The sequence below is a fragment of the Bos grunniens genome, chromosome 5 (genome assembly GCF_055505025.1).
Source record: "Bos grunniens cultivar Pamir isolate PY7600 chromosome 5, Bosgru_T2T1.0, whole genome shotgun sequence".
In the NCBI taxonomy this organism is placed as follows: domain Eukaryota; kingdom Metazoa; phylum Chordata; class Mammalia; order Artiodactyla; family Bovidae; genus Bos; species Bos grunniens.
The window spans coordinates 104,886,684-105,015,003 of record NC_141169.1 but is presented as its reverse complement, the minus strand read 5'-3'; the positions used below and the strand labels follow the sequence as shown (position 1 = coordinate 105,015,003).

At 53.3% G+C, this 128,320-nt stretch overlaps 9 protein-coding genes and 1 long non-coding RNA gene across 24 annotated transcripts; 8 read left to right on the top strand and 2 right to left on the bottom strand.

The window, feature by feature from the left end:
• The first annotated feature begins 8,684 nt into the window (after positions 1-8,684).
• On the top strand, positions 8,685-10,056 carry LOC147372886 (uncharacterized). The gene is made up of 2 exons (XR_015164341.1): positions 8,685-8,739; positions 9,849-10,056. It is a non-coding gene; the product is annotated as an uncharacterized LOC147372886 (long non-coding RNA).
• Positions 10,057-16,798: 6,742 nt separating this feature from the next.
• On the top strand, positions 16,799-23,342 carry LAG3 (lymphocyte activating 3). Its single transcript, XM_086402192.1, has 8 exons — positions 16,799-17,193; positions 17,496-17,643; positions 17,995-18,254; positions 18,905-19,168; positions 19,579-19,854; positions 22,157-22,399; positions 22,696-22,823; positions 23,108-23,342. Exons 1-8 carry the CDS (start codon positions 17,133-17,135, stop codon positions 23,276-23,278), a joined length of 1,551 nt encoding a protein of 516 aa, XP_086258318.1. The 5' UTR covers positions 16,799-17,132; the 3' UTR covers positions 23,279-23,342.
• An 11,213-nt stretch (positions 23,343-34,555) lies between these two features.
• On the top strand, positions 34,556-60,804 carry CD4 (CD4 molecule). 4 transcript variants are annotated; one of them, XM_086402170.1, is made up of 10 exons: positions 34,556-34,708; positions 41,771-41,876; positions 42,000-42,164; positions 49,828-49,986; positions 50,627-50,860; positions 51,859-52,197; positions 54,520-54,720; positions 55,443-55,564; positions 55,904-55,971; positions 56,268-58,008. In XM_086402170.1, the coding sequence occupies exons 2-10, from the start codon at positions 41,828-41,830 to the stop codon at positions 56,296-56,298; spliced, it is 1,368 nt and encodes a 455-aa protein (XP_086258296.1). In that variant the 5' UTR covers positions 34,556-34,708; positions 41,771-41,827; the 3' UTR covers positions 56,299-58,008. The 4 variants fall into 4 exon arrangements, with proteins under 4 accessions (XP_086258296.1, XP_086258295.1, XP_086258298.1 ...); XM_086402169.1 differs by lacking the exon at positions 56,268-58,008 and adding an exon at positions 60,667-60,804 and having other exon boundaries at positions 34,585-34,708; XM_086402172.1 differs by lacking the exons at positions 55,443-55,564; positions 56,268-58,008 and adding an exon at positions 60,667-60,804 and having other exon boundaries at positions 34,585-34,708.
• Positions 60,805-60,865: 61 nt separating this feature from the next.
• Positions 60,866-64,914, top strand: GPR162 (G protein-coupled receptor 162). 3 transcript variants are annotated; one of them, XM_086402164.1, is made up of 4 exons: positions 60,866-61,912; positions 62,922-63,111; positions 63,696-63,853; positions 64,160-64,914. In XM_086402164.1, exons 1-4 carry the CDS (start codon positions 61,097-61,099, stop codon positions 64,709-64,711), a joined length of 1,716 nt encoding a protein of 571 aa, XP_086258290.1. In that variant the 5' UTR covers positions 60,866-61,096; the 3' UTR covers positions 64,712-64,914. The 3 variants fall into 3 exon arrangements, 2 of the variants coding, with proteins under 2 accessions (XP_086258290.1, XP_086258289.1); XM_086402163.1 differs by having other exon boundaries at positions 60,886-61,963; XR_015164338.1 differs by having other exon boundaries at positions 60,949-62,092.
• Positions 64,915-65,870: 956 nt separating this feature from the next.
• Positions 65,871-79,278, top strand: P3H3 (prolyl 3-hydroxylase 3). 2 transcript variants are annotated; one of them, XM_086402156.1, is made up of 15 exons: positions 65,871-66,416; positions 67,259-67,411; positions 67,767-67,968; positions 68,061-68,192; positions 68,660-68,796; positions 70,545-70,634; positions 71,808-71,860; positions 71,991-72,058; positions 72,153-72,277; positions 76,371-76,472; positions 76,750-76,900; positions 77,085-77,202; positions 77,281-77,356; positions 78,450-78,590; positions 78,720-79,278. In XM_086402156.1, exons 1-15 carry the CDS (start codon positions 65,943-65,945, stop codon positions 78,873-78,875), a joined length of 2,178 nt encoding a protein of 725 aa, XP_086258282.1. In that variant the 5' UTR covers positions 65,871-65,942; the 3' UTR covers positions 78,876-79,278. The 2 variants fall into 2 exon arrangements, with proteins under 2 accessions (XP_086258282.1, XP_086258283.1); XM_086402157.1 differs by lacking the exons at positions 71,808-71,860; positions 71,991-72,058; positions 72,153-72,277.
• A 1,051-nt stretch (positions 79,279-80,329) lies between these two features.
• GNB3 (G protein subunit beta 3) lies at positions 80,330-86,832 on the top strand. Of its 2 annotated transcripts, XM_086402179.1 has the most exons (10): positions 80,330-80,469; positions 80,703-80,792; positions 81,055-81,093; positions 82,831-82,937; positions 83,037-83,100; positions 83,216-83,378; positions 83,460-83,526; positions 83,616-83,817; positions 85,238-85,454; positions 86,232-86,832. In XM_086402179.1, the coding sequence occupies exons 2-10, from the start codon at positions 80,736-80,738 to the stop codon at positions 86,336-86,338; spliced, it is 1,023 nt and encodes a 340-aa protein (XP_086258305.1). In that variant the 5' UTR covers positions 80,330-80,469; positions 80,703-80,735; the 3' UTR covers positions 86,339-86,832. The 2 variants fall into 2 exon arrangements, with proteins under 2 accessions (XP_086258305.1, XP_086258306.1); XM_086402180.1 differs by lacking the exons at positions 80,330-80,469; positions 80,703-80,792 and having other exon boundaries at positions 80,797-81,093.
• Positions 86,833-88,415: 1,583 nt separating this feature from the next.
• CDCA3 (cell division cycle associated 3) lies at positions 88,416-91,362 on the bottom strand. Of its 4 annotated transcripts, none has more exons than XM_086402181.1 (7): positions 91,009-91,273; positions 90,865-90,915; positions 90,214-90,388; positions 89,828-89,954; positions 89,330-89,623; positions 88,894-88,997; positions 88,416-88,765 (listed from the first exon to the last, which is right to left on the bottom strand). In XM_086402181.1, coding segments are annotated over exons 1-7 (906 nt in total). In that variant the 5' UTR covers positions 91,011-91,273; the 3' UTR covers positions 88,416-88,612. The 4 variants fall into 4 exon arrangements, with proteins under 4 accessions (XP_086258307.1, XP_086258309.1, XP_086258310.1 ...); XM_086402183.1 differs by having other exon boundaries at positions 91,122-91,273; XM_086402184.1 differs by lacking the exons at positions 90,865-90,915; positions 91,009-91,273 and adding an exon at positions 91,283-91,362.
• A 111-nt stretch (positions 91,363-91,473) lies between these two features.
• USP5 (ubiquitin specific peptidase 5) lies at positions 91,474-104,950 on the top strand. 4 transcript variants are annotated; one of them, XM_086402155.1, is made up of 20 exons: positions 91,474-91,655; positions 94,408-94,533; positions 94,791-94,857; positions 95,087-95,220; positions 95,368-95,513; positions 95,783-95,967; positions 96,433-96,527; positions 97,319-97,512; positions 98,228-98,299; positions 98,565-98,637; positions 98,785-98,910; positions 99,767-99,920; positions 100,232-100,406; positions 101,039-101,127; positions 101,909-102,031; positions 102,601-102,744; positions 102,835-102,980; positions 103,195-103,348; positions 103,600-103,684; positions 104,282-104,950. In XM_086402155.1, the coding sequence occupies exons 1-20, from the start codon at positions 91,545-91,547 to the stop codon at positions 104,373-104,375; spliced, it is 2,493 nt and encodes an 830-aa protein (XP_086258281.1). In that variant the 5' UTR covers positions 91,474-91,544; the 3' UTR covers positions 104,376-104,950. The 4 variants fall into 4 exon arrangements, with proteins under 4 accessions (XP_086258281.1, XP_086258279.1, XP_086258280.1 ...); XM_086402153.1 differs by having other exon boundaries at positions 101,909-102,100; XM_086402154.1 differs by having other exon boundaries at positions 98,565-98,652.
• Positions 104,951-105,823: 873 nt separating this feature from the next.
• Positions 105,824-109,316, top strand: TPI1 (triosephosphate isomerase 1). The gene is made up of 7 exons (XM_086402187.1): positions 105,824-106,108; positions 107,232-107,355; positions 107,471-107,555; positions 107,634-107,766; positions 108,039-108,124; positions 108,508-108,595; positions 108,727-109,316. The coding sequence occupies exons 1-7, from the start codon at positions 105,883-105,885 to the stop codon at positions 108,843-108,845; spliced, it is 861 nt and encodes a 286-aa protein (XP_086258313.1). The 5' UTR covers positions 105,824-105,882; the 3' UTR covers positions 108,846-109,316.
• A 97-nt stretch (positions 109,317-109,413) lies between these two features.
• SPSB2 (splA/ryanodine receptor domain and SOCS box containing 2) lies at positions 109,414-112,341 on the bottom strand. 2 transcript variants are annotated; one of them, XM_086402189.1, is made up of 3 exons: positions 111,681-112,341; positions 110,767-111,514; positions 109,414-109,805 (listed from the first exon to the last, which is right to left on the bottom strand). In XM_086402189.1, exons 2-3 carry the CDS (start codon positions 111,428-111,430, stop codon positions 109,678-109,680), a joined length of 792 nt encoding a protein of 263 aa, XP_086258315.1. In that variant the 5' UTR covers positions 111,431-111,514; positions 111,681-112,341; the 3' UTR covers positions 109,414-109,677. The 2 variants fall into 2 exon arrangements, with proteins under 2 accessions (XP_086258315.1, XP_086258314.1); XM_086402188.1 differs by having other exon boundaries at positions 109,414-111,514; positions 111,681-111,908.
• Between the last annotated feature and the right edge of the window lie 15,979 nt (positions 112,342-128,320).

The following is a 128,320-nucleotide window of genomic DNA, read 5'->3' as shown; positions in this document are numbered from 1 at the left end:
TAATCAATCACCTCCCCTAAGAATAATTACAAATGACAGTTTAGCATCCATCTATGACACAAAGCTCTAAACCTAGGCTTTCTCTCAGGTTAAAAAGAGAGCTTTGAAGAGGTGGGGATGAAGGAGGAGATGCAAGAGTTCATTCTCAGCATGCTCAGCAATGGACTATATAGGCAGCCATCCACTCCAGGAATTGAAGGAATGTAATTTTACAAGCAACCTTTCTGTCCAGACAGAGTTTGTATCTGTTTTCCTTCTCTGTCACCTTCCTATTCTTTCCCTTCCCTCCCCCACTCACTGCCTTCTCTTCCTTTCTTCCTTCTTTCCCTCCTTCCCTTCATCCCTCCTTCCTTCCTTTCTTAAATATGTCTCTGTCCCGTAAACTCTGATGAACAGAAATTCCTCAGTCATCAGAGTTTCTTGTAGATGATAAAATGTAGGAGGGAGGGTGGGCCCAGTCCTGGGTGAGGCTGAACTCGAAGGGGATAACCATTGTTGGGAGGAAGAGAAACAGTTTCTCCTCACTGCTTTATGTGATGAAGCCAAAGTCGGGATGTCCTTGAGAAGGGAAAGAAAGTGTTAGTTGCTCAGTCATGTCAGACTCATTGTGACCCCACGGGCTGTAGCCCACCAGGCTCCTCTGTCCGTGGGATTCTCCAGGCACTAATACTGGAATGGGTTGCCATCTCCTTCTCCAGGGGATCTTCCCAACCCGAACCCAGGTCTCCCGCAGATGGAATCTTTACCATTTAAGCCGCTAGGGAAACTCAGAGGGGAGATCTAGGTCAGAAAAGTGCCCTTGTCAGATGTGAGGTCTGGCATCTGGAACAATCCCAGGGCAGCTGGCTTCTGGAGCAGAGTGAGGATGGGGTGATGGTGGACTTACGGGACACTGGATTCCAACTTGAGCTAACATGGATGGGTGTGACTGAGTGTATGTGTGTATGTGTATTGGAAGAGGGAGATAAATCCTGACATTGAGCATTAAGTTGCCCCAGGAAGAGAGAGTGAGTTGTATAGTGGACACCAGATCAGAATGAGATTGAAAAATGGCTTATGAACAGTTTTTTAAGTCCATCTTTTCAGTTTGTTTTATATCCATGTCCACTTAACAAATATTTATTGAATACCTACTGTGTGAGGCTTCCCAGGTGGCGATAGTGGTAAAGAACTCGCCTCCCAATGCAGGCAACATAAGAGACATGGGTTCAATCCCTGGGTTGGGAAGATTCCTTGGAGGAGAGCATAGCAACCCACTTCAGTATTCTTGCCTGGAGAATCCCAAGGACAGAGGAACCTGGCGGGATACAGTCCATGGGGTCACAAAAAGTCAGACACAACTGAACAACTAACACTTTCATTTTTTACTTTCCAGCGGTTAGAATTCAGAGCTTTCACTACTGTGATCCCAGGTTCAATCCCTGGCTGGAGAACTAAGATTCCCTACAAGCCATGAGGCATAGCCAAAAATAAATAAAATAAAAATAAACAAAATTTTTAAGTGACTCCGGGTTTTTGTTTTGATCTGGGCAATCTGAATGAGAAATAAATGACCATTCTGTATCAGGACAGACTTGAGAACATATGGAAATTACGTCTGGCTGAAATTGTGATCCTGACCAAGTGGCTACACAGGGTAACTGAGTGGACAGTCTTCTCTTTACTATTATTTTTTTAATCTATGTATTTTATTTTACAGCCAGGGCATGTGGCATCTTCGTTCCCCGATGAGGGATCAAACCTACACCCCCTTGCTTTGGAATCACAGGGTCTTAACCACTGGACCACTAGGGAAGTCCCACAGTCTTCTCTTTAGAGTTGAGCCACCTGAAGCGGAGGAGGGTGACAGGAATCCAGGAATCCCGAGGCTAGTTCGACTATCAGATATGAGATGTTGGATCACCTCGGGTAGATATGCTAATATTAACGGTTGGCATGAGCACTGGAGTTTTAAGTCTTAAGAACTTCCTGTTGTCCCTTGATCATTTCAAGGAGCCATCCCTAAGGAGGCCATGTAACTAATGATTAATGTGGGCTTTAAGGATTGAAGTTTGTGCTACCTGTGTGGTGAAAGTTAAAGTCACTCAGTTGTGTCCAACTCTTTGCGACCCAATGGATAGTCCATGGGATTCTCCAGGCCAGAATACTGGAGTTGGTAGCCTTTCCCTTCTCCAGGGGATCTTCCCTACCCACAGATCAAAACCCAGGGTCTCCCACATTGCAGGCAGATTCTTTACCGGCTGAGCCACATGGGAAGCCTGGGTGGTAGTTCCTGTCAATAAACATTTATGGGGCTCCTACTATGTGCCAGGCACAGTGCAAGGTGCTGGGGATGAAAGACAAATAAGACATGGTCTCTGCTCAGCAGGGTTCACAGCCCCAGTGAGGTGACCAACATGGAGTCAATGATAATCCAGGGATGAAAGCTGTCATAGAAAGATAAAGATGTATATTCAAAGGGGAAAGGTGGTTGAGAAAAGGGAGAGGGTGGCTTGGGAACTGGGGCAGGGCAGCCAGGAGAGTATTCTAATTTTTTGGGGGGAGCCACCCCATCTTCATATGGGACCTTAGTTCCAAGACCACGGATCAAAACCACACCCACTGCATTGGAAGCATGGGGCCTTAACCACTGGTCTGCCAGGAAGTCCCCAGGAGACCATTTTAGGTTGAAGGTAAGATCAAAGCAAAGGCACTGGGACTCCTCTGGCCGTCCAGTGGTTAAGACTTCATGGTTCAATGCAGGGGGCATGGGTTCCACCTCTGGTTGGGGAACTAAGACCCCACATGCTGTGCAGTGTGGCCAAAAAAATAAAATAAATTTTAAAAAGAAAAAAGCAAAGGCACAGAGGTAGGCTCCATTGGGGAGGAGCTATGAAGAGTTAAAAAAAAATGCCAAAGCAAAACTTTTGAGGGAAACTTGGTGAGAGCCAAGGCTACAGAGGTTAAAAGGGACCAGATCTTGAAGAGCCATATTTACTTCTGGACTTTATCATTGGCCTGGGGAAGCTATCAGGAGGTTTTATGGAGGGAGATGACAACAGTCTATTTGTATTTTGGGTAGAAAGGCAGTTTATACATTTCAGCAAACATTTCTGAGCTACAATACACCATATACCGAGTTAGGTGTGAAGATCCAAAAATTCTTAAATCATGACTGAAAACCCAAATGAATTAAGCTTAAAGTCAAGTGAGTGATGTTGACCTCTGGAGCAGGGGCAAGACTGGGCTTGGAGAGAAGAGAAGAAGCTCAAGGAATCTTTAGAAAGTGAAATGTGAGGAATCTAGGGATGGAAAGAAGAAGCCATGTCTCAGATGACCATTTGGCATGAATGAATGGGTGGAGAACAGGACCTTTAACTGAAATAGAAAAACGAAGGAACTGCAGTTGGAAGGTGTGGGGTTGAGGCACTGTGGAGGATCCAGGGAGAGAAGACAGAAGAGAATTGGAGTCATGATTTGTGCTCAGGAGTGAAGCAGGCACTGGAGGTGTGAATTTGAGAGTCATCAGGGTTTTTGTTGTTGTTGTTTTCAATGGTTTTTTAATTTACTTATTTTAATTTTTGGCTGTACCCTTCAGTATGTGGGATCTTGGTTCCCCGAACAGGAATGACCAGGGATCAAACCTGCACCCTCTAGATTGGAAGGGGGAGTCTTAACCACTGGACTGCCAGAGAAGTCCTTGAGAGTCATCAGGGTTGGAGGTCTGTGCTGGCAGTGGGACTTAAGCCACTGGAGATGCATGATGGAGTCACTTAGGGAGACTGAAGGCAGGACCCCCGAGATCCAAGCTCTGGGGTTTCCCAGGTGCACACTAGTGGTAAAGAACCTGCCTGCCAATGCAGAGACCTGAAACATGGTTTCAGTACCAGGGTTGGGAAGATCCCCTGGAAGAGGGCATGGCAGCCTCCTCCAGTGTTCTTGCCTGAAGAATCCCATAGACAGAGGAGCCTGGTGGGCTAAAGTCCATAGCGTCACACAGAGTCGTACACAAATGAAGAGACTCAGCATGTGTGCATGACCAGATCATCTCCTAATTTCTCAGTTACTTAGGCTCTTTGAGGAAAAGTATGTTCATTCCCCTGAGATCTGAGCCACCTGGAAGGGATCAGTTGACCCGGCAATCGCCTCCTCCCGGTTGTGAAGTCCTCTCTCGGCCTTTTACCTGCTGGGCAAAATAAGCCTCTAGCTGTCACTCCTGGTCCGAGTCCCCTAGCCTTTTCTATTTTTTTCATGATAATTTAGTTTACTTCTGAATATTTTAAATATAATGGAAACAAATATAACAGTTTTGTTTCAAAACTCGAGGTATCAACCATTAAAAGATGGGGATTTGGTAAAAAAAAAAAGTGGTTTATTGAATACTTACAATGTTTACACATTTAATATTAATTCCACTTAGTTTTAGAGGATGGAAGTGCACAAAACAAGGAGCTGTTGGAAACATCTTCAAAGTGGGAACCACAGCAGATGGAACCGTGGTGCCAGACATCCACCCCCAGTGGTGGTGGTGGCTCAGTCGTATCTGACTCCTGCGACCCCATGGGCTGTAGCCCCCCAGGCTCCTCTGTCCGTGGCATTTCCTAGGCAAAAATATTGAAGTGGGTTGTCATTTCCTTCTCCATCCCCTAGCCTTTTCAATTTCACTTTCCTCTCCTCTGGGTCAGCCACATAGTCTATTTCGTCTGTGAAAATGTGGAAATTCTGAGCAAACATGCATCTGTGGTAAAGTACATGACAAGAGTGGCCCACGTGACCCTCCAACACGGCAGCCAGAGTTGCTCTTGACTTTTCTACCTACCGAACACTGGGATGGAGATGGAAAAAGAGGCAGAAAAAGAAAAGGAGGTTTAGGACCAAGGTCTGAAGTGGTGCTGCACCATATGGTAGCCACTAGGCACAGGTAGTATTTAAATTTAATTAAAATTGGGAATTCCCTGGCAGTCCAGTGGTTAAAACTCAGCAATGTCACTGCTGTGGCCTGGGTTCAACCCCTAGTCAGGGAACTAAAATCCTACAAGTCAATTAGCACAGCTGGAAAAAAGGAAAAAAAAGAGTCAGACTTATTTTAAATACATAATACATTTAATGAAAATTAAAGTAAAAAAAAATGCAGTTCTTCAGTTGCAGTAGCCACATTTCAAGTCTTCAGTAACCACACATGGCTCGTGGCCACTGTATTGGAAACTATAGATATAGAACAGTCCCATCACTGTAGAAAATTTTACTGGACAGAGTCAGAAAGCATTTATAAATACTACCTTCTTCTGGACTTTTTTGAAGGCCTGTGAAGGCTTTTGGAAAAGAAGAAGGGAAAATTGGATGAAGGCAGTCAAAAGGTATAAGCTTCCAGTTATAAGGTAAATATGAGGATGTAACATACGTGATAAATATAATTAGCAGTGTTGTATGCTATACACGTAAGAGTTCTTACCACAATGAAAAAAAACTTTTCTAATTCATTAATTTTGTATCTGGATTTGATGATGGATATTCACTATTCACTAAACTTGGCCCTTCCCAGGTGGTAAAGAACCTGCTTGCCAAAGCAGGAGACATATGAGACACGAGTTCAATCCCTGGGTCAGGAAGATCCTCTGGAGGACAGCATGGCAACCACTCTAGTATTCCTGCCTGCAGAATCCCATGGACAGAGGAATCTGGCGGGCCACAGTCCATAGGGTTGCAAAAGAGTCGGACACAACTGAATGAACTTAGCACACATGTACGCATGTTCACTAAAATTATTGTGGGTATCATTTCACGATATATATAAAGTCAAATCATTATGCTGTACACTGTAAACAAACAGTGCCAGATGTCAATTATATCTCAGTAAAACTGAAAGAAAAAAAAAAAGAAAGAAAAGCACACATAAAGGGGAGAAACTGAAAGGAGGGGAGCGAGGAATTGGGCAACAGCAAACTCTTAAGTGTAAAAGTGAAGGAGGTCATGAAGGATGCACAGAGAATAAGAAAAGCCAATCGAAGAATCTAGAGGAGAGCTATGATGATAAAACCCATGATTTTTTTAAAGTTTTTTAAAAACTTTATTCATTTTTGGTTGTGCTGGGTCTCTGTTGCTGCACAAGGGCTTTCTCCAGTTGCAGTGAGCAGGGGCTAATCTCTAGTTGCAGTGCTCAGGCTTCTCTTGTTGCAGAGCATGGGCTCTTAGGTGCATGGGCTCAGTATTTGTGGCACATGGGCTTAGTGGCCCCGAGGCACGTGGAATCTTCCCGACCAGGGATCGAACCCGTACCCTGCATTGGCAGGCAGATTCTTAACCACTGGACCACCAGGGAAGTCCAAAACCAATGATTTTTGCTAGAAAGAAAACTCATGAGGAAGTAGGAAAGCCATAGAAATTTTTATTGTGAGGCCGATATCGTAAAAGACAGACTGACCACCAGGACACCAGTAGTTGCTGAGAAGACCCCAAGTCAGAGACAGGCCAGCCCATACCCTGATGCATGCCCTGTGCTTCCACAGCTGCTCAAGGAAGGAAAGCTGAGAGCGCTTTGAGGCAGAATCGAAGATGCGGTGTCAGGGTTGTACAACTCAAGGATGTACTGAACTTTTGCTCCTTGGTGCCTAGCCTTGTGCCAGACACCCTTCTCAGGAGAAGGAGACATCAGTAAGGGTTGGGGAGTGAGGAAGGCAGTCTGGAGTTGGGAACAAGAGGTCTAGAATCCAGAGAGATCAGGGAGGTACCCCAGAAAAGGAGCACCCCTGGACATGGGACGGGGTGCTATCCGGCGCAAGACAGTGCTGGACACCTGTCCTTTTTCAGGTTTGTACTTTGAATGACCTCTCCCATCTCTTCCTGGAGGGCACGGAGGGACCAGATCTTTTCCATTCAGCTTTGTGTCTCCATCGCAGAGCACAGGGGCTCATCACAAAGAGGAAGCAAGCAAGAGCAAAAGTGAAAGTCACTCAGTCGTGTCTAACTCTTTGCGACCCCATGGACTATACAGTCCAAGGAATTCTCCAGACCAGAATACTGGAGTAGGTAGCCATTTCCTTCGCCAGGGGATCTTCCCAACCCAGGGATTGAACCCAGGTCTCCCACATTGACAACTTGAGGGGGCATGTTCCTGACAAACGTGGCTTCATGTTGTCATGAAGATGATTTCTTGGGACTTCCCTAGCGGTCCAGCAGTTAAGAATCTGCCTTCCAATGCAGATTCGATCCCTAGTGGGGGAACTAAGATCTGACACGCTGCAACTACTGAGCCCGGAGAAGCTCAACAGGAAGAATAAAGAAAGATGATTTCTTTAGGAACACTTCTGTGGGTAACATCATCAAAGCAAACTTGACCAAAGTTAGGCTGGTTGAAATCTCTTTAGCAGTCTGTCTCCTCTTGACTCTGACTCCCCACTGTCTTGAGTTTTGAAATAAAAAAGTTTTGTTTTTTTTTTTTAGCAAAGGAAAAATGAGGAATAGCAAATGAGGTCATTGGGAGTGGAGTGAGATGAAGAGCATAGTGAGGAGTGGAGGGGTCCAGCTTTCAGGTTTCTGTCCTCCCACCCTTGAATAATAGCTAACTAGGCCTTCCTTAGCACTTTAACTAACAAATAGGCAAGCTAGAAAAAAAAAAAAAAAACACACCAGGAAGCTAGAGAGAGAGAAGAATTAACTTAAGAATGAGATGGAAATAGTTGGAGTTGAACATCTTCCACACAGTGGTTGAGGGAACTGCTAGGATGTCGGAAGGCAGAGTTTCCAGGGGGCTCAGGCCTCCCCTTTTCTCACCTGGCCTCCCTTTTCCCACCTCCAGAAAATGTGTAAGAAGCAGAATTTCCGCCCATTCAACTAGTGGAAAATTCTCTGTTGAGCTCTAGAGTAAAAACTCTAGAACAGGCAAGGCCTCAGAGATGGTGCTCTCGAAAGGCGAAAGGCGCAAACAGACAAGGTGGCATCATTTAACTCTCGTGGCCCCAGAGACCAACCCCAAGGAATAGGACGTGCGCTTTCAGCACCCCACTCATTCCAAATTCATCCTAAGTGTCCTGTCTAGCTTTTCTTTCGTGAAGCCAAGCCTTCGGGAGACTGATCTGCTGTCCAACCAGGCAGCGAGGGCTAAGGGGTGCTTCTCTCAAGCAGGAAAGGACTTAGATCCAGGCCTTCTGCTTTCTAGATCTTTTTCCTTTGGTCCCTGCGGACCCTAGTGTCCAAACTCTTAAATTCTCAAGGCTCTCCCTTGGGCCTTGGGGCAGGATTCCCATTCTCTGTCTCTCCATCTCCCTGGAATTTTCCACTGCAGCTGCCTCCGCTCCCAGACACCCCTCCCTGGGCAAAATTCCCGGCTCCCTCCGCCTCCCCTTCCCTAATCACACCTCGATCCCACCCCTCGGCCCTTAGGCCCAGCCCACAGTCCAACCCACAGCCCACACTAACCCCGGTGGTCCCAGTTAGAGAAATGGGAGGCCAGACCCTTATAGAAGGGTGAGAGGGAGGGACCCAGGCTCCCTCCGGGGAAGGGAGAAAGGGCAGTGGAGGGGTTGGCCCCCTGTGGGGCTAGAGTGGGGGGAGTGGCCCTCCTCAAATCCCCATATAAGGCAGGGCAAGCAGTGAGGCTCCTGGATTGGCTGATTCAAATGAGCATTCCACCTGGCAACAGGGTTTCTATTGGCTCTCAGGAAAAATAGGAGGAAGGTGGACGGAGGTTGTTGGTGGCGGTGATTGGAGGGGGGGAGGGGAGTGGAGGTGACCGGAGTGGGGGGCGGTTACCAGGGCAACAGGGTAAGAGCCCAGCAGGGTGTCCGAGACAGCAGGCGGGGCTGCGAGGTGGAGAAGTGGGGAAGAGGAAAGGAGGGTGGGAGGGAGAGGAAAGAGACTGACGGGGAGGGAGCCAGACAGGGAGACTGGGGCGGGCGGGCGGGCGGGGTGGGGGGTGGGGGGGCGGGTTGGAAAGGAGGGGGAAGAGGGAGGTAAATGAAGCCAGAGAGAACAGAGATGGAGAGGGTCAGTGATCGCTAAAGACATCAGCGAGTGTGTCAGAGAAACAGAGAACGAGAGATGGAAAGATCTGAGCAAGATGGACAGAGTTCGGCAAGGAAAAACCTGGGTGGGGCTCCAAGATTTTTGAGGAGTCAGAGACTGAGAAACTGATAGAAGAGTCAGAAAGAGAAATTGGGAGGTGTGGACACCAAAGGACCAAAAGAGGGAGTATTAATGGACTCAAAGACTAAATGGTGCTGATGAGTCGGTTATGTCTTTTTTTATTAAGAAAATGAAAATGATGACTGAGGGACAAATACAGGAGTGCACATACACCAAAGATATCTTGGTTCCAACCCTAGCCTTCCATTCCATCCATCTTCCCCACGACCTTTGCTACACATCCCAGCTGCTGTCCCCTCCTGAAACTCCAAGCTTCTCAAAATGACCCAAAGAGACTGAGACTGAGGGCAAGGAGCTGAGGGTGCATGGAACAGTTGTGGGCTGGAAACCCCTGTAGAGGAGGCAGTTATTAATATAATCCAGAAAGGCTGGGGAAGATGGCAGCAGAAGAAGGAGACACCAAGAGAGGGAAAATGTGGGAAATAAGGACGTGAAGAGGAGTTGAGAAAGATGAGCTAAAGATGCAAGGCCGGTGACAGACTCAGATAAGACAAGAACAGTGTTGTCTGGAGAGAGAGGGAAGGCAAACAGAGATGGGAGGTAGAAGAGGGCAACTGAGGAGTGGAGAAGAGGCGACAGAAGATGAGAGATGTGAGACAGAAATGGATGAGAAGGGATGAGGAGAGATGGAAGGACCAGGCAGAGAAAAGTGAGGTGGGATGGGCAAATAAGAAAGGTCGAAGATGAAAAAAGGGAGAGGAGATTGGAAGGCCTCTGACTTCCCTCAGATTCCAGACAAGAGCAGGAATGGAGGAACCCAGCCGGGGTCACAAATGTCAGCCTCGGGCAGGACGGAGGGTGGGCTGCCTTTTCTGCTCTTCCACCCCCTCTCAAGGCCACCCAGAGAACGAAGATGCCGGAGGAGAGGGGAAATCCAGCGAGAAGTGGAAGTAGCTCCCGCCCTCTTCCTCCTCTTTCAGCTTTTGGTTTCTCAAATACCTGCCCGGCCTTTCCATCTGCTTCCCCCCCACCCCCACCCCACCCCATCCCTTAGCAAAATCTCAGGGGCTTTTTTTGGCGGGGGGGGGGGGGGGGGAAGGCGGTCGGCAGGATCCAGGCCATCCCTCCAGTCCGCCCCCAAAAGCCAGACTCGACGTTCGCAAGCAGTGGGTAGGGATTCGGGGAGGTCCCTCCCCGCAGGAACCCCACCCCTTCCCACCTCCGCGCCCCACTCCATTCTCCGCGACCACAGTCTCTCCATTTCCCCCTCCTAGTCTAGTGCTCCCTCCCGCCTCGCGTGCGCTCCCTCCCCTCGCTTTCATCCTCCTATCCCCACCTCTCCAACCTCCGCTTTCATCCCCCTCCCCTCTCTTCTCCTCCCAGCTCCCGCCTGCCCCACCCCTGGGAAGCCCCTCCCGTCGGGCAGCGCCGCTTTATAAGCGGGTTCTCTGCCCGGGGGCGGCCGCGGCTGGTCGGCGGCAGCTCTGCGGGTGCGGGGGCGGCGAGCCGAGGACCGAGCGACCGCGGCCTGAGCGCGCCGGCCACCGCCCGCACCCCCCTTCCGCCCGCCCTCCGGTCGGCCGCAGCCCTGCGGGTCTCCGCTCCAGACCCACCCCCGCCCCACCCCGCGCGCCTCTGCCGCCTCTTCCTGAGCCCCAGCTTGCCGAGCGGCCGCCGCTGCCGCTGTCGCCGCCGCCGCCGCCACCGCGCCAGGTTCCGGCCGCGGCCAGCCTCTGCCGTCCAGGGCCCTTCCGTCCAGGCCCCGGGACCCCGACTCCCCGCCAGCCCCGGCCCCGGCCCCGGCACCATGTCGGAGAAGAGCGTGGAGGCAGCGGCCGAGTTAAGCGCCAAGGTACGGGCGGGGTCGGCTGCGGCCCGGCACCCACGCGCCCCCGGGCTCCGCGCAGTCGTGCGCCCCTGGCCGCCCCCGACGGCCTCACATTGCTGCCCGGACGCGGGGTCCTCGTGGACCCCACTCCGCCCTCCCCCCGCGCCCCAGCCTGGCGCTGCCTGCCCCGTTCCGCGCGGCTCGCGCCAGCGCCCTCTAGCTTTCCGATCGCCGCGCGCCCGGCTCCCGGCCCGGCCTCTCCGGCCCCGCGCGGTCCCCACCCCTCTCCGGCCCCGGCTCGCGCGCTTCCACTCCGGCCAGTGCCCGTCGGAGCTTTGCGCGTCTCTTCTACCCTATCCCCTCCCCCGCGTCCCTCTCCTGTTCCCAGTCTCCCGTCACCCCTTCCAGTCTGACCTCACCTTCCTCTGCTAAGCGGTTTGAGAGCCTCCGGTGTAAACAGGGCTCTCCCGGGAGGCTGCTCCTCGAGGCCCCTCCCCTCGAGGCCCGACCGTCTCTCGATCCTCTGCTCAGACAGCTACTGCCTCTGTTTTCTCTTTTCATCTGTATCCATTCCTTCCTCCACTGGCCTTCAGGTTTCCTAGTCCCCATAACCGTCCTCCAGCATCTCCCCCAACACTTAAAGAATCTTGAATTCCTAAATATCACAAGAGGGCCGGCACTAGCCTTCGAAAAAGCTGGGGCTGCTTAGCACTGCATGGCATGGCATCGCGCCGCCCCTGCTCTCATCAGCTCCCTTCCCCGGCCCCATCCCTTCGCCCTTGCCTCTCTTCCAGCCTTCCTCTAATTTCCCTAGGGAACCCGCTGAGTGTCGCTTGGGGAAATTAATTCGGCCAGGGTTTGGGGGCTGGGAGCCCGACCTTGGGCGGGGGTGGCTGCTGAGGAGGTCACAGAGGTCTCCCGGAGGCCGGGGAAGTGAAAGGGGGAACCAGTGGGATTGGAGGCAGTGGGAGAGAGGGGCTCCGTGTGAGAGCTGACAAGGTGTGCCAAGCGGCCCTCCGGTGGCATGTGACTTCACTGAGTAGGTGTCTTTGTGTGTCTGAAATCCAGCGAGTGTGTGGGACTGCCCGTGTCAGTTACATGTGTGCATGCAGAGACGTAGCTGTTCCGGGGCCCTGTTGCCGCTTTGTGAGTGCCGAGTAGCTCCACTGTGCCCTTGTGCTGCCTCGAGAGTGTGTGCCAGAATGCCCAAACACCAGGCCATGTGTCTCCAGATCGCGTGGGTGCCCCTCTGTGCCGTGAGTGTGAATCAGTGTCAGCCTGTGTCAGTGTGTGTGCTTGTGCTGAGTAAATGAGGCCAGAGAGTTGCTTAGCACAAGACCTAGGTCACATACCCCCCTGGAAAAGGATCATAAAAGGACAGTGACCAGAAGGACGGGACCGGACCAGACAGGTTAGGAGAGGGCCCGGCCCCTTGGACTTTGGCCTCTGGTAGACTCCCTCCCTCCCTGGCACTCACTCACTCTCCCCCACTGCATCAGCCCCATGAGAAACTTGGGCCAGGGCCACGCAGATCTGGTGCTGGGACCCCCAGAGAGAAGCCAAGACTCCCCAGGCCAAGGCTGTAAGGGGAAGCCCACCAGGTAGGAGAAATGCCATAGTGACCATCTGGCAGAGAAATGAGGACAGCAAAGTGGCATGGAGAAACGCAGTTGGAGTGAGAGGAGCTAGTGTTTTGCGTGCCCCGGAAAGGGAGAAGGGAATTGAGCGACCTGCCTGGCCAACCACCCCCACACCAAACCTCTGTCCTACCCCCAACCCTGCTCCAGAAAGGACACACCCTCCCAGGGTGATCCACTCACCCAGAAAACTTCCATCCCCATGGAATCGGATATAGAGTTGCACACCAATACCAGATCCCATCTGATCATCCAGAGCACCACAGTGCCTGCCAAGGGGTGGGGTGGAGAGAGCACTGGAATGTCAATGGGAAGAACCGCTGTGGTGTCCCCAGAGAGTGGGGACTCTTGTGAGCACCTCTCTCAGCCACATCACATCAAGACAAGACATCAAAGGTGTGCCTGCTGGGGTCTTGAGGAGGAGAGAGGGACCAGTGTGTGGAGGGAGGGGACTCCAGGCAGGTACCTTATTCTCACCCGCTTTCCCATCCCACCCACACAGACCTTATGTCTCTTCCTGTACCATGTCCTGTCCCATAGACTTCCCCTTCCACGTTTCCCTTACTCTACTCCCCCTACATCCCCAGAAATGGTCACTCCTGCCCTTCTACACACCAGCGCACACACCACACCAGGGTACACACTGTGCCCATGCGCACACTCCAGGTGGTCAGGAGGAGGAAGCCCCCTTGGCCAGGAGTGGGCAGAGGTGAGAGGGGACACTGGGAGTTATTCCCCCGGGGGCTCTCCCTATTCGTGTAGTGTTGGGCCAGGTAGGAGCCTGAAGATGAGGGGGGCACACAGACGGAGAGAAACAAAGGCTTTGAAGCTGAGGGGGAAGCAGGAAGGGATGCCCAGGAGAGAGTCCTCCGGAAAAGGCCCCAGAGGTAGACAAAAGGCAGAGCTGGGCCTGCAGTGGGAGGGGGCAGGCGAAGGAGGGACCTCAAGAGGGGGTGGGGCGTCAGGGCTGCGAGCAGATGGAGGGAGATTTGCTTTGCTGAGCTGAACTCTTCAGCCGGTGAGGCTGGGCAGAGCTTGGTGGGGGTGGAAGGCGATTACCTTGACTGCCTTTCCCCTGGCTTCATCACTCTTCCTCCTCCCTTGGGGAAGCAGTCTGGTCTCAGCCCCTTTGCGGCAGCAGCGACCTTGGGACCTCTGCTGTGTCTCTGAGCCGCCCTGGCCACCTTTTCCATTTTCCACCCCTCTAAGCTTACTGGGGCTTCCCTGGTGGTGGGCTCGACGGTAAATAATCTTCAATGTGGGAGACCTGGGTTCAATCCCTGGGTTGGGAAGCTCCCTGGGAGAAGGGAATGGCAACCCAACTCCAGTATTCTTGCCTGGAGAATCCCATGGACAGAGGAGCCTGGCGGGCAACAGTCCATGGGGTCGCAAAGAGTCCGACTGGACTGAGCAACTTGACACGCAAGCTCACTGCAGAGGGAGAAGTGCAGCTGGAGGGAATTAAGGGCAGCAGATCCTGTGTGGTCAGAGGAAGGTGACCTCTTTCTCTCTCTTGTAGGACCTGAAGGAGAAGAAAGAGAAGGTGGAGGAGAAGGCAGGCCGGAAAGAGCGAAAGAAAGAAGTGGTGGAGGTGCGCAGGGGTCACCTGCCCACTGGGCCCCCAGCCACGTTCCCCCGAGGCCAGCCTTTCCGTGACCCCGCCCACCAAGTCGCCCTGCCCCGGGCCCCGCCCAGGCCCCTTGCCATTGGCGGGGACGATGGGTGGAGGCACTGGGCTAGCCTGACGCCTCCCTCTCCCGGTCCCCGCAGGAGGAGGAGAACGGCGCAGAGGAGGAAGAAGAAGAAACTGCCGAAGACGGCGAGGAGGAGGATGAAGGGGACGAGGAAGGTGGGGAGGGGCGGGGAACCGTCAGGGTGGGTTTGAAGAACTAAAAGCAGGGCTGAGGGCCGCCACAGGGGGTCTCTGCTGGAGCTTCCAGCCCTTCCCCCAATGACCCATTTCTGGCTCCTCAGATGAGGAAGAAGAAGAAGATGAGGACGAAGGGCCCGCGCTGAAGAGAGCTGCTGAAGAGGAGGTTTGGGCTGGGTTGCGGGTTTGAGGGGCTGTCAGGGATGCAGCAGGGCCGGGAGCCCTTGGATTTGGACCGAGATGCCGGTGGTGCAGGGATGCAGGGCGGGGTGGGCTGGAGCAGGACAGGGGGCGGTCCCTCTCCTGGTTGACAGCTACCCTAGCTCTTTCCCTCTCCACAGGATGAAGCGGATCCCAAGCGGCAGAAGACGGAAAATGGGGCGTCGGCATGAGCCCCCTGCCAGTGGGCTGGGGGTGGTGGGAGGCCCCTCGGGGCCCGGAGGTGGGGGTGGGGAGCGCCGCGTGCAACCACTTTTCACCTGGCTCCCTGCTCTGGGCCCCGCGCCAGAGTTTCTGCCCTCTCTCCCCCCCAGCCTTCTCATGCCACACCTACATCCTCACTGCCATCTTCCACCTCCTTACCTGCTCCATCTGAGCTCCCCAGCTGGTCCCCAGTCACCCCCTTCCCTCTCCTTCCTCTCTCCCTGCCCTTCCCACAGCCAGCCCCTCCCTCCTTCAATAGCCTCTCCTTCCTAACCTCTGCATCCCAGCCTCATGTCATCCTGCCCTGCCCGTCCCTACCCTGCCTGATCCCTGGGTCTCCTTCCTCAGATCCCTTTCTCTCAGACAGCGCCAGGACGGGGTGGGGCCAGGGTTGGGGCCGAGCCCCACAGTTGCCCCCCTCCCCTCCCCTTTTTTTGTATAATTTAATAAAGAAACGGTCGCGCTTCTGTTTTTAACCTGTCTCCTGCTTTCCCGGGACAGAGCGAGGAGGGTGGCCCAGGGCACATTCTGTCTGGACCCTTCCCCTCTGAAAAAGCAGCGGTACCTTCCTACCACCCCACCCTCCACCGTCTTGAGAAGATAACTGCTGCACTCCGGGGTGGACAGGGGGCGCTGTGGCTCTGAGAGCCGACTGGCGTCCTGGTTTTGAGTTCCTGGTGATGCTCCTCCCAGCCATAAACACCCCCTGTGCTGCGAGCCCACACCAGGCTAGACACTGCTGAGCCCAGTGGAAAGCTACCAAGCCCTATCGTGCTGAGCCAGGCACAGAAGTAGCCTCAGAAACAGGAAGTCCTGCCCCTGAAGTGGGAGAGGGCAGGCAGCCTAAATCTGGGCCTCCTTGGACACAGTGAGAGTTGGCTGGCACCGAGGAAGTCAGCTACCTCCTGGTCAAGCTGGGAAAACTCCAGGGCCTCTTGTGGTCCCAGGCCTGCTTGAGTTTTGGCTCCTTTGCCTGGGCGGGGTAGGAAGCATGAGTTCCCCTCTGGCCTTCTCAGGCTTCCTTTCCTAGTTCTGCCTCAGTTTTTCCTGAGTTTGAGCTGCAGGATTTCTGCATTTTTTCCATATCACCCTCTTAGTTAGGAAGCTCTGGATTGGGAGAGCCTGCTGATTACACAGAGGTCTAATCACAGGAGTGTGTGATTCATTGATGCCATTCACCCCAAAAGATGAGAAGACTGGGAACTTCATTGGCAGTCCAGTGGTTAAAACTACAGGCTTCCACTGCTGGGGGTGAGAGTTTGATCCCTAGTCAGGGAACTAAGATCCCGCATGCTGCATGGCCAAAAAATAATAACAAAAAAATAAAGATGAGAAGATACGTATAAGTCACCTGGCATCAGGACTACACACACACACAACTTTTGTCTTCAGACTCCCTGACCTTGGCAAACTGTTTAATCTATGATCCTGCCTCAGTTTACGCATCTGTACAATGGGGGATAAGATTAGATTTCATGAGTTAATGCCCTGCATTGCAGTGCCCAGCACATAATGAAAGCATAATACAGTATAGCTATTCTATCCCCTGTGCTTAGGGTGCCCTTCAGACCTAACATCTTTTAGAGTTCAATAAAGCTTCTAGGGGTCATTTGATGGGTAGGGAGGCAGGTGGACAGGGTAATGAAGTTCTGGGACATTAAGGGATGAGCACCAAGGGAAGGGCTTGCCAAGACAGTATGAACCTGGGGCCTGGGGAGGCAATTCAGAAATGAGCAAGTGGGTACTTCGAGGCAGAAGTTCCCCCGGGAAAGAGACCAGTCAAGGGTGGGGGAGGGGGAGGGGGCGGTGGGGACACCCAGGACTGAGGAAATAAACAAGGGGAGCGCCACCACAAGGGTGGAGGGTAACGCTGCTGGGAATCAGCCCCCTCAGACTTTCCACTGCGAAGCGAAACCGTGAGCCCCGTGGTGTTGGGGGGGGGGCAATGGGGAGGGGAAGTGGGGAAGGTGGAGGGAAGGCAGAAGGGACAGGGGCCAGGGCCCTGGAAGCAGTAGAACAGCCTCCAGCTCAAGACAGCCACTGTGCCTCCACTCTGCCTGCACCCTGCCCTTTCCTGGGGACCCCCACCCCTCCCCTGACCCCCACCTCAGGCTACCTGATCTGTCTGGCTTTCCTCTAGACTCCAGCTTCTGGTCACTGGTTCCTCCCTCTCTCTCCAAGCCTCCATCCCTCTTTTTTCTAGATTCTCTTCCTCTGACTCCCTCATTGCAGAACCTCTCTTTCAAACTTTAGTCCTTCCCCACTTTCCGAACTCTTGCCTTTGGAGGGTTGTGTGGTCCAGGCCTCGAGGGAGATGCTGTGGGAGGCTTGGTTCCAGGTCTGGCTGTTTCTGCAACTCCTATGGGCGGCTGCAGGTAAGATGGGGACTACTCTCTGGGAGGGTTGACCTCCAGATCCATAGCAGAAGTTCAGCAGGGAGCTCTCGGTGACCACACAGATGCCAAGGTCCTTAGATTGGGTGGATTCTCCTATGCCTTCCTCGGGGCCATTTCAGCCCCCCAAATCTCTCTTCGTCTCCCCCTTGGCAGGGAAGGGGCAGAAACCCAAGGTCTCCCTTCTGCCCAGTTTCTCCCTCGGAAAAACTCGGAGGCTCCTTCTCTGCTTTGAAGTCTCTCGGCTCATGGCCCCTCCCCTTGGCCTCTCTTTTCCTCCCCAGTGGAGGCTCCAGAGCCCGGGGCAGAGGTCCCAGTGGTGTGGGCCCAGGAGGGGGCTCCTGCCCAGCTCCCCTGCAGCCCCACAATCCCCCTCCAGGATCTCAGCCTTCCGCGGACAAGACAAGTCACTTGGCAGCATGTACCAGAGAGGTATGCACCCCAAACTGCGATGACAGGGATCCCCAGATTCAGCGGTAATGGCATCTAGATTTAGGCTCTAAAGCCCAACCCAGCCCTCTGTAAATACAGAGGCGCCCCCCTATTCCTGCCCCTCCCCCCATCCTCTGCAGACTGCTACCCTCACACCTGCATCCCCAGGCACGGCTGCCTCTCCGGTAGTGGATGGTGCTGGCCCAATTGGAACGAGGGGACAGGACGGTTAGCAGTTCAGAAATCTTCCCTGTGGGTGGACTCCCTCATCCTCAAGGTGTGGTTGGACTGCCTCTTCCCCGGGGCTTCTTCCCCTCGGATTTCTCAGTCCCATCTTTCTCTCCCGTCCAGTGGCTCCGCGGCGCCCACCCCCCGGGGTCCCGGGCCCCGCCGCTACACAGTGCTGAGGCTGGCCCCCGGAGGCCTGCGCATTGGCAAGCTGCCCCTGCAGCCCCGCGTGCAGCTGGAAGAAATGGGCCTCCAGCGTGGGGACTTCTCGCTGTGGCTGCGCCCGGCCCGACGTGCCGACGCCGGCGAGTACCACGCCGCCGTGCGCTTCGGGAACCGCGCCCTTGCCTGCCGCCTCCGTCTGCGCGTGGGCCAGGCGGCGGGTAGGTGGGGGCGGGACGCGGGGAGCGAGGCTGGGAGGAGGGCGCCCGGTATCCCGCGGCCCAGGAGGCAGGAAGGGCAGGGCATAGGCTGCTTGTGCTTCTAAGGATGCGCCCCTGGCCCTGCCGGAGAGCTTCCAGCCCAGGGGCGGAAGGGGGTGGTGAGCCTGTCTGCAGGATGGGAGGTGCCCCCAGAAAAGCACGTCGGGGTGGGGGGGGTGGAGGGCGGGCTCGGTGGAGAGATCGTATCACCCCTTGAGCTTTCCTTCCCCCACCCACAGCTGGAGTGCCAGGGTGGAGGAGGGGAGGCACTCCTTGGAGGGGAGACTGAGGGGCTGGAGTGACTCAATTTAGATACCTGTAACTCAGAGAGTGGGCTTAAGGAGATCCTCAAGGAAGATCTGGAGAAAGGGAGGGTAGGCCAAGCCAAGTGAACTGGAGGCAGGGGGCGGGGGAAGTAGGCACCGGACTCTTGGGCTTGTATTTGAAGCACCTCCAGGGGCCAGGCTCTGGGCTGGGTAGGTGGTCTGGAGGAGGGTTGGGAGGGAGAAGACAAGGAGGTCTACAACCAGGCGCCTGTTTCCAGGAGCTTCCAGCTTAGCTGACCTGATGTGTTGGGCAAGCAGGCTGATCAACCTTCTCTGTCTGTCCAGTGACCGCCAGCCCCCCAGGGCCTCTGTGGACCTCCAGTTGGGTGGTCTTGAACTGCTCCTTCAGCCGCCCTGACCTCCCAGCCTCCGTGCACTGGTTCCGAGGCCCAGGCAGAGTCCCTGTTCAGGAGTCCCCACATCATCACTTAGTTGGAAACTTCCTCTTCCTGCCCCAAGTCAGCTCCTTGGACTCTGGGACCTGGGGCTGCAGTCTCACCTACAGAGATGGCTTCAATGTCTCCATCACGTACAACTTAGCTGTTCTGGGTAACTCCTCCAGTCTGCCTTCACACTTGACCACAACCCCTTCCTGCCCCCCGACACCTTCTGCTGACTTCTGAGCCCCCAGATCAAGTCTCTGGCAGTGGATGAAACCTGTGATTACTCTGGGCCTCGCTCTCCCACCCCTTTCTTTTTCCCTTTATGGCCTTTCTTTAGCTTCTCCCCTTCGAGTTTTTCCCTGGGCCATCCAGCCTCCCGTGCCAGTCTTTGGTCTTCCGCTTGCCGGCCTGCCTTGGGCATTCTTGGCATCCTTTGTTCATCCACCTTGTTCTGCTCCTTAGCACCCTTTAAACCGGACCACTTCCTTCATGTTTCTGCCCGCCTCCCCCGCAGACCTAGTGCTCCAGCCCCTCTGTACTCCTCAGCTGTAACTCGGGGTTCCCTTTTCTCCGCAGGCCTGGAGCCCCGAGCCCCTCTGACAGTGTACGCTGGAGCCGGTTCCAAGGTGGAGCTGCCCTGCCGCCTGCCTCCCGGTGTGGGGATCCAGTCTTCTCTCACTGCCATGTGGACCCCGCCCGGGGGAGGCCCTGATCTCCTGGTGGCTGGAGACCGGAACAACTTTACCCTTCGACTGGAGGCTGTGGGTCAGGCTCAGGCCGGGACCTACACCTGCCGCGTCCACCTGCAAGGGCGGCAGCTCAGTGCCACTGTCACTTTGGCAGTCATCACAGGTTAGCAGGTGGGACAAGACAGGAAGAGCAGGTTGGTTGGGCAAAGACTGGGCAAGTCCACCTCATGATGCCAGCCCCCTGGGCACAATTGTGCGGGCTGCCCCCTTGGCCTCTTCTTTTCTCGCCCCCATATAATGAACAGAAACTGAAAATCTCCCCTGAGTCACTGGATGAATGTTCCACTCTTCTGTAAGGGACTCCCCAGCTCTGAATTGGGGGGAGGGTCAGAGAAGTTAGAAGGAGAGGTCACAGAAGTTTGAATGGTTCCAAAGAGGTGGAATATTTATTTTCAGAATCCTTGCCCACTTTGGAGCCAGGGATTGAGTTAAAGTTGCAGGAGGCAGTCTGGACTGGGGGGAGTTGATAAATCAGTCCTGTAGTCACCAAATAGGGCTTCCCTGATAGCTCAGTCGGTAAAGAATCCACCTGCAATGCAGGAGACCCAGTTCGATTCCTGGGTCTGGAAGATCCGCTGGAGAAGGGATAGGCTACCAATTCCAGTATTCTTGGGCTTCCCTGTGGCTCAGCTGGTAAAGAATCTGCCTGTAAGGCAAGAAACGTGGGTTTGATCCCTGGGTTGGAAAGATCCCCTGGAGAAGGGAAAAGCTACCCACTTCAGTATTCTGGCCTGGAGAATTCCATGGACTGTATGGTCCATGGGGTTGCAAAGAGTCAGACACGGCTAAACGACTTTCACAGTCAGCAAATATTTACTGAACAAGGGCTTTTCAAGACAGTGTAAAAGAAACATAGGAGAAAACACCAGACTCAGAAAGTATGTGTTGATTGACTGGTAACTATCACAGCTTGCCGTGTCTGCAGTGCTCATCTGTGGCCACTAAATGGTAGTGCCACATAGGTGGTGCTAGTAGTAAAGAAGCCACCTGCCACCACAGGAGACATAAGAGACGCTGGTTCGATCCCAGGGTCGGGAAGATCCCTTGGAGGAGGACATAGAAACCCAGTATTCTTGCCTGGAGAATCCCATGGACAAAGGAGCTTGGCAGACTATCGTCCATAGGGTTGCAAAGAGTCAGACATGACTGAAGCAACTTAGCATGTATGTGTGCACATAGTAGGTGCTTAATAATGTATATTGGTTGAATGAATAAATGAATCTACTAATAAATAACCCATATCTCAAAGACCAGGGCTGAATTTCCACTTGTTTCCCACGTATCTCTACCTAGATATGGTACCCACACTCAGCCTCACTCTGATCCCCATCTTTTCCTCATACCCAGTCCTCTTGCTAAGTCACTTCTGCATCAGTAACTCCAATCACGTTCTACTCATCCTGAAACCTGGCCTCCTTCCTCCTAATCAGTTGCCACAGTCTACCAGTTCTTTCTGTCCAAAGTCATCTTCTTTTTTATTATCATGAATTTTAAAAATACCTACTCACGTCATTGTGGGGTGTGGGGTCTTCGTGTGGCAAACCAGCTTCTCTCTAGTTGTAGCATCAGAGCTCAGTAGTTGTGGTGCAAAGGCTTAGTTGCCATGTGGGATCTTAGTTCCCTGACCAGGGATCGAAACTGTGTCCCCTGCATTAGAAGGACGATTCTTAACCACCGGACCACCAGGGAGAAATACTGTTGTCTGTGTTTTACAGAGAAGGAACTTTCTCAAAGTCACACAGCTGGGAAGAGCCAGGTTGGGGCTAAACTCGGGTATCTATGCCATCAAGTCTTCAGGGGCCTGTACACCACGGTCAGCTCAAGGTCCTTCATCGGTTGTCTCCTCCTACCCCCATCCCTCACCACATGGCTTCCAGTGCTCTGTCTCTAGACCCAGGGATCGAACCCAGGTCTCCTGCATTGCAGGTGGATTCTTTCCCATTTGAGCCACCAGGGAAGTCCCATCTCTAGATCAGTTGGTCTGCTTTCTAGACATTCAGAAATGGGAACAGGGTTCATTTAGGGGACACAGATGTAAGCCATAGCATGGAGGCAGAAAAAGTGCAAAGTCTTCTGGGGACCAACTCACGTGACTGATATTGGGGGTTCTGAGTCTTTGAATAAAAGTCACAAAAAAGAATCTGAAAAGATACCAGTTTATGTGATCCCTCCGGGCCAGTTTGAGTTTGAACATTCCCCCCAAGGCTGTAGGGAGCCTGGAAAGTTTGGGGGTAGCAGAGTGACCTGATCAGAGCTTTGTCTTGAGATTAATTTGGCCTTGACCCTGATCTCCTCTCCTCAAGTTCACCCAGTCAGAGCCCAGGTGAATAAAGACTTGGGCAGAACCTATGCTTTCAAGGAAGGGGATCAGGTCCCCCAAAGATCTCTTCCCTCTATTTTTTCAGTCACTCCCAAGCCCTATGGATCATCTGGCAGCCTGAGAAAACCCTTCTGTGAGGTGACTCCGGCATCTGGACAAGAGCGCTTTGTGTGGAGCCCCCTGGACAAGCGGTCTCAAAGGCGTTCCCCAGGCCCCTGGCTGCTGACACCGGACGCCAGACCCCTCTCTCAGCCCTGGCAGTGCCGTCTGTACCAGGGGGAGAGGCTTCTCGGGACCGCGGTGTACCTCACCGAGCTGTCTCATCCAGGTCCGAGACCCACAGCGCCACAACCCCAGCTCCAGACCAGCCCCCTCCATCCCACTTCCAGACCGAATCCCACCCCCACTCTTCCCTTTCCAACCAGGGAGCTGACTACGAGCTCTTGTCAAGGCCCAACCCACTTCCACCACGAATTAGCTGAGTGACCCTGGACAAGTCCCTTAAACTCTCCGGGTTTCATTGTCTGTAAAATATGGCAGTGTGGCTAGATGTCCTTCCAGCTGAGACCCTGTGTGTGGTGTGTGTGTGTGTGTCTCTGTTCCAATCCTGTCCTCTCTCCATAGGTGCCCAGCGCTCTGGGAGAGCCCTGGGGGCGGGGAGAACAGCTCACCTCCCTCTCCTCATCCTTGGTCTCCTGTTCCTGCTTCTGTTGGTGACTGGAGCCTCTAGCTTTCACCTTTGGAGAAGACAGGTGAGCCGGGAACCTCCCTCCCCAGTCCTCAGCATGCTGTCTGGCACCCCTTTCTGAGGAAGATGAGCAAAGTGGACCCTGAACTTGCTTCAGAGTCCCTCTTCATGAGCCTCTGCACACCAGGGATGCCTTGTGCCCAAAGGACCCAAGGAAGGTTCACGGGGTGGGGTGGGGTAGGGGGTGCTGAATGGCCTGGGACCAGATGGGCAGGGAGGGAGCTGGGAAGAATAGCTTCTTCCCTTTCCCCTCTTCCTCCTCCTACCCTCCATGTCTTCTTTCTGCAGTGGCGACCCAGAAGATTCTCTGCCTTAGAGCATGGGACTCACCCCTCTCAGGCTTCGAGCAAGACAGGGGAGCTGGAGCCAGAGCTGGAGCCAGAACCAGATCCGGAGGTAGAACCGGAACCGGAACCTGAGCCGGAGTCTCAGCCACAGCTGCAGCCAGAGCAACCCTGACCTGCAGCGGGCAGCCATCCTCATCTCCTCAGCTCAATCCAAATAAACTCCCCGTCAGCAGCAAGCCTGATTCTGGTCCCTTCTTGCATAGGGGATGTTCTGTCTCTGCCCAACCTCTGGGGCTCCCTTCTCACACTGGCCTTCTGACCTACTTTCCCCAGCCAGGCTCACCTCTTCCTCTTTTCCGTTCCTGGTTTCTTGGAGAGTCTCTCATCCTGGTCTCTCTCTCTCTGTCTTACTCTTTCTCTCTCCTGGGTAGTCTTTTCGTGAACGTCTGAGAAGCCCTCACTCCTCTAGTCCGTTCCTCCATCCTTCAGCTCACATTGTGCTGGCTGCCCTGGTTTCCTTTATTTTTGCTGTTTTGGCCCCGCTATGCGCGCCTGACCCTCAGCACTGTCCTTGGCCCTTTGGCTGCAACACACACACACACACACACATACACACACACACTCTTGGAGCAGCCCTGCCAGTCGAGTCCTCTCCGAGACGGGTGAGGGGGGGGTCTCTCAACCTTTCTGAGTGGCAGCCTCCACCCCACCCCCACGTTCCACAGCCATGGGTGACCTGTCTATTCCCAGGCATGAGAACACACTGCCACCCAGCGGTCACTGTGTGTCACACACCACTGGAGGTCACAGAGCCGGGGCAGATTGGCAGTGCAGGGACCTGGGACCAGGGGGCTCAGCAGCTGGTGGGCTGGCTCTGTCTCTGTGGCTGCACTGTCCACGGTCTGCACATGAGCGTGACCTGGCAGCGGTCTCCTGCCTTGTGCACCCTCAGGACACGTCACCGGGTCCCCAGGGGAGTCCTGGGAACAAGTCCCCAAGTAGGGAACAAAAGCAGACACTGGCTGCCACTAAAGCTTCAGAGGTCAGGAGACCCGGCTTCTGATCCTGGATGAGCTGATGTGACCAGAGCTAGTCTCTGAGTCTCAGTTTCTTCACCTGTTAAATGGGATGATGATGCACCCAAAGGGGTTGTTGCAAACATCAGATGATAAAAGGGCCAAGCATCCATTTGTGAAGGAGGAAAGCAGCAAGCCCGCCTGTCCCTCTCCCTCTGTCTGTGTTTGTCTGTCTAAGAGGGGAATGTTCCTCTGGGGCTTGAGAGACAGTGCTTTAGCAGAGCACACGCATACACACACACACACACACAGCGGGACTCAGCCCAACCGCACCCAGAGAGAGACCCAACCCTCTGCCTACAGTGTGTGGGCACCCAGCCTGGACTCAGGCTGAAGGGTCTGTCGCCCTGGTTGAAGGGGAAACACAGGGCAAGTGGGCAGGAGTGGTTGTGCACCAGTGCACAGATGTGGGTTGTTGCAAAGGGACAGCCTGCTGCTGTCCCCTGCCCCCACCCCCTGCCACTTCCCGACCTGGTGTGCCCTGCTCAGTAACACAGACACAAACCACGCAGCTGAAGACCTGCCCTGTGGAGGCACAATGGTCAGAGACTTGGGGACAGAACAGGGAGAGGGGCCTCTTCATGGCTGCAGAGCCCTGGTGGGGAGGGGCATCGGTTTGAGGGCACCTGAGGTCCCCAACCTTAGGATGGTGGTGACCCTTGTCTTGTCACAGGCAGAAGTGCACAAAAGAGGCTCTGGGCTAGCCAGGGATGGTGGCACTGTAAGGAGAGGCCCAAGGTCTCTTTGAGCATCCTGTTAAACACCATCCCCACCCCTTGCTGGGGGGCTGCCAGGAGACCCAAGACCTGCTCTTTGGGCAGGTTTTAAAGGGGCAGGGGTTTCCTGGAAAGTTCTGTGGGTGGTATTTTCCTCTCTATGGGGTGACACCCTCTTGCCCTTTGGGCTTCTGAGAGGAGTCACTGAGGATTCATGGGCTCCGTACAGGGACTTCCCCAAGTTCCTGCATAAAGGGGACAGGGAGGGGACAAGAAGCCACCTGCTCCTCCACCCACTGAGGAAGAGAAGAGCAGAGGGAGGAAGGAAGAGCAGGCAGGGGGTGGGGGCAGGGAACAGCAGCTCTCCTTTGATTAATTCTCCCCTCCCACTGTCTCTGTGGGGTCTCTCCTGGGGGGGGCTCTCACATTCCTCCTCCTGCCCCTCTGGCCTCCAGCCCCACTCCCCATCCAGCAAGATAAGCTTGGACCCTTTTTGTGTCCTCTTAGGGCCTTCCAGGGAGCCAGGCAAATCCACCCTGTATTAGCAAGTTTATCTCCAAACCGATGTTCCAGGCTGGAGGGAGGGGAAGGGGCGACCAGGAGGCAGGGAGCCCATGGGGGCTGTGAGAGGAATCAGCTTCAGTTCAGTTCAGTTCAGTCGCTCAGTCGTGTCCGACTCTTTGCAACCCCATGAATCGCAGCACGCCAGGCCTCCCTGTCCATTACCAACTCCCGGAGTTCACTCAGACTCATGTCCATCAAGTCAGTGATGCCATCCAGCCATCTCATCCTCTGTCGTCCCCTTCTCCTCCTGCCCCCAATCCCTCCCAGCATCAGAGTCTTTTCCATTGAGTCAACTCTTTTTGTGAGGTGGCCAAAGTACTGGAATTTCAGCTTTAGAATCATTCCCTCCAAAGAAATCCCAGGGCTGATCTCCTTCAGAATGGACTGTTTGGATCTCCTTGCAGTCCAAGGGACTCTCAGCTTAGGTCCTTGTTAAAAAGGAAGGGAGAGGAATTCCCTGGTGATCTAGTGGTTAGGATTCCAGGGTTTCACTGCTGGGGCCGGGGTTCAAGCCCTGGTCTGGGAACTGAGATCCCACAAGCTGCGTGACACAGCCAAAAAAAAAGAAGGAAGGGAGTGTATTAGTTGTCTACTGCCGTGTCACAGGGGTTTCAGAGGTAAAGAATCCACCTGCAATGCAGGAGTCGCAGGAGATGCAGTTTCCATTCCTCCGTCGGGAAGATTCCCTGGAGGAGGACATGGCAACCCATTCCAGTATTCTTGCCTGGAGACTCCCATGGACAGAGGAGCCTGGCAGGATACAGTCCATAGCATTGCAACAAAGAGTCAGACACAACTGAAGCAACTTAGCACGTATACCCTAGAGTCCATGCTCTGCAATAAGAGAAGCTATCACCGTGAGAAGCCTGTGCTCTGTGACTAGAGAGTAGCCCTGGCTCTCTGAAACTAGAGAAAAGCCACACAGCAATGAAGACCCAGCACAGCCATAAATAAATGAAAAAAAAAAATTTTTTTTAATGGTCCACATAAAAAAAAAAATCTTAAAAACAAAAAGGAGGCAGGAATTGTAGGGGCTTTCTTGCACCCTGCCATCCTGGTGGGGAACAGTGCCTGAAGGAGAAATAGGCCAAGACGGGGAAGAGGCCTCTCTGAGTTCCCCATCCCCAGTGCTGCAGGGACCTGCCGGCCCCCTCCAGGTTTGCCATCCAGAGTTCTGCCAAACAAGGTCCAGGGCTTGGCTGAGTGAAGTGTGTCAGCCGAGAGGCCACCCGGTGCTCCTTCGGGTCTGCCAGAGTGTCCCCCACCCTGACCCGGTCTGCTCATCTCCTCCGGACAGGACAGTTCCAAAAAGTTCTCTGCCCCATCTATCTCACCGGCCAGAGGTATTGGGGTTCAGGCACACACAAAGGAGGTGACTTAGGTTTCCCTGGGAGGCCCCACCCCATGACAGGGCTCAGCCTTTGAAGGGAGGGAGGTAGGGGTGGGGGCTGGGCTCTGCCTGCTCCACTCTGTGACTGACAGTTTCTTCAGGGCCTGCAGCTGCCAGCTGGCTGGGCCCAGGCTGGGCTCAGAAATGTGCCTGTTCACACTGCCTGTGGGGCGGGAGGCCTGGGAGCCACCCTCCCAGAGTTGCATAAAGTCGGGAGGAATGTGGCCAGGGCGGAGGAGGCTCAGCCTTGCCAGACTCTGCCTCCCTAGGAACAGCTTCGGTGGTGACCCCTCCCCATCTCCCCCCAGCCCCCAGCCCCCAGCCCTGCCCCACCGCTTTGCAGACGTTGTGAGTGCAGCTGCAGAGTAACTGGTGAGGAGGTCACCGCAGGGCCCCACCTGGGACTTCTAACCTCCGGGCTCTGAGAGCAGCCCAGCACTCTGTCAGCAGCTTGGCCTCCATGTCTTGTTCCCCCACCCCGACTTGGCCTTCCCTACCACCTGAAGGGAGGCAAAACACACACAGTAAAAATAGCTTCGTATCAAGAACTGTATCAGGAGATTTCTGGAAATCCCCATGCTCCATTCCTACAGTCATGTGAGGGGGCAGAGAGCTTAACTGTGGCTTCGTTTTCTGTAGAGTGAGGATAGTCGCATTTGCTAACAAATGTGAAAGAGCTGTGAAAACGGAAAATCTCTCTCTAGGTGTGAGGGATCCTGGTGAGGCTGCCTCAGAAGCCCCACATGACCTGATGGCCTCACACCCCCTCCACTCCCTTGGCCTCGTCCTGGCCTTTTTTCTTTCTCTCTCTCTCTTTTTTTTTTTTTATGTACTTTCTTTCTTTTTTTAATATTTATTTGTTTATTTATTTGGCTGCACTAGGTCTTTAGTTGTGCACTTGGGATCTTCAATCATCATTGTGGCAACCAGAATCTTTAGTTTAGCATAGGGGGTCTAGTTCCCTGACCAGGGATCGAACCTGGGTGCCCTGCACTGGGAGCAAGGAGTCTTAGCCACTGGACCACCTTTCTTTTTTCATTTGAAGTACTGTTGATTTACAATATTATATTCATCTCAACAACATTGTGATGCAATATTTTTATAGGTTATGCTTCATTTAAAGTTATTACAACCTACTGTATAGCTCAGGGGAGAAGGCACTGGCACCCCACTCCAGTACTGTTGCCTGGAAAATCCCATGGATGGAGGAGCCTGGTAGGCTGCAGTCCATGGGGTTCCTAAGAGCTGGACACAACTGAGCGACTTCACTTTCACTTTCCACTTTCATGCATTGAAGAAGGAAATGGCAACCCACTCCAGTGTTCTTGCCTGGAGAATCCCTTGGACGGAGAAGCCTGGTAGGCTGCAGTCCACTGAAGCGACTTAGCAGTATAGCTCAAGGCACCCCACTCAGTACCCTGTGATGACCTAAATAGGAAGGAAATTCAAAAAAGAGGGAATATATGTATATGTATGCGTTCGATCCCTAATCAGGAAGATCCTCTGGAGGAGAGCATGGCAATCCACTCCAGCATTCTTTCCTGGAGAATCCCATGGCCAGAGGTGCCTGGTGGGCTACAATCCATGGGGTCGCATAGAGTCACACGGAGTCGGACACAACTAAAGTGAGTTAGCATGCGTGCATGCGCGTATAGGTATAGCTGATTCACTTTGCTGTGCAGTAGAAACTAACAACATTGTAAAGCAACTATATTCCAATAAAAAATAATTTAAAAAATAGTTATTACAAAATGTTGGCTATATTCCCTGTGCAGTGTGATATGTTCTTGCTCCTTATTTATTTTATACATAGTAATTTGTGTCTTTTAACCCCACATCCGTATCTTGGAGGCCTCTCCCACTCTGCACTTTCTTACTGCAGAGGAGAGCCAGTAGGGTGAGGGGGGACCATCCACGGAGGTAAGTTCAAATCCATCAGCTGTGATTACTAGCTTTGTGACTGCTAGTTCCCTGGTGGCTCAGCAGTAAAGAATCTACCCGCAATGCAGGAGACACTGGAGACCTGGGTTTGATACTTGAGTCAGGAAGATCCCTTGGAGGAGGAAGTGGCAACCCATTCCAGTATTCTTGCCAGGAAAATCCCAAGGACAGAGGAGCCTGGCAGGCTACAGTCCATGGGGTCGCAAAGAGTCAGACATGACTGAGCGACTGGGTATGAACAAGTCTCTTAAAATTTTCAAGCCTCAGTTTCCTTATCTGTATGGTCTGGAAAATAATACTCATGCCCGACCACTGATATAACAGTTAAATAAAATACACAGCTATGGAAATGTTCTAAATGTTCAATACATTTAGAAAAAACTTGCTGTCTCTTCCCCTTTGCTTTTCCCATTTGAAAACCCCAAGGACCAATGCCTCAAGAGCCAGGTCCTTTGGGCATCGCTTCCTGGGAATGCTTCTTCACAGGCAGTCACGGGCCACAGACCAAGAGCTGGGTGGCATCACACAATCTGTCTGGTCCATCGGTTGCAAACTGGTGGGCCTTGAGCTCCATCCAGCCCTTAGAAGGCTTTGGGTGATTTATTCAGTGTTAGAACAAAACATAAAATTAGTTGCCAACACCAAAATGAGGAGATATTACATAAATGTCTGGTTTTCCACCTTCTCTTGAAATTTTGGCAGAGGCTGGAGACTCTGGGATCACATTCCAGCACAACCTCCACTGTCAGCTCAGCTGGAGCTGTGCGGTTGGTGGCTGCCCTCCTTAGCTGAGGCAGGGCCTCTGTTTACCTCGGTCCTCACCCCTCTCTGCTGTTACTACCAGCCTGTTTTTCTCAGCTATAATACCAGTAGGCTCCTACAGACCTTTAAGTCTGTGACCCTTATTTCAGCCCCTCCGCATTCATTCAGAAAGTATTTAACAGCCCAGGGCTGGGGGAGGGAAAAGCAGAGAGTTAGGTTTAAGGGGGACAGAGTTTCAGTAGGGGGAGATAAAAAAGTTTTGGAGATGGATGCCAGTGATGGTTGTATAACAGCATGAAGGTACTTAATGTCCACAGAAGTGAACATGTAAAAATGGTAAATTTAATGGGATGTGTATTTACCCTCATAAATTTAATATTGATCAATATCAATAAAATTTAATATCTAAGAAAGTATTCAAAGGGTGGTCCAGTGATTAGGACTCCATGCAGGGGATATGGGTTTGATTCCTGGTCGGGGAACTAAGACTCTACGTGATGTGTGGAGTGGCAAATATATATATATATATGTTCGACAAGACTTAACAGTCTACCAGGCCCAAGACACTCTACTGGGTGCTAAGACTGATAAGGTCCTCCTGCAGCCCCTGAAGTGAACTGAAATGAAGTGAAGTGAAAGTCGCTCAGTCGTGTGTCTGACTCTTTGCAACCCAATGGGCTGTAGCCCTCCAGGCTCCTCTGTCCATGGAATTCTACAGGCAAGAATACTGGAGTGGGTCGCCATGTCCTTCTCCAGGGGATCTTCCCCACCCAGGGATCGAACCTGGGTCTCCTGCATTGCAGGCGTCTTTACCATCTGAGCCACCAGGGAGGAAGCCGGTGCAACAGATACTAAACAAGAATTTCATAATTATTTCACTTGGACAATTGCTTTCATGGGAGAAGCTACACAGTGTTCTGGGAGATCTTACCATAAAGGGACCTTCATTCAACTGGGGCACCTTGGCATCCTTCTCAGACTATGAGGAGGGGTCATGTGGAGGATGAGGGTGTGGAGCAAGATACAAACAGCTGATCCTGCTGCTGGGGTCGGTTTGCTGCTCCCCACCCTTACCCTTCACCTCTGGATCACCCACCTCCAGGCTTCTTTCAGAGGAGAAATTAATTTCAGTCTCATTTCGGCCTCTGTTGTATTGAATTTTCTTTCACTTTTCAGTTCAGTTCAGTTCAGTTCAGTCACTCAGTCATGTCCGACTCTTTGCAACCCCATGAATCGCAGCACGCCAGGCCTCCCTGTCCATCACCAACTCCCGGAGTTCACTCAAACTCATGTCCATCGAGTCGGTGATGCCATCCAGCCATCTCATCCTCTGTCGTCCCCTTCTCCTCCTGCCCCCAATCCCTCTCAGTATCAGAGTCTTTTCCAATGAGTCAACTGTTCGCATGAGGTGGCCAAAGTATTGGAGTTTCAGCTTTAGCATCAGTCTTTCCAAAGTACACCCAGTACTGATCTCCTTTAGAATGGTTACTAGGACATGCTTTCTGTAAGCTTTTCTCAACACCCCGGTTGAAATAAAGCTCCCTGGGACTTCTCTGGTGGTCCAGTGGTTAAGAATCTGCCTTCCAATGCAGGAGTTCTGGGGAACTAGGACCCCACATACGTACGGCAACTCCTGAGCCTGCGGGCTCTGGAGCCCCCGTGCCGAAAGAGCCCACACACTGCATCTAAGACCCAACACAGTCGAATAAATATTTTTTTATAAAAGAAGGAAAGGTTCCCTATGATAAGCTGCCCTAGCACCCTGTGGGTCTCCCTTTGTAGCCCTTCTCCAGTTGTGATGGAATTATTAAATACGTAGGGTCCATGCCACAGGCTTGAGAGTAATCATGTTTGGTTTATTTAGCATAACATCCCGGGGTTCCTTGGACTTCCCCTGTGGCTCAGTGGTAAAGAATCTGCCTGCAATGCGGGAGAGGGAGGAGACATAGAAGACGCGAGTTTGATCCCTGGGTGGAGAAGATCCCCTGGAGGAGGGCATGGCAACCCACTCCAGTATTCTTGCCTGGAGAATTCCATGGACAGAGGACCTGGTGAGCCGCAGTCCAAGGGGTCACAAAGAGTCTGATAGGACTGAAGTGACTAAGCACAACAGCATACCCTGGGTTCCAGCAGATGCCTTGGACTGGTAAACATGGCATGCTTATTGAATACACAAATGAATGGAGAGAATTGGGCCGGGTCAGGGGTCACAATCTTGAATGCTTACTGGAGCCTGCGAGGCCACATAAATGAGAAAAACAAGCAGGTGGTGTGTAAGATGGGTGTTTACATTCTTGCCTGAAGGAGGACACCCACACTCCCTTGAGGGACATGCCCTAGAGCTCGCACCTAACACCTGCACTTACAAACTTACATCCATTAACCAAAACGGAGTCGTCCAGGGACTTCCCTGGTGGTCCAGTGGCTAAGACTCCTCGCTCTCAATGTAGGGGACCCAGATTCCACCCCTGGTCAGGGAACTAGATCCCACATGAAGCAACTAAGAGTTTGCATGCCTCAACTGAAGACCCTGAGTGTTGCAACAAAGACCGGCCCAGGCAAATGAAAAAATATTAAAAAAAAAAAAAGCCCTGAGTCATTTAGCCATACCCAGCTGAAAAGGAGGTTGGGAAATATAACTTAAATATTACGTAAATCTGGGCAACCATGAGCTCAGCTAAAAATTGAGGCTTCTATTATCAGGAAGAAGGATAAAATAGGTTTGGGGGACAACTAAAGGTCTGTGCAGAGAGATAACTAAGACTTGAAGAGTGGATACAAAATTTCCAGATTAGTGGGGTTCTCACTGTGTGATCCATGGGGACCCTGAGACCCTTTCAGGGAGTCTGCCAGATCAAGCCATTTTCATAAAAATAATAGGACATTATTTGTCCTTGTCACTACCTTGACATTGCAGAGATGTTGCAAAAACAATCTAGGTTAGACTGCTGCCTTAGCACAAACCAAGGCGGTGGTGCCAAACCCTGCTAAGGTCATTGTACTTTCCACTGTCAGGCACTTGTAGCAAAAAAAAAAAAGAAAAAGAAAAAAAAACTAATGCCAGTTTCGATTTAGAATGCTCTTGATGAAGCAGTATATATACTAATATTATTAACTCTCAACCTTTGGGTATACTGTGTTATGAAAGAAGTAGCAGAAAGCGCTTCAGCTGCAACAAAGCACAATGGTTGTCTCAACAGAAACACTTGTATTAGTTGTTGGAGTTGAAAACTAAACTAGCAACTTTTGTGGTCAGTAGGGGAATGCCATGATGACAGGCGCATACTGGAATGATCACTCAGGCTGTTGAGCAGATGATGGTCTGCAAGAAGGCAGGAGGGACACACCAGGAGACCAGGGGGAGGCAGGAGCTGTTGACCAAGTGAAGGGTGAAGATGGCACCTTGGACTCGAACGGTGGCGGTGGGGCAGAGTGATTCCGACAGACTTCAGAGCTACTTAGAAGTGATGTCCCAGGGAATTGGGAAACAAATACTCGGGAGGTGCTGGCTGAGGAACGAGTCAGAGATTACACACAGGGACTTCCCTGGGGGTCCAGGGGTGAAGAATCTGCCTTGCAATGCAGGGGACGTGGGTTCAATCCCTAGCTGGGGAATTTAGATTCCACATGTTGCCTGGAGAAGACCCTTGAGAGTCCCTTGGACAGCAAGGAGATCAAACCAGTCAATCTAAAGGAAATCCACCCTGAACAGTCATTGGAAGGACTGAAGTTGAAGCTAAAGATCCAATCCTTTGGCCACCTGATGCAAAGAACTGACTCACTGAAAGAGACCCTGATGCTGGGAAAGATCGAACACAAAAGGAGAAGAGGGCAGCAGAGGATGAGATGGTTGGATGGATCACTAACTCAATGGACATGAGTCTGAGCAAACTCCGGAGATAGTTAAGGACCAGGGAGCCTAGCGTACTTAATCCATGAGGTCGCAGAGTTGGACATGACTTAGCGACTGAACACCAATGTCATGTGGTATGGTAAAAAAATACAAGAACAACAACACAAAAACTCAACCAACCAAACAAACAAAAAATCAAATTAAAAAAAGAGAGAGGGGGCAGGGCTTTCCTGTGGTCCTGTGGTTAAGAATCTGCCTTGCCATGCAGGGGCAGCGGGTTTGATCCCTGGTTGGGGAACTAGGATACCACAGGCCATAAGGAAACTAGGCCCTCAGGCTACAACTACTGAGCCCGAGGACCATAATGAAAGATCCTGCATACCCCAACTAAGACCTGATGCAGCCAAATAAATAAATATTTAAAAAGAGATTCCACCCAATTCCTTGGGTTTGAGCAGCTGAGTGGATGGTGGGTCCCTCGCTGAGTGGGGAAGTTGAACAAGGAGTAGGTTTGGAGGGTAGTAGCGTGGAGGTGATGGGTTTGTTTTGGGAAGCTATTTGTTGGGTTTGAGTTTGCTATGTCTGCTGAACATCCAAACGGAGAGACCCCCATCTGGTGCTCTTGAGAGATCTGAACCAGAGAGAAACATTTTCGGACTGGCCAGAAATGAAGGCTCACAGGAAAGAAGCCCGGTCCATGGTCACTCTGATTGTCTCAGGTGCCCCTTCTTAGCCCTGGCCCTTTCTGCCACGCAGGCCCAACTATGATGCCTTTGGTGAGGGAGCCCTGGAAGCACCTGCTGAACAGATATCCTCTGGCCCTGGAGTTCGATGCTGTATGTGGCTGACCACAGCAGTTATTGTGGTCCCTCCATGTGCCTCCCACTTCTTGTTTCCCTGAAGCCCTGGCCAGACTGTAATATCACTGGTCCATCAATGTTTTTCTTACTAGCCACCAAAAGCACATTGACGCTTTTTCTTGCCATCCACCGAGAAGTGGGACCACATTCTGGGCTCTGGCCGGGTTCTGCGGAATTTTTTCCCTTGACTTTGCCATTTTCATTCTGACATCTTCCCCAAAAGGCAGGGGGTGGGGACCCCAGTCCTAGGTGGTGACGTTGGAGGCTGGCCCAGGCCTGGGGAGTGGAGGAGACTCGCTACCAGGCTTCCTGTCTCTCCTTCTAAGCGTATCTCTGTCTGCAGAAGTAACAGGCGCCCTCCCCAGTGGGCTTCTGCTCCCAACCCTCACAGAGACACACCTGCGCTAGAAGCAGAAGGGAAGAGGGACCCAGGCTGGGAGGTAAGAGGCACAGATCAGGCTTCGTTCCTTTCTGAGGGTTGGGGATGGGAGGGGAGCGAGGCAAGAGATGTGTTGGCGTCACAGGTCCTGCCCAGAGCTCTGGCCACCTTCTCCGGCATTTCCCGAGCCACACTCTCCCCCTGGAAATGTGAGCTTGCAGAAGCCAAGGGATTCTGCCATGCTTCTCTTCACAGCCCCACTGCACACAGCTCAGCTCCCGGGGCGGAAGGGTGTTGACTCGGACTTGGAGATCAGAGAAGAAATGGGCGTTTGGGGGCCCCGGGCTGAAAAAGGCCACTGGTCATGGGGAGTAGAGGAGATAAAGACAGGGAGAGGGGAAAAGAGGGGGGAAAAAGAGGAAAGAAGAAATGAGAGAGACATAGAAACAACCCACAAATATTAAAGAGGGAGGAGGTCTAGGAAAAAGAAAGGAAAAGAGATGACAATATAAAAGCAAGAGAAAGAGAAGTAGAACCTGGTCTAGAGACATTTCTCCCCTCAAATTAATTTTCCCAATGACTTACTCACCAAAACTCACACCAGAAATCATATTTGCAGCATTTCATAAGCCATATGACTGATGTAGCCTCCTTCGACTCAGGTTATGTTCCTGTTCCTACACTTTTGTTTGCTTTTCGTGCCTTTTTAGTATTTTTGAACAGTATATCTAAAGACACTTCCACTTCAGCTTAAAAATGATTAATGAGATGACTGAAAGCTAAAATTCTGAGAAAGGGGTAAAGCCAAGCTCCTGGGTGTGACATGTGGTAAAAGGGAGAGAGACGTATTTTTAGGCCACTACATCATTAGAAAAATTGGTTCTAAGAAATCAGTGTTAGGGTCTCAGCTGCTCTAGAAAAGGAGGCTGGTGGCAGGGGGTGGTTAGAGAAGGACTTGCAGACCCTCCCTGGGCTTGGTGGGGTGTGTGTGGGGACACACAGGAGGTGACACCTCTCAAGCAGAACGCTCGGAAGGACCCCAGCCTCCCACCTCTACATCCTCAGTCCTCCCCCTCTCCTGAGGCCTCCTTGGCCTCCAGCCCTGTTCCCCAGGGTGTCCACTGTCCTCCCATCCTGGCCGAATTCTGTGTATGTGCGGATGGGGGCCTCCTCCCTACAGTCAGATCCCTCAGAATAGAAAGGCCCCACTGTCACTCACTCAAAAACACTGCGCTCTGGGTGGGACAGCTCTTCCTGAATGTCCTGCCCTTTCGGGGTGGGCTTTTCGGGGTGCAGGGCTGAGGGTAGAGCCTGATGCCGGGGAGGTCCGTGCACTGCGTGTTTGACAATTTCTTGCGCTGTGTAGAGTCTGGGCTGGAACAAAATGGCCGCCCTCCTCACCTCAGAAGAAGGGGTTCCCAGAGGACCGTGGGATGTCTCCCTCCTTCAGTGTGGGGGCCTCAGGCAGAACAGGTCCACCTCAGATAAGACTCCCTCCCATCAACCGGTTCTGGGCAGAAGCCCCATCGCCCTTGGACCCTGATCCTGGCCCTGGCATGGCATCAAGGAGTTGGGTAAACAAGGGCCTGGCCGCTTCAGAGCTTCAGTGAGTCTTGGTTGAGTGAAATGCCTTTGATGAGGGTGGGTGTGCGGAGGGGCCAGGCAAGGGGCTGGGGTTTGTGGGCTCCTTGGCTGAGGTCGACTCTGCACCTCTCCGGGATCGTGGAAGGAGAGGGGGCGCTCCGTTTCCCTCCCTGTGGGCGGTGGAGGCAAAGGAGAGGATGGTGGAGGTTTGCAGCCACCGAACCACAAGGGTCCCTTCGAGGGACCATGTCTCTAGGAAGTTACATTCGCACAAAGCTGGAGCGCAGCAGAGGGGCGCATGCAGTAGGGGGCACATCCGCGGCGGGCTGGAGGGGGCTGATGGGGGCCGTGCGGAGGAGATAAAAGTGCCTGCGGGACCACAGACTGTCATTGCGGTGGGGCTGTGCCCTCTTCCCCCCAGCCTCGAGCCTCGCTTCTCCGCCCTGCCCGGGGTAGGGGGCGCTGGGGCCCCGAGGGCGAGCAGTGCGTTGCCTTCTTGGCTTCTCCTTGCCTCTCAGTGCTCTGCTCCAGGCCTGTGTCTTGTGTCTCAGAATCTCCTTCTTTCCCTCTGCCCTACCTCGTTTGTGCTACCCTGGGCCTTGTGTGTGAGGATTGTGTAAATGTAGCTGCTGCTTTAATGAGCTAATCTGGGTCCCTCCCCGCCTTTCTCTTTCCCTCCCATCCTCCCGTCATCCTCCCTTGGGACTTCTGTGTGTTCCTCCAAGGAATCTGTCCTTTTTCCTTTGTCCACCCCACAGCCATCTCCCGGGCATCTATCCTGGGCCCCAGGCTGTAGTCTGCAGGTTCTCTTCACACAGAAGCTTGTGGAGACTGCAACCCTCCACCCAGAGGCCAGGATGCTGGTTTCCAGGCCAGGAGGGAGTGGAGCTTAGTGGCTGCTGGAGAGAGAAGGGATTCTGAGGGAGAAGAAGCAAGGGGCCCCGCAGGCAAGCCAGGAGAGCTAGAACTGCCTCCTAGCAGAGGAGGAGAGACAGACACAGGGAGCTGAAGGCAGAGGTGAGGGGAAGCACAGATGCGAGCAGAGAAACAGGGAGAGAGAGAGGAGTCAAGGCCTCGGGGACCAGTGGGCCCTCCCGCCAGCCTCAGGAGCCTGCGGTGTACACTGTACAGGATGCTACTGTACCGGGGCAGAGCGCTTCTGGGGAGGCTGAGGATGTGGGGATCAAAGGCCAGCTCTCTGGGGCGGCAGCGGAAGCCCCAGGCATCAAAGCAAACAGCGGCTGGAAACCCAGAACCTCCTCCACCGACCAAGTTGAGCCCTGGGGTGGTGGGTTGGGGCAACACAGGGAACTGGGGGGTGGGAAGTGGGCCTTGCACTGAGGCCAGGATCACGGAGTGGGGAGGAAAAATTGACCACACCTGGGGAGGGACAAGAATGTCCCTAGTCTTGCTCAGGCGTCAAAGCTGACTCTGAACCTCAGGGAAGGGCATCTCACATGGAGACTCCCTCACTCTCCGCTCACCCAGGACACGGTAAGTCTAGAATGGGCGGACAGTGGGACCTACTTTCAGATGTAAGAGTGCTCCACCCTACTCTCTCACCCCAGCCTCCTGCTGTGTGCCTTGTGGTCCCAGGCCAACTGGTAAACAACTTCACCCGTGACCTAGCCTCCCTCTTCCTTTCCTGGAAACCTCCTCCTCCTTCTTTTTTTTTTTTTTTAAAGATTTATTTATTTATTTTTTGGCTGTGGTGGGTCTTTGTTGCCACATGCAGGCTTTCTCTAACTGGGATGAGCGGGGACTACTCTAGTTGCGGTGCGTGGGTTTCTTACTGCGGAGGCTTCTCTTACTGCAAAGCTTGGGCTGTAGACGTAGGCTCAGAAGTTGTTGCGCACAGGCTTAGTTGCTCCGCGGCGCGTGCAATCTTTCCGGACCAGGGGCCAAACCGTGTCCTTTGCATTGCAAGGCAGATTTTAACCACTGGACCACCAGGGAAGCCCCCAAAACCTCCCTCTTGACCACTTGTCTTCCTATTTACCTTGTTTTAAAAAAATTCGAGCAAGTTCCTACCAGGCGTTAGGCCCTGAGTAGTTCCTCTTTCAGGCAGATGAAGCAACATCAAGTTGGCCCTTTCCGCTTCAGGACTCTGCCTGCTGCTTTGGCATCTGGTGCCTCAACACCTCTTGAAGAGAAGGCTTCCCCTGCCCAAACCTCACTAGGAGGGTCAAGCCCTTAGCACGCATTCAAGTGCTGCCTCCTTATCATGGATCAGTGGACAACAGAAAACAGAATCCATCTCAGACGGTTCAAGACCACCCCAGAAAGAGCGGTTCCTAACTGGAACCCAGTTAGGGCTTGAATTGCTATTAGGGGGCCACCTGGCAGGAGTTGTTGTCACCATGGGAAGAAAAGGGCAAGGGAGGGAATACAGCTGATGCCAGAAAATATGCCCTGAGCCAGGAGAGAACAAGGATAAAACACGCTAACCTCTCCTCTCTCCCCGGCCTGCTCATCTCTTGTGGGTGCTTCTCATTGGCCAACCCCAACCAGGAGCTGAAGGGCGAGGGAGCCTGAGTGACACAGTGTATAAGGTGTGCAGTGGTCAGCCTTCGTGTGGAGAGCAGGGCAGAGAGCATGGAGAATGCCTGGGGGTTGGGGGTGTGGGCTTCCCTTGCTGGTCAAGTGATTAAGACTCTGTGCTTCTAATGCAGGGGGCGCAGGTTTGATCCTTGATTGGGAACTAAGGTCCTACATGCTTCGTGATGTGGCCAAAAAATTCAAAAAATAAAAAAAAGAAGGTGGAGGAAGTGGGTGGGAGGTTCAAGAGGGAGGGGGCATATGTATACCTATGGCTGATTCATGTTGATGTATGGCAGAAACCAACACAACATTGTAAAGCTATTATCCTCCAATTAAAAATAATTTTAAAAGAAAAGAGAATACTTGAGAGGACTGGCACAAGAGTAGGCTGTGTGGATGGTGATGACTTGGCTTCATCCAGGCCAGGTTTGGGTGTGTACAGACACTTTTTAGTAACAGAATTACCATGTGGAGTCCAGAAAAAAGTAATCGGTGATTTCCCCTCTCTGTTCAATTCAATTTGGTTTAAGTTAACCAAATACATCCCAAGACCCTTCTCTGTGCTCCAGATGGGGCCAGCGGTGGCCTTGCTGGCTGGACCATCATTTCCAGCCTAGAGATCAAGTTGGTGGAGGAGAGTTGTTATTATTCAGTTGCCCAGTTGTGTCCAACTCTTTGCAACCCCTTGGACTGCAGCACTCCAGGTTTCCCTGTCCCTCACCATCTCCTGGAGTTTGCCCAAGTTCATGTCCATTGGATCGGTGATACCATCCAGCTGTCTTATCCTCTGACACCTTCTTCTTCTCCTGCCCTCAATTTTTCCCAGCATCAGGGTCTTTTCCAATGCGTTGGCTGTTTGCATCAGGTGGCCAAAGTATTGGAGCTTCAGCTTCAACATCAGGCCTTCCAATGAATATTCAGGGTTGATTTCCCTTAAGATTGACTGTTGGTGGAGGAAGGGCGGGAACTGAAACTATGGTAGAAGGTGGGATGTGCACATAAAGGGGTCAGAGTTGGAGACTCTGGGAGTTCAGAGCAGACAGCTCACTGAAAGGTGGTCCCCAGCAGAGAGAAAGACCAGGCTGGGGGTTGGGGTGGGGGGAGAAAAGTAGGTCTGGATACACAAGCTGCGTGCCAGGTGTGTGCTGACAGCCCCCAAGGCTGTCACTGCTCTGAGGCCCGCCCTCAATCTGAGGCCAAATTCAGACACTTTAAAAAAAAAAATTCAAGTACAGTTGATTTACAATGTTGTGTTAGTTCCTGGTGTACAGCAAAGTGATTCAGTTATATATACTATACTATTTTTCATATTCTTTTCCATTATGATTTATTGCAGGATATTGAATATAGTTCCCTGTGCTATACAGTGGGACCTTGTTTATCCATCCTGTATGTAATAGTTTGCCTCTGCTAGTCTCCCAGACTTCTAGTCCAACCTTCCACCACCGCCTCAAAGACACTTGAGCCTGGTCCCGCCTGCCTGTGAGGCACTGTCTGGTGGCCTTCCTTTTGGCTCTACTTCCTCCGTGTCATCTGGTCCCCTTACCATCTGATGGAGCTTCCTAAAGCTCTCAAAGACCTTGTCACATCTCTGCTCCAAAACGAGCAGCGGCTCCCAGCGCCCTGCCGAGCCCAGCCCTAACTCTCCGGCCTGCCCAGCAAGATGCGAGATCAGGCTCCACTCCCCAAGACTTCGCTCCACAGCCACACACCCCACCCCATCACCCCCGATTCCGCAGACTGTGGTGGGTGCCCTCCCCTTTCTTTTCCAGCTGTCTCAGGGTTGTCAGACTTGAGCGTGCACCAGTCCCCCAGAGGGCTGTGAACACAGACAGCCGCACCCAACCCCAGCTCCTGATCCCAGAGGTCTAGGGTGGGCCCCAGAGGTTGCCTGTCTCACAAGTTCTTGGGTGATCACACATGGGGAGTCACTGCTCCAACCCAGTGCCGCCCATTCCTCCAGGTCCGTGCAGAGCCCTTCTGCGACCCCTTCTCCCACGGGCCTGTCTGTCTTCCAAGCCCACAGAAACTCCAGAGTATCACCTTTTTGCTTGTCCCACTCAGAGGCCTTCTAGGGAATCACCCTCTGCCCTTTCCTTGACCGCATCCCTCATGCTGAATCAGACTGCAGGTCCTGGGGGTTTTCTTTCAGAACTCCTCCCTTAAGTCTGTCTCTCTGAGTTCAGGCCTCATCTTTTCCCACCAGGATTCTTACAATCCTGCCTCCCATGCTTGACCTCCTCCAGGTCCTCTTCTGCTCAGCAGCTGGAGGGATCCATCCTATAAGTCTACTCCTGTCCTTCTCTAAGTAAAGCTCCCTCGAGCGCCCAGGGTCACGGCGTTCCGGGACCTTCATGACCTGGCCTGACTCCCTAGCCCCAGTTCCTACCAATTTGCCACCTTCTCTGATAATTCTTTTCTTCTTTTTTAAAAACTTTAATTCACACCAAAGGCCATTCACTCATTTTATTTTGTAATTCATTGATTGAGTAATTAATTTTTGGCTGTGCTGGGTCTTCGTTGTTGGGCACAGACTTTCTCTAGTTGCACCGAGTGGGGGCTACTCTCTAGCTGCGGTGTGAGGGCTTCTCATTCTGGTGGCTTCCTTTGTGGGGCACAGGCTGTAGGACACGTGGGCTTCAGTTGCTGTAGCATGTGGGCTCAGTGGTTGCAGCTCCCAGGCTCAATAATTGTGGCGCAAGGGCTTAGCTGCTCCATGGCATGTGGAATCTTCCTGGACCAGGGATTGAACCCACGTCCCTTGCCTTGGCAGGTGGATTTTTAACCATTGGACCATGAGGGAAGTCTTTTGAGAATCCTTTTCTGATTCCCCCTGGCAAAGAACCCACCCCTGGCCCAGGCACAGCATGCGTGGCATGTAACCTGTGGGTATCTTGTTCAGGGGCCTGCACGTCTAGGTTCCCGCCTGGCTGTCTGGGTCATGAAGGGGACCCAGCCTGATGAACGCCTGCTAACTGCTGACTGGTGTCTCCCCCAGGCCCTGCCCTTTCTTCGGGGGAAGGCTCAGGTCCTTGTCTGCCTCAGCAAAGCCACAATGGGCCCGGGGACCTCTCTTAGGCACCTGTTCTTGGTGCTGCAACTGGGTGAGTGCTCAGACTTGGGGTCCGGGTGCAGGTGGCTTGGGAGGAGGGGCTGGTTGGGGAATGCCAGGTGGGGGATGGGGCAACCACAGCCTCAAGGCCTGACCCCCCTGTTTTTCCACCTAGCGATGCTCCCGGCTGGCACTCAGGGAAAAACAGTGGTGCTGGGTAAGGCAGGAGACAAGGCAGAGCTGCCCTGCCAGGCTTCCCAGAAGAAGAACATGGTCTTCAGCTGGAAAGATTCTTCCCAGTCCAATATTCTGGGGAAGCGTGGCCTCTTCTTTTACAAAGGTAGGTGGGTTCTGCTCCCTGTTTACAGAAGAGAGCCCTGGGGAATGAACACCCCCATGGCAGGGCCTAGCTCCTAGTCAACTCTGGGGTTCTGGAGGGTTCTGCCATCAGCCAGAGTCTCAGGGACTCCCCAAGTCCAGAACCACCCTCTGCCAGCTATTGGTGGGCTGGGGAATGGCTTCTGGTGGTCTATTATAGTTTCATTATTTTAATATTGATGACCTTATTTTAATGGATATTTGAAAAATAGCTACCATATGAAACCCATGATTTCATGAATATTGTTGTTACAGACCAATGATGATACTTTGTTTACTTCCATTAAGAGCAACAGAATGTTTTCCCCTAGCTTTTTAAAAAAATAATGTATTTATTTTTGGCTGTCCTGGGTCTTCATTGCTGCATGGGCTTTTCTCTAGTTGTGGCGAGCGGGGGGCTACTCTCTAGTTTATGTGTGTGGGCTTCTCATTCCACAGGCTTCTCCTGTTGTGGAGCACAGTCTCTAGGCAAGGGCTTCATTAGTTGAGGCATGTGGGCTCCAGAGCTCAGGCTCAGTGGTTGTGGCACATGGGCTTAGTAGCTTCTCGGCATGTGGGATCTTTCCCCACCAGGAATTGAGCCCATGTCCCCCGCACTGGCAGGCAGATTCTTATCCACTGCGCCGCCAGGGAAGTCTTTTTCTAGCTTTCAAAGTGGAAAGAATTAAGATTTCAAAACTTCTTAGGAACATTATTTTGCAATCTTATTTTTTCACGTAAATTTTACCCTCATGCTCCTGTTTAAGTAACTCTTCTTTCTTCTGGGTATGGCTTCTAATATTCAGTACATTATTGAGTGGGAGAAAGTCACAGAGTCAAAAGTAGAAAAATGCCACCAGTGTGAAATGTATTTATTCTTTATAAGTTTATTTGATTTATTATTGTTTGCATTTCACTGCTTATTTTTTTAACATTTTCTCTTAATTCAAATGTATATAGAAGTTGAATAAGTATATAATGAACCCCTGTGTATCTCTCTCAGCTTTAACAATGATCAATTCATGACCAATGTTTGTTCATATAACTGAATCACTTTGCTGTACACCTGAAACATTGTAAATCAACTATATTTTGATTTAAAAACACATCTATAATATCATCATCAATGCTTTAAAATTAATTCTTTTATGACCAAAATTATCCAGTGTTCAAATTTTCCCAAATGCCTTATAATATTATTTTTACATCTGGTCTGTTTGAATCAAAATTCAAATAAAAATTCATGCATGGTATTTGCTTGATATGGCCCTTGAATCTCTTTGAATTTATACATTTACTTTCCTTTTTCTGCCCCCTATTGCAACTGATATTTGAAGAAACCAGGCAATTGCCCTATAAGTTTTACATTGTGGTAGCATTTAACATGTTCCTCTGTCCCTTAAATCTCCTAGAAATGGTGATTAGATCTAGAGACATGATCAAGTTTACGTTCATTTTTTTCTCTCAGTGACTTATTTAATAACTGTACTCCATATTACAAAGCATTATAGCCCCATCTTTTTTTAAAATTGAAGTATAGCTTCAATTGCGGTGTTGTGTTAGTTGCTGGTGTATAGCAAAGTGATTCAGTTATATCTATACACTATTCCTCCCCCTTTGGCAACCATAAATTTGTTTTCTTTGTCTGTGAATCTGTTTCTGTTTTGTAAATAGGTTTATTTGTATCATATTTTAGATTTCACATATATGTGATATATGATAGTTGTCTCTCTCTTTCTGACTTACTTAGTATGACAATCTCTAGGTCCATCCATGTCGCTGCAAATAGCATTATTTCATTCTTTTTCATGGCTGAGTAGTATTCCATTATATATACCTTCTTTATCCATTCCTCTGTTGATGGACATTTAGGTTGCTTCCATGTGTTGGTCATTGCAAACAGTGCTGCTATGGACACTGAGGTGCACACGTTTAATCTTTTGACAAGAGCATTTTATAGATGGTGTTTTATATTATCATTTCATCGCATTAGGAGGCATGCAATATTTATTGCTTCTTTTGTACTATTAATACAAAACAATCAGTGGCTCAAGTTTAGTTTATTTATTTGTGCTTCCTAGGTGGCGCTAGTGGTAAAGAATCCACCTGCTAATGCAGGAGACTTGCAGGAGACTTGGGTTCGATTCCTGGGTTGGGAAGACCCCCTGAAGTAAGAAATGCCAACCCACTCCAGTATTCTTGCCTAGAGAATCCCATGAACAGAGGAGCCTGGCGGGTTACAGTCTATGGGGTTGCAAAGGATTGGACACAACTGAGCAACTAAGTCATTAAGAGATATTAATAAATTGAAAGATTAAGAAGCATATCCAACAAAGACTAGTATCTAGAATATGAACACAACTCTCAAAATTCAATACCAAAAAACCCAAACAATCCAATTAGAAAATAAGCAAGAGACACGAAGAGATATTTCACCAAAGAGGACGTAGAGATGGCAAACAAACACATGAAAATGTGTTCATCATCATTAGTCATCAGGGAAATGCCAATTAAAATCACAAGGAGATATCACCACATGCGTATCAGAATGGCCAAAATTAAAAAAAAAAAAAAAAGTAACATCCAGTGCTGGTGAGGATGCAGACACCAGTTACTCTTACATTGCTGGTGGGAGTATAAAATGGTACAGCTGCTCTAGAGAACAGTTCAGCAATTTTAAAAAAATGTATTTACTTATTTTTGACTGTGCTGGGTCTTCATTCCTGCTCAGGCTTTTCTTCAGTTTCAGGGAGTGGGGGCTGCTCTCTAGCTGCAGTGCGTAGGCTTCTCACGGTGGTGGCCTCTCCTGTTGGGTAGCAAGGGTGCTAGGCCTTGGGGACTTCAGTTGTTGCGATTCCTGGGCTCTAGAGCACAGGCTCAGTAGTGGTGGCACACAAGCTTAGTTGCTCCATGGAATGTGGGATCTTCCTGGACCAGGGATCAGACCTGTGTCTCTTGCATTGGCAGGCAGATTCTTTCCCACTGAGCTACCAGGGAAGCCCTGGAAATTTCTTTAGAAAGCTAAACTTGCAACAACCTAGCAATTGTACTCCTAGACATTTACCCCTTAGAGAAATAAAGACTTATGATCACACAGAAATCTGTGTAAAATTGTTGACAGCAGCTTTATTAGTAGTAGCCAACAACTAGAAATAACCTGCTGCTGCTACTGCTGCTAAGTCGCATCAGTCGTGTCCGACTCTGTGCAACCCCATAGATGGCAGCCCAACAGGCTCCTCTGTCCCTGGGATTCTCCAGGCAAGAACATTGGAGTGGGTTGCCATTTCCTTCTCCAATGCATGAAAGTGAAAAGTGAAAGTGAAGTCGCTCAGTCGTGTCCGACTCTTAGCAACCCCATGGACTGTAGCCCACCAGGCTCCTCCATCCACGGGATTTTCCAGGCAAGAGTACTGGAGTGGGGTGCCATTGCCTTCTCCGAGAAATAACCTAGATGTCCTTTAGTGGGTGAATGGTTGTATGCATACTATGGATTATTTTTCAGCAGTAAAAAGAATGAACTATAGTTTCGGACCACAACCTAGATGACTCTCCAGAGGATTATGCTGTATGGGGAAAAAAAAATGCCAATGCCACAGAGTAACATACTATATAATTTCATTTATATAACATTCTCAGAATGACAAATTATAGAAATGGAGAACAGATTAGTGTTTGCCAGGAGTCAGGGCGAAGGGGTCTGGGAGGGAAGAGGATTTGGCTAGAAAAGGGTAACATCTTTATAGTGCTAGAAATGTTCTGCATCTTGAATTGTGTCAATGCCAATATTCTGGCAGCGATACTGTGCTTTATAGTTTTGCAAGCTGTTACTTTTGGGGTGAGCTGGGTCAAGGGTATTCCAGATATTTCTGCGCTATTTCTTATGGTTGCATGATTTTCTCAGAAGAAAACGTTTAAAGAATCATCAGAGTAAAATGATTAGCTTTCATAATGTCAAAACAAAACAAACAGAATGAAGAAGCTCCACACACACACACACTTAGAAGGATGTCAAGCACATTTTGTTAAGTGGAAAGTAAGCTATGTATGTATCAATAATAGAGTCCCATTTTAATTTAAAAATTCAATGTGGGGGCTTCCCTGATGGTCCAGTGGCTAAGACTCAGTGTTCCCAATGCAAGGGCCCTGGGTTTGATCTCTGGTCAGGGAACTAGATCCCCCATGTGGCAACTAAGACCCAGTGTAGCCAAATTAATATTAAATAAAAATAGATACTAAAAAAAAAAGGAAAATTCAATGTGTGTAAATATATAGCTACACAAACAGAAAAAAGCATGAAGAAATCCACAGTAAGTTGTTTGCAGTAGTATTGAGGGTGGGCAAGGAAAGAGAGAAATGTTGAGTCTGTGAGTCTGTATAATTTTTGTAGTTCAAATAACTAACTGAAAAAGTAAAGATGATCTTAACACAACTTTAAAAATGTATATTATGAATGTTTTCCATTTTATTGAAAATTATTTATAAATGTCATTTTTAGTGCTCACCTAATAGTTCATCAAGTTAGTATGCTCTAATATGCAGCCATTATCTTTTCATCTAATCTTGCACCCTATTAAGAACGCTGTAATTATTATTTTTGTACCTACATTTTGGCTTGAATTTTAAACTTATTAAGGATAAAGTTCTAGAAATGAAATTAAGGATATGAGCTTTAAAAAAAAAAAAGTTGGTGTATATAGCCAGATTGCTTCCAGAAAGGTTCTATCCATTTACAGTAAGTCTAGATAATAATGTCACTGTGTGTGTCTCTCTCTCACTGGAGCCCTTGCTGGCACCGAATACTAATATTTAAAACCTTCTCTCTTTTATTTTTTGCTAATTTTGATAGTTGAAAAACATATCATCATTGTTTTAATTTGCATTTCTATGATCGCCTGTGAGCTTGAAACACTGTGCTCCTTTCTAAAAATTCTCACCTCTTTTGTGTTGATGTTTTTGTTCTGTTCCTAAGATCTGAACTTCTTCCAGAATGGCTTCCCTTCCCAACTTCCTGATCTCTGACAACAGCAGGATCACTGTCCTGACTGCTCCCAATTTCTGACCCAGAGTCGATTTTTTTGCCCTACTTCAATCCCTGATTTCCCCTCGGTCCCTGCCTAGGGCCGTTCCTTCCTGTGGAAGTGTTCTTCCGTTTCACCTTCTTTGTTCTCATGGGAACATCTCATTAGCCAAGGCCACCTACCCCTCCCCTGGGTTACAGTGGGAGCTTCCTGGCAATTCCCTTTGCTACTGGTCTCTCCTACTTTGCTTCTCTTCCTCCTACTGCAGCGCTGACTCCCAACACAGTGCCAGCCACTCCCTATTCCACTAGGCTAAGCCTGGAAGAGCCTCTGCCAGACGTTCATTCCCTCAGTATGGGTTCGCGCAGCTCCTCAGCCGGACACCTCACACCCAGATATTGTCCTGACTGCTTGGAGGTGGCTGCCTGTATGACTTTCCTGGAACTTTACCCCCTTCCTAGACATTCTTGCTGCAACACTTTCCTCTAGCTTACTTCTTTTTTTTTTTTAAAGAAAAACATTTATTTATTTGGCTGTACCAGGTCTTAGTTGCAGCATGCAGGATCTTCAGTCTTTGGCCTGCGGGATCTTGAGTTGAGGCAGGCAGAATCTTACTTTAGTTGAGGCAGGATCTTTAGTTGAGGCATGTGAACTCTTAGCTGTGTCATGTGGGACCTAGTCCCCCAACCAGGGATCTAACCCAGGCCCCAGCACTAGGAGTGTGGAGTCTTAGCCACCAGATCACCAGGGAAGTCCCCTGCCTACCCTTCTTTTAAGGCTTTGTTCTGTACTGGTCTCCTCCAAGAATTGATCCCAGACTCTCTCACACTCTTAGAACTTTCACAAAGTAGAATCGCTTTTACAAAGTATAGAACAGTCTGGACAAGGGGGTCTTGATGAGACCCAGAAGAGCTTTTAACAGGGAAGCAAGGAGGACAAGTTATTTTAGGGAAAGGGTGTTAGATTTCATTTGTAACCAGCTGAGTTTTAGGGTGATGGCAGAACATCCAGATGAAGTCATTCCTTGGGCCATTGGAAACGTGGGCCCAGGAGGAAGGCGAGAGGTTAGGGCTGGGAGTTATCTGCTGAGCGAACATGGGATGCAGGTGAAGTTTTTTTTTAAATATTCATTTTTATTTATTTGTCTGTGCCAGGTCTTAACTGTGGCATGTTGGATTTGTTCCCTGACCAGGGATTGAACTTCCTGCATTGGGAGCTCAGAGTCTTAGCCACTGGACCACTGGGGAAGTCATGCAACACACTAAATTTTAATCCTAGCTCCAGCACTTACTGGAGTTAAAATTCAATCAGTAGCAAAAGGCATAAACGGAAAAGCTGTCTCACACCTGTCTCATAGGGTTCACTTCCTCTCCCCAGTGACAACAAAGGCGACCATTTCCTTGTGTTCACCTCTACAAATATTTGTTCGTTTATAAGATAGATAGATAGACAGATAGAAATATAGGTAGATAGATGATAAATAACTTTCCCCCTCCTTTTCAAACAGTGGTAGCCTTGAAAATATCTTGCTTTATTCAGTTAACGGTGTTTTTTAGATATTATTCCATCTCAGAATATAAACAGCCTCCTCATTCTTCTTTTATAGCATTCCACTGAAAGGGTGAAGTCTACTTATTTAACCTCTTCTTTCATGGTGGACATTTCGTTCTGTATGTGCATTCGTAATTCTGGGAGTATTATAAATTACCTTCCAGGGGAATGGATAAATTGGGAGATTGGGATTGACATATACACACTACTATATATAAAACAGATAACTAAGAAGGACCTACTGCATAGCACAGGGAACTCTACCCAATACTCTGTAATGACCTGTATGGAAAAAGAATTTTTAAAAAGAGTGGCTATATGTATACGTATAACTGAATCACTTTGCTGTACAGCAGAAATTACCATAGCATTTTTAAATCAACTATACTTCAATAAAAATTTAAAAAATAAGAACAAAACAAATTATTTTCCAAAGAAATTGCACTGGTTTATGTTCCTGCCAATAATGTGTAAGCAAGAGTTTGGACAACTACTCAATTTCTCTAAACCTCTGTTTCCTTATCTGCAAGATAAGCAAAATGGTACCTATTTCTCAGACTTGTGACTGTTACCTGAGATGATGTGTGTAAAGTGTTGGCCTGTAGGAGCTGGTGGAGCTTCCCAGGTGGCTCAGTGGTAAAGAATCCACCTGCCAATGCAGGAGACTCAGGAGACATGGGTTAGATCCCTGGGTAGGAAAGATCTCTGGGAGGAGGGCATGGCAACCCACTCCAGTATTCTTGCCTGGAGAATCCCATGGACAGAAGAGCCTGGTGGGCTACAGTCCATGGAGTCACAGAGTTAAACATGACTGAAGTGACTTAGCGTGCACACATGTAGAGGCTGGTGCTCTCTAAGGGAGGTTACGATTTTATTTGGGGTTAGTGAGATGCTGTCCTGGCCAGGTAAAGGAATGTGTTTGGACCTCCTCACCAGTCTGGGGTTCTCAGATTAGGACCAGGGCAGATTCTATTGGACATCAGCAACTCAGATCAGAAGAGTCGTGGGTACCACCCTTGCCAGGGATGCACTGTCTCCAGGGTACCCCAACCTCCTCCATACGGGATCTGCTCCCAGGTACCACTGAACTGAGCCATCGAGTGGAATCCAAAAAAAACCTGTGGGACCAAGGATCCTTTCCTCTGATCATCAAGAATCTCCAAGTAACTGACTCGGGGACTTATACCTGTGAAGTGGACAAGAAGACGCTCGAGGTGGAACTGCAGGTGTTCAGACGTGAGTGGGGCAGCCTGGGACCTCCAGCCAATTTCCCTTCCTCCTTGACTCACATCCCTGCACCCAAACCAGGGCCTGAGCTGCTGGCATTGCCACAGTCTGAAGACAGATCAGATAGGCCGCTGTGTCTCCTCAGTGCCTCCTCAGGCCTTGGGTCAGGCAAGCAGAGACAGAGACCTGGGGGTGAGCGGGAGGTGCAGGGGCGGAAAGGCAGGAGACAGAGGGAGGAGAGAGAGAGACAAGGAAGAGAGGAGAGCGGGAGGGGAGAGGAAACCCTGCCTTGGGCTGGAGGTGGACAGAAGGGAGATGTTGGAACAAGAGTAACTGCAGATTCTCAGATGGCTCAGTGGTAAAGAATCCGCTTGTCAATGCAGGAGACGCAGGTTTGATCCCTGGATCGGGAAGATCCCCTGGAGAAGGAAATGGCAACCCACTCCAGTGTTCTTGCCTGGGAAATCCATGGACAGAGAAGCTTGGCGGGCTACAGTCCATGGAGTCCCAAAGAGTCAGACACAACTTAGCAACTGAAACAATAAATGGACGACAGACCGATACCCTAGGCTTCCTAGCTTCTTCTCTTCTTCTTGGGGAGATGGTGTGTGTGTGTGTTTGTGACACAGTTCACCTGCTCCCCTCACAGTGACTGCCAGCTCAGACACCCACGTGCTGCTGGGACAGAGCCTGACCTTGACTTTGGAGAGTCCCTCTGGGAGCAACCCTTCCGTGCGATGGAAGGGTCCAGGGAATAATAATACGAGAGACGTCAAGAGCCTGTCACTGGCCCAGGTGGGGCTGCAGGACAGTGGTACCTGGACGTGCACTATCTCCCAGAGCCAGCAGACACTGGAGATCAAAATACCCATCGTGGTGCTGGGTAAGAGGGGCTCCCCCTTCCCCGCAGGCACCCCCTGCCTGCCAGACCTTCCTCTGCCATCACTGCTCTGCTCCGGGGGGTCTGGTTTAGGGGGAAGGGGAGGCTGAAGCCAGGATCCCCTGGAGCAGAAGTCTGCCCTAAGAGACACGCTGGCCCTCTCTTCTTCACAAGCTATCCTTGGGGGAGTGGACATGGAAGAAAGAAGGGACGGGGGTGTAAGGATGTCAGGGACCCCAGAGACCCAGGAAGAAGCCCCAGAGGAGGGCTGTCAAGGGCATCTGTCTTCTTGGTTGCCTCAGCTTCCCCCTCCCACCAAGTTGCAAGTCCACTAACTCAGAGATGCTCACAGCAACAAGGCAGCCCTGATGAAACTCGATGTTGCAGGTTCAGAGTCCTGAGTAGGCACTGGGAAGGAAAAAAAAAAAAAAGCCCAGAGGGCAGGTGCTACCCCAGACCCTGTCCTCTGGGTGACTCTTGTGACACACAGGAGGGTAGCACGGTGATGAAGTTCATGGGCTCTGTCTGAAATCCTGGCTCTGACTTGACTGTGTGGCCCTGGGCAGGTCACTGGAACTCTCTGTGCCTTGGACTCTGCATCTGCAAAATGGGGATGATCTAACCTACCTTGTCCAGTCATGAGGACAAGTAACGTATGAAGTGCCCTTGGAACAGCGCCTGGCACATAGTCAGCCAGTGTCTGCGCTTACCTTGAGAAGGGTGATGAATGTTGTACCCACGTGGTACAGGCCAGATGCCCTCTGTGCTCCGGGATCCTGAGGAGGGAGAGGACCCCTGTGGCTGGGCTGTTCTAGGAGGGCTTCTCCAGGGAGGGGGTGCTGCTGTGGCAGAGAGTGGAGGTGCAGAGCAGAGAGAGGAGAGGAGATGTAGAAGGAAATTGAAGGGCTCGAGTGGCAGCCCAAGTATTTGGACTCACCTGGCCCCCTTTCCTGCGCCTGCCTCGCCCTGTATGGACCCAGGTTCTCTCCCTCCCCCTCCAGCCTTCCAGAAGGCCCCCGAAACAGTCTATGTGAAGGAGGGGGAGCAGGCGGAGTTTTCCTTCCCACTCACCTTCGAGTATGAAAATCTGAGCGGGGAGCTGACTTGGCAGCTGGCGAACGGGGATTCTTCCTCCCAATCCTGGGTCACCTTCACCGTGAAGAACAGAGAGGTGAAGGTGAACAAGATTCACAAGGACCTCAAGCTCCTTGTTGGGGAGAAGCTACCACTGCATCTCACTCTGCCACGGACTTTGCCTCAGCACGCAGGTTCTGGAACCCTGACCCTGGATCTCACCAAGGGGAAGTTGCAGCAGAAAGTGAACCTCGTGGTGATGAAAGGTGAGGAGCTAGGCTGAGATGGCGAGGGTGGGGTCAAGGGCCAAGGGACCTGGCTCAGGGTCCCTCCAAGTCACGACAGACCCTCCAAGAGAGTGCCTAGGCCCTGGATGCCTGGTGGAGTCCATCAAGGGCCCTCTGGTTTGGGGAATTTTTAAAAAAGAATGTGGGTGTGCTGGGTTCATTGTGGCAAGGAGGGTTTCTCTAATCGAGGCACAAGGACTTCTCTTGTGGAGCATGGGCTCTAGAGCATTGCAGGTCAGTCGTTGCAGCTCGAAGGGTTTAGTTGCCCTGCCGCATGTGGGATCTTAGTTCCTTGACCAGGGATCCAACCTGAGTCCCTTGCATTGGGAGGCAGACTCTGAAGTCCCTGGGGGTAAGTCCTTGGGGGTTGGTTCTGAACTGACGTTGGAATCCTCATCGAAAAAGCAAGAAAGTTCCAGAAAAACATCTATTTCTGCTTTATTGACTATGCCAAAGCCTTTGACTGTGTGGATCACAATAAACTGTGGAAAATTCTGAAAGAGATGGGCATACCAGACCACCTGACCTGCCTCCTGAGAAATCTGTATGCAGGTCAGGAAGCAACAGTTTGATCTGGACATGGAACAACAGACTGGTTCCAAATAGGAAAAGGAGTACGTCAAGGCTGTATATTGTTACCCTGCTTATTTAACTTATATGCAGAGTACATCATGAGAAATGCTGGGCTGCATGAAGCACAAGCTGGAATCAAGATTGCTGGGAGAAATACCCATAACCTCAGATATGCAGATGACACCACCCTTATGGCAGAAAGTGAAGAGGAACTAAAAAACCTCTTGATGAAGGTGAAAGAGGAGAGTGAAAAAGTTGGCTTAAAATTCAACATTCAGAAAACTAAGATCATGGCATCTGGTTCCACCACTTCATGGGAAATAGATGGGGAAACAGTGGAAACAGTGTTAGACTTTATTTTTTGGGGCTCCAAAATCACAGCAGATGGTGACTGCAGCCATGAAATTAAAAGACACTTACTCCTTGGAAGAAAAGTTATGACCAACCTAGATAGCATATTCAAAAGCAGAGACATTACTTTGCCAACAAAGGTTCGTCTAGTCAAGGCTATGGTTTTTCCAGTGGTCATGTGTGGATGTGAGAGTTGGACTGTGACGAAAGCTGAGCACGGAAGAATTGATGCTTTTGAACTGTGGTGTTGGAGAAGACTCTTGAGAGTCCCTTGGACTGCAAGGAGACCCAACCAGTCCATTCTGAAGGAGATCAGCTCTGGGATTTCTTTGGAAGGAGTGATGCTAAAGCTGAAACTCCAGTACTTTGGCCACCTCACGCGAAGAGTTGACTCATTGGAAAAGACTCTGATGCTGGGAGGGATTGGGGGCAGGAGGAGAAGGGGACGACAGAGGATGAGATGGCTGGATGGCATCACTGACTCGATGGACGTGAGTCTGAGTGAACTCCGGGAGTTGGTGATGGACAAGGAGGCCTGGTGTGCTGCGATTCATGGGGTCGCAAAGAGTCGGACACGACTGAGCGACTGAACTGAACTGAACTGGAATCCTCTGTCCCTCCCTGACATCCTAGAGCTGGCCTAGGGTGAGCTCCACTAGAATTCCCGAGGGCCTCACTGAGAACTAGGCTCTAGTTCTACCTCTGCCGGGACCCTCTCAGATCCCAACTAAGCCCCTCCCCTCTGTGGGTCATTTTTGTCCTAAGGAGGATAAGAATATGACAGTGATGGTGACAATGTCAGGTGTCATATTGAGTTCTTCCCCTCCTTATCTCCTTAATTACCATAACAACATCACCAACAATAATGGCTTAGATTGGGTGTTTCATACAAGTCAGGCCCCATTCAAGAGCTCTACGTGTATCTTTCCATTTAACAATTGTGTGGGGCTCTCCCTGGTGGCCCAGGTGTAAAGAATCTGCATTCAATGCAGGAGACCTGGGTTCAGTCTTGGGTGGGGAAGATCTGCTGGAGAAGGGAATGGCAACCCACTCCAGTATTCTTGCCTGGAGAATCCCATGGACAGAGGAGCCTAGTGGGATACAGTCCATGGGTCACAAAAAGTCGGTCACCACTGAGTGACTAACACTTCAGGTTGGTAAGTAACTTGTTCAGGGACTCACAGATTGTAAGCAGCAGGGCTAGGGTTCAAATCTAAGACTGTTGGACCTCAGAAGCTGTGCTTCCTCCATTTTAACTGTATGAGAATGTGCTCTGAGAGGCTAGCAGAGTGGTGCTGATGTAAAGCATCATCGTCATTGTTCTACGGAATTCCTGGAGGTCCAGGGTCCCTGTCTCAGGCTTTTGTCCCTCTGCAGTGACTAAGTCCCCAAACAGTCTGACCTGTGAGGTGCTGGGGCCCAGCCCGCCAAAGCTGACCCTGAACTTGAAGATGGGGAATCAGAGTATGAAGGGCTCAAATCAGCCGAAGTTGGTGACACAGCCGGAGCCCCAGGCTGGGATGTGGCAGTGTCTGCTGAGTGACAATGGCAAAGTCCTGTTGGAAGCCAAGATCGAGGGTGAGTCAGGGCCCATGTTCCATGGTCTAACCCCGAGCCCCTGTCTCCTCAGCTGGGGGACCCTCCCAGGGCTGGTGGAGACCACCCAGCCTCCCAGTTGCTCTGAGATGGGTAGGGTGGTAGGTGAGGTGCCTAGGACACGGGGATGATGAGGTGAAGTCGGGTGTGGCCCTGGGCTCCTGTAGCCCTACAAGTTCCCACTTCCCTAAGGTCTACCACCCAGGAGTGGGGCTCACCTGACCAAGAACCCCCCTCCCTGGCTCCTCTTCAGACCCAGACATACATGCACACCCGAACATACAGACATTCGTGTGCATAGCAAGGGTGGGGACTGTTGGTCTAGCTCCTCAGAAAGCAGAGTGGTGTGTAACCTTAAAACCCCTTCCCCAAGGGAGCCTTGGGATAGAATGGATACACATATATCTATAGCTGAGTTCCTTGCTGTTCACCTGAAACTGTCACAACAATGTCTTTTTTAAATTTTATTTTTAAACACCAAAAAATAAAATGGTAAAAAAAAACAACAACAAAAAATCCTTCCCCAGCCTTTCCCTTCCAGTTCTGGTGGCCCCTAAGGGGCCCATGTATCTTGCCTGGCTCTCTCAGCGCAAGGACCAGACCCAAGTGTGGCTGGGCAGTGAGACCCTCTGTCCTGGGCCCCCTTGTGTGCCCTTGCCCTGACGATGGGCAGGGAGCTGAGCACGCCTCTCTCTGTCTGTCAGTCTTGCCTTCAGAGTTCACCCACGCCTGGCCAAAGCTCCTGCCCATGGTGTTGGGGGGAATCGCAGGTCTAGTGCTTTTCACTGTTTGCTGCGCCTTCTGTGTTAAATGCTGGCACCGCAGGGTGAGTGAGCCCTCCCCGACGTCCTCACGCCCCCATGGGACGCTCAAGACCCTGAGGCTGGTCCGGCCACGAGGCTGTCCAGTGTCTGTGACCTGCTTCTCCTCTGGTTCCCTCTGCCCACCGCTCCCTCCCTCACTGCTGGCTGGGCCCCGTCCCAGATCCCATGAGGAGGGAGAGAAGGGAAGGCGCAGAGTCAATTCTGGGACAGATGGCCTCCTCGGCCACAGCCCTGGCCTCTCCCCTCCCAGCTTTCCCTTCCGCCCTGCGCCTCCCGCCTAAGGGGCAGCTCCCTTTCAGAGGCCCAGGGCCCTCACGACTCGCCTCCTTCTCCCTGGACAGCGCCGGGCAGAACGGATGTCTCAAATCAAGAGGCTCCTTAGTGAGAAGAAGACCTGCCAGTGCCCCCAGTAAGGAACTGGGAGGGGGGAGCGGAGAGGGAGGGGAGGGTGGAGGAGCGGGAGGGGAGGGAAGGAGACAAAGGCTAGAGGGAGGTGGTGCAGAGGAGAGAAGCAGGTGGGGATGGCCCAGGAGGTGGGAAGCAGGCAGGGGGATGGAGGACCAGGTGAGGGGCAGGGGGCCCGGGGTATGGCTGGAAGCCAGCCCTGCGCTGGAAGAGAAAAGCAGGCTCTGGGAACCACAGAGGGCCTGGAAAGCAAAGGGCTGGGAGGCACAGACTTGTTCCTCTTATTCTTCGTCCCTCCAGCCGGCTCCAGAAGACCTATAGTCTCACCTAAGGCCCTGACCAGGAGGGGTTTCTCACCTGCAACCTCCCCACCATGCTCCGCCGCCCCCCCAACCCCACCCCTGCCACATCTCCTATCGGCCCCTGGGCCTGGGGACCAGATGAATGTAGCCGGGGCCTGTGGCCGCCTCCCTCCCTCCTGGTCGAGGGGGCCTTGGGTCTGCTCCTCCAGATGCTCTCCTCCTCGTCCCCATTTTCTACTCCAACCCTAACCCTTCTCTGATGACTTCTTCTCTCTCGACTCTCTCCCTCACCACTGGCTCAGATCCCGGGCAGCACGAGGGACCAGCCCAGCCTGGCCTGGAGGGTGAGGCTGGGTGTCTGCAGCACGAAGCTCAAGACTGTCATTGTACGGGGAGAGGATCCTGGGACCAGAGAGGGCAGGGACTAGCCCAGGATCACACAGCTAGTCAAGGACAGATTCAGATCCCAAGTTCCTCCTGACTGCCAGCCAGCAGCATTTCATTCTGCCTGCATCTCACTCTGCCTTGGCAGAACCACAGACTCACATCCTGACCTGGGCACAATCAGGCACCCTGGGCACACTCGTGCACAGACATGATTCCTTATCACCTCAGCAGCACGGCTCTGTTTACAAACCAGTTCCTTTGGGCTTGTTTGTCTATGGGCTTCCCTGGTGGCTCAAACGCTAGAGAATCTGCTTGCAGTGCAGGAGACCGAGGTTTGATCCCTGGGTTGGGAAGATCCCCTGGAGAAGAAAATGGCAACCCACTCCAGTACTCTTGCCTGGAGAATCCCAAGGACAGAGGAGCCTGGCGGGCTACTGTCCATGGGGTCTCAAAAAGTCGGACATGACTAACAATGTCTATTTCAGCCTCACGAAAATCCTGCAAGGCTGGGTAGTGACAAGACCAAGACTAGCATCTCCAGTGTATCGACCAGAAACAGAAGGCAGAGAGGTACATGATAGTTTAGCTTCACACAGCTAGTACGTGGACTAGCCCAGGTCTCTTGGCTGCTAGTTCCACTGCTATGTCTTGAATAGAGGGACAAATACCATGCAGGTCTCTGCCGCTGGCTGGTCACAGATGCCTGGTATGTCCCTTGTCCCTCCATGGGAGCCCTTCTTGGCAGGAGTTTGCCTCAGAGAGTTCAGGATCAGGCAGGAGGGCCTCCCTGCCTAGAATCCCTCCTTGGTCCCCTGCTGGCTGCAGAATCCTGTTACCAGGGAACAAAACCTGCAGTTCTCCTAATCAGGGCACAGGCCCTGTGGGAGAGAGTGTCCAGTGACCGCCACTCACCCTCTCAGAACCTTCTGGAAGGTGAGTTTTGCCCGGGGCGGGGGAGAGGTGGGGAGCTGGCTGGAAACTGAACCCTCTGAGGGCACCTCCTGTGAAGGGTGATACCCCTGGGCCTCAGTCTCCCCACCCTGCACCCCCTTCTTTCTTCTTCCAAATGACTCAGGATACAGAAAATCTCGGGGTTACAAGTTTTCTTCTTCTTCCTCTTCTTGATCCATTTCTCCCAAGATCCCCAGCCTTCTCTGCCCCACTCTCCTCCCTTCCCTTTCTCATCACCTCCCGCAATCCCCACCCTTTCCCCTTCTTTTCTTTCCAATTTGCCTCTTTCAGGAAGAACACCCAGCTGTCGCCAGGGGTCCCCATGGCTTGCTTGTATTCCTGACCTATCCCCACCCCTGCCTCCCTGAGCTGATAGAAAAATACAACAGACTTAACTTTAAGGAAGATGCTCTTCATTTGTGCGTATGTGAGAGAGAGAGAGAGAGAGAGAGAGAGAGAAGGGTGGGGGAGACATTGTGTGTCAAGTCTCTTCAGTCGTGTCCGACTCTTTGCGACCCCACGGACTGTAGCCCACCAGGCTCCTCTGTCCATGGGATTCTCCAGGCAAGAATACTGGAGTGGGTTGCTATGCCCTTCTCCAGGGGATCTTCCCGACCCAGGGATGGAATCTTTGAGGGGGAGGCAGAGGTGGACTCTTTCCTGGGGATCTGGAATCTTCTGATTTGTGGGGTCAGACCCAGAGGACAGGTTGCCAGGTTTGCCCCCAAGAAGCAGATCAAGTTTCCTTGGGGAGGGAAAAATCCTCTGGAGGTGGTTAGCCACCTCCCCACCCCAAAGGGCCCTGAGTGTGCGCCTGTATGTGTTCTACTGAAGGGGAGAGACTGCAGGGACCGTGTGTGCGCGCGCCACGTGAGAAACTGCGATGTGTGCGTGAGAACTGTGTGTGTCCCCCACACAAGTGTGAGTTTGTGTTCCAGGAGGAGGCAGCAGTGTATTGGGGGGAGGTGCATCCTTCTAGCCCCTTGTATCCCACAAGCAGCCCCAGCATGGCCACCGCCCCTCACTCCTGCAGCCTCCAGCACACGCTCGCGTGAGCCTTCATCCTGGGAGCAGCCCTTACAGATACACTGGGGAACACACGCGTCCTCCTCCCCGGGCCATACCAGCGGCCTCTTGGAGCCTGAGTTCGCGGGGAAAACCGGGTGGGGTGGGGGCAGGACTCGAGCCAGGTCACCAATGAAGCCGGTTCCCTCCCGGCACCTGCCTAGCCCCTCCCCCGCCAGGTCCCCACCGTCCGGTCCCCCCGGGCTGGCCTCCATCCCGACTCCGGACTGCGGGCAGTGGCGGGACCCCGGAAGAGAGGGGCCGGCGGGCATGTAGGGGGCCGAGCCGAGAGGCTGGGACGGGCGGGAGGAGGGAGGCCCCGGGGGGAGGAGGGAGGAGGGCCGAGGGCGGCGAGCTGGAGCCGGCAGGCGGCGGGAGCCCGGGCGAGCCGCGTCGCTCGGGTGCGCGGTCTCCATGGCAGTCCTGGGCGCAGCCCGAGGTAAGGCGACCCCGGCCCGCTCCCCCGCGGGCCTCTCCCCTCTCTCCCCGCAGCCCCCCGCCCCCCCGCCCCCACCGGCTCCTTTCCCCTCCGGGCGGCCCCTCCTCCCCGGCCACCTGCTGTCTCTGCCCTGGAGACCGCGGTGGGTGGCAGGCAGGAGGGAGGAGCCGTCCGACCTTACCCCTTCACCCCGAAGGGCAAGGGACCCCTGTCCGCCCCGGTGTCCCTTCGCACGCCCTCCCACCTTCCTCTGATTTCTCTCCGTCCTTCACCTCCTCTGTCTGTCCTTCACATCCTTCCTGCCTGGCTCCCTCTCTGAGTCCCCGCTGTTTCTTCCCGAGCCCACCCTCTGGGCCTGGGTGGGGGTGGGTGGGAAGGGGTCCAAGGCTGTCGCGGAGGGTGCGGGGGGGGGGCTCTCCTGACCAATTCCCTCTATCTTCCTCTGGCTGGCCATTGCCATGGCAACTAGGGTGTACTGGGCTCCCAGGGAAGACAAAGGTGGGGGATGGACGAAGGACCTCTGGGGGAGGGGGCAAGGGTCTAAAAGTGTACAGGAAACAGACCTTCCACTGCTGCAGCCCATTTTTATTCGGTTTACCCCAAAGCCGCTATGCCCATCTTTCCTGCCTCCACTCTTTCCAGGGTTTCCTCTTAGCCTCCTCGCCGGGGCTCAGTAAGCTCAGAGTCAACACATCCAGAACACCTTCCTTACCATTAGAGTTAAACGGAGGCTCCGGGCAGGGGAGGAATGAGTGGGGGTCCACGGGTGGGGGGAGTCCGAACCTTATTGAACACCGGGCTTTTCTTCTCAGCCTCCCTCCCCTCTGCTCCCTCCCTCCACCCACCCCCGCCTCTCCAGGGGTCTCTCGTTTTCTTCTATTTTCAGATACTATCACTTTGCCCCCTCTTTTTCTCTCTTCTGCTTAAACTCTCCTCCTTCCCCCTGGTTCCCCCTTTCCATTTCTGGATGCTTCTGATGTCAGCGGTTTCCCTGCCTTTGGGTTCCCTAACCACCCCCCCTCAGTCCCTGCCTCCTTTCTCCCGTCTTTCCAGATCCCTGGTGAGTGGGAGGGTGATCGTGCAGGCTTGGGGAGATGGGGCTGAGCATCAGGACCCCTGGATCCAGGAGTCTGGAAAGCGGGGGAGAGGCCGTACACCCTATCCCAGTTTCCCATGAGCCCTCGGGAAGAAACAAGTCGTGCTTGCCACGGCCGACGTGGCTCTGGGGAGAGACTCGGGGATGTGAAGATAGCGGTTGAGTAGTATTGAGCAGAGGACAGAAAGAGGGACCTGAGGGAGGGAAAATGGCTGACGGTGGATGGGAGATGGGAAGTCAGAATACCTTCTTTCCTGGAGGTCTGGAAGGCAGGGCTCTTATCCGTGTGGAGTGTTGGAGCTCTTATCCGTGGAGGGGTTTAGGGCAGGAGAGTGTTCTGAACGACCTGTGACCCGGAGTAACCAGTCATTTCTATAATTTCAAGAGAAGAGGGGATTCAGAGCGACTTGGAGACCAGCCCAGGCTCTGCCCCTTCCACACCTCATCTCTCCCTTGCAGTGAGTCCAGGAGGCTGAGCACCACCCCCAGGATCCTTGGGGGCATCTAGAAGACCTCAAGTGGTCAAGAACCAGAGGAAGAAGGGAGCTGGAAGTCCTGGCATGAGGACCGGGGCTCCCCAGCCAGTTTCCTAGTGGGGGAGCTATCAGCTTGTCTCCCCGTTAACGACAAGGATACTTCTGGAAGGGCCCCACCCAAAATGGAGGCTGAGGACCACCTCTGCTGACCCTCATTCTCCTTCCCCGCCCTCCCGCCGGACCTCAGCTGGGTCAGTCATGCAATGCTGAGCAAGAGGGGTGGCCTAGGGGTGGCCCACCTCACTCTGGGGCAAGGACTGTGGGCGTCATGGGGGTGCGTGTGAGCGGGGCTCCTGGGTGAGACCCAGCCCCCACCCCCAGGAGTTCAAGGGGGGTGGGGGGACTGAGGAAGGATGGCTCGGGGCGGGGCGGGGGCAGAGGAGGCCTCCCTCCGCTCGAACGCGCTGTCCTGGCTGGCCTGCGGGCTGCTGGCGCTGCTGGCCAACGCCTGGATCATCCTTAGCATCTCAGCCAAGCAGCAGAAGCACAAGCCACTAGAGCTGCTGCTCTGCTTCCTGGCGGGCACGCACATCCTCATGGCGGCCGTGCCCCTCACCACCTTCGCTGTGGTGCAGCTGCGGCGCCAGGCCTCCTCCGACTATGACTGGAACGAGAGCATCTGCAAGGTCTTCGTGTCCACCTACTACACGCTGGCCCTGGCCACCTGCTTTACCGTGGCCTCCCTCTCCTACCACCGCATGTGGATGGTGCGTTGGCCCGTCAACTACCGCCTCAGCAACGCCAAGAAGCAGGCACTGCACGCCGTCATGGGCATCTGGATGGTCAGCTTCATCCTCTCCACCCTGCCCTCCATCGGCTGGCACAACAATGGCGAGCGCTACTACGCTCGCGGCTGCCAGTTCATTGTCTCCAAGATCGGCCTGGGCTTTGGCGTCTGCTTCAGCCTCCTGCTGCTTGGGGGCATCGTCATGGGGCTGGTCTGTGTGGCCATCACCTTCTACCAGACGCTGTGGGCCCGGCCCCGGAGGGCTCGGCAGGCCCGGAGAGCGGGGGGTGGGGGTGGGGCCAGGGGGGGTGGGCCAGGGGGCTTGGGTACCCGTCCAGCCTTCGAGGTGCCAGCCATCGTGGTGGAGGATGCCCGGGGGAAGCGGCGGTCCTCGCTGGATGGCTCTGAGTCAGCCAAGACATCTCTGCAGGTCACCAACTTGGTCAGCGCCATCGTCTTTCTCTATGACTCCCTCACAGGGGTACCCATCTTGGTGAGACTGGGGCTCCCTCAAACCCACTCTCTCTCTGATATCCAGACCCCAGCATGATCACCTGACCTCTGACTCCATCAGCCACACAAGCAGCTCCATCATCCATCTTCTCATCTACTCAGCCCCGCTGTGAGCCCCCGTCTCCATTGTCCATCTCATCTCCTAGTTCCCACTATCCCCAGCTCCATAGCGTGTTCTCCAGTGACCAGTACTCAACTCCATCACCTGTGCTCTGTCCATCACCCTGTCCTCTGGCTTCATCATCTATCTTGCAGGGCCACTATTCAGCCCCCCAGAACTATCAACCCAGCTGTTAGGCTCCTTGCTGCACCCCTGAATTCCCTCTGGATGCAATAGGGTCCTGAGCATCCTGGGTGGCAGCCCCACAGAGCTCACCCCACCCAACCCTCAGCTTTCTGCACCCCTGGGTGTATGTGCTCAGTTGCTCAATTGTGTCCTACTCTTTGCGACCCCATGGAGTGCAGCCTGCCAGGCTTCTCTGTCCATGGGATTCTCCAGCCAAGAGTACTGGAGTGGGTTGCCATGCCCTCCTCCAGGGGATCTTCCACACCCAGGGATCGAACTCATGTCTTTTACATCCCCTGCATTGGCAGGCGAGTTCTTTACCACTAGTACCACCTGGGAAGCCCTGTGCATCCCCCTTCTAGTCCTTATTCCTGAATTTCAACTTGTCTTCAAGTTTCCTACACACCTCTGCTCCTCCTCTCTAGACCCCTGGGCTTTCTCTCTGGAACACTCTCCGGATCTTCCCCCCACTCGGTTCATCCATCTTCACTCCAACTTTGCTCTGTGCTCATCCTATGTGATCTGGGCCATCCCTTCCTGACTTCCTACCTCTCCCCTCCCCCAGCTGCACTAGGATGTGGGGTCTGGGGTCGAGGAGGAGCCACTTCGGCTCTGGGCCCTCACCCGGCGCCCTTCCCCTTCCTCCTGCCAGGTGGTGAGTTTCTTTTCCCTGAAGTCGGACTCGGCTCCCCCCTGGATGGTGCTCGCTGTGCTGTGGTGCTCCATGGCACAGACGCTGCTGCTGCCGTCCTTCATCTGGTCCTGCGAGCGCTACCGCGCCGACGTGCGCACGGTGTGGGAGCAGTGCGTGGCTATCATGTCCGAGGAAGACGGCGAAGACGGTCAGAGGAGGGGCTGGGCTTTCGCTTTGCCTCGGAATCGGCTCTCTTTCCTGCCCTTTTCTACCAGCTCACCTCGGGGGTGGGGAGGGGGCTGCTCTGGAGTGCCCCCTGCTGGACAGAACCTGCGGTTTCCTCTGGATGGACTGATTCCCTCTCCCCAAGCATCTCCCCATGCCCACCCACTGATTCCTCCACTCTACTCCCCCTGGAAGCCCACACTACCCAGCTCTGCCTCCACCAGGCAGAGAGACTGAGAAACAGTCTAGAGTCCTAACACAGCCATAAAGGAAGGCTGTGGAACCAAGAGGAAGCTAAGCCTCCCTCCGGAGACTTCCCAACTTCAGGGAGAGCGCCTGGGGGTGGGTGGGTAACTATTTCAAGTAAGCATGTCTGTGTGTATGAATCACTAGAGATTCAGCACTGAACGCAACAGACACTAGCCACTCTTGCTTCTTCTTGGAGCTCACAGACTAATGGAAACAGGAGGATTCTCTGGGGAGCTTCTCAGGGAGTGGGAGCTCTTAAAGGGGGTGGGGAGGTGGGCATTCCCTGCCTCGAACCACTCTGCCCTTTTTCTCTTCCAGATGGGGGCTGTGATGACTATGCAGATGGCCGAGTGTGCAAAGTTCGCTTTGATGCCAACGGGGCCACAGGGCCAGGGGGCAGGGACCCCACCCAAGTAAAGTTGCTACCTGGACGGCACATGCTCTTTCCCCCTCTCGAGAGGGTCCACTACTTACAGGTACGGGACCCAGCAGTACATGTCCCGTTCTGGGCATCCCCTCACTACTTTTCTCCAGTCTGTTATCCCTCACACCCCTCCCTCATCCCCTAGCCCTGGCCTGCAATGCATGGACGAGGAGGTGGGAGGAGGTGGAAGGAAGGCCTGGTTAGGGTGGTTCCCCATCAGTCAGACCACTCTGAACCAGGTTGCCCCTCAGAGGATGTTTTGCAAAAGTTTAGGGAGTAGAGCCACCTTGCAGGGTCCCCACTTTGGTCCCCTCTTTGTCCCCGCAGTGCTTCAGGGTCTATTTGCTCCTCTCCCCAGGTACCTCTGTCCCGCCGTCTCTCCCACGATGAGACCAACATCTTCTCTACTCCTCGGGCACCAGGCTCCTTCCTGCACAAGTGGTCCTCCTCTGATGACATCCGGGTCCTCCCAGCCCAGAGCCGGGCCCTCGGGGGCCCCCCTGAACACCTGGGACCAAGGCAGAGGTTGGAGGACGAGGAGGATGAGGAGGAGGCTGGAGGCGGGGGGCTGGCCACCCTCCGCCAGTTCCTGGAGGGTGGGGTTCTAGGCTCAGGTGGGGGACCCCCACGGGGTCCAGGCTTCTTCCGAGAGGAGATCACCACCTTCATCGATGAGACACCTCTGCCTTCTCCAGCCGCCTCGCCGGGGCCCTCTCCTCGCCGGCCCAGGCCTCTGGGGGTCTCACCCCGCCGACTCTCCCTGGGGTCCCCTGATAGCCGAGCCATTGGATTTCCTTTGGGGCTCAGTGCCGGGCGACGCTGCTCCCTGACAGGAGGCGAAGGGAGCACAAAAGCTTGGGGAGGATCCTGGGGCCCAGGGAACCCCATCTTTCCCCAGCTGACCCTGTGAGCCCAAGTGGGCCTGCTGGACTCAGAGAAGGGGGCCTGGGTGGGGAACACCTCTTTCCATTCCTGAGCCTTCAGACTCTGGGGAGATGGGCGGGAACCGGGGCCCAGGAACGCCGGCTGGCTCCCATCCCAGTCACCAGATACCTGCCTCACCTGCCATCCTCCCTAGCAAAATGTATTAAAGTCGAAGTGTTACCATGGAAACCTGTGTGTCCAGTGTGCTGTGGTGGCAGAGGGGATGGTCAGAGGCTTCGGTGGGTGTCCCTGTCATAAAGGACAAAATAGAGCAGGGGTAGTGGACGGAGGCCCAGAAATACACCCGGAGAGAGACAAGTATGCAGACAGTCACAGAGATGGGCTTCTGGGAGCATCTTGGGCTGGGGTGGAGGGGCACGGGGATACACTTGAGTTTGCTGGTGTGAGGTGTGAAGGATCTTTGTTGAGATCTGTGAAGGTGGTTTTAGAGGTTGTCTCTCTCTTCCACGGGCTTTCCTTGTGGCTCAGAACATAAAGAATCTGCCTGCAATGCAGAAGACAGAGTTTGATCCCTGGGTCGGGAAGATACCCTGGAGAAGGAAATGGCAACCCACTCCAGTATTCTGGCCTGGAGAATCCCATGGACAGAGGAGCCTGGCGGGCCACATTGCATGCCTCAGCTCTCCTCCTTTTCCCAAATGTGTATGCGCCCACTTTCTGGGCAGGAAAACGTTTGAGCAGACTTGGTGTCAGGCCTGGAGTTTACCCTCCGCCCTGCAGCATTCTAAAGCTCTTTTTCTTCTACAAGTGTGGGTGGGTGTGCGGGAGGCTTCCACCCTCCTTTTCCTGGGCCCAGAGTGGAGGGGAGCCCAGTCCATCATAGCGATTCCCGTAGGATGGGCCCCCGAGTTTGGAGTCAGGGGTCCTAAGAGGCTCCTCAGGCCTGCTCCAGGTCCGGCTTCTGCCCTGTTCTCTCCACCGTCTGTTTCTCGCTGGACGCCACCCAGCTTGACCTAAAGCCCACGTTCTCCACGTTCTGCCGCAGCCGCGGGCGTCCTCTGACTCCAGTCTCTCTCTCACCCCGGCCTCTCCGGGCTGGGGCTCGGGCGCATCAGCTCCCGGCGGCGCTCCTCCCTTCTCCCCTCCCTCCTCCCCATCCCTCCTTCCTTTCCCCTCCCTCTTCCTTTCCCCTTTTCCTCCCTCTCGCTCTCGGCTCCCGCAGTTCCCTCCTGCAGCCGGCCGGCGGCTCTGGCACGATGCTCCGGCCCCTCCGGTGGCTGCTGCTCCTGTTGCTCCTGCCTCCCCCGGGGTCCCCCGAGCCCCCCGGCCTGGCCCCGCCATGCCCAGGGGCGCCTCCCCAGGCCCCCGACTTGCTCTACGCAGACGGGCTGCGCGCCTACGCGGCGGGGGCCTGGGCGCCGGCGGTGGCGCTGCTGCGGGAAGCGCTGCGGAGCCGGGCGGCGCTGGGCCGCGTGCGGCGGGATTGCGGGGCGCACTGCGCGGCCGAGCCGGGGGTCTCGCTCCCCGCCGCCCCGGGGCCCGACTCCGGGCCGGGGGCCTGGGAGCCGCTGCTCCTCCGCGCGGCGCTGCGGCGCGCCGAGTGCCTGACCCAGTGCGGGGCGCGGAGGCTGGGCCCCGGGGGCGCGGCGCGGCTCCGGGTGGGGAGCGCGGTCCGGGACGCCTTCCGCCGGCGGGAGCCCTACAACTACCTGCAGAGGGCTTACTACCAGGTGCGTGGCCCGGCCCAGGCCCGGGGTCCTCCTCCAGCTTCCAGGAAGGGGCGGCGAGCAAACGCCGGGACTCGGGTGCGGCTGTGTGGTCAAGACCTCGCCTTTGGAGTCGGTCCTGGCAAACCGGGACCAGTACCTACAGAGTGGGGCACGGCCTCGGGAGGGTGGGAGCAAAGTTGGAAGGGGGTGGAAGCCGACCGAAGATGGAGGGCAGGGGCCTGGAGTTCTAGGAAGTCTTACTGAGACCTACGTGGAGTGACAGCGCCTCTTCCCAGGAATGAAGGGGGGCGGAGACAGGGGCGAGAGACGCAGCTGGAGAGAGGGAACTGGGGGGCGGGTAGCGGGTGAGCGCGAGCCTTCGCTTGGGGCAGGAGGGAGCTTTGGGAAAGAGAGAGCAGGTGGGCAAGGTTGAGGGCTCTGGTGTCCGGTCGGTCGTGGGACCCTGCCCAGCTACCGGTGTGGTAGCTGTTGCCTACTAACGCCTACGTGGCCGGGGAAGGGGGGCGCCGGTCACACACACCTCAGCTCAGGGTCCTAGAGACCTGCGGCTTTTGCTGGCGGCTAGGGTCACCCCTACATACCCACCTTGCGTGGCCATCACTTCTGCCTTGTCTCTCCAGTGAGGTCCCTCTGCCCACACCCCACCCACTCCAGTCTTTGAGACCCCCTTTCGGTGGCTACCAGACTCCTGAGAGTCCCCACTTACTGGGGGTCTGGAGGTTGGGTAGTGGGCAGCTTTCACCTACCAGTCTTCCAGAAGGCTAGGGTGGGGATGTTGGGGAGGGGCAGACTCTGACACCCCTACCCTGGGGGCTGACTCCCCCATCCCTCCTGTGCCTCAGCTGAAGAAGCTGGACTTGGCAGCAGCCGCTGCGCATACCTTCTTTGTGGCAAACCCAGCACACCTGCAGATGCGGGAGGACATGGCTAAGTACAGACGGATGTCAGGGGTTAGGCCCCAGAGCTTCCGGGACCTGGAGACGCCCCCATACTGGGTGAGACCCTCAGCTTGACCCCAGCCCACCCCCCCAGCCTTTGACTGATGGGATACATAGGCCTCGCCCGGCTGTACACTGTACTGGGCATCAAGAAATCCGGGTATGTCCTCTGTGACCCTGATGGGAGGGTCCCTCTCTGGGACCTAGTTTTCTTCCTGAGATTCGCAGTCTCATGTGCTAACATTCGGATTCTCAGGCCTTCCCTGTATTCCCCAAGGTGACCTGAGACCTGGAGTCCAGGCCCCCAGTGAGGCCAATGCCCCTCCCCTTCTTTCTGTCTCCCAATCTATCTTGGCACCCTCCACCCCTGCCCCCAGGATCTTGGGTGACTGACCTCTCCCCTCCCCAACAGGCAGCCTTTGACACCGGCCTGGAACATCTTGGGCGCCAGGAGGCAGGCCTGGCACTGCCCTGGCTGGAGGAGGCCCTGCAGGAGAGCCTGGCCCAAGTGGAGAGCTGCCGAGCTGGCTGTGAGGGGCCGGAGGAACAGGAGAGGGAGGCAGAGGAGGAGGAGGGGACCGGGAGCCAGGGGGGCCTGTATGAGGCCATCGCAGGTAAGGGGCTGGAGTGTGGGGGGCAGGGATCACGGTGTGGTGGGGCGGGGGGAGGTATATCACTAGCTGAATCCCCCTTGTGTCCCCCACAGGGCACTGGACCCGTGTCCTGCAATGCCGGCAGCGCTGTGTGGGGGATGTGGCCACACGTCCTGGTCGCAGCCTCCCTGTTCCAGACTTCCTTCCCACCCAGCTGAGGCGGCTGCACGAGGCCCACGCTCAGGGTCAGTGCGGGGGAAGGGTGAGCCCCAGGTGGGTGGACTGGGGCTGGGACCCGGAGAATGAAGGCCTGTCTCTGATGGTACCCGGAGGTCCACCTCTCCATCCTTCCATCTATCTCTGCATCTGAGTAGGTCGGGACTCCCTGGGGACCATAACCTCGGAGGACTCTGGCTGTCCATTGTGGGAAGCTTGGGAGCTGGGTCACAGGGCTCCTTCTGTCCTCGCTGCTTCTCACTTTCCTTTCTTCTCTCCTCTCTTCCTCCCCTCTGAACTCTGCCCATACAGCCCAGGTATGTTCCAGGAAGCTTTGGAAAGAAGCAATGGATGAGCCTGTCTGCCGGGTGGGATGGGTCACTGGGAGACCACCTTTTTCTGCTCTGCCTCTGTCCCCTGGCTCTTGGCCCTGCCCAGGGATGACTGGGGTGCTTGGTCTCTGGGCTGCACCCCCAAGCTGTTGCTCTGTCCCCAGTGGGGAATCTGTCCCAGGCTATGGAGAATGTCCTGAGCTTCCTGCTCTTCTACCCGGAGGATGAGGCTGCCAAGACAGCTCTGGACCGGTACCAGGCCCAGCTGGGGGAGCCAAGACCTGGCCTCGGGCCCAGAGAGGTACCCCCTACTCACTTACCCTGTTGATGTGTGCTAAGTTGCTCAGTCATGTCTGACTCTTTGGGACCCCATGGACTGTAGCCCACCAGGCTCCTCTGTCCATGGGATTTCCAGGGCAATAACACTGGAGTAGGTGGCCATTCCCTTCTCCAGCTCACCCTGTGAGGTCGTCCTAAATCAGACAAATACAGTGGAAAAGTCACCTGGACCCACCCCCCCATTCTGGCCAAAGGCGACCCCAAGTCCAGCATCTGGCCTTGTCTCCACTCCCTGCTCCCCACTTCAGGCTATCTTTCTTTTTTTCTTAACTTATTTCAGCTGCACTTGGTCTTCATGTGGCCCACAGGCTCATCTCCTTGGCACATTGGTTTTCTCCAGTTGGTGCACGCCTTCTCTTGTTGCAGTGTGTGGGCTTAGTTGCCCTGCCGCTTGGGGGATCTTAGTTCCCTGACCAGGGATCGAACCCATGTCCTCTGCATTGGAAGGTGGTTTCTTTTTTTAGCAGAAACATTACTGACAATGGTTCACATAGTCAAAGTGAAGTGAAAGTGAATCACTTAATTGTGTCCCACTCTTTGCGACCCCACTGACTGTACAGTCCATGGAATTCTCCAGGCCAGAATACTGGAGTGGTAGCCTTTCCCTTATCCAGGGGATCTTCTTAACCCAGGGATCAAAACCAGGTCTCCTGCATTGCAGGTGGATTCTTTACCAACTGAGCTATCAGGGAAGCCCTCCCGTATAGTCAAAGTTATGGTTTTTCCAGTAGTCATGTATGGTTTTGGAAGTTGGACCATGAACAAAGCTGAACACCGAAGAATTGATGCTTTCGAACTGTGATGCTGGAGAAGACTCCTGAGAGTCCCTTGGACTGCAAGGAGATCCAACCAGTCAATCCTAAAAGAAGTTAGTCCTGGATAGTCATTGGAAGGACTGATGCTGAAGCTGAAGCTCCAATACCTTGGCCACCTGATTCAAAGAACTGACTCACTGGAAAAGACCCTGATGCTGTGAAGGATTGAAGGCAGGAGGAGAAGGGGATGACAGAGGACAAGATGGTTAGATGGCATCACTGACTCAGTGGACATAAGTCTGAGCAGGGTCCGGGGGTTGGTGACAGACAAGGAAGCCTGGCGGGCTGCAGTCCATGGCATCACAAAGAGTTGGACATGACTGAGCAACTGAACTGAACTGGGTTGTTTGTTTGTTTATTTATTTATTTTGGCTGTGCTGATTGCTGCATGGGCTTTGGATGGAACCTGTGTCTCCTCATTGGCAGGCAGATTTTTTGTTGTTGTTAAGATTTTTTTTTTAATGTGGACAGTTTTTTCTTTTTTAAGCCTTTATTGAATTTGTTACAGTCTTGTTTCTATTTTATGATTTTTGCATTTTGGCTGCAAGGCATGTGAGATCTGAGTTTCCCAACTAGGAACTGAATCCTCACTCCCTGTATCAGAAGGCAAAGTCTTAACTGCTGGACCACCAGGGAAGTCCCCTGGCTCTACTTCTGAGTCCAAGCCAGCCTTCTTCCCTTAAACTCACCCCTGCTTGCCCCAACCTGTGCACAAGTGGGCACGTGTGTGTACACACACACACACACAACCCCCAGTCTGAGCTCGGAGACCCTAACTGCCAAGGGAGGAGGGTTGGACAGAGCGGCAGGACCAGGGTTGGGGAGCCTGTGGGCTGCCCTGCTCTCTTCCAGCCTTAACTCTCCCCCTCCCGCTGTCCACTCCTGCTGTCCCCAGGACATCCAGCGCTTCGTCCTTCGATCCCTGGGGGAGAAGAGACAGCTGTACTATGCCGTGGAGCACCTGGGGGCCAGCTTCAAGGATCCCGTGAGTGACCCCGCTTCTCCCCCTGGCCGCCCCCAGGAGGGGGACAGCAGCAGTGCCCTACGGGAGGTGCCACGTCCCTCCTCAACAGCACGTCTCATTTCTCCACAACCCCATGAGGCTTGGAGAGGACTCTGTGCCCCAGGGTCACAGGCAGCTTTGGGATCACACAGGCCTAGGTGTTGGTCTCTCTGCCGCAGACAAGCTCTGGACCTTCGCTCGCTCGGCCTCAACTTCCCTGTAAAATGGGAGCACCATACTTACAGCTCTGTTGAAGCCGTGTCACTTGCTACGAAGTACAGGAAAGTCTGCTGCTGGTTTTCGTACTCTTCTTTCTGTGGTAGTTTTGAGGGGAAACTGAAAGGCAGAGATTATTCTTCCTAGTGCTCCAGCGTCAGGCAGGCTCCCCCAGCCTTCTTGCTATCTTGCTGTTTTTGAAGCCGGTATTTCCTAACTGGGAGAAAAGGGGCTGTCCCTACTCTGCCCGGTAGGTGTCGCTAGCATCCCTGAGTCACGGCCATCAGAGATGTTTGCAGACATCGCCCTGTCCCCTAACGGACAAGTCTGTTTGGGCACCGTCGCTTAAATCCCAATCGTGTCTTTATGGGCTGTGTGACCTTGGGCATGTTACTTTATGTCTTTGTGTCTCAGAGCCCTCAACTGCAAAATGGGCACATTAATACAACCTGTTTGATAAGACTATTGTAAACTTTAAATGATAAACTCCACATCTGTATAGAAAGCTCTTCCCCGGTGGCTCAGATGGTAAAGCATTTGCCTGCAACGCAAGAGACTCGGGTTCCATCTCTGGGTGGGGAAGATCCCCTGAGGAAGGGAGTGGCAACCCACTCCAGTGTTCTTGCCTGGAGAATCCCATGGACAGAGGAATCTGGCAGGCTACAGTCCATGGGGTTGCAGAGTCGGACACGACTGAGCGACTAACACACATATAAAACTCTTAAAAAAGCACCTGGCAAACAGTGCTTTGTAAGTTGTTGTTATTATTATTGCGGTGTTTGGCCCAGTGCCCATGGCTCCTGACAATGAGTCCAGGGCTTCCCCATCTCCACCTTCCCCTCTGGAAGCAGGAGGACTTTAGTATGGTAGCCCATGGTCTACCATCAAGGACTCAGAGGTGGACTTGGCAGGTGATGGTTCTTTTCCTGACCATCCCAGGACCCCTGGACCCCAGCTGCCTTCATCCCTGAGGCCCTCAGAGAAAAGCTCAGGTAGGAGGTGCCTTGCGGTAGGAGGGGCGTGGCCTGGGTGGAAGGTAAGGGGAGGAGTCCTGGGAGGCGGGGTCTGAGAAGATGGGTCTGGACTGGCCTGTGTTCACTGAGCATGTTTCTCACCCCTGAGAGAGGATCAGGAGAAGAGGCCGTGGGACGATGAGCCTCCACAACCGAAGCCCCTGACTCACTGGAAGGGTGAGTTCCTGGGACAGCAGGAGGCAGGAGCCTGGAAGGGGCTGGGTCTGCCCTCGGGGGACCATCAACCCCCTGCCCTGTCCCTCCCCCGCAGATGTCCTCCTCATGGAGGGAGTAACCCTGACCCAGGACGCGAGGCAGCTGAACGGGTCGGAGCGAGCCGTGCTGGACGGGCTGCTCACCCCGGCCGAGTGTGGGGTGCTGCTGCAGCTGGCCAAGGTGAGAGGACCTGTAAGGAGGTGGCACAGTGCTACTGGAGGAGCCTCAGGCACAGCTGCCTGCCCCCTTGCTCTTGGCCTGTCCCCCCCTCGCCACCCTCCCCACTCCCCTGCCCTCTCAGACCCTCCAGTGGGGACTGCTGAGGTTCTCTCCCTCCAGAGGACAAGTTCCTTTTCCTCTCAACTTAACGAACATGGGGCTTCCCCAATGACAGCTCAGCCGGTAAAGAATCCACCTGCAATGCAGAAGACACGGGAGGTGCAGGGTCAATCCTTGGAAAAAGCCCCTGGAGGAGGAAGTGGCACCCCACTCCAGTATTCTTGCGTGGAGAATCCCATGGACAGAGAAGCCTGGTGGATTACAGTCCAAAGTGTAGCAAAGAGTTGGACATGACTGGGCGACTAAGCTGACATGGCATAGCTGTCATGGGCTGGACATTTTACAGAAGTTTGCTAGAAACTGATAGGAAGAACAAAACAAAAACCGTAAATGCATCAAAAAGGGTGGGTGTGCAGGTGAAGATGCCTTTGTTGGCTGAGAGCTTAGTTATTGGCTCTGCACACACACAGGCTGCTTCTCCATCATCACGTCTCTCCTAGATGGGGCTAAATGATCTGTATTCACCAGGTTGAGTCTGCCAATATATGAAACTTCAGTCTCACTCTGGGTTTGTTCCTCTGTGAGTCCCTGGTGTGTACTGGAAGTACCCAGGTTCCAGGGAGAGGCAGATAAACACAGAATGTACATTTGGGAACTCAGTGTACAGAGAAGGCATCAGGCATGGAGACATAATCACAGCAGGTGGTGAGTTTGATAAAAGATGTACTCATCCAATTAGAAGCACCAAGATGAAAGTCACAGAAGAATTTCTGGAAGGGGTGGCATTTGAGCTTCATCTTAAGCATGAGTTAACCAGACAGCATGAGTTGCCAACATCCGTTGGATCATAGAAAAAGCAAGAGAATTCCAGAAAAACATCTACTTCTGCTTCGTTGGTTATGCTAAAGCCTTTGACTGTGGAGAAACAACAGCACACTGTGGAAAATTCTTAAAGAGATGAGAACACCAGACCACCTCACCTGCCTCCTGAGAAACCTGTATGCAGGTCCAGAAGCAAAATTTAGAACCAGACGTGGAACAATGGACTGGTTCAAAATCGGGAAAGGAGTACATCAAGGGTGTATATTGTCACCCTGCTTATTTAACTTCTTTGCAGAGTGCATCATGTGAAATGGCGGGATGGATGAAGCACAAGCCAGAATCAAGATTGTCGGGAGAAATATCAATAACCTCAGATATGCCAGTGACACAACCCTTACGGCAAAAAGCAAAGAGTAACTAAAGAGCCTCTTATGGGGACTTCCCTGGTGGTCCAATGGCTAAGACTTCGTGCTCCCAGTGCAGGGGGACCGGGTTCTATCCCTGCTGCAAATAAGAGTTCATGTGCGGCAATGAAAGATCCTGAGTGTTGCAACTAAGACCCAGCTCAGTAAAATAAATAAGTAAATAAAATATTAAAAAAATAAAGAGCCCCTTATGATGATGAAAGAGTAGAGTGAAAAAGCTGGCTTAAAACTCAACATTCAGAAAATGAAGATCACGGCATCTGGTCCCATCACCTCATGGCAAATAGATGGGGAAACAATGGAAACAGTGACAGACTTTATTTTCTTGGGCTCCCAAATCACTGCAGATGGTGACTGCAGCCATGAAATTAAAAGATGCTCCTTGGAGGAAAAGCTATGACAAACCTAGGTGGCATATTAAAAAAGCAGAGACATTACTTTGCCAGCAAAGGTCGGTCTAGTCAAAGCTATGGTTTTTGCAGTAGTCATGTATGGATGTGAAAGTTGGACCATAAAGAAGGCTGAGCACTGAAGTATTGATGCTTTTGAACTGTGGTGCTGGAGAAGACTCCTGAGAGTCCCTTGGACTTCAAGGTGAAAGAGTAGAGTGAAAGTGTAGAGTTGATCCAACCAGTCAATCCTAAAAGAAGTTAGTCCTGGATATTCATTGGAAGGACTGTTGCTGAAGCTAAAGCTCCAATACTTTGGCCACCTGATCCGAAGAACTGACTCACTGGAAAAGACCCCGATGCTGGGAAAGATTGAAGGCAGGAGGAGAAGGGGACAACAGAGGACAAGATGGTTGGATGGCATCACCGACTCAATGAACATGACTTTGAGCAAACTCTGGGAGATAGTGAAGGACAGGGAAGCCTGGCGTGCTGCAGTCCATGGGGCTGCAAAGAGTCAGACTGGACTGAGCGACTGAACAACAGCAACAACAACCAGATAGAGAAGGGAGGAAAATCAGGCTGCCGGGAAGAAAAATGAGGGGGCGGGGTTTGGGAACTGGAGTGGAGCACAGGAGTTCAGAGCATGGGCATGCCCAGCAGGAATTACCTGTGTGGTCTTGGGCCATGTATTTCAACATCTGTGAGCCTCGTTTCCTCCTCTACAAAACAGGGCTAAACACAGTGGTTTTGTTGTAGGGCTGTTATGAGGATTAAATGAGTCAGTACATGGTAAAGCTCTTGGAAGAATGTGCAAATACTCAGTATGAGCTGTTGCTATTATCATCAGGCTGTGTATTATCCAGGGGCAGGAATGGGGAGGAGGCGCGGGTTGAGAGATGGGTGAGGACCTCTGTACCCTGCCAAGGAGTTTGGGCTCTCTTTGTAGATGGTGGACAGTTTACTGAAGGATTTAAGGAGGTGTGGATTGTTGTCTTCTGCAGAACTCCAAAGTGCAGGGTCTGGAGACTTCGTCCTATAGGACCGGGAGCGCCCTCTAGTGGCAGCACAGAGAATGCAATGGAACAGGGAAGTGAGGAGCTTAGGGGTGACAGCCCTAGGATAGGTCTCATTTCAAGGCAGAGGACAGATGAGAAATATTTAGAAACTCAAAGAAAGAGAATTTAAGGACTAAATCAATGTGTGTATGTGGGGGTGCTCAGTCTTGTCCAACCTTTTGGGACCCCATGGAGCCACTAGGCTCCTTTGTCCATGGGGTTGTCCAGGCAAGAATACTGGAGTGGGTTGCCATTTCCTCCTCCAGGGGATCTTCCTGACCCAGGGACTGAACCTACATCTCTTATGTCTCCTGCATTGGCAGGCGAGTTCTTTATCACTAGCGCCTCAGAGGAAATCTATGTGAGTGATGAAGAATGAACTCAAGGGGAACTCCCCAGTATCAGCTATCCCCTAACCTCTGCCAGGGCGCTTGCAAGGTTGTAACTCTGCTTTAATTTTCCATGTGATACATCACTGTCTGAATTGACTTGGTTTGTTTATCTCAAAATATGAAGCCCATAGTAGCAGGGACTTTTCGTGTTCACAGTTGAGTCCCCAGTGCCCAGAACAGTGCCTGGCACATGGGGCTCAATGCCTACTGAATGGATGGATGAATGAATGAAAGCTTGAAATGAAAGCTCTGAGAGGCTTAAATGGCCTCTCAGAGATGAGGCTTATGTATGGGGTAACTAGACAGTGGTACTTTGAGCTTCAAAAAGCAGACTGAATAGAAAAAAGAAAGAAAAAGCAGACTGAAGAGGTGTCAGTAAAGGGTGATGAGAGTTGTGGAGGCAGCTGGGGAATTTGGAGTCAGCATCAAGGGTTCCCACATTCTCCAAGAGTGTGTCAGGTGAGAAGGGATGGGAGAGAGATGTGTTGGCTGGTGCCACGTCCCCACTTCAGGTCCGCAAAGACCCGGCCCAACTGTCAAACCTCTGGCCAGGGTCTTGCTCCAGAAAGACTCCTCTGTTCTCAGCCCGTCAGAACGAGCGTTTGAGCCCTTCCTGCCCCTTTCCCTGCTGTCCTGACCTCCCGGAGGCCCTTCCCCACTGTAGGAAGCCCTCCAGAGTCCTATGCACAGTCCCCTTGGCCAGTGGGGTTCCAGATGTTTACCAGGAGTGACCACTCAGACATGGAGTTAGTCATTCTCTGGAAGGGGCAGCAGCTCAGAGAACCGCAGGAGTTTCCAGCCTCTTCCAGGGACTGGCTGGTTGGAGGGAGGGCTGTGTAGCCCTGTGAGGTGGGCGGTAGCCCAGGTCTGGGCAGGGTGACCCCACAGCCAACTCCCTCTCTGCTTAGGATGCAGCTGAGGCTGGAGCCAGGTCTGGCTATCGGGGTCGCCGCTCCCCACACACCCCCCACGAACGCTTTGAGGGGCTCACGGTGCTCAAGGCCGCACAGGTAAGAGGAGACACGGAACTGGAGAAGAGGGCTGGTCTCTCTGCCTGTGGAGGGCTCTTCTGGGACTCAGAGGAGTTCTTGGCCCAGGACTGATGGAGGGGGCTCCCCACTGAGGGACCCAGGTTGCTGTCACAGAGACAATGGAAAGAGCGGTCTGGGCTGGGTTGATGGGCAGCTGCAAGCCCCAAACCGTGGGTGGAGTGCAGTGGAGGTGGGGTAGGGGCTGGGACCAGCCTTGCCACATCTCCCCTTCCCCACCCTTTATTCTCTGCCGCAGCTGGCCCGGGCTGGGGCGGTGGGCAGTCAGGGTGCCCAGCTGCTCCTGGAGGTGAGCGAGCGGGTGCGGAGCCTAACCCAGGCCTACTTCTCCCCCGACCGGCCCCTGCATCTCTCTTTCACCCACCTGGTGTGCCGGAGCGCCATAGAAGGTAACCGCCAGGGCCCCCCACCTCAGGGCCCCTCAGGGCCCTGCGCACCCTCAGTACCCCTGCTGTGTGGGTTTCCATCTTCACTGCAGGAGGACTGACTCCCCTGCCCAGCGGGGGCTCAGCTGTGACCCTGGATCTGTAGGGTGGGTGTGGGTGGGCGCCCACCAGGCCCTTGGCTTCCCAGGGGAGCAGGCGCAGCGCATGGACCTGAGCCACCCGGTGCACGCCGACAACTGTGTCCTGGACCCTGACACTGGGGAGTGCTGGCGGGAGCCCCCAGCCTACACCTACCGAGACTACAGGTGGGCGGCCCTCCAGGGGTTGGGCGGGGTGCCTGGCTGGGGTCTCACTGCCTGCCTCCTGTCTTCCTCTCTCCCCAGTGGACTCCTCTACCTCAACGATGACTTCCAGGGCGGGGACCTGTTCTTCACGGAGCCCAACGCCCTCACAGTCACGGTAACTGATGGGAAGCGGGGCAGGGCGGGGCGGGGAGGGGAGCAGGGAGCCCAGCCATAGGCTGGGGATTCAAAACAGAGGGTGCCCAGAAGCAAATGCTGGGAAACGGCAGGGGCCACCTTTGTTGTTGTTGTTTAGTCGCCAAGTTGTGTCCGACTCTTTGTGACGCCATGGACTGCAGCAGGCCAGGCTTCCCTGTCCTTCACTATCTCCCGGAGTTTGCTTAAACTTACGTTCATTGAGTCAACCCTCTCCTTTCCGGCTTCTGCAGCATCTCCCCACTCTTGTCTGTTCAGGGGCTCTCCTAGCCCCTCCCAGGAGACCTCCGAGGGGCCCCTCCAGGCCCTGCCTTCAGTGATCACCTCACTTCCTATAGGAGGGCAGGTGAGGGACTTCCCTGGTTGGTCCTGTGGCTGAGACTCTGTGCCCCCAATGCAGGAGGCCCTGCTTCGATCCCTGGTCGGGGAACTAGATTCTGCATGCTGCAACTGAAAAATCCCGTGTGTTGTAACTAAAACCCAGTACAGCCAAATAAATAAATAATAAATAACTAAATAAATAATAAAAAAAACTCAAAAATAAATAAATAAAGGAGGGCGGCTGAAGCACAGGACTCTAAGCCTCTACTCCAGGTAGAAGCTCAGGTCTAGGACCAGCAGAAGGACCGGAGCAGTGATTTTTCATTGTGCATTGCTCTGCCTTATCCGTTTAGCTTCTTCTCTGCTCACCACCACCAGCTCCCCATCATCCAATCCCTCTCTGGGGTGGAAAATGTCCCCAAGACCCTGATGCCCAGAACCCAGAGTCTGGTTGGGCAGAGGGTGGGCAGGAGAAGCAGGGCACAGGGGCAGACAGAGTCCCTTCTCCTTTTGCCTCCAACTCCTCCAGCCTCCAGTCTGGCATTCAGTGCTCCCAAGTGGAGGCCTGGTTGCCACTTGCCCCAAGATAGTCCCTGAACTACGGAGGGGACGCAGTGGGCAAGAAAGCTTCCACTGTCTGAGCCCCAACGCCGTCCTGCTCCAGGGAGTCAGGGTCAAGGTCTCTGAAGACCTCTCCCTGGAGCTGAATCTGCCATCCACCCCCCCAACCCCAGGCACAGGTTCGTCCTCGCTGCGGCCGCCTCGTGGCCTTCAGCTCAGGCGTGGAGAATCCCCACGGTGTGTGGGCCGTGACACGCGGGCGGCGCTGTGCCCTGGCACTGTGGCACACCTGGGCCCCTGAGCACAGGGAGCAGGTGAGCAGGCGGTGGGGCTTGGCACCCTGGCGGGCGAGGGGCGGGGCTGAGATGACCCAGGGAGAGTCCTGGGAGAGGGCGGATGCCGGTGGGGGGAAATCAGCCTCGACCCTCCTCCTCACTCTCCAGGAGTGGATGGAAGCCAAAGAGCTGCTGCGGGGGCCAGAGAAGAATGAAGGAGAAGATGTGGCCAGCAGGGACCCCGGCCCAGAACCCCCCAGCCGCAGGCTTCCGCGGCTCCAGGACAAGGCTGGGAAGCCGCCTCGCATTCGAGAGGAGTTGTGAGGGGGCTGGCCCAGATCCTTGGGGATATGGCCACTTGACTTGTGGAGGGTCTGCCTTAATGCCGGGGACCTTTGGGAAGCCCCCGTGTGACCACCGCAGTACAGCGAGCCCTCCATCCCTGTACCCTGCCATCTTGGGGATCACCAGGGCCGTGCAACCCTGAACTCAGAGGACCCTTTACAGACTTAGCCTGGGGACTGGCCTGGGGACTGGCCTGGGCCCAGCCAGGATGGACCTCCAGGCCTAGGACAGACAGAAGATGGGCAAGGCCGAAGTGGAAAGAACTGGCAGGGGGTAGGGCCCGAGCGGGTGCTGTAAATGAGGAAGATGAGAGAGAGGGTCGCCCCCGCCTGCCTTCCTCAGCCTGTCAATAAAGATCCTGACCATCCCTCTGCTGGGGCCAGTCAAGTGTATCGTGGTTTCCATGGTGGTTGGAGGTGGGAGACGCTGTGGCTGGCCTGGCAGGAGACAGGTATCCTGGGCCTCCCGGAGATGGGCCCCTCCAGCCCGTGATTTGTCAGGAAAATCTCAACCACCTGCCTCCCTTATGCAAATGAACCCTGACCCCTGACAGCTGCTCCCGGGCCTCTTACTCTAAGCCAGCGTCTTCCCTCTCTGAGCTTGGCTGAGACCTAGGGCAGCCTGATCCCTTTGCTTCTTGCCTTCACGGCCCCAGCAGAGTCCCACGAGTCGTGAGGACCCAACACCAGATGCGAGCAGCGCATGGGCTTGCTCTCCACTGCCGTCCTCTGCACCCAAGGCTGGGCCAGGCCCATCCGTTCCTCCTCTTTGGGTCTCCTCCTCCCAACCCCCCGGGATCAGCCCCCGGGGGCAGCTGGTTGGGGTTTGTCCTGAAGAAGGATTATCCAGATCAGTGCCTTCTAATCTCAGCTCCTGCCTGTACCTCCCCACGGCCACCATAGCCCTCTTCCCCACCACCCTGAGCTCGGGAGCACTACTTGGGGTGTTGACAATGGGCCATCTCTCCCGCTCGCTCTCTGGCTCCTGGGCTGGTTGCTAGGTAGGCCCTGATGGTGAGGATCATCACCATGCGATGAGGGGCCAGGCCTGTGGGGGGACCCTGGAGCATGGTCGGGCTGCTCCTTTGCCCCCTCCCAGACCCAACCCTTAATCCTCACAGCTTTGCTCTAATCCCATGGGGCCTGATGCTCTGCTCTCTGCCTGGAGAGGGACTGGCCAGGGAAGCATCCCATCCCTCCTCCCTCCAGGGCTTGTTGCGGGTGCGGGGGGGGGGGGGGGGCGGGTGGCGCTGTGCCCCGCTGTAGCCCCACACTCCTGCTCCCACCCTCCCTGGGCTGGGCCTAGGCCCTCTACAAGCCACACACCTCCCTCCCTATCCTCTGCCCCCACCACCGCCACCCGCTGCCACCCGCCAGCTGATTTCATTTGCCTGACAGTCGTCATTGGCCCTACCCTTCCCTGTCTGCACCCCCCCGCACCCCCCGCCAAGTGGGGCCAGGCCAGGCCAGCTCCTCTGGCAGCAGAGCCGGGGCAGGTGACGGGCGGGTGTCGCAGCTGAGGGAGCCAGGAGGCGCCTGGGGACCAGAGCTGGAAGCTTAAAGTCAGAGCCCAAGTAAGAGGGGCTGGCCTGGCTCTGCCTTCTGGGGCTGGGGGCTGCGGGGGGTGTGGGGGAGGCCCGGGACTCCAGATGTGGAGGGGCTGGCAGGGGAGGCGGTGCAGACCACCCAGTCCTGGCCCAATGTGGGGAGGGGGCTCCAGCCCCCCATGAGGAGTCTGGTGTGGACATGAGGAACACAAATGTGGCCTGGTGCGGGTCCCCCTACACACACCCTGTGTCCCCGGCAGGAGACTAAGGAGCCACCCCTCAAGCCGTCCACCATGGGGGAGATGGAACAGTTGCGGCAGGAAGCGGAGCAGCTCAAGAAGCAGATCGCAGTAACCCCACAACCCTCCATCCCACCAGGGGACATGGGAAAACCAGGAACCGAGGGTGGCTCCCGGGGGAAGGGCTGGCTTCACCCTGACTGACATCTCAGAGATCCCTGACCTGGAAGTGGCCAGAGACTTCCTGAACTTGGAGCTCAGATTTGAGATGTACCCCCCACCCCTCAAAACCCTAGAGCCACAAACCCACCCACCTAGACACCCGCGCACACACCCTGCCCCTACCCACGCCCATGTCTGCTTTCCCCCTCAGGATGCCAGGAAAGCCTGTGCCGACACTACCCTGGCAGAGGTGAGCCCCCGCCACCCCCCGACAGGGCCAGAAGGGAGGGATGGAAGGGAGGGGATGGCGTGGGAGCCCCCTGACCAGCCACAGCTTGGCGTCCAAGCTCCAGTACAGTGCGTCCTTGGAATGAGGAACGACATGAATTAATTCATTCAACATTTTGTGAGGTCTGCTATGGGCCAGGCCCGGAGTAGGAGACCAGGGAGGCAGACGCTGTCCTCATCCACAAAACAAGAGCGCCAACCCCTCCTGGCTGGCTGGCCAGGATGAAGAGGACTAGGGCTGTTAAACCAGAAGCCTTGGAGACTAGTTGTTGTTGTTTAGTCGCTCAGTCCTGTCTGACTCTTTTGCGACCCTGTGGACTGTAGCCAGCGAGGCTCCTTTGTCCATGGCACTCTCCAGGCAAGAATACTGCCATTTCCTTCTCCAGGGGATCTTCCCAATCCAGGGATTGAACCTGCATGTCCTGTGTGTGCAGGTGGATTCTTTACCACTGAGAAAAGCCCAGACAAGACTCTTAATTACGAGCTGACTGATAGTGCACTTTTTCAGTCCTGGATGCATTTTCCCCCCACATTTTGACATCCTGGAAATTGAGATGCACCCAACAATGATCGTTACAGTTATAATCGGTAGCACTTTTTCTTTCTTAGTGATCCATAAAAGAATGGTTCTTCTTGGAGCTGGTGCCATCTTAGATTGAATTAAATGTTAATAATAAGGGTAAACATTTACTGAACATGAGCCAGGCACTGGGCTAAGTTGCTTAAATACATAATTTCATTTAATTTTCCTGACAACTCCATAAGTCTGGTGCTAAAAACTTCCTTCATTTTACAGATGGAAAAGGGGGCTCAGAGAGGTTAAGTAACTTGCCTGAGATAACAAAGCAAATAAATGGCAAGTCAGGTCTTTTGACTCTGGAGCCCCAGTCTAACGTCTAGAAGGTCAAAGGAGCCTCAGGGGCATAGGACCCCAAGTTTCAGGAGGGTGCAGTTCAGTGCCATGGTGCTGCTCTGGATACCACTTAGCCCTGGCCGAGCAGCCGCCACGGGTGAGGGCAGGCTCCTAGCGGCTGGGTTCGACCAAACATGTGCATATCATCCCAAGTCCATATATGGTGGACTCACATTGGCAGTGTGAATTGGTCAAGGTGGGGGTGTTTACGTGATGGAACCCCCCTTCCCCTTCGCCTCCACCCAGGAGAGGTGGTGGTTAAACCCTTAGCCACACACCCTGGCCTTGCCCATGTCTGTCTCTACACTTCTCAGCCCTCAGTCGGGCTGGAGGCCCAACTTCAAGCTGGGCATGGAACAGAAGCTCACACACAATCCTGGCTCAGACGCTGACGTGTAGGCATGCACCCTGCTCACCCTGATTTCTTTATTTTTATCTGTGCTGTGTGGCGTGTAGGATCCTAGTTCCCCAACCAGGGATTGAACCCATGGTGCCTGCATTTGGAGCACAGAGTCCTAACCACGCACAGGGAGGTCCACTCCTCCTGACTTCTGACACCCCCTTTCAGCTTCCCTGGTGGCTCAGATGGTAAAGAATCTACCTGCAATGCAGGAGATGTGGATTCAGTTCCTGTGTGGGGAAGATCCCCCGGAGAAGGGAATGGCAACCCACTCCAGTATTCTTGCCTGGAGAGTTCCATGGACAGGGGAGCATGGCGGGCTACAGTCCATGGGGTCGCAAATAGTTGGACACAACTGAGCAACTGAGCTAACTAACTTCCTGCAGCTGGTGTCTGGCCTCGAAGTCGTGGGACGCGTGCAGATGCGGACACGGCGGACCTTAAGGGGACACCTGGCCAAGATCTACGCCATGCACTGGGCCACCGACTCTAAGTGAGGCTTAAGAGGCCTGGGCCAGGGGGTGGGGGTGGGTTAGGGGGAGACGGGCAGAAAAGGAGGGTTGGGAGACACGTGTGTCTCTCCTCTGCCCAGGCTGTTGGTAAGCGCCTCGCAAGATGGAAAGCTGATCGTGTGGGACACATACACCACCAACAAGGTACCAGGCCAGCCCACGGCCCCGCTGTCACCCGCCTTCCTGGGGGCATCCCACGCCCTTCCTGTGCCCCCCACCTGGGAGCTCAGCCCAGGCCCCTGCTACCCCACCCCTGCAGGTCCACGCCATCCCGCTGCGCTCCTCCTGGGTCATGACCTGTGCCTACGCCCCGTCAGGGAACTTCGTGGCCTGTGGGGGGCTGGACAACATGTGTTCCATCTACAGCCTCAAATCCCGGGAGGGCAACGTCAAGGTCAGCCGGGAGCTGTCGGCTCACACAGGTGAGCGAGAGGCAGAGGGTACCTGCGGGTTGTGCCTGGCAGCCAGGGCCCTGTCCTAACCGCCTCCACCCCTTGACCTAGGTTATCTCTCCTGCTGCCGTTTCCTGGACGACAACAACATCGTGACCAGCTCCGGGGACACCACGTGGTGAGGCCCGGGCGCCCGTGGGTGCGATGGCTGGGGAGGCGCCTCTGTGCTGGCCTCTCTGGGTGACAGCGTGTCCCCCCACCCTGCAGTGCCCTGTGGGACATCGAGACTGGGCAGCAGAAGACTGTGTTTGTGGGGCACACGGGGGACTGCATGAGCCTGGCCGTGTCCCCTGACTTCAGACTCTTCATCTCGGGGGCCTGTGATGCCAGCGCCAAGCTCTGGGACGTGCGGGAGGGGACCTGCCGGCAGACTTTCACTGGCCACGAGTCGGACATCAACGCTATCTGCGTGAGCCCCCCCTGTGCTTCAGTGCCCTCTGGGGACCACCTCCCCACCCCACCCCCAACTCAGCCTTCATCCCCTCCCACGGCCCCCTGCCCCTTTCCTTCTGACTTTTCACTTTAAAATAATTTCACCCACAGAAAAGTTGCAAGAATAACAGAAACAGTTCCCGCTGCCCCTTTCCTTCTGACTTTTCACTTTAAAATAATTTCACCCACAGAAAAGTTGCAAGAATAACAGAAACAGTTCCCGTCTGCCCTTCACCCATAGTCACTGTCACCTCTTTGCCACATAGGCTTTTTGGTTCCCTCTCTGTAGAGGGAGGGAGGGAGGGATGGACAGACACACAGACACACACCCATCTTAATGTAGGTATAAATACTCTTGGTTATTAATTTTTTCCCTGGGTTCTTTGACAATAAGTTGCAGACCTCACCCTCCTTTAGCCCTTGAATACTTCAGTGTATTGGAGAAGGAAGTGGCAACCCACTCCAGTATTCTTGCCTGGAGAATCCCATGGAAAGAGGAGCCTGGTGGGCTATGGTTCCTTGGGTGGCAAAGTTGGACACTACTGAAGTGACTTAGCATATACACACTTCAATATACACTTCCTAAAATCAAGGCCATTCTCTTCCATAGTCATAGTCCAATTCTTTTTTTTTTTAACTTTTATAAGCTTCTATTATTATGTTGTGATTTGTATTTTTATTTTATTGCCGCATGACTTGCAGGATCTTAGTCCCCCACGCCCCCTGCAGTGGAGGAGCAGAGTCCTAACGCCCAGACCACTAGGGAATTCCTGGCAGTCGAATTCTCAAAATCAGGAAGTCTAAATTGATGCAATACTAGTCTACAGGCTGTATTCCAATTTCACCAGTTACCTCCAAAATAGCAATGTTTCCTCTGTCCACGAACATGTGTCGCATTTCCTTGCCTTGTCTTTTCAGTTTCTTTTAAACTGGAAACCTTTTTTGCCCTTTTCCTGTCTTTGGTGACATTGACACTTGGGACGAGCACAGGCCAGTTTTCTGTGGACTTTCCCTCCGTCGGGTTATGAGACGTTTCCTGAGGCTGAGATTCAGGATATGCTTGTGTACTTGGTCCTGTGCTGACACACGGATCCAGGGCCTGGAGATGCTGGCGTCTGGGACAGCCTCCACCCTTCTGACAATGTGACCGTGGGCACGCTGCCCACCCACCCTCAGCCCCGTGCTGTCCCCTGCCGTGTGGCAGTACTGTGGAGCCAGGGAGGGTGTAGGGAGCCCGGCTGCAGCTGGCAGGCCACAGAAGGGATGGAGCAGGAGCCAGAGAGGCCGAGGGAACTGGCCTGGAGCAGGGAGAGGGCAGGAGAGGTCGAGTGCTGCCCAGGTCTGAGTCCTGACCCTCACCAACCCCCCACCCCGACCCCGGCCACCTGTATCTGCAGTTCTTCCCCAATGGAGAGGCCATCTGCACGGGCTCAGACGATGCCTCCTGCCGCCTGTTTGACTTGCGGGCCGACCAGGAGCTGACCACCTACGCCCACGAGAGCATCATCTGCGGCATCACGTCTGTGGCCTTCTCGCTCAGCGGCCGCCTGCTCTTCGCGGGCTACGACGACTTCAACTGCAATGTGTGGGACTCCATGAAGTGCGAGCGCGTGGGTAAGAGCCCGCCCACCGTGGCCACGTGGGCTCCCCTGTGGGCACCCTCTCACTGCTGCTCCCTCATTACTGGCTGACTCTGAGCTCTGCCCCTAGAGCCAGTCCCTTTGGTTCCCAGTCCAGAACCATCTCCTCTCAAAGCGAAGTTGCTCTAAGTGGCCCTTCGCCACGGCTCACTGCTGCAGCTGCTCCCCGCCAGAGGAGCTCCTTCCGGTCACCCCCAGACCTGTAGACCTGGGCCGTCCAGTCAGGGCTGGGTTTCAGGGGCCTCCACGGAAGGGAAGGGCCACCTTGGGGATTTTGCAGTGACAAGAGTCCAGGGGATGGGATGTGACTTGAGGGCCCTGACCCCACCCTGGGTGCTTCTCTGGGACTGGCCTGGTCTGAAGTTGAATCGGATAGTGTGGCTTCCTCTCTTGGGAGAGGCTGGGTGCCCAGGGAAGAGAACACTGGCCAGAGAGTCAGGATCCAGACCTTAATTCCACTGCTTACTGTCCGAGTGCCCTTGGCCGAGTCACTCGTCTCAGGGCCTCAGTCTCCATTTGGAAGCCCTCCTCCCCCGTCAAGGTGCCCTTGCTTTTCTCTCAGCAGCTGACACATGTCTAACCCTCCTGTCCCTCACCCACCCCAGATCCTGGAGGGGAGATTGGCCTCCAGGGAAACCCCGCCTCTTAGGACTAATCCGCTTTCCTCATTTAGTCAGATGCCCCACCCCCCTAACCTCTAACCCCGGCTCCCTAACACCCGCCAGGCTGACTCCTCTCCCTTTTTCTTAAGGCATCCTCTCTGGCCATGACAACAGGGTCAGCTGCCTGGGGGTCACAGCTGATGGGATGGCTGTGGCCACCGGTTCCTGGGACAGCTTCCTCAAAATCTGGAACTGAGGAGGCTGGACAAGGGGATGTAAAAGGCCATGAAGACACTCACTCAGCTGCCCCTGTCCTGCCCAGTTTAAGGTTTCTTTGAGCTTTTCTCTTCTACACCCCAGCTTTCCCCCTTTGAGGGCAGTGGGGAGTATGGGGAGCGTGCCTTTGGGAGGCAGCATCAGGGACTCGTGACGGGCAGGGAAACTGCCCCATCTCCTCCCAGGCCTCCCCTCTCCATGGTTCTGACAGCTTCTCCCTTCGTGAGCAAGGACAATGGACCCCCACCCCTCCCTAACCCTAACTTGGCAGGCCTAGCAGGCTTCGTGTCTGAGGCCGCAGGCCCTAGGATTCCTTCCCCAGAGCTACCACCTTGGTCTAGACCTGGTTGGCACAGGGTGCTCGGCCCCGTGACTATGGCTCTGACACAGCTGGGGTCCTGGCCCCCACGCTTTCTCCTTTGTCTGCCTTCTTGCCTCTCCTCAAGCACCTGCAATAAAGTGTAGCGCCTTGTATGTGTGTGATGTTTGTCTCCCACCCTCTCCTCTTCCGGAAAGACACAGGTCCCACTCAAGTAATGCAGTATTACAAGTGTGGTGATAGAGGTTGGGTACCAGATAGCTGCAGGCAGAAGGGAGAGTGGGGGCAGAAATTCAAGCCTCAGGGCCAACGCCTGAGATGGGTCAGGAGGAGAAGGTGGCTGGGGTGGGGTGGGATCTGCACGACAGCTCAACACCGCCTGCCTTTGGTGTGTACAAGTGTGTTTGCACAGAAAGTTTATGTTGAGAAGGAATCAGATTACAAAAGGTCTATAGAAAGCTATAGGCAATGGGGAACAACTCAAGAGTTTCGAGCAGAGTAGTAATAATCAGTGATGCTTCTTGGGAACATCGCCCTCATAGTAGTGTAGAGGGATGAAGTGGGGGCGGGGGGAGCCCCGAGGGAATGGAGGTAAACAAGGCAGGAGGCAGGTGGCAAGACATGCAGGAGTGGCAGGACAGAGTAGGGAGGGAAGGGACGGGAAAGAGAGGAAGATATGGAATCACCAGGAGGAAGTGACCCAGGGCTAGGATATGGGATATTCGGAGGGGAAGATTTGAGATGATGGCCAAGGTTAGGGCTTGGCAACCAGGTGGAGAGTGCTGTCATTCACCCGGTGAGGGGAGGAGGAGTAACTCTGGGGGAAGAGCACACATTCAGCTTCAGACAAGTTGACTCTGAAGTGCCTCTGGGGCAGCCGGATGAAGGTGAGGGTTAGGTACAGAGACCTGGGTGTTACCAGAAATTGGGTGATGGACAGTTGAAGCCCCAGAAATGGGGGGAAGGGGTGGTGGTGGGATGAATTGGGAGATTGGGATTGACATATATACACTATTGTGTATAGGATCAAACCAGTCAATCCTAAAGGAAATCAACCCTGAATATTCGTTGAAAGGACTGATGGCTGAAGTTGAAGCTCCAATACTTTGGCCACCTGATGTGAAGAGCTGACTTACTTTCCTTGATGCTGGAAAAGATTGAAGGTAGGAGGAAAAGGCAACGACAGAGGATGAGATGGTAGAATGGCATCACCGACTCAACGGACATGAGTTTGAGCAAATTCCAGTAAACAGCAAAGGACAGGGAAGCCTGGAGTGCTGCAGTCCATGGGATCGCAAAGAGTCAGACTTGAGTTAGCGACTGAACAACAGCAACAACAGCAATGTTAAAATGGATAACTAATGAGAACCTACTGTATAGCACAGGGAACTCCACTCAGTGCTCTGTGGTGACTTAAATTGTAAGAAAATCCAAGGAAGAGGGGATATATGTATATGTATGGCTGATTCACTTTGTTGCACAGCAGAAACTGACACAGCAGTGTAAAGCAACTACACTCCAATTTAAAAAAAAAAGGCCCCAGAAGTAAATATCCAGGGACAGCAAGAGGAAAGGGCCAAGGTCAGCACCCTGGGGAACCCTGGGATTTAGGGGAGGTGTGTAGATGAGGCTTGGAGGTGCCAGCATGGGGACAGTCAGGCCAGGGAACACAAGCCCCCTCCAGGCTTTCTGCAGACAGGAGGCCCAGTGCACAGTTTAGGCATAACACTTAAAAATATAACTTAAAATCACTTGCTTTAATATACAGAAGTACATCAGACACAAAGAAAACCAACGAAGCTCTGAGTCCCAGGGTTGGCAGTTTAGGGGGAGTTAAGAGAACGAACCTTTCCAGTCTCCCAGGGCAAGAAGGGGTGGGAGGACCCAGAACACGGCCAGGCTCTTGGGGAGTCTGGTGCTGGGGCCATGCACGGTCTAGTTCTCCACCAAAGGGAAGTGCCGGTTTTCCTTGTCATGACCCTGGCCTTGCTCCCATGCTCGTCCTCCAGTTTTCAGAAGTCGTCCAGTTCCCAGAACGGCCCCTTCCTTTAGCTCCCTAAAGTTTTCACTCAGGGAAGGCTGCTTACCCTGCAAAAGGCATAGGGCAAGGTGAGGGAGGGCAGGAGGCTGTTCGGGGAGAGAAGACTGGGTGGGGAAAAGGCCCCCATCATTACTCTGGATTTCCTAGTAACAGCTTTCACCCGCTCGCCCTTTACCTGTCGTGGGGTCAGAGCCCCGGGGGAGTTGTCATCCTGCAGGACGGTGAGAGGAGACCTCCCTGGCACTTTGCTGTTTGCTTTCCGCCTGCTGCGCTTAGAACCTGTGCAGGAGACACAAGAGACACGAGTTTGATCCCTGGGTCAGGACGATCCCTTGGAGGAGGGCATGGCAACCACTCCAGTATCTTGCCTGGAGAATCCCATGGACAGAGGAGCCCAGCAGGCTACAGTCCACAGGGTCGAAAAAAGTCAGACACGACATAATTAACACACACACACATACACGCACAGGCACACACACATAGAAACTCAAGTGAGTAAGGAATTAAAACAAGCAGCCAAGGTTATGGGCTTTCAGGTTATTCCTCCTCTGTCCATCTGTGGACGTTATCCCAGAGTGCTCTTCCCCATCCTGTGCCCTTAGATTCTGTACCTGAAGATCGAGGAGTCTCGGGGTCTCGCAAGGGCTTGTCTGAGACCTGGCTGGCCACAGGCGTTTCTGAGGCATGTCCTGTTTTCTCCTTGGCAAACACCTGCTCAGCAGGGAGCTCAGTCTGGCTCCCAGGAGGCACCTGGTCTTCAACAGAAACCTGGGTGCCCAGAGGCAAGTCCAGTCGAGGAGATGAAGGTGTCTCTAGGGGCAGAATAGCTTCGGGGGGAAGGCTTAATTTGGGGTCTTCGGTCTCAAATACATCACTCAGTTGTTTCACCAGTGGACTTGGGGGATCTGGGGAGGGGAGAAGTGACATGAGATAGTGACCATCTGTCACAAATCATTCAGCAAGGAGGAAGGGATACATGGGCCTTAGGATTCACGCCCTGGTCAGTGAGGGATTGGGAGAACAGAAGTCATTGAGAGACAGCAAAGTGTTGAGAAAACAAAGACGTGGGTTCAAAGCAGGAGGATGACAGCATTGGGCCCAACACTTACCTCCGCTCGTCTTCATAGGTGTCCGTGCAATGCCAAGGGTAGGGGAGCGGGGATCTGAGTCCTGGACCAGCTTATGTCCCTCCACCTGCTCCCCTGCTGGCAGGCTTGGCTGTGGGGAGCTCTCTACCTATCAGGACCAAAGGCTAAAACGAGTCTGGGCCCTCAACTCTCCCTTCCCAGGTCTGTAGCCTTAGATCCATACTGCAGACGGGAATTGCAAAGGCCCTCAGATATTCAGCCTACTTCACCGGGATTGAGAATATGGAAAATAAGGCCTCAAAGGCGAGGGGTACTGGGGGAAGGGAGAGTTCTCTTAGATTAGGACTCTCTTAGGGACTCCGAAACCGAGACAGATTCGCTGCCTCCTCCATGCCACCCCTGTGTACCTGGATGGGAGTGCGCAGGATGCCGGCGCTGGGTGAACGGGGGTCCGCCACTCGAGCCAGAAGCTTGTTGTGCGGCGGAGGCCGCGCTGGAGTGACTGGGACGCTCTTAGCTGAGCCCATCGTAACCAGCAGAAATAGGATGGGGCAGGGCCCGGCCCAGGAGAGGAGGTTATGCCTGCAAGAAATGACTCAGGTCTCAGCCCTTACGGCGACCACGTTCGACCTTTGACTCCAGACCACCCGATCTCCCCCCGTTCCCCACTGAGAAACGGCCTGGCCGCCGGGCCAGAGGTCTCTGAGGGGATGATGACTAATACAGTAGACAAGGCAACTCCTTCAGGGCCTGCTGGGCCCTCTAAATTATTCACTAATTTACTCAAATCCCTTACCGGGCCCCAATTCCACCTCTGGGTTCAAAGTGGCTCAATCCTTAACTCCCGAAGCTGAGTTTCAAACTTCCCGCCACGCCCCTGCCCCGACCCTATTGGCTGAATCGATGCCGGCTCCTATAGGCCGTCCCTGTGAGTCCCGCCTCCAATGAAGGAAGCCATCGGGCTGCCTGAACGTCTATCATGGGTCCGTGGGGCCAATAGGCAGCGGCTTGACTCGCCGGGGTGACGCCTCCTTGCTAAGGGGACTTTTGTTCCGTACCTGGCTGCCGGTTGTGAGATTTTGCGGGATGCTAATCTTCGCGTAAGAGACCTTCGGTTTCAAATGAAGTGATTTTATTAAAAAATAGAATCATGAGTTAGTACGCTATTATTTACATATCCCGCTGGAGACGGAGTTACGAACATTTTTTTTCTAAGGCCAGAAAGATAGTAATCCTCATTGGTCGACGTAGTTAGCAATCACTCAACACGAGCCCTCTCGAACCCCGCCTCATTGGATAGCCCCTTTTCAAATACCAAGACTACAGCTGCCCTTTAATTTTCCCACTGGACAGGTCTCCCAGGAAAGTTTCTGGGATTGACTGGTTTAAACAACCATCAGTTTCTGCTCTTCAATAGAAGATACGCGAATGCACTGTAGGGTCCCAGAGTCTCGGCAGCAAAACTCCGGGGCCCACCTCGCTGTTCTACGTGCGCTTTGCCCTGGAGGAGTGGGATTGGCTCTTTCGACCATCGATTGCATTAGAAGCGCTTTTCATTGGCGATGGTCAAGAGGCGGGCAGAGGGCGGAGCACTAGCGGGCAGGCTCGGTCCAACTGCCATTCTCGCGCGTCTTCCCTTCGGCGCATGCCCCTAACGAGTGGTGCTCATTGGACGGAAGGGTAGGGGGGACTAGAAGCGGTGAGAACCGCTGTGTGTGGAGGAGCTGGTGCCGGTGTCATGGCGGAGCTGAGTGAGGAGGCGCTGCTGTCAGTATTACCGACGATCCGGGTCCCCAAGGCTGGAGACCGGGTCCACAAAGACGAGTGCGCCTTCTCCTTCGACACACCGGTAAGCCCATTCCCCACGCCCGCAGCGAGCACGACTTCCATCTCCCTGGTCATTCTGCCGGGGCCTGCAAGGCTTGGGCCACCGCCTCCCTGCGGTGCACCATGGGACTTGTAGTCTTCCACGCTACTCCTGCCGTTGCTTTGAATTCGTGCGAGCTGTCGTCTGACTACCACTCCCGAAAGCCACCGCGCCCTCCCCATCCGCTCCTCTTCTCGTGGAGTACTGTGGGGATTGTAGTCGCTCACTCCCCTCATTGACGTTCTAAGCTAGAGGCTCCACCCAGTTGCCGGACTACATCTCCCACGTGGACCCCTGCGAAAGCCTGGGAGTTGGCCTTGCCTGTCGCGCATGGCTCTCCGGGTTTTGTAGTCTCGTGTGGGAGGGATGGGGCGACCCCCCCCCCCACTACCACCCCGCTGTTCTGAGCCCGGGTTGGGGGTAGTAGGGTGGGGACTGCAGTTCCCAGGTGCCTAGTAGCCTGGAAGTGGCCTTGAAGAAGGCTGGTTCTGAGAAAGGCTGAGTTATAGAGCCTCCACCCATGGTTAATATGGTCAGGGGGCGGGGAGGTGGGTCATTGGGTGGAGGGGTGGAGGAGGGGGGAAGAGGAGAGGAAAGCTCTAGTCTTTTCTCCTTTGAGGTGAATCATGGCCGCAACCCCCTTTCTTTCTCCCGTCCATCAGAGAGAGCAGAGGGAAACCTTTGAAAAGTATTCCCAGAGAGATGGTTTCTTTCGTGGGGGACACTAAGGCTTCTTTCCTATCCCACTCCCACTCCTGACTAGTTAGACAAAGCCACCACCCACACCGTGCTTCACGTTTGGCAGGCTCCACCCGGTACCTCCCTTCCTGCAGTTCTGCCTTCCTGTGACACCGTCAGGCAGACACAAGCCTCTAGCCAGGCCAGAGCCTGAACTGAGGGCAGCAGCCTGGCTGGGATCCGCCCCCCCCACCCCTCCCTCAAGCCGCTGTGGGCCCTGCCCAGGGTGTTCAGCCAGACCAACTCATGGCTGGGAAAACTGCAAGTCAGAGTGGAAAGGCTTCATTAATGCATCGCCAGTGCTGAGTATAGCAGGGTGATCTAAGGCCCATTTCAGGGTCATCACTGTGATTTGTGGGTTGCTTGGTTTGCTAGGCTTTGATCTGGGCCTCAGACAACCATGCTGCTTCTCTGAAGTCTAGCTTTGGCAGAACGTAAAGAGGACAGCTGCTCAGAGCAGAACTCTGGGGTTCCCAGTCCTTGGTGGAATCAGCATCTTTTATTGGCAACAGAGGAGTTTAATCACTGTAGAGCTCCCACAGGCCTCCCAGTTTATCAAGTGCATGGATGGTGAAGCGCTGTCTTTCTCAGGAAGAAAAGATTTTTTCCTTAATTATCAACAGATGGTAGAAGTCTCCCTTTCTATACTCCTGTCTCTCTCCTTAGTAATGGTTTGAATAATCCAAAAGGGGTTTTGATCTCTTTATACTTTTCTTCTCTCTTCCCTGTCAAGAGGTCTCCATTGGTTGGCTTTGGTAACCAACTTCCGGCATATTTGATTATCTTTAAATTGGGTTCATGGTAGAAAGAGTTTATGTGACATCCCTGATGAGAAATGCTCTATTTGTTCATAAATTTTGTAACCCGCACAGTTCTCAGGAGTGGTACAGAGCGATCTATGGGATGGAGAACTGCCCTATTTTTAATTCCCAGCAGAGAATTTTTCAAGGCCACTGAGGCTTTAATTCCAGAAAGAACATGCCTTGTTGTTGCTTGGATCTGAGAGAAGACTCTGTAGTCTCCAGGTTCCTTCTCCCCCTTCTCCAGCACCCTCTTCACAAGGGCACTGGTAGACTCGCTCAGGTTGGGGAAAGCCCATGTCCCCTCCTCTGCTGTGATTTACAGTGGACACTTGTCTTTTCCCTGGTTTCTTCCTGGGCAATGTATATTCTAGCTGTCTCAGAAAGTGTTGCTAGATTGTTCCAGAAGGGGAATGGCTTTGAAATTGGAGGTTGATGGGACCTCTTGGAGATTTGGTTATTGGCCGGGGAGGAGGGGGGCGGCGGGGGGCGGGGATGGGGTGGGAGAGGCATCCAGGTGGTGGCTGGAGAAGGCTGGGCTTCATGTCCTTGCCAGACGGGGTCCTGGTTCAGCTGTGAGCCCCAAGCAGCACATGGGTCCCTTGGAGCCAGCCTTTAGTAGGAAAGAGGAGATGAAACCAGTGTGGGCCAGGGTTTGATCACCTGGTAGAGTGAGGTAAAGGAAAGGTCTGATCTTGCTGGCAAGCCCAGGGGTTAGATGTCACGTTCAGATGCTAGTATCTCTTCTCCTCTAGTCTTGAAGGTTTGCTGAATCTTGGTGGTCAGGTGGGGTTGGTCATGGTGTTCCTGGTTTAGGTTCAGTGTCTGACATGGAGTTCTTCCCAGGTCTGTAGTAGTTGATCCCGACTCACTCTGGATCTCAAGGCTCCAGGAAGGAGATCAAGGGAGTTCTTTGCGTTGACTGGAGGGCTTCAAAGAAGGAAGAGGAGTGGTGACTGACAGGCATTGCTCAGCCCTGGTGTCCTTGTTGGCCGTTGCCAAAGTCACAGGAGGATGGGGAGACTCTTAGCCATGTACCAGGTCCTGAAAGGCTAATAGGTGACTTGCCAGAGGCCACACAGTGTTTGAGGACAGACCTTGCTTCCGGAAGCCACCCATTTCTAACCCCAGGTCTTGCCTTCCCCTGGCCAAGCTTCATCCCGCCCATGTTTCTGCCCCTGCCTGTTGTCCTGCAGGAGTCTGAGGGTGGCCTCTACATCTGCATGAACACATTCCTGGGCTTTGGAAAACAGTATGTGGAGAGACATTTTAACAAGACTGGCCAGCGCGTCTACCTGCACCTCCGGCGGACCCGGCGCCCGGTAAGCAAGACCTGCTGCCCTCAGGCTCACCCTGCTGGGCCACCAGGTTGAATCTGTCTGTCCCGTCCTGACCTCCCAGGGGCCTCATTTCCGCCCCCCCAACCTGCTTTTGCTGGAGCCATTAAAACTCAGCACGTGTGATTTTTTTTTAGCTCCCTTCTCTTCTGAGATTAACCCACTCCATCCCCGTCCATCCATTGTCCGTTTGTCCCTTCCCTGGTGCTGGGGCTGATCGTGCCCTTCCTGCCTCACTGTAGAAAGAGGAAGATGCGACCGCAGGCACTGGAGACCCTCCCCGCAAGAAACCCACCCGACTGGCCATCGGTGAGCGTCACTGACATCCTGTTCTCTTCCCTGAGCTGGTCTTTGCTGCTCTCAGAGGTGCTAGGAAAGCCCCCAAAGGAGGGGCCTGGTCAGTGGCCCTGGGACCCTGGAGGGGGCAAGGTGAAGCACTGTATCAGAGGAGGGGAGTCCCCCTGCGGTGGTCATCCTACTCGCACTCCCTCCCCCATTACCCCACCCCACCGCCCCTGCTCCTTTCTTGTCTCACCAGGTGTCGAAGGCGGATTTGACCTCAACGAGGAGAAGTTTGAATACGATGAGGATGTAAAGATCGTCATTCTGCCGGATTACCTGGAAATAGCCCGGGATGGGCTGGGGGGACTGCCTGACATTGTCAGAGATCGGGTACAAATACCTTCCCACCCTACTGAAGATTCTGGGGCAGGCGGGGTCAGAGCAGCAGTGTGGTGGGCAAGCTCCAGGAAAGCTGAAGACCGAGGGGCGGGTGGGGCTGGGAACTGGGTCCCGCCTCTGACCCTCTGCTTCCCCCAGGTGACCAGCGCGGTGGAGGCCCTCCTATCAGCCGACTCAGCCTCCCGTAAGCAGGAGGTGCAGGCCTGGGATGGGGAAGTGCGACAGGTGTCTAAGCATGCCTTCAGCCTCAAGCAGCTGGACAACCCTGCTCGGATCCCTCCCTGGTGAGGCCTGCCCCTGCCCCTCAACCTTGGGGCATGACCTGCAGAGCAGGGGCGAGCGATCACCCTCCTGGAAGTCTGGAGGGAGAGAGGCTCAGTAGCAGAATAAGGAGGGAGACTCATGAGGAACTGGACTGGGGGAGGGGATGTCCCAAGGAGAGGAGATGAGAGAGGCCTTGGACCAGGGGGGAAGCTGCAGAGCCCCGTCTGCCCATCAACCGCTCCCGTAAACCGCTGACCTGTACTCGGCTCATTTTCTTCCCTGGGGTCAGTGGCTGGAAGTGCTCCAAGTGCGACATGCGGGAGAATCTGTGGCTCAACCTCACGGATGGCTCCATCCTGTGTGGCCGGCGCTACTTTGACGGCAGCGGGGGCAACAACCACGCTGTGGAGCACTTCCGGGAGACGGGCTACCCGCTGGCCGTCAAGCTGGGCACCATCACTCCCGACGGAGCTGGTACACCCCGCCCCCTCCACGTGGACATCACTGGGTCTGAACCACTACTCATTTCACATGACACGAACAAGGCATGAGTGCAGTCTCCTGATAAACAATGAAAATATTGCAGATGAAACAGAACTTTCAGATAGCCCCCCAAAACCCCAGTCCCCTTCCTAGTGGTGACCGTCATTCTCTTGTAAGTAAGAGAGTAAGTCTTCTTCCAAACTCACTTCACTCTCGAACCTCCTCCTGCTGCGTGGAGACACAACCAGTTCCAGCCCTCACCCTGTTTACTGCATCTTCTCTGACAGCCAATCCAAGAAGGGCTCGAGGCCTCACTGACGCTTGAGGGAGCCAGGAGCGTTGCCCTCTGGGCTCGTCCAGCTGTCCCACCAAGCCTCTCAGGGCAGGGGGTGGGCTCGGTGGTCGGGTGGGGCCTGAACTGCCCTCCCCCTACTCTGCTCCTGCCTCCCACACTAGATGTGTACTCGTACGACGAGGATGACATGGTCCTGGATCCCAACCTGGCTGAGCACCTGTCCCACTTTGGTATCGACATGCTGAAGATGCAGAAGGTGAGACCGCCCTCCGCTCAGATTCTCTCATCCCTGCCTGTCAGGCCTGCCCTCCTTGCCCAAGGCTGAGGGTGAGGCGACAAGGTGGGGAGAGATGCCACGGTAACCCCAGTTCCCAGGATTCGTGGGCTGCCTGTGAAAAGCCTTGTAGAATCATTTCATCGTTTAGCAACTATTACTGAGCACCTACTGTGTGCTGGTCACTCTGAATGAGGCAGGGGTGGTCCTTGGCTTGTAGGCTTCTACCAGGTGAGATGCAGGCATCCCTTGTCTGCTTGTGCAGCAGGGAATGACCATGACTGTGCGCAGTTTCTAGCAGGGGTCGCCGGGCCCAGGGGACCGAGGAAGCAATGCTGGGATGGGGATCTGAGTGAGAAGGGGTGGCTTCAGGGTGGAGGAACATTTCAGCTAGGGGATGTCATGTTCGTTTCATCCCCTCATGTGGGCGGAGGCCTGTTGCCTGATGGGCCCCTGGACGGTTGGTTGCCTGTGGCCTTCCAGAACTTGCACTGGGGGATGCCCAATAGGCCTTCCATGTCTGGGTCCATAATTCATCACGTTCCAGGCTCTCTCCAGCTGGCTCTCATCCTAGACTATGTTTTAGAACATAAAGGACACAGGTCTAGGGCTTCCCTGGTGGTCCAGTGGCTAAAAGCCCGTGCTTCCAGTGCAGAGGGCCTGGGTTCAATCCCAGGTCAGGAAAGTAGATTCCACATGCCCCAGCTAAGACCTGGCTCAGCTAAATTAAAAAGAAAAAAAGACGCAGGTCTGAAGTGCCTCCTCCCGTGCAGACGGACAAGACGATGACGGAGCTGGAGATAGACATGAACCAGCGCATCGGCGAGTGGGAGCTGATCCAGGAGTCGGCGGTGCCGCTCAAGCCGCTGTCCGGGCCCGGCTACACCGGCATCCGCAACCTGGGCAACAGCTGCTACCTCAACTCGGTGGTCCAGGTGCTCTTCAGCATCCCCGACTTCCAGAGGAAGTGAGTCCTCCTTACCCCCGCCGCCAGCCCCCGCCCCCAGGCCCTCTCTCCGCAGCCAGCCCCCTGGCTCTGTGCCCTGACCCCCACCTCTCTCCTAGCGGCCAGCCTCTGGGCGCCCACCTCTCGTGCCCTCAGGACCTCTGTTCTAGCTCTGTCTTGGTTCTTGGTACATGCCAGGGAGCAGGTTGTGAAGTTGTTTATATATGAGCCCACTGGTAGGGCCAGATGCTCAGTCCCAGGGCTCCCCCAGGCCTCCTGATGGGCTCAAGGGCCAACAGGTGCTCTTTATTTTGGGCCAGTGACATCAGATGAGCACCTAATGGGGGAGAGGGGAGGGCTGGGACATGGAGACAGAAGAAAGGCAAGTTAGGGTTAGGGAAGTGAGCATCCTGTCTAAATAGGAAGGCCTGAGACACATGTGAAAATTTAGAACATATTGACACGTTCTATTCAAAGAATATGAACTGTATTTATCCTTCTGAGTGTCTTCCCATCCCGTAGCTCCGTCTCGGGGCAGAGGCTTGTGTACCCTGCATGCTGACCGGTTTGGGAAGGGGAGGGAAGGCGTGTTGCTGGAAAGACGTGGACCCCAAGTGTCAAACACATGTCTCCCCACTCTGGAGGGACCTCTTCCCTCAACTGGTAGATGACCACTCCTTTCCCTTTTCCTCTGGGCCTGGCCACAGCCCCTTCAGTGATCCTTCCCTTGGCTCAGGTACGTGGATAAGCTGGAAAAGATCTTCCAGAACGCCCCAACGGACCCCACCCAGGACTTCAGCACCCAGGTGTACGTAGTCAGGCCTGTGTGCCCTCTTTCTCCTCCACGACCCCCTGAAGGGAGCAACAGTGTAGCCTCTGGCCAACTAGACACTTTCCGATGGCTGTCTTGCAAGCATGCTGTCTGCCTTGAGTTGGGCTCCCATGGAATCTAAGGTGGTTCACATTTAAGAGAGTTGTCTAAGGGGGTTTGAGCAGGGGTTGAGTTGGGGAGCTAAGGGGTAGATTGGTGGTGTCAGACGAAAACTAAATGGTTCTCTTGGGTGATGACACAGGGCCAAGCTGGGCCACGGCCTGCTCTCGGGGGAGTATTCCAAGCCAGCACCAGAGTCGGGTGATGGGGAGCAGGTAACGGAGCAGAAGGTGGGTCTGGACCTCCGTCCCTCTCAGGCTCTGGAATGGTGGGGAAACTGAGATCCATCTGGGAGGTGTCTAAAGAAGGCCACTTGGTGGCCTCTTGGGCCCTGGCTGAATGGCTGCCCCAACTCTGCCTAGGAAGTCCAAGATGGCATCGCCCCTCGGATGTTCAAGGCCCTCATTGGCAAGGGTCACCCCGAGTTCTCCACCAACCGGCAGCAGGATGCCCAAGAGTTCTTCCTGCACCTTATCAACATGGTGGAGGTGAGGACAGGGAAGATGGGGTGATCTTCACTCTCCTCCTGTCTACCTGCACTTCAGTTCACTCCCTTCTTCCCGCTGCTCACTCGTTCCTCCTCCTCTGTCAGCCCCAGCCCAGCCCCACCCTAGTGACCCCGAGCACTGAGCCTTTCCTGAGAGTGGCGTTTGCACCTGAGGACACTGGTTACGCTTGCAGCCTGATGAAGGATGCTCCCAAAGAAAATGATAGGCGAGCACTTGGTGCTTAGAAAGAAAGTACAGGGGACTTCCCTGGTGGTCCAGTGGTTAAGACTTCGCCTTCCAGCACAGGGGGGTGCAGGATCAATCCCTGGTCGGGAACCCAGGATCCTCCAGGCTAAGACACCTGAAACAACCGATATTATAACAAATTCAATAAATACTTTTTTTTTTTTTTTAATATTTATTGACTTGGCTGTGCTGGTCTTAGTTTTGGCGCACGGGATCTTTAATCTGTCATCGTGGCACGTGAACTCTTACTCGTTTCCACAAGTGGCATCCAGCTCCCCGACCAGGGATCGAACCTGGGCCCCTGCATTGGGAGGGTGGAGTCTTAGCCACTGCACCACCAGGGAAGTCCCCAGTAAAGACTTTTTAAAAAAGGAGGTCCACATTAAAAAAAGAAAGTACCGGCACTTTCCCACGCAGTCTTGCAGTGCCAGGATGGGCCGGAACTGGCAGGTTGATGAGGGAAGGTTTCTGCTCTGCTCTTCCGTCCCTGCACCTCTTTGTGCCCCTCTCCCTTCCGCTCCCCCCTCTCCCTGACCCCCCAGTGACTCTTGTAGGCCCCCACCCCAGTGCTTGGCTGTCCAGACCTCCCCACCCTGACTCTTCCCCATAGAGGAATTGCCGGAGCTCTGAAAATCCTAACGAAGTGTTCCGCTTCCTGGTGGAGGAAAAGATCAAGTGCCTGGCCACGGAGAAGGTGAAGTACACCCAGCGAGTGGACTACATCATGCAGCTGCCTGTGCCCATGGACGCGGCCCTGAACAAAGGTGGGTGCTCTGCTACCCTCCCAGGGCCTGGGGTCTGAAGCCTGGCAGTGATGGGGCTTGGGTGCCTTTCAGGAGCAGAGCCCGCAGTAGCCCTGCTTGTCGACCAGGCGGGGGTGTGGGATTGACCTTGCGTGCAGCTGGTCAGCTGAGCTGTGCTGAGAAAGAGGCCAGGTCACAGGCAGACGTGTATCTGGTGGGTTTGGGGAGGCAGAGGAGCTGAGATAGCCGTGGACTCAGAGGCAGTAGGCCAGGGCTGAGGGGGGATGTGGCTCGGCCCCTCTGAAGGGTCCACCTACTGCTTCTGTCACCAGAGGAGCTTCTGGAGTATGAGGAGAAGAAGCGGCAAGCTGAAGAGGAGAAGCTGCCTCTGCCTGAGCTGGTTCGGGCCCAGGTGCCCTTCAGCTCCTGCCTGGAGGCCTACGGCGCCCCCGAGCAGGTGGACGACTTCTGGAGCACGGCCCTGCAGGCCAAGTCAGTCGCCGTCAAGTAAGTCCTATGGGGCCCGGCCTCCGTGAGGGTCATCCCCGAGATGCTGTCAGCCTCTTGTGCATTCTCTCATCCCTTTGTGGTCAGAACTCAGGCTTCCGTGATTTGGAAGGTAACATGAGGCAGGTAACCTGGGGCCTGAGGGGAACCGAGAGGCCCTGGCAGGAGTGGACTTGGATAACTGCTACATGTCACCTTGACCTGCCCCTGCCAGTCTTCGTCTCTCTTGGGGTGGATGGGGCCACTTTTCAGGAAGCCTCTGTCTGCTCACTTCCCCAGTGCTAGCAGAGCATGGGCACTTAGGAACAGTCGTGGACAGAACTGAGATTTCTAGCACATAGTCTTACTTTTTGCTCACCCGTCACTGGTGTGAACTTGAGATCTGAGAGAGTGCTTTGGTCTCTGAGATTTCAGCCACCTGCCCCTTTGCTGTTCCTGCCTCTAAGACCCCCCCATTCCCCTACTCCCTACCTTCTACTGCCGTTCATCTGCAGACACTCTGATGCCTGTCCAGGGCAGGAAAGGAACATGAAATTATCTTCAGGGTGGTTAGTTCTACGTATGAGAGGCTGGACCCGGGTGGGGCTTTCAGGACAGCTTCTCTGGGTACCAGGCCATTCTCTCTTCTCTAGGACCACACGATTTGCCTCATTCCCCGACTACCTGGTCATCCAGATCAAGAAGTTCACCTTCGGCTTGGACTGGGTGCCCAAGAAACTGGGTATGGTGGCCGGGACGAGCAAGGGAGGTTAAGCAGAAAATGGTAGAAAAAGAAGGGGCCTTGCCGTGTAAACTAGGGCTTCTTCAGCTTTCCTCTGAAAGGGGAAACATTACTAAGACTTCTTTGATTTAAAAAAAAATTTTAACTACCTTTTTTAGTTGAAGTATCATTGACTTACAACATGGTGTTACTGCTGTAGAGCAAAGCTGTTCAGTTATATTAAATACATATATATTCCTTTTTACATTTTTTGGTTATGATTTATCATAGGATATCGAGTACAGCGTGCTGTGCTATACATAGGACGCTGTTGTTTAAGACTTCTTTGATTTTATAGTTATGGCTTACACAAGCAAAAGTGGTTTTCATAGTTTTACTTTTATACAGTTGGTAAGATGTTTTCATCTTGATAATCTTGAAACAGTTTGTTTTCACGGGTCTCATAGGCCCCTGACGGCTTTGCCAATCCCAGATCTAGCTTCATTTCCTAGAGAAGTTGAGCCCCACGGAAGTACAGAATCGTTCTGTGGCACAGTCAGAGACCCTGCTCTGGCTCATGGCTCATTGGTGGTAGATCTAAGGCTGGAATCCTGTTCACTTACCCCCCACCCCCCCCACCCAGCCTGTGGTTATTTTTATCACACGGCAGTGGGTCCTGCTCTGCCCATCGTCTTATTACAGAGCAAGATGGGGGTAGGGGCCTGAGATTCCTAGAGTGCTCTTCCCAGGAGGGCTTCGGGGATCTGCCGAGGTGACCTTTGTCCTGCCGTACGCTTTCTAGATGTGTCCATCGAGATGCCCGAGGAGCTAGACATCTCCCAGCTGAGGGGCACAGGGCTGCAGCCTGGAGAGGAGGAGCTGCCCGACATTGCCCCACCCCTGGTCACTCCGGATGAGCCCAAAGGTAGCCTTGGTTTCTATGGCAACGAAGACGAAGACTCCTTCTGCTCCCCTCACTTCTCCTCTCCGACATGTTAGTGACTCTTTTTCCTGCCTGTCTCTTTCCCTTGCTGATGGGGGTCTTCTCTGCCTGCCACCCCTTGACCCTGTCCTTTGTGCTCCTCCTGTCCTCCCTTTCAAATTGTCTCTGCCCCCTTGATGGACGTGAGGATTGAGAGAGCACCCCAGCTACTGTTCTCTGTGTGGGTGGAGCAGCGCTGGCTAATTGCCTCTGCCCGCGTAACCTCGTGGCCTGGGGGCGGGGGTGGGGGCTCCAGCTCATACTCCGGAAACAGCCTGTTGTGGGAGAATGAACTGAGAAGCAGCTCCCTGGGGCGCCTCTGGCCTCAGTTCTGTAGACCTTGAGGATAGTGCTGGCCCCACATGAGGCTGTGTTGCCATTTTAGTTCTGGAATAAGGTGCCAGGCCGTGGAGGAAAAAACGCATGGAACGTGTGGTTGGAAGAGGGCTGGGGAGAGGGGCAGGGCGTGGCCCAAGGAGTCAGGCCCCTGTGCCCATGCTTCTCCCCCGCAGCGCCCATGTTGGATGAGTCCGTCATCATCCAGCTAGTGGAGATGGGCTTCCCCATGGACGCCTGCCGCAAAGCCGTCTACTACACTGGCAACAGCGGGGCCGAGGCCGCCATGAACTGGGTCATGTCACACATGGACGACCCGGGTAGGCAGGGCTGGGGAGCTGGAGCCGGGGAGGGGGGTGGCGGGCAGGGCCAGCATCTCCCCCAAACACTTGAACCGCTTCCATCCCCAGATTTTGCAAACCCCCTCATCCTGCCTGGCTCCAGCGGGCCCGGCTCCACGAGTGCAGCCGCTGACCCCCCACCGGAGGACTGTGTGACCACCATCGTCTCCATGGGCTTCTCCCGGGACCAGGCCCTGAAAGCCCTGCGGGCCACGGTAGGGGTGCCCCCCAGCTGAGGACAGGTCCGCTGGGAAGATGGGGGCGGGGGTGAAGTTCCACCCCTCAGGAGCAAGTGAGGACTACCCCTGTGGTTTGGCCAGTCTGGGGCTCCACTCTTGAATGGCTGTGATGAAGGAGCAGAGGCCTTTGCTGGGGTTTCTCAACCCTGACCTTACTTTTTAAAAAAGTAACACTTCCCTCCTCCCCAAGAACAACAGTTTAGAACGGGCTGTGGATTGGATCTTCAGTCACATTGATGACCTGGACGCAGAAGCTGCCATGGACATCTCAGAGGGCCGCTCGGCTGCCGACTCTATCTCCGAGTCCATTCCAGTGGGACCTAAAGTCCGGGATGGTCCTGGAAGTGAGTGTCGAGGGGAGAATCTAGCCAATCTGCTCTACTAGGTCTTCACTGCCAGGCGGCTCTGCTTCCCCCAAGAGGGTGCGGCATTAGAAGTTTCTTTCCGTGGACGTGACTCCTGAAGCTGGGGTCCTGGGAGGCTGAGATAGACGGGCCCAGCCTGTCTGCCGTCCCTGAAATCCCACCCTGGTCATGAGCTGCTGGACACATCCCCCTCCCTCACTGTCTGCTCTGCCCTCTCTCCCTTTCCCCAGAGTATCAGCTCTTTGCCTTCATTAGTCACATGGGCACCTCGACCATGTGTGGTCACTACGTCTGCCATATCAAGAAGGAAGGCAGGTGAGGAGCCAGCCCGTGCCTTCTGAATGGGGGAGTGGGTAGGGGGAATGGGTAGGGGCATCCTGGAAGACCCTAGAATATTCGTGGGGTGTGGGTGGGAACATAAGGGACTGCCTGGTGCAGGCCACAATTCACCAGAAATTGATGGAAAGCCTGAGGGCAGAGATGGGCAAATTAGGGCTCCAGGGCTGAATTGGGCCACTCGCTTTTGTAAATAGTTTTAACGACCACGGCCACATTCATTTATGCTGCAGGCAAATTGCATAGCTGCATAGACCAGGTGGCCTGCAAACCTGAAATATTTCCTGTCTGGCCTTGACAAAGCTTGCTGATCTCTACCGTAAAGGAATAGATGGGGGTAGGCTGTAAAGACAGCACAGGGGTCCGAAGACACAGAGTAGAAATGACCCTGTGAGATGGGACACTCCCTTCAGACAGGAGGCAGCTGGGCTGAGTCTGGGGGCCCAGGCAGAGAAGGTTGCGAGCCTTTGCCCCCGAAGGCAAAGGACACACGAGGGTCGAGTCCAGGGACCATGTCAGAGAGACACACTAGAGGATGCCTGGGTCGTTCACCCTTCTCCCCACCCCCTTCCCCAGGTGGGTGATCTACAACGACCAGAAAGTGTGTGCCTCTGAGAAGCCGCCCAAGGACCTAGGCTACATCTACTTCTACCAGAGAGTGGCCAGCTAAGAGCCTGCCCTGAGGGCACCCGGGGGACGGACCGCCCAGCATGAGGAATGGGGCTGAGGGATGGACACCTCCCTGCTCGGTACCCCTTTTCTTTTCGTCCCCAGCAGCAGGGAAGAAGCTAGAGGCCAGGAGAGAATGGCCAGGCAAAGCGTGGGGTTGGGGGGGCTCCGGGGAGACCTTGGGAATGGAGTCGGAGGGGGCGGGAGGGGCCTGCCGCCTGTCTGTGAGGAGACTGTTGCTTCCCTGCCCTTAACCCCACAGCGCTCTGCTTCTGTGATCCCGCCTGCCCAGTGTGGAGCGGGCTTGTTCGTGTGTGTGCGTGGGTGTGGGTGGGCGTGTGTGTGTGTGTGGCGTGGGTGTAGCTTTGTGCCGCCTCCTCCACTGAGGGGGCTTCTGTGCCTCCCCTCCCCCTTTGTGTGTGCTCCCCGTGTGGCAGGGCCAGGAGGGATGTGAGGGAAATGGGGAGCCAGGCCCCCCTCGCCCTCCTGCCTCAATCTTTGCCCCACCCTGTCTCTCCCTGTCCTTCTCTGGAAAATGCCAAAATACAGGATGTGAATAAAAGTTACGTGGCTCAAGCGTGTCCTGTTTGATATCTGGGGGGAGACTGTCTTTCCTGGGTTAGCAGGAGGGTCAGGTTTTGAGAACCACGGGCCCTGCTCCTCTGTGCCGCTCTGCGCCCCCTCCCCACCCCACTGCCAGGCAGTTCTATACTTTTTACTGCTCTTGGGAAATTGGGGGCTGAGTGAGGTGCTCACGGGGGCAGGAGAGGGAGGAAGGCTGAGGGGTGGGGGCTGTCATGGAGGGAAGTAGAGGAAGGTCACGTGAGAGGGGGCCCAAATGGGTTCTTCTTGAGTGTCCCCAGGCGCCCAGTGGGGAGCCCTGGGCACCAGGCCTTGCAGTTCCTTGTCTGGCCCTGGCCGCTGGAGCAAAAAGTGAGGTACTCCTGGGGGCAGGGCAGACCTCTGAACTGCCTCTTTAGTAGCTGCACGGTGTCCAGCCCACGTGGGTCGTCCCTCTGCCTGTGAACCCTGTTACTTGCCCAGTTAACTGTGGGGCTGGGCTGGCCCTGGGTAGGTCAAAGGTGCCTGCTCAGCAGTCAGGGATGTGGCCGCTCCGATGGGGGCAGGGGGGGTTCCTTTTCCCGGAGTTGGAAAAATGCCCCTCACGGCTCTGAGGCCAAGCCTGGAGTGGAGTGGAGTGTCCAGGCCTTCAGCCAGCCAGCGAGCGCCCCTGGGGGAGCCTTCTAGCCCTCTGTGGGGCGGGGGGGCTGCAGCCGTGAAGCGGGGGTTCCCCGGAGCACGGGGCGCACAGTTCGCGCCTTCTCCCCAAAGTCAGGCATTTCAAGCTGAAAGCGACCCAAGCGAGCCCGCGACGGCCTTGGAACGTTGCTACAAGAAAGGGGGTAACGTCAGAACCTCGCAACGCGGGCGGCGGGCGGGATCAGGGGCAGGGCTGCGGCGGGCGGCGGGCGGGGCCGGGGGCAGGGCTCCCGAGGGCCGGGCCAGCCATGGACCAGGACGCAGAGGGGGCGGGTTTCTGCATCTCCGCGCTCTATATAAGCGGCCAGTGGCCGCGAGGGCGCGCTGCTCCTGACCTTCAGCGTGCCTGCTCCTCAGCCATGGCGCCCTCCAGGAAGTTCTTCGTTGGGGGGAACTGGAAGATGAACGGGAGGAAGAACAATCTGGGGGAACTCATCAACACTCTGAACGCGGCCAAGGTGCCAGCCGACACCGGTAAGCCCTGGCCAGGGAGGGCCAGGGTGGGCGGTCGGGCGTGGTCGCCCTCTCCGGAACTCTCAGCCCGGGTCCGCGTGGCCCTGCGTGCAGGGCTGGGGTCCAGGGCTGTCGGGATCTGGGCCTGAGCTCCGCGGCCGCTGAACCGGGGGTGTTTCGGCGGGGAAAGGCGGGGCCGCATCTCACGGTACCCCCTGGCTGTGGGTCGTGGGGCGGATGGTGGCCCCGGGGCGCAGACGGGGCCTGCACCGGCCGGGACTGAAAGGTGAGCCCAGCCCCTGCGGGCGATCGGGAGAAGCGGGCGGCTGCCCGGTGCGTGGGGGTGGAGGCTGCCTGCCGGCTCCGGCTGCCCCCTGGGCGCCGGCTCCGTGCGCCGCCGCACGTAGCCCGCCGGAGACTCCTCCCCGCGCCTCGCCGGGTCCGCAGAGCTCCCCTACCCAACCACGTCGGCCTCCTGAGCTATCGCTCCGATCCAGTCCTCTCGGCGTCCTGTAGGACTCCGGCCTTCCGCGGAAAGGGGCAGAGCCATTTGGGAATGAGGCGCGCTCCTACCGTTTTCTCCAGCCTAAAAACGGGAAAGCGCAAGGCCTCTAGGAACTGGTCGACTCGCTGCCACCCACGGCCTGCGTCCTTGTCCCCTCACCCACCTAAGTCACAGAACCTCGGAGCTGATCAAGAGGCATCCCCTTGTGGTTTATTATCCCAAAGACCCTAGTACAAATCCCAGGAGTTGGCTTCTGCTTTTGCTGAAAATCCTGGCCTGGCCTAGGGGAGGTGGTGATGGGCTATTTTAGAAGGGAGGCGGGGTTGGCCCCCAGAGAATGCTGAGTCTAAGAGGTGCCCAGGCCCAGAATAGCCTGGGGAAATCAGAGCCACAGCTGCTAAAGAGCAGAGGGCAGGGCAAGGGCCATGGCCTCTCAGGGGTACCTGGGAGGCTCAAAGACTTGGGTACAGGCCCAGCCTGGGCTGCAAAGTGGACAGAGATGATCGTGCTGGGGTGAAAAAGGGCAAAAGCAGAACTAAGAAAGTGGTGAAGGCGAGGGGACTCTGGAGCACAGGATGGGGTCTGGGGAATGAAGATTTCCCTGTGATCTCATCCCGTCTGTCACCATCTCATCCTCAGAGGTGGTTTGCGCACCCCCCACCGCCTACATTGACTTCGCCCGGCAGAAGCTAGATCCCAAGATTGCCGTGGCTGCGCAGAACTGTTACAAAGTGGCCAATGGGGCCTTTACGGGGGAGATCAGGTAAGATGCTAGTGGCAGAGGGGTGGGAGGGGGACCCCCAGCCCTCACTGTCCTCATGGAGGGGACAGCGACAGGGTGGGCTCCCTGCTGAACCACGGCTTTTCTCTTCCTTTAGCCCTGGCATGATCAAAGATCTTGGAGCCACGTGGGTAGTCCTGGGGCACTCCGAGAGAAGGCATGTCTTTGGGGAGTCAGATGAGGTTAGTAACGGGGCGGGGGGAGGAGATGAGGGCTGGCTTGTTCCTAGACGGGTGCTCACCAAGTCCGTTCCTCAACAGCTGATTGGGCAGAAAGTGGCCCATGCCCTGGCAGAGGGACTTGGAGTGATTGCCTGCATTGGGGAGAAGTTAGATGAGAGGGAAGCTGGCATCACGGAGAAGGTCGTTTTCGAGCAAACCAAGGTCATCGCAGGTATCTCTGGAAAAAGGGGCCTTTGAACCCAGGGCTATGAGACACAGGGTGGGGTCGGATGCCCTGCAGCCTGAGCCTATCTGGTGCTGATGCAGGAAAGGGGAGGGTGGGAATCCTGTATCCTTCCTATTACTTCTACTCCTGCCTCTAATGTCACTTTCCTATAATAGCCACCAGGGGGCAGTAGGCCACCAGCACTCTCGTTCTCTGGGAAACCACTGGTTATGTTCTTCCTTGTTTTCACCCTGCCACCTGTGATCTCTGTCCCACAGATAACGTGAAGGATTGGAGCAAGGTTGTCTTGGCCTATGAGCCTGTGTGGGCCATTGGTACTGGCAAGACGGCAACACCGCAACAGGTAACCAAGCCCAGGAGCCCTGTCCTCATCCTCCCCTGTCTTGATAGAACTGGATGACCACAGAGACCACCTGGGCCAACCCCTCATTTAAAAGACAGGAGAGGGACTTCCCTGGAGGTTAAGACTCCACTGCAGGGGGCACTGGTTTGACCCTAGTCAGGGAACTAAGATCTTGAATGCTACATGTCAATCCTGCATGCTACACGTCAAGACTAAATAATAAAAGGAGAAAAGAGAGTTACTTGTCCCAGGATACCCATTCCAGGGCCTGGGTGGGATTGAAGCCCCAGGGTTCTTGCCCGCAAACCACATTGCCTGTCTCCACTGGAGCCCAGGGTTTTTTCCCCAGTGAGTGAAGGTCTTAGTCTGGCTTCTTGTTCTAGGCCCAGGAAGTACACGAAAAGCTCCGGGGATGGCTTAAGTCCAACGTCTCTGATGCAGTGGCTCAGAGTGCCCGCATCATTTATGGGGGTAAGTGGGTTTGGCTCCAGCCTGAGGTGGGGTGGGCTGAGAACCAGACCGAGCCCTCCTTCAACCTGGAGGTCGGTGTGGAGTACCCTCATATCATCGCTGACCACTCCTGCTCTTGTCTCCCTTCCCAGGTTCTGTGACGGGGGCAACCTGCAAGGAGCTGGCAAGCCAGCCTGATGTGGATGGCTTCCTTGTGGGCGGTGCTTCCCTCAAGCCTGAGTTCGTTGACATCATCAATGCCAAACAATAAGCCCTGTCTATCTCCACTACCCTTCCTGCTGAGCCAGGGACTAGGTAGCTCAGAAGCCTAGTAACTGTACTGCCCCCCCGACCTCCACACATGCTTCTCGTGGTGTCGCCTGACCCCTCTCGTGGCCGAATCCAAAGTACCTCTTCCTTTACCGTTTACACCCTACCTTGTCATGGTTGGGACCAGAACAATCCCGCCTCCACTTATTGTACCCGTTGGAACTAAACCTGTCACCAAGGTGGCTGCTTCTTGGCTGAGAGGTGGGAGGGTGGTTTGCTCGTGGGTCCCCTCAGTCCCCAGTGAAGACAGGAGAGAACTGGTCCTGTCCCGTCTCCCGCCATGAGGCCAAGGGCTGAGAGAAAGCCCTGTCCTCAGCTGAGGCCAGGGCGCTGCTCCCTCCCACGGTGCCAACGCCTGTGTGTGTTGCGTCTGAGCAGTCCCGCGTGTGGGGGAATAAACACCTGGCACTGAGCCCTGTGGTTGTTCTTCACTAAACTTGCCCCCATCATATCTTTGCCTTTCTTGGGGCAGCTCGGGGACCCTTGTGCCCCAAAATACCACAGACCAGTTTCTACAGCAGCACATCTCTTATAATTTTTACTTGCAAAAATGTCTTGTGTACCAGGCTGCCACAGCCTTGACTAACAGCTCCATCCCTTCCACCCTCTGGGTGGTGGCTCTGGAGCAGCGGCACTCAGACCTGAGGTGGGAGTGGGGGTGGGACCCAGCCTTGCCTACCCGCAGCCTCCCTGGTGGTAGGTAGCCAGCAGTGCCTCCTGCCCCTGAGGGGTGAGTCAAGGCCCCAGGGCCACGTGTGGTGTGGTTCCCCGAGTCACTGGTAGAGCAGGTAGCGCTTCAGGGCAGGGGGCAGGGGCAGGGTGGAAACGAGGCCTAGCCGGGTGTCCCCCAGGGCGTGGCGCACGCTCAGGCGGCTCAGGTGCCGAAGGGAGTGTGGTTCCGCTGGGGAAGAGAAGGAGGGAAGGTGAGTAGGGGTGCGACCTCCAGCCAGAAGTCCTCAAACCACGGGGTCCTGCCCAGGTTCCCTCTCTTCTCCGGCTGCAAGTCCACTCCCACCACGGTTGAGCGGGAGGCCTAAGGTGCCCTTAAGTTGTGTATCTGCTCTGGGGGAGGCATCTCAGATCTCACGCATCCCCAGTCAGAGCTGGGTGAAGCCCTAAGGCCCTCTAAGCAAGGGGCCAAGGGGGCTCTGACAGTGGGGCTGGCCCAGGCTTTGAATCTAGAGAGGCCTTGGCACTGGGGCTGGTGAAAAAGGCAGGCCTTCTTCACTCTACAATGGTTCCCATGGGCTACAGTGGGGAGAGGCAGCCACCCTCCACTGAAGACTTTGCAACTGCAGAAAGGCCTGGCTCCCTGGTTCCCCAAGGAGGCCTCTGCCCGCAGCCCCACCTCGAGGCCTGCCTCCTTCACTGCTCTCCTTCCACGTGCCCCAGCCTCAATGGCTCCTTCCTGGGGTTTGGTGGAAGAAGGAAGTAGGTGTGTGTCACAGAGTCAGAGCCCAAAGAGCCAGGTACACGCCCTGGGTGCCTGGCACCGCAGGTCCTCTTCCTCCTGGAGTTGGACTCCTAGCTCAGGGCAGATTTAACCCTTTGCACCTCTTGTTCCAGGGGCTGAGCTCTCCTGAGAAGCCCTAATCCCTGGGGTGTGTCCCTCCGTTCTGAGGATTCACCACCTACTAGCAAGTTGCTTTCCCAACTTTTACTTACTTTTACCTCTAGGACTGTTAGGAAGATGAACTTAGGTAACAGCTGTGAAGTCCCTTAGCCAATCCTGGCACTGAACTGAGTAGCAGACCAGTCAGATGATGGCCCATTCCCTCTGTGGTTGTAAGGTGCTGAGCATCCATCCCAAACCACAGCCACCAGGGACCGAACACTCGCCCCACACCCGTCCCAGGCCTCACCTCTCCTTTCGCCCAGGTAGTTGATGCGGACCTGGCACTGGCCCCAGACCGCGCTTACTGCTGGATAGAGGGTCCTGCCCTTCAGTCCGCGGAAGGCCGGCCCCAGGTAGGTGCCCCCGACAGCGTAGCCCAGAGTTCCCTCCTCCATGTCCAGTACCACCAGCAGCCTCTCTGGCACCTCCAGCGGCTCACCCTGAGGTCCAGGTGGATACTGGGGGGCCCCAGGCCCCTTGCTCTGATGGTACAGTTTCCCCCGCCCAATGTCCCAGCCCCACGACTCGCTGTTGCTACCCAGCAGCGCCGCATAGTGGTCAGCCTGCAGCGGGGCGCGGGCTGTGGCCACGCCCACCACGGCGTGGGTGCCCCTCTGTTCCCGGGGCCAGCTGATCTCCCAGGCGTGCAGGCCCCTCGAGTAGCCCCTCTTCCCCCGGGCCCCATCAGTGCTCTGGGCCACGGGCCGCCGTTCAAAGCACAAGCCCCCTTCCTTGACCTCGATGTTCTCCGAGCAGTCCTTGGGGTTCCAGCCGTGGCGCCTCTGGGCCCCCAGGTCAGGAGGGGGAGCAGACAGCAGCTCCTCCAAGCCCTCGGGACGAGACCTGTCAGGGTACAGGGCCTGTGGGGTGGAGGGGTCGCTGCTGCCCCCTGCCAAGGCCGTCTGGCCCATGGAGATGAGGAGCTGGACGATTCCCCGAGAGAGGTTTGCTGCGGCGTCTCTCTTCTGAAAGTTGAGCTCCGGGTCGGGATCGACCTAGCGAGGATTTGGGAGAGAAGAGGGTGTGAACCGAGGGATCCTGGAGGGGACTCGTCACTCAGGTTTGCATCCATCCTTGTCCCCAGGTTTGCTCACCGCTCCTCTCCTCCCTTTTCGCTCCCCTCAAAGCTCCTAGGCCCATCGTTACCCTGCCCTCACCTACCTGTCCGGGCCTCTCGAGACTCGCGAGTTCGCCGCCTTTGAACCTGCCCAGGGACCGTCCCCTTCACCCGCTCCGTGCCCCTGTCACCGCCCCCGAACCTCGCCCGGCTTCGCCCGGCTTCGCGTGCCCGGAGGTCGCCTGCCCTCCGGAGGAGCTGAGCCGAAAGTTACCGAAGCGCGCAGGGGGCAGAACCCCTGCCGCTTCCGCCTTCGGCCCCGCCCCCAGGCCGCGCCCCAGGCCCCGCCCACAAAGCCCTTTGGGGCGGTTAACCCTCTCGCTGCTGCGCCAGGTCGAGTCGCGCCCCGAGGCCACGACCCCCGTGGGGGCCCTAGAGGGTAGTTAACACTTGGCTGAGGCGGGGGCCGTCGGGGCCCCGTGGTGCGTAGAGGCCACTCACGGGCAGTTAACCTCTGGGCAGCGTGCAGGCCGCCCCCGAGGCCATCTGCCCGGCGCTTAACCCATTCTTGGCCACTAGGGAGTCCGCCCCCGGCAGCCCAAGCTCAGAATTAACCCTTTCATGGTATCGTCGCTTTGAGGTCCCTGGAGGTCTGTTCTTCAAAAACTTTGAGTCGCCTGGGCAACCAGCTCCTGAGCCCCTCGGGATACGGGACACGAGGTCAAGGAAGGACCTCCATTGTGGTGCCGTCTATTTCCGAGTGCTGCTGATTCTAGGTCATGTTACTGGGCTGATCTTTTTCTGACCTGGGGTGTGAGTCAGCCGGCTGTAAGCCTGGGGCTCTGAAATCTGAGTTTCTGGCTCTGCATGCATCACCCTACACATGAATCCACTGCTGAGCTAGTGGCCTCATCTGGTAGTGCAGTGGTTAAGACCTTGCTTGTGGGAGAAGCTACTGCACTAATTAGCTCTGTGACCTTGGAGAGGTTGCCAAACATCTCCAGAGCTGTTTTCTCCTATGTGATATGGGAATAATGATGGTGCTTACTTCACAGGGTTGAGACAATCCAGGCAAAGTCTGCTAGTAGTATGCACTCAACTAAGCATAGCTATTTCTGTTTCCATAACATTTACTAAGGGCCCGTTTTATCTTTTTAAAAGTATTTATTTGACTGCATCAGGCCTTAGATGCATTATAAGAAATCTTTCACTGCAGAGCACAGATTCTGTAGTTGCATCGCATGGGCTTAGTTGCTCTGAGACATGTGGGATATTAGTTCCCTAACTAGGGATCAGACCTGCGTCCCTTGCATTGCAAGGCAGATTCTTAACCACTGGGCAACCAGGGAAGTCCCAAGTGCCCATTTTATAGAGATGCAATATCCGTGACTCAGCAGTAAATAATTTCTCAATGAGGGAAACACCGATCTGATCCCTGAATTGGGAAGACTCCCTGCAGGAGGAAATGACAACCCTCTCCAGTATTCTTGCCAGGAAAATCCCCATGGACAGAGGCATCTGGAGGGGTACAGTCCATGGGATCGTAAAGAGTTGGAGACAGCTGAGCGATTTAGCACAATATAAGATAGTGGCAATACCTGCTGTGGAGACAGGCTGACTGGATGTGAATGCCTGAAGGCTTTTAGGCAGGGGACCTTGGGCCAATACTAACTTCCTCATGCCTGTTCCTCTGTCTGTAAAATGGAGATACTATTGGTTTATCTACTGCGTAAGCTCTAGTGAGGATCCGGTGGGATTATTCAGTAAAGCACTTAGAACAATTTCTGGTTCAAATTTAATCATGTGTGCTGAGCACTAAGGACTAAGCAGTGAATCCTCAAGGAAGTTACAAGAACATTTATAAAACAGTTTATCATGTGTTAGATAAAATTCTGGGTATCTAGAAGGTACTAGGGGAGTAAAAAGGATAGGACTGCTAACCAGGGATCAAGCAGTTTAGAAAGGAAAGTGTCCTGGAGGAGATGACAGTGGACTGAATCTTTAAGAATGACAGGAGGAGATTTCCCTGGGTGTCCAGTGGTTAAGACTTCATGCTTCCACTGCAGGGGGCATACATTCGATCCCCGGTCAGGGAACTAAGATCCCTCATGCCACACAGTGCGGCCAAAAAAAGGAAAAAAAGACAAGGAATTTATCTGACAAGTGGTTCTGCAGGACAGAGATTGGATTAGAGTCACTGCATGAAGAAGACATTCAGACTGAGTGGTCAACAAAAAACAACAACAACAACAACAAAAAAACCAGGACTTCCCTGGTGGTACAGTACATAAGACTCTCCCTGCCAGTGCAGGGGATATGGCTTCCATCCCAGGTCCCGGGAGATTTCACATGCCATGGAGCACTTAGCCCTTGTGTCACAACCTCGGAGGCCCACGTGCCTAGAGCCTGTGCTCCACAACAAGAGCAGTCACTGCACTGAGGAACCCGTGCACTGTAATGAAGACCCAGTGCAACCAAAAAACAAAAAACAGAAGCAGTAGCGCTTGGAAGACTTCAGGGTTTCTGTAGCAAGAACGGAAGCTTGAGACACAAGCCTAGGGAAGTGGGTGTGAGATCAGGAGGCCTAAGAATGCAAACGTTAACTGGTAGGACAGATGGGTAACGGGGAGCCACATAAGAAAGAAACTGGGGAGGAACATGGCGGAAAACTCCTTTTAGAAAGATCACCCTGGCAGCAATGGAAAGCAGGCTTCAAGGAACATAGATGGGAGCAAGAAGATTGGTTCCAGTGGCCCAGTTGACAAAGTGTTGAGAGCCTGGAATAGGGCAGTTGAAATAAGGATGAAAAGAATTCAAGAAACACTGATGAAACGGCAAGATCTGGTGACTGATTAGATGCTAAGGCCAGGAGGAGGAAGGAGAGAAAGGGAGGTTTCCTTTTTTCATTTTGACTGCACGGGGGAGGGCGGGGGGGGCGCCTCTTGTTGTGGAGCATCAGCTCTAGAGCTTGTGGGCTCAGTGTTAGGGTCCACAAGGGGCTCATAGGGTATAATTTAAAAATGACCCATTGTGGCGACCTGACAACAAGGGACGAAGTCACAGTGGCCACATTGCCCTGGTGGCATCCTATTTTTCCCTTAAGGAGATATCCTGTTTTTCCCTGCTGGTGCCAGTTTCTCAAGACTACGTGACAACCCAGCTGTGAGACCCCTCAGACTACATGATCACAAGACCCCAGGTGTGGGCTAAAGATAAACTAAGGCCCCCTCCCTTCAGGGCACAATTTCCCACCAATGGGTATAAGAAGGGTTGGCTGTAAAGGGAGGGGACTGGTTTCTCTCTAAAGCCGGTCATTTTCTCTCTTCTATAATAAATCTTTCTCTACCTGAATGCCTGGGTCGCTGTCTTTTTCTCCACGCTCTCCTTACACTTGGTAGTTGTGGCGCAAGAATTTTGTTGCCCCGAAGCATGTGGGGTCTTAGTTCCCAGACCAGGGGAACCCATTTCCCCTTCATTGCAAGATGGATACTTAACCACTACACCACCAGGAAAATCCAAAAGGGAGGTTTCTAGCCAGGAAGAATTTGTTAGAAGGTGGTGCCACAAGTGAAGGTGGAGATGACGAAAGAGGAGCCAATGGGGACAGGGCAGGAGGGTGGGAGAAAGAGATGGTGGGTTCACTTTAGGACAGGTTTTTGAGGTGCCGGAACAACTCAGTGGAACCATCCAGAACATGCTTGACAATGGCAAGTCTGGAAAAGAAAAAGAAAGGCCTGGGGATGGGGGGTGGAGTAGTGAGAAGCCTGGACTAGAGATATAAATTTGGGAAGTGTGTCAGCCAGGAGTTGAACTCCAGGAATCAAGAGGGGCCCTGGAGTGTGTGTGCAGAGTGTGACTGTGCAGAGTTAGAAGACAAGGAGGACACAGCACAGCAGACAATTCAAGTCTGATTACATACACAATGTTTTCAGTCATTGGCAGCTTTAGTGAGAGAGCACGTGTGTGTTGTAGGAGGTGGGGGTCCAGGTTGAAGGCCTGGATGCCAGACACTGTGCTACATGCTTCACATTTTTAGAGGGTAGAGAAGCAAAGGGCCAATTGCGTCTCATAGTTAAAATTACCCTTGAAAATCCCTTACTTACCCCATCTATTAGGTACAGCAGATGTTGTTCAGTCACTAAGTTGCTAAGTTGTGTCAGACTCTTTGCAGCATATGTTAGCTTCATGTAAAACACAATACAGGGCAGTACACATACAATGATGTACAGAATATAATTTTCTTTTCTCTTTCTGCCATGCCCCATGTGGGCTCTTAGTTCTCTGACGAGGGATCAAACCCACACCCCCTGCACTGGAAGCATGGAGTCTTCACCACTGGACCATCAGGAAAGTCCTTTATATTATTATAATTAAAGAGAAAGAACGCACATTAAAAAGAAAGATCCCACATGATGCAATAGAGATCCAGTATGCTTCAATTAAGATGACGCTGCCAAATAAATACTAAAAAAAGAAGAAAAAGAAAAATTATAAACAGAAAGAAAGATGTGAACCTGAACACTTGTCATCCACCCAACCTGGATATTCTTGCCAGTGCGACAACAAAAATAAAGATATGTCTTGGCGGACGGATATCAAGCCTAATCCAAGGCCAACTCTAGCTCAGTTTGAGAAGCTGCACCTGCTCACCTGTTGGTGATTTCAATGCTTCTTCACCAATTGTTCCCGCTGACTCTTGAACTGCTCAATTTGCTGGTAATAGCTCAAATATCCCATAGTGCTACAAGTAATTTTAACTTTTTTTTTTTTTACTGAAATGTAACATATTGTCACCCTGGTTATTTAACTTATATGCAGAGTACATCATGAGAAACGCTGGGCTGGAAGAAACACAAGCTGGAATCAAGATTGCCGGGAGAAATATCAATAACCTCAGATATGCAGATGACACCACCCTTATGGCAGAAAGTGAAGAGGAACTCAAAAGCCTCTTGATGAAAATGAAAGTGGAGAGTGAAAAAGTTGGCTTAAAGCTCAACATTCAGAAGACGAAGATCATGGCATCTGGTCCCATCACTTCACGGGAGATAGATGGGGAAACAGTGGAAACAGTGTCAGACTTTATTTTTCTGGGCTCCAAAATCACTGCAGATGGTGACTGCAGCCATGAAATTAAAAGATGCTTACTCCTTGGAAGAAAAGTTATGACCAACCTAGATAGCATATTGAAAAGCAGAAACATTACTTTGCCAACAAAGGTCTGTCTAGTCAAGGCTATGGTTTTTCCAGTGGTCATGTATGAATGTGAGAGTTGGACTGTGAAGAAAGCTGAGCGCCGAAGAATTGATGCTTTTGAACTGTGGTGTTGGAGAAGACTCTTGAGAGTCCCTTGCACTGCAAGGAGATCCAACCAGTCCATTCTGAAGGAGATCAGCCCTGGGATTTCTTTGGAAGGAATGATGCTAAAGCTGAAACTCCAGTACTTTGGCCACCTCATGCGAAGAGTTGACTCATTGGAAAAGACTCTGATGCTGGGAGGGATTGGGGGCAGGAGGAAAAGGGGACGACAGAGGATGAGATGGCTGGATGGCATCACCGACTCAATGGACGTGAGTCTGAGTGAACTCTGGGATTTGGTGATGGACAGGGAGGCCTGGCGTGCTGCGATTCATGGGGTTGCAAAGAGTCGGACACGACTGAGCGACTGAACTGAACTGAACTGAACTGAACATATACAAAGTACACTAACCTGAAACTGCTCAGGGAATTTTACATATTTATATATAGCAAAAAGATGAAGAAAATGTCCAGCATTCCAGACAGCTCTTTCTTGACCTGACACAACACCCCTAAAGGTACCTCCTCAGTTCAGTTCAGTTCAGTTGCTCAGTCGTGTCCGACTCTTTGCAATCCCATGAATTGCAGCACGCCAGGCCTCCCTGTCCATCACCAACTCCCGGAGTTCACTCAAATCCACGTCCATTGAGTCGGTGGTGCCATCCAGCCATCTCATCCTCTGTCGTCCCCTTCTCCTCCTGCCCCCAATCCCTTCCAGCATCAGAGTCTTTCCCAATGAGTCAACTCTTCGCATGAGGTGGCCAAAGTACTGGAGTTTCAGCTTTAGCATCATTCCTTCCAAAGAACACCCAGGGCTGATCTCCTTTAGAATGGACTGGTTGTTTGAGCTCTATAGATTAGCTTTACTTTGGCCACCTGCTGTGAACAGCTGACTCATCTGAAAAGACCCTGATGCTGGGAAGGATTGAAGGCAAGAGAAGGGGACCACAGAGGATGAGATGGTTGGATGGCATCACCTACTCAATGGACATGAGTTTGAGTAAGCTCTGGGTGTTGGTGATGGACAGGGAGGCCTGGTGTGCTGCAGTCCACGGGGTGGCAAAGAGTCAGACATGACTGAGCGACTGAACTGACGGACTGACTGACTTCATCGATTTCTTGCAAATGAAACAATACAGTATGTATTCTTTGTATTCTTTTGTGTCTGACCTGTTTTTTTCTCAACATTATGTCTTTGAGAGTCATCCATGTTGTTGCATGAAATGATAGTTGTTTGAGTTTTCCATTGTATGAGTGGGCTTCCCTGATGGTTCAGCAAGTAAAGAGTCCACCTGAAATGCAGGAGACACAGGAGACTTTGGTCGGGAAGATCCCCTGGAGGAGGAAATGGCAACCCACTCCAGTAATCTTGCCTGGAATATTCCATGGACAGAGGAGCCTGGCGGCCTATAGTCCAGGGGGTCACAAAGAGTCAGACACAACTGAGCACACAGCATGTGCACGTTGTATGGATATACCACAACTGTTTCCATTTTTAGCTACTATGGAGAAAGCTACTGTGTACAGTTATCAGGAGTCTTTTGATGGACCTAGGCAGCTCATTTTTGTCGGGGGCATACTTATGTGCAGAATTGTTGGGTTACAAGGAATTACAATGTATAGATTTAACCACATGTACTTTTCAGGTTTCTCTACACAGAGGGATTTTGTTCAGAAATGAAATTGTTCAGTTATTTTACAGCATGGAACACTGTAACAAGTTTATGAAAATTTGAGCTGTTCGGTTCTTCCTCTTTATCAGTTCCTCAGTTTTTTATTACTGTTTTTCTGTTCTTCATGTTTTTCAGTTTCTTCCACAGAGCCACCATGATCCACTTGATATGGCTGCTCAGTGAGTTTCACTTCTTTGTCAACAGAAAACCCTTAAAGTTCTAAACACATTCTTCCCAACATGCAAGAACTGTTTGAGGCTTGTTTCCATGCCTACTTAATATAAAGGATGCAACTGGAAATATTGGAGCATCTTCAAATCGTTCAACTCATGACCACATTAAGCCCAGGATCAGCTCTCCCTGGCTCTCAAGGAGGAATCTCAGCCTCATGCATGTGACTTCGAAATAGAACTTCATGCTTACAGCAGAGCGAAGGACAGGGGTGATGTTGGGGGGAGGAAGACTTCAATGCCTTTATGAGCACATTCATAAAGTGTGTGGGACTGCGGAGTGGTACTGCCACCTGTGAGTAGCAATGACAAAGCCAAGGCCTTTCTCTCTGATGTCCAACTTTGCTTCTAGGATGTAAGCTGTAAAAGCAAATCAGGAAAAATACTGCAACTACCCAGGACTTTGCATTTGAAATGTTGGTGTACAGAAGAAAAAAAAAATTTTTTTTTTTAAGGACACTGGGATTTGTATCTTTGTAGAACTCTCTGGCTTTATTAAACACTCTGCTGCACTGCCTCCAGGAAAGGAGGTGGAAGAGGTGGTCACGAGCTCATTTTGTTGTTGTTCAGTTGTGTCTGACTCTTTGAGACCCCGTGGATCATAGCCTTCTTTATCCATGGGATTCCCCAGGCAAGAATACTGGAGCAGGTTGCCATTTCCTCCTCCGGGGAATCTTCCTGACCCAGGGATTGAACCCAACTCTCCTGTGTTGCAGGTGAGTTCTTTACCTCTGAGGCACCAGGAAGCCCCCACAAAGTCTTTCCTTACTTTTATACCAGGGTCTTGGGCTTCTAGTTTGGAAACATAAAAGCAGCCAGGCAAGTCCCCCTCAGAAGATACCAACCTCGCTATATTCTGGAGGACAGCGCTTTGGCCAATACTTCTTAGTAGATCTGGGTAGGTTCCACCACAGATACAGCCTCATAAACGGTTGGAACATATCTGGTTTCTAAACCTGTTATGCCATCCTTGGCTAGTTGTGAAATCCTTCCATCCCAACGCCCTCTTGTCTGGCCGAAGTGTGAACTGTGACAAGACTGTTTTTCTTTTTCCTTTTCTGCCATGTATGGCCATTGTGAGGCACCTATTTCTGCTTCATTTCTTCTAGGAATAAGTTTAGTGTTTTCTCATTCCTCATTAAAGATTTATCACATGTACTTTGCTGTCCCTGTAACAGTTACGGGAGAACCTGATGACCTGGCTTCACACATCTATTAAATCTCAATTGCATGTGTGATTTCTTAAGGTCATACTCCTGTGCCACGTTGGAGATAGCCCTTGGTAAGTAAGCCTGTTTTCCTCCCAGCGCAGGAAGGGACTTCTGCTTCTTTGGGTGGGTGCCAGATGAAACTGTTAAGACTGCCTTCAGAAGGTGGGTCGTGTTATACAGAAAAGGGGCAGCTTAAAACACTAGTTTGAAAAGCAAAACACTAGAACCACAGTCAGGCTCAGGCCTAGAGCCAAGGGCAGAGTCCAGTCCCACCGTTGGTGGGGAGCAGTACCTGGAGACCTGCCACCCTATTTAATCTGAGAATTGGTGTGTTTGTGTGCACACTCCCGTGCTCAGTCGCGTTCAAGTCTTTGCGACCCCTTGAACTGTTGCCCACCAGGCTCCTCTGTCCATGGAATTCTCCACGCAAGACTACTGCGTGCGGTGAGTTGCCGCAGGAAGCTTCCAGGGGAAGCTTCCCCAAGGATGGAACCTGTCTCCTACATTGGCAGAAGGATTCTTTAACGCTGCGCCCCCAGAGAAGCCCTAATTGTTGAGCTCACTTTAAGTGTGCCTGATGCAACCCCATCACCTCTCATTTAATCCACACAACTAAGATGGCCCAGTGTTTACAGGTTCATATACTGGGGCTCGGGAAGGCTAACCAACTTGTCTGTGACTAGAGCTGGTAAATGGCAGCGTTGGGATTCAAAAAATGAAAAGCCACTGCGCCAAACCCAAGGGTGGTGGCCAAATAGCGATTGCTGGTAACGCTCCCAGCTCTCCGAGCCAGACGCGCCACCCACGCCGCCGCCAGGGCACGGGTTATGTAACACGCGGGGGCGCGGACTCCCGGGGGCGACGGTCACGTGCGCGGCTATCTGCGCAGGCGCGGGGGCCGGGCGGCTGCAAGGGCTCGCGCGCCCCCTAGCGGCCGCAGCGGTGACGCGGTCTCCGCTCCGCCCGCCCCCGGTTTGCTGCTTTGCAGCTCCCGCCCCCGCCCACATCCCTCAGGCGTTTGACTCTGGAACGTTAAGCGCCGGAACAAAGGCCCCAGGGCGGAACCGAGGGCCTTTAAGCCGCGGCTGTTCCTTTGGGCTTCAGAGAGGAGTAGAAGGAGCCGGTGCTTCCTCAGATCCGCTTGTCGAGGCTAACACCCGGAGTTTCCGTACCTATAAAGGGCTCCTTTCCTCTGTCCCTCAAAAAACTGTCCTTACCTCGCCATCTCTCTCTTCTTCCTGTGGTTAGTGTCCCTCTGTCTAGGGATCCTCACCACAAGAGAGTCTGTGACCTCCACCTGGGAGGTGCGAGGCCACAAGTCGCAGCCAGCCAGGTTATGCTAAAAACTGCAGCCTAAATGAGCTCGCCTGTTATAAAAACCACTCTCTCAAACTCTGCCAGCCTACGTCAGCCTGTCATTAAAAGTCTTGCTTGCCAAGGCAATGCCCGTTTGTTTATCATTGGTAATTTTTAAAAGACTGGCTCAAGTTTGTCTAGGTTTTCTTCACCTTTATGTCCTTTAAGGCCTCCACTTTACAGTGACGCGTAAATGGGGATACCCGCTGGCTGGTCCTTCCCTTATGCCTCGTCAGGGATTCTCAAAGTGGAGGGAGGAACAGAGGGGATTTTATCTGTAAGGTAAATCCAAACTGAGGGCAAGGTGTCCTTAATTACTTTTGAAAAGCACATTTACTATTAGTTCTGGGGACATCCCTGGCGGTCCAGTGGCTGGGGCTGTGTGGTCCCAATGCGGGGTACACAGGTTCAATTTCCTGGTCAGGGAATTAGGATCCTGCGTGCTGTGCACAAACCTGGCTTAAGACAGCAAATAAAGAAAGCTTTACAAGTTTCTTTAAAAAACTTATTTAGGAAAATAAAATGGTGGACTTCTCTGGTGGTCCAGTGGTTAGGACTCTGAGATTCCACTGCAGGGAGCCAGGGTTTGACTCCTAGTCCAGGAACCAAGAACCCTCACGCCGTGCCGTGTGGTCACACATAAAAATTGTGCAAGCATAAAAAGAGAATTTTTAAAAAGTACTGAAAACTCGTCACAGTCTAATTACTGTACTGCCTTTTGTAGTTTGCTAGGACTGCCATAACAAAAGGCTTAAGTAGTTCAAGTGACAGAAATTTATTTTCTCACAGTTCTGGGGGCAATGCAAGAGCAAGGTGTCAACAGGTTTGGTTTCCTGGGAGGCCTCTGTCCTTAGCTTGTAGCTGGCTGCGTGTTTCTATGTCCTCACACTGTCCTTTTCTCGTGTGCCTGCCTCCCGTGTTCAAATATCCTCTTCTTAGGTTGATACCAGTCAGATTGGATTTGGGTCCACCCCAGTGGTCTCATTTTAACTTAATCATCTCTTTTAAGGCCCGATCCCCAATAGAGTCACATGCTGAAATACTGGGGGCAAGGTTTCAACCTATGAATTTGGTGACACACAGTTCAGCCCTTAACTGTTTTACTGTTATTTATGCTCTGAAATTATTTATCTCGATTATATCTGTATGGAGGAAACACCACATTGTGAGTTGCTAGCTTAAAACCAGTATTTATAGGAGAAAAATCAGTACATGCTAAAAAGTAGGGCATTTTGTTCTCCCTGGAGAGCCTGTTGTTAAAGATTTAACTGAACATCACAGCTGTAGATGTTATTTTGTTTTTAGAATATAATTTGAATGTGAAAAATGGGAAACACACATACAAAAGATAGACAGTCATTAGAACTAACAAGATAGGATCAATTATATAGAGAGAAAAATCAATAGTTATAGTGATGTGGCACTAGAGTAGAAATAGCTATATATTGAATATATTATATATGGATCAATGGAAAATACTCATCCAGGATTTTAATGGCATTTCAAATCAGTAGGTAAGGGTGGGATTAATTATTTCTTTAAGGTGACATGCTGTATAAACAAAGTGGAAAGGAAAACATTTTCAGTATTTATAAAGAACAAAAAGTTAATGTATCTGCGTGTTGGTTTTAATAGATGCCCACCAATTCTTTGATATTCTTCACTTCCTGGAGTGGAGCCTATTTCCTCTCTACTTGAGTGTGGCCTAGACTTAGTGACTAGATGCTGAAAAGAGAATAAAGTGGAAGCGATGTATGTGTTTTGGTATAGGGGCTTCCATCTTAGTCTCTTTCTCTCTTGGGAGAAGCCAGTTGCCTAACTGTGAGGACATTCAGGCAGTCCTATGGAGAAGTCCATGTGGTAAGGAACAGTCCCTTCAACAGCCATGTCACTGAACCATCTCCAGCCTCAGTCCATCCACTAGATAACTGTAGCCTCAGCTAAGATAGTTTTAGATTCCGGATTCACAGAAACTGATAAAATAAATTCCCTGGTATGAAAAATAAATGACCCAATCAAAAAATGGGGCCAAAGAACTAAACAGACATTTCTCCAAAGAAGACATACAGATGGCTAATAAACACATGAAAAGATGCTCAACATCACTCATTATCAGAGAAATGCAAATCAAAACCACAATGAGGTACCATCTCACGGGAGTCAGAATGGCTGCTATCCAAAATTCTACAAACAATACATGCTGGAGAGAGTATGGAGAAAAGGGAACCCTCTTACGCTGTTGGTGGGAATGCAAACTAGTACAGCCATTATGGAGAACAGTGTGGAGATTCCTTAAAAAACTGGAAATAGAACTGCCATATGACCCAGCAATCCCACTGCTGGGCATACACACTGAGGAAACCAGAATTGAAAGAGACACGTGTACCCCAGTGTTCATCACAGCACTGTTTATAATAGCCAGGACATGGAAGCAACCTAGATGTCTGTCAGCAGATGAATGGATAAGAAAGCTGTGGTACATATACTCAATGGAGTATTAGCCGTTAAAAATGCATTTGAATCAGTTCTAATGAGGTGGATGAAACTGGAGCCTATTATACAGAGTGAAGTAAGTCAGAAAGAAAAACACCAATACAGTATACTAACACATATATATGGAATTTAGAAAGATGGTAATGATGACCCTATATGCGAGACAGCAAAAGAGACACAGATGCAAAGAACAGTCTTTTGGACTCTGTGGAAGAAGGCGAGGGTGGTATGATTTGAGAGAATAGCATCGAAACATGTATATTATCATATGTGAAACAGATCGCCAGTCCAGGTTTGATGCATGAGACAGGGTGCTCGGGCTGGTGCACTGGGATGACCCTGAGGGACGGGATAGGGAGAGAGGTGGGAGGGCAGTTCAGGATGGGGATCACATGTACACCCGTGGTGGATTCATGTCAATGTATGGCAAAACCAATACAATATTGTAAAGTAGCCAAGGTAAGGAGCAGTGGCTGCGCTTTCCTGGAGCAGCCGTGAAGAGATACCCCACGTCCAAGGTAAGAGAAACCCAAATAAGATGGTAGGTGTTGCGAGAGGGCATCAGAAGGCAGACAGACTGAAACCACAATTACAGACAACTGGCCAATCTGCTCACATGGATGACAGTTTATCTAACTCAATGAAACCAAGCCATGCCGTGTGGGGCCATCCAAGATGGATGGGTCATGGTGGAGAGGTCTGACAGAATGTGGTCCACTGCAGAAGGGAATGGCAAACCACTTCAGTATTCTTGCCATAAGAACCCCATGAACAGGATGAAAAGGCAAAAAGATAAGACACTGAAAGATGAACTTCCCAGGTCAGTAGGTGCCCAATATGCTACTGGAAATCAGTGGAGAAATAACTCCAGAAAGAATGAATGGATGGAGCCAAAGCAAAAACAACACCCAGTTGTGGATGGAACTGGTGATAGAAGCAAGGTCTAATGCTGTAAAGAGCAATATTGCATAGGAACCTGGAATGTTAGGTCCATGCTGCTGCTGCTGCTGCTGCTGCTGCTGCGTTGCTTCAGTTGTGTCTGACTCTGTGCGACCCCAGAGACGGCAGCCCACCAGGCTCCCCCGTCCCTGGGATTCTCCAGGCAAGAACACTGGAGTGGGTTGCCTTTGCCTTCTCCAAGGCATGAAAGTCAAAAGTGAAAGGGAAGTCGCTCAGTCGTGTCCGACTCTTAGTGACCCCGTGGACTGCAGCCTACCAGGCTCCTCCATCCATGGGATTTTCCAGGCAAGAGTACTGGAGTCAGGGTGCCATTGCCTTCTCCTGTTAGGTCCATAAATCAGGGCAAATTGGAAGTGGTCAAACAGGAGATGGCAAGAGTGAACGTTGACATTCTAGGAATCAGCGAACTAAGCTGAACTGGAATGGGTGAATTTAACTCATGACCATTATATCTACTACTTTGGGCAGGAATCCCTTAGAAGAAATGAGTAGCCATCATAGTCAACAAGAGTCCAAAATGCAGTATTTGGATGCAAGCTCAAAAACGACAGAATGATCTCTGTTCGTTTCCAAGGCAAACCATTCAATATTACAGTAATCCAAGTCTATGCCCCGACCAGTAACTCTGAAGGAGCTGAAGGTGAACGGCTCTATGAAGACCTACAAGACCTTTTAGGACTAACACCCCAAAAAGATGTCCTTTTCATTATAGGGGACTGGAATGCAAAAGTAGGAAGTCAAGAAATACCTGGAGTAACAGGCAAATTTGGCCTTAGAGTACCGAATGAAGCAGGGCGAAGGGTAATAAAGTTTTGCCAAAAGAATGCACTGGTCATAGCAAACACCCTCTTCCAACAACATGAGAGAAGACTCTACACATGGACATCACCACATGGTGAACACCGAAATCAGATTGATTATATTCTTTGCAGCCAAAGATGGAGAAGCTCTATAAGTTAGCAAAAACAAGACTGGGAGCTGACTGTGGCTCAGATCATGAACTCCTTATTGCCAAATTCAGACTGAAATTGAAGAAAGTGGGGAGAACCACTAGACCATTCAGGTATGACCTAAATAAAATCCCTTATGATTATACAATGGAAGTAAGAAATAGATTTAAGGGACTAGATCTGATAGATAGAGTACCTGATGAACTATGGATGGAGGTTCGTGACATTGTACAGGAGACAGGGATCAAGACCATCCCCATGGAATAGAAATGCAAAAAAGCAAAATGGCTATCTGAGGAGGCCTTACAAATAACTGTGAAAAGCAGAGAAGCAAAAAGCAAAGGAGAAAAGGAAAGATATACCCATTTGAATGCAGAGTTCCAAAGAATAGCAAGGAGAGTTAAGAAAGCCTTCCTCAGTGATCAATGAAATGAAATAGAGGAAAACAACAGAATGGGAAAGACTAGAGATCTTTTCAAGAAAATTAGAGATACCAAGGGAATATTTCATGTGAAGATGGGCTCAATAAAGGACAGAAATTGTATGGACCTAACAGAAGCAGAAGGTATTAGAAGAGGTGGCAAGAATACACAGAAGAACTATATAAAAAAGGTCTTCACGACCCAGATATTCACAATGGTGTGATCACTCACCTAGAGCCAGACATCCTGGAATGTGAAGTCAAGTGGGCCTTAGGAAGCATCACTATGAACAAAGCTAGTGGAGGTGATGGAATTCCAGTTGAGCTATTTCAAATCCTAAAAGATGATGCTGTGAAAGTGCTGCACTCAATGTGTCAGCAAATTTGGAAAACTCAGCAGTGGCCACAGGACTGGAAAAGGTCAGTTTTCATTCCAATCCCAAAGAAAGGCAATGCCAAAGAATTCTCAAATTACCACACAATTGCACTCATCTCACACGCTAGTAAAGGAATGCTCAAAATTCTCCAAGCCAGGCTTCAGCAATATGTGAACTGTGAACTTCCAGATGTTCAAGCTGGTTTTAGAAAAGGCAGAGGAATCAGAGTTCAAATTGCCAACACCCGCTGGATCATCGAAAAACCAAGAGAGTTCCAGAAAAACATCTATTTCTGCTTTATTGACTATGCCAAAGCCTTTGACTCTGTGGATCACAAGAAACTGTGGAAAATTCTGAAAGAGATGGGAATACCAGACCACCTGACATGCCTTTTGAGAAACCTGTATGCAGGTCAGGAAGCAACAGTTAGAACTGGACATGGAAAAAAAAAAAAAGAACTGGACATGGAACAACAGCCTGGTTCCAAATCAGGAAAGGAGTACATCAAAGCTGTATATTGTCACCCTGATTATTTAACTTATATGCAGAGTACATTATGAGAAACTCTGGGCTGGAAGAAGCATAAGCTGGAATCAAGATTGCCAGGAGAAATATCAATAACCTCAGATATGCAGATGACACCACCCTTATGGCAGAAAGTGAAGAAGAACTAAAGAGCTTCTTGATGAAAATGAAAGAGGAGAGTGGAAAAGTTGGCTTAAAGCTCAGCATTCAGAAAACTAAGATCATGGCATCCAGTCCCATCACTTCATGGCAAATAGATGGGGAAACAGTATAAACAGTGGCTGACTTTATTTTTCTGGGCTCCAAAATCACTGCAGATGGTGATTGCAGCCATGAAATTAAAAGACGCTTACTCCTTGGAAGGAAAGTTATGACCAACCTAGATAGCATATTCAAAAGCAGAGACATTACTTTGCCAACAAAGGTCCATCTAGTCAAGGCTATGATTTTTCCAGTAGTCAAGTATGGATGTGAGAGATGGACTGTAAAGAAAGCTGAGTGCCGAAGAATTGATACTTTTGAACTGTGGCGTTGGAGAAGACTCTTGAGAGTCCTTGGACTCTTGGACTCCAAGGAGATACAACCAGTCCATCCTAAAGGAGATTAGTCCTGAGTGTTCATTGGAAGGACTGATGTTGAAGCTGAAACTCCAATACTTTGGCCATCTGATTTGAAGAACTGACTCATTTGAAAAGATCCTGATGCTGGGAAAGATTGAGGGCAGGAGGAGAAGGGGATGACAGAGGATGAGATGGTTGGATAGCATCACCAACTCAATGGATGTGAGTTTGGGTGGACTCCGGGAGTTGGTGATGGACAGGGAGGGCTGGTGTGCTGTGGTTCACGGGGTTGCAAAGAATTGGACATGACTGAGCGACTGAACTGAACTGATTGTGAAGTAATCAGCCTCCAATTAAAATAAATAAATTGATTTTAAAAAATAAAATAAAATAAATTCCCTGGTAGCTCAGATGGTAAAGAATCCACCTGCAATATAGGAGACCTGGCTTTGATCCCTGGGTTGGGACAATTCCCTGGAGAAGAAAATGGGAACCCACTCCAGTATTCTTGCCTGGAGAATCCCAGACAGAGGAGCCTTTGCGGGCTACAGTTCATTGGGTTGCAGAGTCAGACACAATTGAGTGTCTCACCACAAGCTACTAAAGTCCTGCAAGCCATGTGGTCAGCCAAAGGAAAAAAAAAAGAATTGCACCATAGATCCTCCAAATCCAGTGGCTTACCATTTTTTC

Bases quoted from the DNA above. Each gene is read 5' to 3' on its own strand.
- LAG3 (XM_086402192.1), top strand. From the start codon at position 17,133: ATGCTGTGGGAGGCTTGGTTCCAGGTCTGGCTGTTTCTGCAACTCCTA. The intron at 17,644-17,994 runs GTATGCACCCCA...TCTCCCGTCCAG, and splicing joins TGGCAGCATGTACCAGAGAG to TGGCTCCGCGGCGCCCACCC. The intron at 19,855-22,156 runs GTTAGCAGGTGG...CTATTTTTTCAG, and splicing joins CACTTTGGCAGTCATCACAG to TCACTCCCAAGCCCTATGGA.
- CD4 (XM_086402169.1), top strand. From the start codon at position 41,828: ATGGGCCCGGGGACCTCTCTTAGGCACCTGTTCTTGGTGCTGCAACTG. The intron at 50,861-51,858 runs GTAAGAGGGGCT...CTCCCCCTCCAG, and splicing joins AATACCCATCGTGGTGCTGG to CCTTCCAGAAGGCCCCCGAA. The intron at 52,198-54,519 runs GTGAGGAGCTAG...GTCCCTCTGCAG, and splicing joins GAACCTCGTGGTGATGAAAG to TGACTAAGTCCCCAAACAGT.
- GPR162 (XM_086402163.1), top strand. From the start codon at position 61,097: ATGGCTCGGGGCGGGGCGGGGGCAGAGGAGGCCTCCCTCCGCTCGAAC. The intron at 61,964-62,921 runs GTGAGACTGGGG...TCCTCCTGCCAG, and splicing joins TCACAGGGGTACCCATCTTG to GTGGTGAGTTTCTTTTCCCT. The intron at 63,854-64,159 runs GTACGGGACCCA...TCCTCTCCCCAG, and splicing joins AGAGGGTCCACTACTTACAG to GTACCTCTGTCCCGCCGTCT.
- P3H3 (XM_086402156.1), top strand. From the start codon at position 65,943: ATGCTCCGGCCCCTCCGGTGGCTGCTGCTCCTGTTGCTCCTGCCTCCC. The intron at 68,797-70,544 runs GTACCCCCTACT...TGCTGTCCCCAG, and splicing joins CTGGCCTCGGGCCCAGAGAG to GACATCCAGCGCTTCGTCCT. The intron at 77,357-78,449 runs GTAACTGATGGG...CCCCAACCCCAG, and splicing joins CCAACGCCCTCACAGTCACG to GCACAGGTTCGTCCTCGCTG.
- GNB3 (XM_086402180.1), top strand. From the start codon at position 80,950: ATGTACCCCCCACCCCTCAAAACCCTAGAGCCACAAACCCACCCACCT. The intron at 83,101-83,215 runs GTACCAGGCCAG...CCACCCCTGCAG, and splicing joins ACACATACACCACCAACAAG to GTCCACGCCATCCCGCTGCG. The intron at 85,455-86,231 runs GTAAGAGCCCGC...CTTTTTCTTAAG, and splicing joins CATGAAGTGCGAGCGCGTGG to GCATCCTCTCTGGCCATGAC.
- CDCA3 (XM_086402184.1), bottom strand. From the start codon at position 91,347: ATGCAATCGATGGTCGAAAGAGCCAATCCCACTCCTCCAGGGCAAAGC. The intron at 90,389-91,282 runs GTGGGCCCCGGA...CATTTCTTGCAG, and splicing joins AGCGCACGTAGAACAGCGAG to GCATAACCTCCTCTCCTGGG. The intron at 88,766-88,893 runs GTAAAGGGCGAG...TGCCTTTTGCAG, and splicing joins GGGCTCTGACCCCACGACAG to GGTAAGCAGCCTTCCCTGAG.
- USP5 (XM_086402152.1), top strand. From the start codon at position 91,545: ATGGCGGAGCTGAGTGAGGAGGCGCTGCTGTCAGTATTACCGACGATC. The intron at 94,858-95,086 runs GTGAGCGTCACT...TTGTCTCACCAG, and splicing joins ACCCACCCGACTGGCCATCG to GTGTCGAAGGCGGATTTGAC. The intron at 95,221-95,367 runs GTACAAATACCT...TGCTTCCCCCAG, and splicing joins CTGACATTGTCAGAGATCGG to GTGACCAGCGCGGTGGAGGC.
- TPI1 (XM_086402187.1), top strand. From the start codon at position 105,883: ATGGACCAGGACGCAGAGGGGGCGGGTTTCTGCATCTCCGCGCTCTAT. The intron at 106,109-107,231 runs GTAAGCCCTGGC...TCTCATCCTCAG, and splicing joins CAAGGTGCCAGCCGACACCG to AGGTGGTTTGCGCACCCCCC. The intron at 107,556-107,633 runs GTTAGTAACGGG...GTTCCTCAACAG, and splicing joins TCTTTGGGGAGTCAGATGAG to CTGATTGGGCAGAAAGTGGC.
- SPSB2 (XM_086402188.1), bottom strand. From the start codon at position 111,430: ATGGGCCAGACGGCCTTGGCAGGGGGCAGCAGCGACCCCTCCACCCCA.